Source organism: Syzygium oleosum, unplaced genomic scaffold (assembly GCF_021117445.2).
Source record: "Syzygium oleosum isolate NSW1041296 unplaced genomic scaffold, Sole_v2.1 Sole_v2.31, whole genome shotgun sequence".
Classification (NCBI taxonomy): domain Eukaryota; kingdom Viridiplantae; phylum Streptophyta; class Magnoliopsida; order Myrtales; family Myrtaceae; genus Syzygium; species Syzygium oleosum.
This window is the reverse complement of record NW_026607515.1, coordinates 7,761-146,437: the sequence shown is the minus strand read 5'-3', so window position 1 is coordinate 146,437 and position 138,677 is coordinate 7,761. Positions and strand designations below refer to the sequence as shown.

The 138,677-nt window shown below is 41.3% G+C and overlaps 14 protein-coding genes, 1 non-coding gene and 2 pseudogenes across 25 annotated transcripts; 6 read left to right on the top strand and 11 right to left on the bottom strand.

The window, feature by feature from the left end:
• Positions 1-22,733: 22,733 nt before the first annotated feature.
• Positions 22,734-31,723, bottom strand: LOC115667433 (caffeic acid 3-O-methyltransferase-like; annotated as a pseudogene).
• On the bottom strand, positions 25,429-26,541 carry LOC130135333 (uncharacterized). Its single transcript, XM_056304183.1, has 2 exons — positions 25,952-26,541; positions 25,429-25,873 (listed from the first exon to the last, which is right to left on the bottom strand). The coding sequence occupies exons 1-2, from the start codon at positions 25,964-25,966 to the stop codon at positions 25,487-25,489; spliced, it is 402 nt and encodes a 133-aa protein (XP_056160158.1). The 5' UTR covers positions 25,967-26,541; the 3' UTR covers positions 25,429-25,486.
• A 6,267-nt stretch (positions 31,724-37,990) lies between the features above and the next one.
• Positions 37,991-40,129, bottom strand: LOC115686070 (caffeic acid 3-O-methyltransferase-like). Its single transcript, XM_030611257.2, has 4 exons — positions 39,690-40,129; positions 38,639-38,949; positions 38,398-38,462; positions 37,991-38,287 (listed from the first exon to the last, which is right to left on the bottom strand). The coding sequence occupies exons 1-4, from the start codon at positions 40,127-40,129 to the stop codon at positions 37,991-37,993; spliced, it is 1,113 nt and encodes a 370-aa protein (XP_030467117.1).
• A 1,604-nt stretch (positions 40,130-41,733) lies between these two features.
• LOC130135339 (caffeic acid 3-O-methyltransferase-like) lies at positions 41,734-44,560 on the bottom strand (annotated as a pseudogene).
• Positions 44,561-46,082: 1,522 nt separating this feature from the next.
• On the bottom strand, positions 46,083-49,099 carry LOC115686069 (caffeic acid 3-O-methyltransferase 1-like). Its single transcript, XM_030611256.2, has 4 exons — positions 48,634-49,099; positions 47,002-47,312; positions 46,761-46,825; positions 46,083-46,650 (listed from the first exon to the last, which is right to left on the bottom strand). The coding sequence occupies exons 1-4, from the start codon at positions 49,056-49,058 to the stop codon at positions 46,354-46,356; spliced, it is 1,098 nt and encodes a 365-aa protein (XP_030467116.1). The 5' UTR covers positions 49,059-49,099; the 3' UTR covers positions 46,083-46,353.
• A 5,653-nt stretch (positions 49,100-54,752) lies between these two features.
• Positions 54,753-56,592, top strand: LOC115686068 (RPM1 interacting protein 13). The gene is made up of 3 exons (XM_030611255.2): positions 54,753-55,073; positions 55,945-56,031; positions 56,158-56,592. The coding sequence occupies exons 1-3, from the start codon at positions 54,840-54,842 to the stop codon at positions 56,290-56,292; spliced, it is 456 nt and encodes a 151-aa protein (XP_030467115.1). The 5' UTR covers positions 54,753-54,839; the 3' UTR covers positions 56,293-56,592.
• Positions 56,593-58,326: 1,734 nt separating this feature from the next.
• On the top strand, positions 58,327-60,708 carry LOC115686067 (nascent polypeptide-associated complex subunit alpha-like protein 2). Its single transcript, XM_030611254.2, has 4 exons — positions 58,327-58,512; positions 58,624-58,729; positions 59,736-59,854; positions 60,103-60,708. The coding sequence occupies exons 1-4, from the start codon at positions 58,438-58,440 to the stop codon at positions 60,451-60,453; spliced, it is 651 nt and encodes a 216-aa protein (XP_030467114.1). The 5' UTR covers positions 58,327-58,437; the 3' UTR covers positions 60,454-60,708.
• A 604-nt stretch (positions 60,709-61,312) lies between these two features.
• Positions 61,313-67,543, bottom strand: LOC115686042 (uncharacterized). Its single transcript, XM_030611222.2, has 7 exons — positions 67,289-67,543; positions 66,383-67,121; positions 66,014-66,085; positions 63,664-65,933; positions 62,599-62,787; positions 62,318-62,495; positions 61,313-62,228 (listed from the first exon to the last, which is right to left on the bottom strand). Exons 2-7 carry the CDS (start codon positions 67,065-67,067, stop codon positions 61,507-61,509), a joined length of 4,116 nt encoding a protein of 1,371 aa, XP_030467082.1. The 5' UTR covers positions 67,068-67,121; positions 67,289-67,543; the 3' UTR covers positions 61,313-61,506.
• A 12,161-nt stretch (positions 67,544-79,704) lies between these two features.
• LOC115686148 (heavy metal-associated isoprenylated plant protein 9-like) lies at positions 79,705-81,955 on the bottom strand. 2 transcript variants are annotated; one of them, XM_030611350.2, is made up of 5 exons: positions 81,669-81,955; positions 81,093-81,282; positions 80,780-80,952; positions 80,520-80,610; positions 79,705-80,398 (listed from the first exon to the last, which is right to left on the bottom strand). In XM_030611350.2, exons 1-5 carry the CDS (start codon positions 81,687-81,689, stop codon positions 79,926-79,928), a joined length of 948 nt encoding a protein of 315 aa, XP_030467210.1. In that variant the 5' UTR covers positions 81,690-81,955; the 3' UTR covers positions 79,705-79,925. The 2 variants fall into 2 exon arrangements, with proteins under 2 accessions (XP_030467210.1, XP_030467211.1); XM_030611351.2 differs by having other exon boundaries at positions 81,093-81,279.
• Positions 81,956-84,123: 2,168 nt separating this feature from the next.
• Positions 84,124-87,835, bottom strand: LOC115686129 (IAA-amino acid hydrolase ILR1-like 5). The gene is made up of 5 exons (XM_030611324.2): positions 87,361-87,835; positions 86,743-86,868; positions 85,605-85,919; positions 84,918-85,046; positions 84,124-84,629 (listed from the first exon to the last, which is right to left on the bottom strand). The coding sequence occupies exons 1-5, from the start codon at positions 87,739-87,741 to the stop codon at positions 84,249-84,251; spliced, it is 1,332 nt and encodes a 443-aa protein (XP_030467184.1). The 5' UTR covers positions 87,742-87,835; the 3' UTR covers positions 84,124-84,248.
• Positions 87,836-87,907: 72 nt separating this feature from the next.
• Positions 87,908-87,993, top strand: TRNAM-CAU (transfer RNA methionine (anticodon CAU)). Its single transcript is given in 2 exon segments — positions 87,908-87,945; positions 87,958-87,993. It is a non-coding gene; the product is annotated as a tRNA-Met (tRNA).
• Positions 87,994-89,605: 1,612 nt separating this feature from the next.
• On the bottom strand, positions 89,606-94,870 carry LOC115686118 (uncharacterized calcium-binding protein At1g02270). 3 transcript variants are annotated; one of them, XM_056304351.1, is made up of 11 exons: positions 94,445-94,870; positions 94,174-94,278; positions 93,920-94,025; positions 92,885-93,105; positions 92,692-92,768; positions 92,486-92,594; positions 92,261-92,386; positions 91,266-91,376; positions 91,051-91,158; positions 90,633-90,715; positions 90,468-90,516 (listed from the first exon to the last, which is right to left on the bottom strand). In XM_056304351.1, exons 1-10 carry the CDS (start codon positions 94,595-94,597, stop codon positions 90,650-90,652), a joined length of 1,182 nt encoding a protein of 393 aa, XP_056160326.1. In that variant the 5' UTR covers positions 94,598-94,870; the 3' UTR covers positions 90,468-90,516; positions 90,633-90,649. The 3 variants fall into 3 exon arrangements, with proteins under 3 accessions (XP_030467170.2, XP_030467172.2, XP_056160326.1); XM_030611310.2 differs by lacking the exon at positions 90,633-90,715 and having other exon boundaries at positions 89,606-90,516; XM_030611312.2 differs by lacking the exon at positions 90,633-90,715 and having other exon boundaries at positions 89,606-90,516; positions 92,885-93,112; positions 94,445-94,586.
• A 7,344-nt stretch (positions 94,871-102,214) lies between these two features.
• LOC115669428 (60S ribosomal protein L9-1-like) lies at positions 102,215-104,069 on the top strand. Its single transcript, XM_056304126.1, has 3 exons — positions 102,215-102,656; positions 103,594-103,716; positions 103,809-104,069. The coding sequence occupies exons 1-3, from the start codon at positions 102,282-102,284 to the stop codon at positions 103,893-103,895; spliced, it is 585 nt and encodes a 194-aa protein (XP_056160101.1). The 5' UTR covers positions 102,215-102,281; the 3' UTR covers positions 103,896-104,069.
• A 2,149-nt stretch (positions 104,070-106,218) lies between these two features.
• Positions 106,219-110,407, top strand: LOC115667708 (uncharacterized). Its single transcript, XM_030589264.2, has 9 exons — positions 106,219-106,696; positions 106,984-107,227; positions 107,335-107,484; positions 107,862-107,919; positions 108,010-108,102; positions 108,401-108,499; positions 108,917-109,008; positions 109,634-109,693; positions 109,801-110,407. The coding sequence occupies exons 1-9, from the start codon at positions 106,437-106,439 to the stop codon at positions 110,083-110,085; spliced, it is 1,341 nt and encodes a 446-aa protein (XP_030445124.1). The 5' UTR covers positions 106,219-106,436; the 3' UTR covers positions 110,086-110,407.
• Positions 110,408-112,646: 2,239 nt separating this feature from the next.
• On the bottom strand, positions 112,647-114,865 carry LOC130135310 (UNC93-like protein 1). The gene is made up of 2 exons (XM_056304107.1): positions 113,266-114,865; positions 112,647-113,124 (listed from the first exon to the last, which is right to left on the bottom strand). Exons 1-2 carry the CDS (start codon positions 114,426-114,428, stop codon positions 112,905-112,907), a joined length of 1,383 nt encoding a protein of 460 aa, XP_056160082.1. The 5' UTR covers positions 114,429-114,865; the 3' UTR covers positions 112,647-112,904.
• A 4,706-nt stretch (positions 114,866-119,571) lies between these two features.
• LOC130134382 (uncharacterized) lies at positions 119,572-130,555 on the top strand. Of its 7 annotated transcripts, none has more exons than XM_056304319.1 (22): positions 119,572-119,953; positions 120,149-120,277; positions 120,682-120,849; positions 120,952-121,035; positions 121,167-121,217; positions 121,941-121,997; positions 122,088-122,170; positions 122,812-122,935; positions 123,019-123,078; positions 124,531-124,770; positions 124,927-125,007; positions 125,075-125,222; positions 125,569-125,696; positions 126,031-126,078; positions 126,227-126,354; positions 126,708-126,790; positions 126,930-127,033; positions 127,454-127,524; positions 128,035-128,339; positions 129,012-129,105; positions 129,623-130,017; positions 130,514-130,555. In XM_056304319.1, the coding sequence occupies exons 1-21, from the start codon at positions 119,657-119,659 to the stop codon at positions 129,735-129,737; spliced, it is 2,598 nt and encodes an 865-aa protein (XP_056160294.1). In that variant the 5' UTR covers positions 119,572-119,656; the 3' UTR covers positions 129,738-130,017; positions 130,514-130,555. The 7 variants fall into 7 exon arrangements, with proteins under 7 accessions (XP_056160294.1, XP_056160293.1, XP_056160292.1 ...); XM_056304318.1 differs by having other exon boundaries at positions 130,153-130,555; XM_056304317.1 differs by having other exon boundaries at positions 129,623-130,036; positions 130,153-130,555.
• A 245-nt stretch (positions 130,556-130,800) lies between these two features.
• On the bottom strand, positions 130,801-131,935 carry LOC130135361 (uncharacterized). 2 transcript variants are annotated; one of them, XM_056304325.1, is made up of 3 exons: positions 131,816-131,935; positions 131,520-131,687; positions 130,801-131,427 (listed from the first exon to the last, which is right to left on the bottom strand). In XM_056304325.1, the coding sequence occupies exons 2-3, from the start codon at positions 131,679-131,681 to the stop codon at positions 130,837-130,839; spliced, it is 753 nt and encodes a 250-aa protein (XP_056160300.1). In that variant the 5' UTR covers positions 131,682-131,687; positions 131,816-131,935; the 3' UTR covers positions 130,801-130,836. The 2 variants fall into 2 exon arrangements, with proteins under 2 accessions (XP_056160300.1, XP_056160299.1); XM_056304324.1 differs by lacking the exon at positions 131,816-131,935 and having other exon boundaries at positions 131,520-131,804.
• Between the last annotated feature and the right edge of the window lie 6,742 nt (positions 131,936-138,677).

Sequence of the window (138,677 nt, the reverse complement as noted above, 5' to 3'; positions counted from 1 at the left end):
TGCATCAAAGAAAAGGTTCCCGTCGGCATTGAACGTGAAACGCAGGCACGTCGGATCGGGGCCTCTCTTAGGCTTGGACGATATTGAGGAATATCGTTTCAATGTCAAGTTTGGTCTATGTCTGTGCTAAAGCGTAGCGATTCGAGTCTCGGGCCTTGATTCGTGCTCGGCATACCTATTTGTACTCAACCACGGTAAGTCATTTCATATACATGTTTTGCACGCCCTCGAGCTTCATTCTTGAATAGACTAAAAATGAAAAATAAGAACCGAAGTCTTGTTTGCTACCGCATGATCATACGAGGGACTAAACCGTCACTGATGGATTTTGGTTATAAAGGAACCCCATATGAATTATTTTACGCTGTTCTTGAGCGTGGTTGCATGATGCTTGGATGCGGTAGTTTGTATGATATGTTGATGTTCATAACAATGCTTGTTGATTTACATGTATATATAACAACTAGAGCCTTGTATGCGTGGATTCAGATAGAGGATAATAAACCGGCTTGTGCGATCCATAATATGTGATCACTAAATAAAAGAAGAAGACCGTCGTCACATAGCGTTGGCGGCAATGCATCAATTAAGCCGAGATGCCCCGATTGAGCCAGGATACCTTGGTTGAGCCCGGATGTCTCGGTAAACTAGCCCCGGGATGCCTCCGTTGAGCCGGGATGCCTTGATTGAGCCGGTTGCCTAGCATGAAGCTGGATGTCTCGGTTGAGCAGGGATGCCCTGGTTGAACTAGGATGACGATAAATGAATCTTATATGAGTACCGGTATGTGTGTTTATTGATAAGCCGAAGGTTTCCGGATGCCAAAGGATTCCGGAGGACCCGTCACCCACATATTGAGAAGAGATTGCCCGATGGATTTCGACTATAAAATAAGTAAATTCACGTGTGAATATTTTCGGGTATTTTTGCATGCCGATTGATTGCGAGGCTTCACGTGTAAATTTTCTTATACATCCTATGTGACCGGATAAATGTGAGCTTTCACGTGAACATAGCAAGGGTAAGGTCAAAGTCTTTGCTATCAATTTGCCATCGACGTAAGGTGGGAAAAATATTTGTATACATTAGTACGACAGCGAGACATCATCCTGCATGGGTATTAGTGAATTTACTCATTGAGTTTTCAACTCACTCCCGTTGTTTTCCATATTTTTAGGATGAGCTCCGCGCTCCCTGTTCGTTTTGGTGAGCCCGTCGAGATGGAGGTTGACATAGAGAAGCTAGGTTTAACCCTTGCCTTCGCTTGTGATATGATTTGTACGTGGAACAACCTATAGACAAGGGGTTGTAAAATATGTTTATGTATGATATAATGGCAATAGTGTGTTTTGCATGTTGTGCTTTCCTTGATTTCCAGCTATTATTTTGTCTGAGAGTTTGTTCGTACGCGTTTTCGCATGTGCTTATTAATAAGATAAAAGAAACAGGACGGCGACGAGCCCGGAACGTCACGTTAATAACCTCGACGGCGACAGAGAATTATTTCTCCATGTCGTGGAGTTCAATATCATGGGAAGAAATTTAGCGACCACCCACATGAGAATGAGAAAGAGTTGTTCAATTATCACCATTCATCTTTACGGTCCACGATAGAAAGGGCATTCGGGGTCTAAAAAGGCATTTCCGTGTATTAGATGCCGAACCCCTTTTATCTTTTGATACTCAAGTTGATGCGGTCTTAGCATGTTGTATTCTACATAACTTCATTACGGGAGTCGACCCTACTTATCCTCTCATGCAAGAAACCAATGTAGAGGTCAAATCTCGAAGTCAACAATGAAGATATGAACAAACACAAAGAGGGGAGGGAGGAAAAGAGTGGGCAGCAAAAAAGAGAATGTATCGTACATTGTCACAACTCTATTGTCGCAACCATCCCAAAACGTCCTAAGGTTTTGGGGAACGAGTTTAGATATATTGCTCGAAAGATGGTTCGAATGGTTCACCTAAAAATGTCAATCCAATGGGTCTGAACCATAGCTTACGCAACATTGGGTTTCGTTTTTTAGTTCTTAACAACCTAAGTATTTCTATGAGTTGCCACTAGCCATTTGGGCTTAGTGGAAACCAAATGAGATGCGAGAGGTTTACCTCGTTCTCTAACAACCAGAAATTCTAAGCACAGGGACTTGATTACATTCATATTTCTATTAACGTCATTTCGATACCTCTAACTTGGAAGGTTATTGACCTAAGTGATCATACACTCTTGGTTACCAATTATTGTCCTAAACATGTTTTTGTGGGGTTAATTGAAATTATGAATTAATCCTATCTTATTATGAATTGGAAATTAACACACAAGCTATTGAAATGCACTGCGGTAAGTAAACATCTAAGAATTGAAAGACTTTAAAAGTAAATGTGAGAAGGAAAACCCGATACAAGTCAGTTAAAAAATAATACGAGGCCAAATGAGAACCCAATACTAAGTCAAGCAAAGAATAGACAACACCTTGTTATTAAGCCTTGGGACGTGAACCCCATAAGCTTGAGATTAGATGTGAATCCTAACTTTATGAACATAAATCTACTCATTCTATTAATGTTGAAGCTAGTCTAGGCTATGCTAATCATTTACTAGAAAGTGATTTTAAGTCTAATTGGCTTTTATTAGCTAGTACCTGTCGTGACCTTCCCGGAGGTGAACCACCAGAGGAAAGGTTAACGGACTTACTAAACGGTAACGAAGGTTCCTCTCACGAGGCCATCGCTCGCATTTAGCGCGGACTCTCCCAAGCCCATCTGACCACAACTTGGTACTCAACCCATCATGTTATTAATCTTACTTTTTGGAGTCGCTACTAATCGGTTATGGGTCGATTAGACACCCAAGTAAAAAGCGGGAGTACAGTTTACTTCTGCGAACCAGAGATTCATGAATTCGGGGACTTGGTTATGCTAGATTAATCTAACATCCTTTCGGTACTTTTTCTCTTTATTCCGAAAATGTTTTGCATGCAATCTTTATACATTTTTATCTCATGTCACTAACATATGAGGAGTGATCATACTGATAAATAGATTGCAGAAAAATTAAGGAACCTTGATGCGCTAGGCAAAGCAAAGCATATCACTATCCATCACCACGATATTTATGCAAAACTATTATTTTAGAATAATATACAAACAGAATGCATGAATATTACGCATGATTGTGCATGAACGAATGACTAATTAACTAATATGCAGTATATGAGACTCTCTTATTCCAGTTTTTGAAATTATTCTTTATTAGCTAATGAAATACAAATGAGCCTAAAAGTCTACAAATTAAATGATTCCTAATCCTATATCCACATGATTAGCGAAAATGCAATCTAAATCCTAATTTTGAGAAAACATAGTTTTATCTCTATGATAATGCATGCATGTACTTCTAAGTTCATTAACGTGTATGAATGACCTAAAAGAAACCATGAATTTATTTCTATTTTTTTATTTTAAAAATAGCAGGTTGAAAACCTAAGACTCTAATATGGCCTAATGAACTATCCACTAATATTGAACTATATGCAATGCGGATGACGCATGTAATGTAATAACTAAAACTATCTACATGATACGATTATTAAAACTTAGTTCTAAATGACATGCGTTATATGACCTAAGCCTAATTAACCCTAGGTCTACATGCAATCTAAATGATTCTAAATAACCTTTTTATTTGATTTTTTTTATGAAAGCTATGAACTAACCTGAATCTACATGTATTCTAAAACTAGCATATTCGAAATCTATATGTGTTACGAGACTAACCATGCATGGCCCTAATATGAAAACCTAGAGTGTAAATGTGCACAATGACGTTGTCCGAATTAATCACGTCATTGATAACATACTCAACCATAGCAATCCACGCAATACAATATAAGGGTTCAACCTTAGTGTCTAAAGGTTCGAAAGCCAAATATGTCTTTGTTGATGCACTGAAACAACCAGAGCAACGTAAGGTTTCATCACTAAATATCATGTGTTTAAAAACTACATATTAAAATGAAACTATTACATGAAATTTGTCAAACCTTGATTACCTTATTTAGGATTTCCCCGAGGAAAGACTTGATGAGTCATGAAAGGCAGCAACAGTGAACTTGAGGAGACACCAACAGGTCGCGAGCAAGACAGTCACAGCAGAAGAAGAGGAACGCAGCAGCAGCGAATAGCAACGTACAGCAGCAATGAACAATAGCGAGCAGCAGCAACAGTGACGCAACAGCGAGCAGCGAGTGTCAGCGATGAACAACAGTGAAACAGCAACAAACGGTGAGTATCAACGACGAATAGCAGCGAGCGGCGAACTGCAATGAGCAGCAGTGAACAGCGAACAGTGATAAACAGCAGCCAACAACGACGAACAGCAGTGACGCAGCAATGAAGAGCAGTAGACAGTAGCGAACAGCGACGAACAGCAGCGATGCCGCAGCAAACAGCAGCGACACAGCAGCAATGAGCAGCAAGAGCAACGCAATCGGGCTGATGAGAAGCTCACTGGAACAAAGGAATTTGCCGCGAATCACGGAGAAAAGGGAGATGGGAGAACAACAGCCACAGAGAAGAACTCCTTTGTCTTTCACATATTTGGATCTCTCTCTATTACGAGCTCCTCTGGATCTTCTTCTCCCCCCCCCCCCCCCCACGTTGTTCTTGACTGAAGGTGCCCTTTTATAGTGGCTCTAGGCACCTCTCTTTCTTTGCAAATCTTTAACTTTCCTTTTCTCTTCCCTTGATTCACGACATTGATTCACGACATTCCACGATTCTAGCCACCCATTTGCACATTCCAATCAGCTCCTTACTTTGATTTTATCCTTTTATTGATGTTTGTTTCACCGATTTCGCCTCTCAATTGTCGCGCTTTCCTTTGTCTTCAGCCGTGAACTTATCATTCACGGAAAAATATCCCAAGAATTCCTCCGTATAGCTGGCTGGAGAGAAGATCTCTCTGATTGATTTAGAGTAAGAAAATCCCCTTTCCAAAATGGCGTGAAGCTATTGCCTTCGGGACGGTCTTTATTCATCGAGGAAATTCACACTCTTTCACCAATCACGCTTTGCAAGATCCCTCGGCCAATCTCTATCCCCATCTCCAAATTCTTTTTCCTTGAAAGCTTCATTGATCGATCTTTAGAATCCAAGCATTCCTCAAAATCCCCAAATTCAGCCAACTCAGTTTGATTGAAATCTTTGATCAAGGTTTCATTCAAATTTCCGCAATTTTGGAATTTAATACGAGCACCCATGGCTGACTTGATGCAAATATGCATAATGCTAAACATGTTAATACTATAAGTGCCTAATGCAAATAAATACAACAAAATGAAACAACGCGGTATCAATTTTTTTGAAGGGTTGACTTCAACCGCTAACTTTTATGTGATAAAAGACTACGTGGGAAACTCAAAAAATTTAGGTGTCAACAGTACCTAATCTAATTATCCTATTAATGTCTAAACTAGCCTGTTTAGGACCTAACTAAACTAGGCATTGTAGCGCCATGGACATCAGCATCTCCGGTTACCGGTTGCCGGTTGCATGCTCTCGGCCACCTTCTCTTTGGGCGTCTCCTTGGCCTCACTCATGGTGTTGGCTCTCAATTAATCCATTCATTCATTAAAGGTATGAGATGCAATCAATCAAATCAAGTGATTATCGAAATTCAGTACATTGACATTCAATTGCCTTGGGATCTTTGGAATTTGAATCACACAAACATATTGGTTAATCCCACCAACTTCTTAATCAACCAGGGTTTATTGATTAAGATTAGTGATAATTAACCTCAAATTGCGTTCACAAAGCGGTAGGCTAATACCTCTAATCGCTAATTAACTTTAATCTACCCGCCGATCAACATGCGTCATGAGCCTAATCATATATCTAAAAATCACAAGTAAGGCTTAATTAATCATGCAATTATGCTAATTGGCCTTGGGAAACAATCAATCAATTAGCGACCCATAAGGTCACTTTTCGTCTAATTCAGGTGATTTATGTTTTGATTGAATAAGTGACTTAACGATCTACCTATTGAATGAGTTAGGAACCATTAGAAAGTTCCAGATGTGTAGTTTAGTGCCCATTAATACCACTTTCCCAAATCCAGACCCGGAAGACCTGAGATTCCCAATTTTACTCGATTACCCAAAAATTGACTCGGTTCGGACCTGGTTTTTGAAAAGTACATTAAAATACCAAATCGACTAAAAAAAACGCCAAATTTGATAGAACTGGCCTTGAGTGTGTTCTACAACTTTCATGTTCTAAATTTTTACAAATAAGCCCTCCATCTTAGACAAAATAATTAATTTTCCCTAATGACTCAAATGCAAACTGTTTTATAGGCAGGTCAGGCCTTGTATTCTTTAATTTGTTTGGTGATCCATCACGCAAACAATACAATGTTGTGACGTCAAATCTCTACATTTAAGAACAACACAACACACCTTTGTTGGAGAAACATCTCTAAATGATTTTGATGATACCCAAACTATCATTGGTTTAATATCTACATTGTCTAAGTGCAGATTTATTCAAGGGACTGAGTGATAAATTATGATGTTATTCATTGAAGAAAAGATCACAAGACTATCTTGAAAAGTTCGCAAAAATAGCACCATCGATCTCAAAGATCAACTAAATGACAATATCTTGTTCAAGCTGAAGAGATCTTGTATTTGGTGATGTTTTAGTAACGGTTTACTTGACATAATCATTGTGTCACTATTATAGCCGTTGGGACTGGACTGGCACAGCAGTAGCTCGAGCAGAAAGGAATAGAGTCGTTCTGACAGGTAGTCAATATCGCAGCTACGGTAATACAACAGAAGCCATTTTGGGAAAGCCTGCAGAAGTTCGGGAATAGGCTAAATGGGCAATCAGTTCTGAGGACAGCAGCTCCAACGACTCTAACGGCTACTACTTGCCTCTCCGGAACATCATCAATAACTAGTTTGAAAATGCATATAAAAAAGAAGGTCTCTGAAGCAAATAAGTTAAAAAAAGAGTGTGTGCTTATAAGAATTTTGAAATCTCTTACTAGTTGTGTACTGAGCGAAGTGCTCCTGCTTTGTCGATAGCACTTGCTGCATTGTAATTGTGTTGAAGTTTCAAGTATACCGAGTAATAGTAGCATCCACCTCCTGGTAGTGTGATCTACGAATTGATAGGAGTGGTGCTTGCTGAGTCTAGCTTGATCAGTAGATTACTAGTGCAATCCAGCCCAACTTGTGACTCTTGGTAGTGAGAGTGGACGTAGACTTGGAGATAAAGTCGAACCACTATATATCCTTATGTGCAGCTGTTTATACTTCTGTTTATCATCTCCTGCATACAAGTGATATTATATCTCTCATACATTTGGTGTTTTCCAATATATCTCTATTACACGCTGTTTTCTACGAAAAATTGTAATATCTTCCTACGCAACCTATTCACCCCCTTTAAGTTGCATAGTTAGTGCCAACAATTAGTATAAAAGCTTTGTTGCTCGTCTTGTGAAGAGTATTTCTTCTGAGTATAAAGATCTTATCTTATGGCTAACTTTGTTGGTTTTATTACTAGTGATACTCTTGCTCCTAACAAGCCGTCTTACTTTGATGGAAACAATTACAGGTATTACAAGAACAGAATGCAAGCCTATCTTGAGGCAACTGATCTTGAAATATGGGATGTGATCCAACATGACGTGGAAGTACCGGCACCTGCTGTTGATCAAGAAGTTCAAGCAAAGATTGCTGCTATTCTCGCGGCACAAAACATTGAGGAAACACGAAGAAGAAGAGCAGCACAAAATGCCAAAGCTAAACATCTTCTATACTGCTTTTTTTCTATGACTAAGTATAACAAAATTTGCACATGTGTATAAGCTAAAGAAATTTGGGATCTACTGGAGCTCACATACGAAGGAACTAACCGAGTAAAGGAGACAAAGCTAAACATCCTTCTTGGACAATACAAGCTCTTCAAGATGAAATTAGATGAAACAGTAGCTCAAATGTTCAATAGGTTCACAGACATAATGAATGGCCTTGCACATCAAGGAAAAACATTCCCCAATGGAGAAAAAGTGAACAAACTGCTGAGAGCCTTACCAAAAGAATGGAACAATGTGAAGACCTCAGCTCGTGAAACAATGAGGATTCAACCCATCACATTAGAAGAACTGATCGGAGCATTCACATCCTATGAAGTAGAACAGCAAATCGAGGAAGGTAGCTCAAAAGGTAAGAAAGCCATAGCCTTTAAAGCTAACACCAATGATGCAGGTGATCCATTGTCATATGAAGATGAAGATGATGATGAAAACATGGCACTATTCACTCGAAGATTCAGCAATCTTATGAGAAAAGGAGAAAAATTCAAAGGCAAACGACAAATGAAGGCTCTTGAGAAAAGAAAACCCTATTAGAACAAGGAAGAACTCAAAGGTAGAGATCTTATTTGTTATGAATGCGGGAAACCAGGTTACATAAAGCCCGATTGTCCATTACTCAAAAAGAGGAAAGGAAAATATGAAAGGAAGAAGAAGGCATTGAACGTTGAAACATGGAGTGACTCTGAATGCGAAACCAGCGATGAGGAAGAAGCAAATCTCTATCTAATGGCAGATTCAGATCATGAAGATGAAGATGAGGTAATTCGGCCTAAACTGTCTTATGAAGAAATGTAGGATTTTTTAAAGGAAATGTTTGATGAACACAAAAAGGCTTTGAAAAGAATTTCTATTTTGAAAAAAGGAAGTGCTTGATCTTACCACAAAAAAACTTGCTTGCTAGACTACATTTGATAACTTGAAAAAGCATTATGAACTTCAAGAAAAGGAAGCCAAACTTTCCCAAGTTGAAAATGACTCTCTCAAGGAAGAGATTTCAAAAATCAAAATCAAATTTTCTCTTGGCTCAGAAACTTTGAAGTACATTCTCTCGATTTAGATTCCTCACTACAACAAATGAGGTTTAGGACATGAGGAAAATGAAGATGAGAAGAATCCTTTTCCAAAACTCAAGGAAAGATTAATTAAACGTCCTCCTGCACGTCTTTATAAGAGTCATTATGCAAATCACTTCACCACAGCCTCTGGCAAGCAATTTCCTGATTGATCAATCTGCAACGAATATGGTCATTTTAAGTTAAAATGTCCTAACAAGCAGATGATGCCCAAAAAGGTTCACAAAAGATTTGATGATGTTTTTTAAATCTAATACTAAAGGACCCAAGTATAAGTGGGTACCAAAGAAAAGATGAGCATCTCTTTCTTTGCAGGTAATCTTGAAGAAAAACAAGCGGTATCTAGACAGCGGATGCTCAAGGCACATGACGGGAGATAGTTCCAAGTTTATAAGTCTTGTCACGATAGATAGAGGCACTATCACGTTTGGAGCAAAAGACAAAAGAAGAATCATCGGTAGAGGAAACATCAAGTTAGGAAATCTGATCATTGAAGATGTTTCTCTAGTCAAAGGACTAGGTCACAATCTTGTAAGTATAAGACAACTCTGTAACAAGGGATACAAAGTCAGCTTTGTGGAAGGTAAATGTATCGGTATAAGTCAAGACAGATCTCAATCATTCACGGGAAAAAGATATCGCAACATCTATCTACTAAATGTTAATTTTGATAATGTTCAATGTCTAATGTCTATCAAGAATGAATGTGATATATGGCACAAAAAATTGAGACACATCAATGCTAAGCAAATCTCTAAGATCTCGTCAAAGGATCTAGTGCGTGGTCTCCCAAAAATCAACTTCAACAAAAGTAATTCATGCAATGCCTGTACTCTGGGAAAGCAGGTTATATCATCTTTTAAATCAATAAACATAGTTGCTACTAACCGATCTTTGCAGCTTATGCATATAGATCTATTTGGACCAACAAGAACCATGAGTCTAAGAGGAAGAAGATACTGTTTGGTAATTGTTGATGATTACTCAAGGTTTACCTGGGTAATGTTTCTATCTCACAAAATGAAGCATTTCATTCATTTGAGAAGTTTTCTCGAAAGATCCATAATGAAAAAGGATATAGCATCTCAACAATCAGAACAGACCATGGAGGAGAATTTGAGAATCAAATGTTTGCTAATTATTGCGATGAGAATGGAATAAAACACAATTTCTCCATAGCCTACGCACCTCAACAAAATGGAGTTGCTGAAAGGAGAAATCACTCTCTACAAGAAATGGCCAGAACCATGATGATTGAAAGCAGTACGCCTACGTACTTCTAGGCTGAAGCAATTGCCACCTCCTATTACACATTGAACAGGGTACTACTAAGACCATTGATGGAAAAGACTCCCTACGAAATTTTCAAAGGCAAAAAACCTAATATATCATATTTTAATGTATTTGGGTGCAAGTGTTTCATTCTTAAAAATAAGGATGAAAACATTGGGAAGTTCGATGCTTGTACAAATGAAAGTATTTTTCTGGGATACTCAACTACTAGTAAAACTTATCGTGTGTTCAATAAAGATTCACAGGTAGTTGAAGAATCCATAAATGTGAAGTTCAAAGATAATCAGAAGGGGATACAAGCAAATGATTGTGATGAAGTCATGCTCTTGCCTTCTCCCACCAAGTCGGCAACAACAACAACATCAAAATGCTAATGTTTCCAAGCAGAACGTATTGCCCAAAGATTGGAGATACAAAACTGAGCATCCGAAAGAATAAATCAATGGAAGCATAAATGAATGAATCAAGACCAGATCTTCACTCAGAAATTTGATGAATTCTCTGGCTCTCTTATCTCAATAAGAACCTAAAAGAATTGAAGAAGCTATCTCTAATGAAAGCTAGATAGAGGCCATGCAAGAAGAATTGCATCAATTCAAACTTAATGAAGTTTGGGAATTAGTACAAAGACCCTCATATCATCCTATCATCGGAACGAGATGGGTATTCAAAAATAAACTCGATGACAAAGGCAAAGTCATTCGCAACAAGGCAAGGTTAGTTGCGAAAGGTTACTCACAGGAGGAAGGTATTGATTGTGATGAAACTTATGCTTCTGTTGCTAGACTAGAAGCCATACGACTATTAACTGCTTATGCATGTTTCTATGATATTCATTTGTATCAAATGGATGTCAAGAGTGCTTTTCTTAATGGCTACATAAAAGAAAAAGTCTTTGTTGAGCAACCTCTGGGATTTGAAGATCCAAACAGACCACAGGATGTATACTGCTTGAAAAAAGCAATGTATGGACTCAAGCAAGCTCCAAGAGCCTGGTATGAAAGATTAAGTACATTCTTGGAAGAACATAATCATGAGAAAGGTAATGTGGATACTACACTATTTATCAAGAAGGAAGGTAAAGATCTTCTTATCATACAAATATATGTTGATGATATCATTTTCGGATCCACTAACGAAGATTTATGCAAGGAGTTAACAAACATCATGAAAAGTGAGTTTAAGATGAGCCTGATCGGATCACTCAATTACTTTCTCGGTCTTCAAATAAAGCAAACAAGAGATGGTAATTTCATCCATCAAGAGAAGTACACTATAGAAATTGTGAAGAAATTTGATCCAGAAAGAAGCAAAAAGATGGATACACCAATGACTGCTACTATCAATCTGGACAAAGACGAAAAAGGTTAATCTGTTGACTCCAAGCTATATAGAAGCATGATTGGTTCCTTATTATATCTAATAGTTTCTAGACCAGATATATTGTTCGGAACTTATCTATGCGCACGTTTTCAGTTTGATCCAAAAGAATCACATCTAACGGTTGTTCAGCGAATCATTCGATACATTGGCTCACATCTAAAGATAGGAATCCGGTATCCTGAGAATTCGGATTTTACATTACTTGGTTACTAAGATACTGACTATGCAGGATGTAAGATAGATAGAAAAAGTACATCTGGTACGTGTCAATTATTAAGAAATATGATGATCTCTTGGTTCTCAAAGAAACAACACACAGTTGCTCTCTCTACGATAGAAGCTAAATATATTGCATTAGAAAGCTATTATGCACAACTAATGTGGATGAATCAGCAACTTCGTGATTTTGGAGAAATAAATGAAATCGTTTCTATATTGTGTGACAATACAAGTGCAATTAATCTCTCAAAGAATCCTATACTACACTCTCGTGCCAAGCACATTGAAGTAAGACATCATTTCATCAGAAGCTTAGTAAGCAATGGAGAAATCTCCAATCAGTTCGTTGAATCGAAACATCAGCTGGCTAACATCTTCACCAAGCCACTGGACAAACAAGCTTTCGAATATATCAAAGGTGAGCTAGGAATATTCAATCCATTCGAATGAATCAAGTAAGGATCATCATTTCATTAGCAAAAACAAAAGATTCCAGGTACGCAGTCTGAAATTTCAAAATTATTACTGTTACAGTGACCCTACCTAAGATATTCTCATCGTTTTGACATACGGTATTACTGTCATTATACCCGATCTACTATAATATGTTATTATCCCGATTTTTTTAAAAAATCTATTGAATTAAATAAGAAAGTTACCGTTATTAAGTAATAGTTAGTTTTCTGAATGTGGCCAAACTGCTCTTATTTATAGGGAAATAGTGCTCACATTTTTCCCTCATCTTGTAAACCGCCTGAAGAAACCGTTACTCATCCTCTATAACTCCTTCAGCCAATCTTGCTTTCTTCATTCACTTAAACCGTCTCTCAGTGGCTTCCAAGTCTCGCAAAGCCATTGGCACACAAAAGTCCACTCGCACCAATACGATGCAATCGAGACTCTCCAAGGAAGGATCGCACATTGATCTTACTGACCAACTAGCAGCCTCTACGGAAGTCACTCAAAGTTAGAGTCTTCCTAGTTCTCAATCTATTGGAGAACATGGAGCATCTGACACTACAAGCACAGCTCTTCCCTCTTTCACTGAAGAAATTGTTCCAAGTGCCAAAACTCCAGAATCTCGGATATGCTTTGGAAAAGGAAAGAAAATCCCGTCAGACCTTCCACTACTACAACTGGAAGCACCCTCTCAGCCAACCATTTTGCCAAGCACCTCTCTTGAACAAATCATACAAGCATTTATCAAAGAAAAAGGGTATGTGCTTGTCCCTATCACAAGCAAGGTTCCTGAAACTCAACCCTAGACACCACCTGCTAGTGAATCCTTGCAACCACTGCCAATACTACCATCCACAAAATCTTCCACTAAGAAAGAGGAAGAGACTGAACCGTCAAAGAAACAAGAAGCAAAAAAGAACCATCACCTCCTACTCAACCTCCTGTTCCTATTGAACAAAGCGATCCAAGGACTGAAATCAAAGAAATCGCTGGAGACAAGAAGCGAGAAGACGACGATAACCAGGTCTTTCAAAATTTTGAACCTACTGAAGGTTTCATTCTCAACACCTTATTTGATTCTAAACTATTTTTTAATCAAGAACACAAAGATGCTTTTGAATTATTTGACAATCGTGGTCCAATCCCACATTGCTTTGTGAATTTCGACTATCTTGATGCACATGGAATTTTTCTCTCTCAACTGTTTGAAAATCTTCGACTTAAAACTTTTTGCACCATGAACGATGAGGTACACCTCACTCTAGTGGCCCTGTTTTATTCAAATCTACACCTTCATCTTTTCTTATGCCAAGAAAAATTACACTGTGACTCTTGATGAGTTGGCCGAGATCATCAACACCGAGTTCAAAGTTTTCAAAAAGATCCCTGTTGAGCCAGACACTGCATACAGCTTCATTTTGGAAACTCCTAATTTCACTCGAGGATCTAGAGAAATTGTTCCTTTGCACCTGCTGCCCCTCAAAGCAAACTTCATTCAGAAAATCCTGACCCTCTGCCTACGCCCCAGATCATCCTCAACCAATGACGTCTCTCATTACGAAGCACGAGTCATTTGGGCCATTCTCATCAGAAATGAAGATTTTTCCCTGGCACATGTGATTTTCATCCACATGTACCAAATTGCCAAGCGCAAGATAGGTAAGCTACCCTACGGTGCCCTTATCACTCGTATTTTCAGGCACAAGCACATCGACTTCTATGATGTTGCGCCTCGTAGCTTACCTCATGTGGAGAAAGGGAAAAAGACCTTGGATAAAATGATGCTGAGAATGACGCCTGAAGGATGGGTCAATCAAAAGAATGAAGCCGTTCTCATAGGTCAAGGAGATGATGAAAAAGCAAAACAGGTTCTTCAAGAAAAGCTGGCAACATAAGCTACATCATCTAGCAAAGGGAAAGGCAAGGTAACCACACAGTGACCGTCTACTCGTCCACCCAGACCTGAGAGGCCTTCCTCTCCTGCTGAATCCTTGGTTACTCCCACTGCTGCAATCTCAAAGCTTCAAGCTAATGTTCAGAACATCAAAAGCTCCATCACTTCTCTCACCAAATACTTGGTGAAAATCGAACGAACATTGCTTAGCTTAGACTGCTATAACCCTACATGACCTGAACCTAAGGAACCAGTTGTTCAACCCTCCACTACAAAGCAAAGAAAATGCCCTCGCACTTAATCTCTATTAACTGCTCATGTTTTTCTGTTGCTTTCATTTCATGTTAGAACTGCTGTTACTATCTACTCCTATATAAATTCCCTATCAATGCAAGTACTCTCTTTTCTCTATATTGTTTATTCTATGCTCTTTTTTGCTGATAACAAAAAGGGGGACAGAACCTGGATGTGAAAAGATAGCGAAAGGAGAGAACCTAGAAGAAAGCAAAATGAGCTTTTCATAAAAACAGGGGGAGCAGCATACTGAACTACGAAAATATGTGTAAGATGACGAATTACTGTGTTACATCGAAATAGGCAGAGCTTCATCGAAACAAGAGAAACAACGTACTACGACTTTAAATTTAAGCTATCTGTTTATGATGATATTTGCTCAAAAATTCTAGAAGATCTACTCTTCAAACTAGTATTCCATTTAAAGATCGTCTAGATATTGTCTATGATATTTCTTGCAAAATACTCTTTAAAAGGAGACATCTCTGCAAAGTGTATTCTCTAAGAAAAATCATTACTCTGCAGATTTTCGTTAAATAGCACTTACACATTCAAAATAATTGTTTCACATCTTCAGGATAGTTTTATTATCATCAAAAAGGAGGAGATTGTTGGAGAAACATCTCTAAATGATTTTAATGATACCCAAACTGTCCTTGGTTTAATATCTATGTTGTCTAAGTGTAGACATATTCAAGGGACTAAGTGATAAATCATGATGTTATTCATTGAAGAAAAGATCGCAAGACTGTCCTGGAAAGTTCACAGAAATAGCGCCATCGATCTCAAAGATCAGCTAAATGACAATATCTTGTTCAAGCTAAAGAGATATTGTATTTGGTGATGTTTTAGTATCGGTTTACTTGACATAATCATTGTGTCACTATTATAGCCGTTGGGATTGGACTGGCACAGCAGCAGCTCGAGCAGAAAGGAATAGAGTCATTCTGACAGGTAGTCAATATCGCAGCTACAGTAATACAACAGAAGCTATTTCAGGAAAGCTGCAGAAGTTCGGGAATAGGCTAAATGGGCAGTCAGTTCCGAGGATAGCAGCCCCAACGACTCTAACGGCTACTTTACCTCTCCGGGACATCAGCAACGACTAGTTTGAATATGCCTATAAAAGAGAAGGTCTCTGAAGCAAACAAGTTAGAGCAAGAATGTGTGCTTACAAGAATTCTGAAATCTCTTACTTGCTATGTACTGAGCGAAGTGCACTTGCTCTATCGATAGCACTTGCTGCATTGTAATTGTGTTGAAATTTCAAGTGTACCGAGTAATAACAGCATCCACCTCCTGGTAGTGTGATCTACGAATTGATAGGAGTGGTGCTTGCTGAGTGTAATTTGATCAGTAGATTACTAGTGCAATCCAGCCCAACTTGTGACTGTTAATGGTGAGAGTGGATGTAGGCTTGGGGATAAAGCCAAACCACTATATATCTTTGTGTGTAGCTATTTATACTTCTGTTTATCATCTCCTGCATACAAGTGATACTCTGTCTCTCGTACATTTGGTGTTTTTCGATATATCTTTATTACACGTTGTTTTTCGCGAAAAAATTGTAATATCTTCCTAAGCAATCTATTCACCCCCCCCCCCCCCTTTAAGTTACATAATTAGTCCCAACAACCTTTAATAACTTCTTATGTAACCTCCCACGTTGCATCAATCAGCCTGTAAGTTTGCCATCCCAGGTTGCCCTCACATTCCATCTCTCGTGGGCTACTGCCACAAGAGTTGCTCATCAACCAAAAGCCTAATCAACATTTGTTGCACGTACACCGGTGGAGCAATAGGGAGCGATGCTGCAAATGGATCGATGAAATTATTGGTCGCCCTACTATCTGGAGCCGGTAGTACAGGCAAAGCCAGCATCGCTGACCTGTTGGCTGACTCGAACGTGACACTACTCGCACTTCCATTGCCTATATATGTTGCACTAGGCCTAGCAGCGGCTGTTGCTCCTTGCCTGTGACATCCCCAATTTGGACTCGAACGACCAAGGAAAATGGCCATGTAATTAGTGAACGGTCTGATCCAAGGGTCGGTAATGGAACGGATGGTATGGTCGGAACGAGTGCATTGAGGATTGGTCATGGCTCGATCAAAGGATCGTCTATGTATTGGCCAAGGGATCGGCAATAAAATGACTCCCCAGTCACGCAAGTTGATTAGAGTGATTCGACCATAGATCGACCTTTCGACCACAAGGGTCGCTAGTGAGAAGGTCCGAGATGACCACGGAATCGGTGCCGTGCAGGCATGTATCGGTCGTGGGTGATTCCACTCGACCATGCACCGGTCGCGGGCGACCGTGGATCGATCCCATTGTACTCAATTCCACGCGGCTACATGATAACCGAGGGTCAACCATGAATCATGGAAGCTTGAACATGGACCGATCGCGAATCAGCCATGGATCGTTGCATTGAGTCAGGTAGGCCATGGACGAGCCATATGCCAGGCCAAGAGCCATGTGCCAGGTCAAGAGCCTTATGGCTTAGTCGCAGACCAAGCTTTGTGCCAACCACACAAACCAGGCCTTGTGACCGTGTATCGGCCCTTATGCCCGTCAGTTAGGCCACGAATCAGCCCCGTGCCCAGCCATGTGCCAGTTCTTGTGCCCGACACATGTGCCAGGCCTTGTGCCCATTATTCCGTGCCAATCAGACTTAGCAACAGGCCATGCATTATGCCAACCGTGAGCCAAAGCGTATGCCGGGCCCAAGTACCGGCCCCTTACTCGTGTGGCCCAGCCATGCGCTCAACGCACCGACCGTGCAACCCAGCACCGCACTCATGCAGTCGGCCCGGCGCCTGTGCAGTCGCCCCGGCGCCTATGCAGTCAACCCGGCGCCCGTATGGCTAGGCAATGTGCCCGGCCCTACGCTCGTATGGCCCGGCCATGTGCCCTCGCGGGCGCTCGGTCAAGGCCGATCGAATAGGCCATGTGCCAAGACATTCCAGCGGGTTTGGCCTTATGCCGTTCAATCCGGTCTTTGGCTCGGTTGTGTCCCAACCACACTCGGACATATTTTTACACCAAACCTCGGTTCCAAATGGGATGGTTGATTGTTTATGGCACTTGAAATCCCTAATTACCTTAGTTCCTTATTAAGTCAAGTTTTAGTGAAAATTGGGTGTTAAAGATGTGTCATTGGAACTATTAGGGACCCCAATTATTGAATGTTTCTTGATAAGGCCACATGATTCACGCCTAGAGTGCTTTTTGGAACAAGAAGACAATTTGACTCGACTAAGTTGCCAATAATTGAAATTAGACACCAATAATTGACACCAAGCCAACTGATAATTTGTGTCTTGAAGACTAAGACAGTGATGTACATGCCCAAGCTAAGAAGAGAGGGGGACCAAAGACATATCTTGAAGTCATCATGAGGATCTTAAACTTAATGGCTTTCTTGACAACTTAGAGACCAAGTTAGGCAATAAATGATCTTAAATGACTTAGTTGGGTATAATGACCCTAGAGTGAAGACTTGGAGGCCAAGTTTGGGAATGAATGACCTTAATTGAAAGCTTGAAAGGAAGACTAATGATGGCCAAAGACTTTCAAGACCATCCTCACGTTTGCTTTAATTCTTGAAAAATGACAAAATAGAATCTCTAGAAGAAGAAAGCTTGTCTTGGTGAGCAAGTATTGGATAGGATCAAATCCAAAGACCATGATTACACCAAATCTAGACATTAAATGAAGGATGGTGAGTCACATAGCTTAGGTGTCTTATACATCATTACATTTCATTAATGCTAGGATGATTCATGCATTAGGTGGTCCAATGTGAAGAAAGCAAATGTTCACCTAAGGTTTAGGCTTGCCACACCATCTATTTAGGCATGCCACCTCTTTTTGTTAGGCTAGCCAACTCACCAAAATAGGCTTGCCACTTCAAGAGTTTCTATTGGTCCAATTGGCAAAGCAATGATGAGGTTGAGGCCTATAAATAGAGACACTCATCCTTCATTTCTCACTTCACCACTCACTTTCCTCTTTCTCTCTCCCTCACACCCTCACTCTCTTGGCTACCCCCTCTCCTCTTGGCCACGCCCCTTGCCGCTCGGCTCACCCCTAGGCCAAACTCAGCCACGATCTTGGAGGGTAATTTGTAGGCATGGAAATCTCACATCAATTTTGGGAGCTGTAGTCACGCTAAAGAAGATAGGAATTTCCCCCAGCCTACGCGGATATGTGTAGTGTGTTGAAAAGGGAAAAAGGCCCGTAAAAAAAGGGGGCTTGTAAAATACACTCATCTAATATAAGAAGTAGTGTATTGCAAAGTTGTTTTTCCTAACTGCTTGTTTGGGTGTTTGTTGTACGCTTCTGCATGCTCTTAATGAGAAGATAAAAGAAACGGGACGGCGACGCGCCTGGAACGTCGTATTAATAACCCCGAGGTGAGAATGTTACATTGCCGATGCATTCTGTTGAGCAATTGGTACTAAATGGGCGTTGAGTTAATCCAGCATAATCAAATCGCCGAATCTATTGAATATCTGGTTCGTAGAAGTAAAGTATTCTCCCATATTTTACTTGGGTTTCTAATCAACCCTAATTGACTAGTGGCGATTCCAAAAGGTAAGAATAGTGTATGTTAAAATATGAATTCCAAGTTGGAATTGGTACGTAGAGCTTGGGAGAGTCCGAGTAAAGTCTTTGGGCTTAATAATCCCTCAGCTTTCCTTAGGTAGTTCACCTTTGGAAAGGTCGTACAAATCTGTGTCATTTATAATCATAAACCACTAACATGTGAAAAGTGATCATGCAAGCGCACAAGCAATAATGTAATACTCAATAATAAAAAATAGTAAATAAATAATTTGAAAAGAATAAAGAACCTTGATGCATTAAGCAAACAAAAATCGAAGCTTCACTATCACTTTAGGAATTCTGCAAACTTCAATTAATGGCAAATAATGATATGCATATCCTAATTATGACTTCTAAATGTGATTATGCATGGACCCTTAATTACTACGATGCAAACCTAGCATGTAGGTTAGTCTATGTAAACATGATTTATATATAATCTAAACTATGTGTGATGACTTAGATTACTATAAAATGGAGTTAATTTTGCTTTTGGGTTTTCTTGTTTGTAAAATAAACAGGACTTAATCTAGTTGCTAGGACTATAGGAGTTTTAATCTTACATGCATTGATGAACCGAAGTAATAACCTAGATAACATGTGTATTATTATATGCAACCAATACACAATATTAAAAAGTATGATATGAGTACTATGACATGAGATAGAATTAACCATAGATTAACCCTATTATTCGAACTATGCGAGAGACTATTTTTTATGTTTTTTTCATAGAAATAAAGAATTAAACCCTAAGACACTAAAAATGACCTAATGACTTGATTTATTTTCAGCGGTGATATAATGATGCAATACTAATTCTTTTTTTGTATTTTCTTTTTGTGGCATGTAAACTATATGCAATGTGAATAATGCATGAGATGCAATTACTAATTAATTGGAACAAGTGCACCAAAAGTCCTAAATCTTATCGAGATTCCACTGATTCCTCCATTCAGCTGGCCAAAGATTGCTGGAGAGAAGATTTCTCTTACCGATTCCCCTTCTCAATTAGTGCATTCTCTCCTAAATCTCTCGCTCGCTTCCCCTTTTGTTCATATTTTCCTTTCATTCTTCATTATCTTCCCTCTGCCCAATTTATTTTCCAGTGGGATTCCTTGATTTCCTCACAGGATAATGTCAATGGATGAATCGGTGGGAATTAAGGATTTGATGACCTCCTTTCTTTCCATAACTCTCTCACTTTTGGCCGAGATTGTTGACTCGTTACTGAATCATGTACCGGTCCAATATTGTCTGCCCATAGTCTCTTTTGCCTTGTAGATAAATCTTTAAACATATAAGCATATATCCGAAATCTTTGCCGCAAATATGTTTAGAGAATTTAATTCAAAGCTTCCCTATGCCAATTCATTAGTCCCAGTTCTTTTAATATGCAAGCTGGACTTAACGGACTTTGTTTAGGGATCGGAATCGCCAGCTAATTTTTATGTGATCAATGAGTAAGCAGGCTATCGAAATTTAGGTGTCCACAATATATATCTGGGAGATCTTCATATTCCCAATTGTGCATGTTTTGATTGATCATACTTGATTTGATTACCTTATATAGTCATCAATAGGCTTATGGACTTTTCATTAGATACATCTGATACACACAAATTCCACACAAATTCAACAATTCTCTGTTCCACATATTTCTTATCTTTGTTTTTATTCGTATTGATGAATGTGCATTTAAAATGCAAATGCAAAGAAGAATCTTGCAGTGCTTTATATAAAATATTGCATGACTAACATACCTATTTCACTTTAAAACTCAATGATTTAATTTTAGTAGAGCAAAAATTCTCGTATGAAAGTGTGAAGTCAACGTGTACAAAGGCTCTGACAAAAAAAAAACATGTACAGTGGCAATAATAAAATGGTTCGTCATACTTTTCCTTTCAATGATAAGAGGGTTCAGTATCTGTTTATCAGCGGCAATATTAAGCATGGGAGACGAATCTTGGGTTATGGAGAAATACACGTTATATACTTGTCCTCTCCTCTTTAACTTACGACCACAAGTGGTAAAACGGTCAGGAAGAACTCCAGCTCCTCCTCCTTCCCTTTATGAAAGTCACCGCCCACCTTGAACTCTGTCCTCGTTTCTTGTTTTATTCTCTTTTCTTCGGTCCTGGAGCTTATTGTCCATTGATCCTTTTATGCTCAGCTGGTTCTTTCCCTTCGTTCTTTGTCCAATCAAGTCAGCCGAAGCTGCTCCAGTAAAATTTACAGTTGCCTCCTTGTTCCTTGAAGCTCAGCCGCCGGTCTCTTGAAGTTTCTGCTGGTTCTTGCATTTCCGCTGGTCGTTTGAATGGTCCAAACGTGGGCATGACTTCCTTGAGCTGTCATAATTAATGACTTCACGAAGGGGACTTCTTTGTCCAAGTCAAAGAGTGCAGTTTTAATACAATGGTTTGTGGAATGGATAAGGACCATGGAGATTGTTTTCTTGGTTCAAGAGAGGGGGAAATGGCCGGTCACAACTTATACCCATCTAATCAATTTAGTTCAATTTCAATGTTCCATTCTTACCTCATTTAGTATCCCCAAATAGTCTCGCTTGCAAGTTCAATTTTTCCCATTAAATCACCAATCTATGAGGGTAAAGTTACAAGGTTAGCAACATGAAAATGTGAGGGCAACGATTAATTTTGACGAATTTTAAAATGAACAATGAGAGAGCACAAAAAAAAAGCGACGTGAATCCGAGCCATACGATAACGAGATTTTTGTTTAGGAGTCGAATTATGTCGTTACCGACGAATCCGATTCCTAATTTTTATAAAATGCATGGATGACCTACACGAGGGAAACTAGTTATCTATAACCATAATGCTTCTACTCCTAAATGCATAAGGTGCACGTAGGCAAAAATTTAAGTGTCAACAATACTTAATTACATTTACGCACTCACCTTCATTTTATGCATCCAGATATGGAGACATACACTAATTCCAAGTTTAATACAATAACCATCATGTGCTTCAATTTATTCTTGAATTTGAAATTTTATCACTAATCATGATTAGCGACGGATGATAAATGAAACAGCGTATCATGTTATGTATTACAGCTTATTGCAAGTGAGGTTCTACCTACCACGTATTACGTGACAATAACACGTGGTGTGTAACATGCCAATACATAGTGAGTGATTTCAAAATTTAAGTGCCACGTAAGATGAAATGCATGCCAGGCGGACAATATGATTAGTCGGTGACATACAACAGCCGTACAGACGCCTAAAACGCTTTCTTGTACAATTTTTCAGATCCGCTCGGCACATGCAAATTAAGCGATGAGACCTCATTCTTCCCTGGCAACGTTTAAACACAAGTGTACATCCATTCAATTTGGGCATATTAAAGGCATACATGATGAGCTTTTAGTCTCATTGAATAACACTTGTATGCGATAGCATTTGGTAGTAATGGACACTAACAATAACTTAGGATTTAAACTTGCATCCGCAACTAAATTATCGCTTCACCATTCGGCCCACCATTTGATTATGCTCTTGCCAATCACAAGAAGCTAGATATTATTATCCATCGTCCGATACGTCTCCATGTTCCGTCCCATTAGCTCAAACAACCCTTAATTCTTGAGGAATTCCATGATGTGGTCGTAGGTGATACACGCAACGTGGAAACCCTTGAATCCCGCGGCCTTGGCCAATGCCTCAAACTCCTTCTCCGTCCGCTCTTTCCCGGCCACCCATGCCATCATGATCAGGTGAGAACGAAAGGCTAACTTGGCCACGAAGCTCGTGTCCGGGAGTTCGGGAAGGATGTACTCGACCACTATGGCCTTCCCGTCTTCCGGTAGCGCGTTGTAGCAATTCTTCAATAACTTCAAGCAATGCTCGTCACTCCAATCGTGACATATCAACTGCATGCCACAACCGAATTGATTAATATAGCAAATTACAAATAAGAGTTATTATCATTCACGTTCAAAGTAATCGGCAAATGAGAGTGGTAATACAAGTTGGACTAACCTTCATGAAAATTGCGTCTCCTGTAGGAACATTAACGAACATATCTCCTCCGACACGCTCGATGCCTAACGCGAAGATCGTAGTAGTTTATTCGAGGAAGTCAAACTTGATTAGCATAGGAAATGAGCTTTTCCGTTATATATTTCCATAAACGCATCAACCATAATATTGTTTCTGAAGCAATTCTAGTTCTAACCGTGCATGCAATATAATTAACATGAGGTGATATAGAGAGATTGTAGGATAACATATAAGTACCTGGATAGGATGCAGCATTGGCGATGACGTGAGGCAAATCAAAGTTGATGCCCTTAACATAGGGCTACTTGGAGACGATCATGTTGAGGACGGCGCCGGTTCCACAGCAAATGTCGACCACCGACTTGAGGCCCTCGAAGCCTTTGTATGTCTCAAGGACCTTCTTCATGGTGATGGTCGAAATACCGGACATGGCTTCGTTGAATAGTTTGTTGAGTCTCGGATTGGTACCGAAGGGGGTAAGAACAGCATTGGTGCCAAAACTTGTGTACGGAGGCCACTTTGGTGCCAAAACTTCCATTTGGATCACTTTAGTGCTAAAAAATTTGAAAAACGATCTTTTAAGTGCCAACTCCGATTTGATTGGTCGGAAATCTGACGTGGCAATTTTTTATTAGTATTTGAAGCCGACATGGCTCGCCGGAGAGTACAGTCAGCATGCAAAGATTAAAACGATGCCGTTTTATTCACCATACGTACACGGCGCCGTTTTATTTAGCTTCTTCTCCCCAAAATAAGAACCCTAATCCCCAAATTGAAAGATGGAGGGCGGAAGCTCAGCAGCGGCTCACATTCAGGATACCTAACCCGCGAAAAGCAGAACCTTAAATCCCCAATTATCAGCTCGCGCTTGCAGATGGAGAGCGGCAGCTCGCGCTTGCAGATGGAAGGCGGAAACTTCAGCAGCGGCTCACATTCGATTAAAGAAAGCGAATTAGATGGTGAGTGTTACTGTTTTTGTGGGTTACCGAGTCCGAGAAGAACATCTTGGACTCAGTTAAATCCCAGGAGAAGATTCCATGGATACAGCAGGTATAGAGAAGGCTCAAAGTACAAATATTTCAAATGGGTTGATGCCAAATTCTCCGGTCAAGCCACAGAAGTGATCTTGCAGCTACTTGAAGGACGACATCAACCTCCACCTACATTAATGGACGAGTTAGATGATGTCGACTCAATGCAAGCTCAAATGAAGGGTTTAACATCTTTAATCGACCATTTGAAGAGGGAAGTTTCAAGGCTGAAAATTGAAAGAAACTTTTATCGAGCATTGATTGTGTTGTTGTTCACTTGTGTAGTATATTCAAATTTGAAGTGAGTAATGAGAAGAAGTTTGTATGTCTACCATAATCGAAGATGTGGAATATTTACTTGTATTGGGTCATTTGTAAGTAAAGTGTGTTACTGGTTTGCTGCAAATTGTATGGAACAAAAGGTTTTGTTCCAATCTATGGTGGAAATGGAAGGTTGGAGTTGGAATTCATTGGTTGTGAGCACTTCAAATTTTTTTTGCTTGGTTCTGTATTGTATATATTGGTTTGCTTGGTTTTTGCATCAGATGTAATGGTTTGCTGCAACCATTACTGCAAACCATGAAGAAATTAAGGGGTGGTGACAATTCACGAATAACTATTTCAGTGCCATAAGTTGTAAATAGTGATCGTTTCAGTGCCAAGTTTTTCTGAAAGTGATCATTTTAGTGTCAATCGCGATGAAAAAGTGATCACTCGTGTTGCAGGAGTTTAAAAAAAAGAACAAGTCAGTTTCAACTATGTTTCCATTGGCTTGCACCAGTCGTGGTGCATGTTGTTGCACCAGTTGAGTTGCTGGTGCATCTTGTTCTTGCAGCAGCTCATACAAGTGTTGGTGGAAGAAGACACACCAGCACCCAGAGTTGCACCGATAGCTGTGTTGGTGCAACAGGATGCACCAATAGCCACAATTGCACTAGTGCTTTGCTAGTGCATCTTGTTCTTACACCAGTACTTGTATTTGCTAGTGCAGGAAGATGCAGCACCCACAACCTCAACCAGCACGTACATCCAGCACCCACAACTTCAACCAGCAACAATAATCAACCAATAACTTCCAAAAACAACATCAGCCTCATAACAAGGTGCAAGACAAGAAAATAACAAAAACATTGTTGCCATTGACATTGCTTGGTTCTTTAAAAAAATAAACATGTCCATAAAAAAACATCAGCCCCCAATTAGTCAACGATCCCTCCCACCTAATATGTCAAAGCGAACACATAACAACAATGGCAGCAATCCCCATCAATGAAGATACCATGTCCAGCACCCTCCCATTAGTCAATATGCACAACACCCCCGGCTCCTTTTCCTTTTGCACTTTTGAATTGATTCATAATTCGGGCAATCTTTCGAACTGGACGCGTAGGTTCATTAACTGGCATTTCTGTCACATTCTTCTTAGCATCAACAATTTTTTTTGTAGCACGTGTCATGTGTCGGGACCTCTCCGTAGGAACATTGGTCCCATGATCAGTCGGTTGAGAAGGAACTAGTACTGGTTCTGTTGGTTGAGATGGAACTGGTGCAACTTTATTTGTTGGTGGCTGTTTTGAAGCTGTACTCCCTGTCTTCTTCTTCTTCTTTGTGCTCTTCTTTGGCTGCGCCATTGACTCTTGAGTTGGCCCACCTTGAGAGATAAGCACCTCCGACCTTCTTCCAGGCTACAAGAACATAATTATATTGTTAACCAAATGAATTGAAATACCATAAATTAAATACATGAGTCCTACAAATCTTACATTGAAAATAGTCATTCCAGTACGTTCATCTGTGTAAATCCCATAACCATATTGCCTTATTCTTTTTCCAAGAACCCCTCTTGTTCGCTGTGGTGCATCACTTTGAGCAACTTGTGGGGGAGCAACCTGTGGGGCTCCCTGTCCTTGTGCAACTTGTGCAGTTGGTCATCTTCTCACCTGAGAAACACATAACAAAATTAAACTCAGCCCATAAAAGACAAACACAACAATATATAGCTTACTGGATATTTTTTCCTCATTTGTTCGACAGTGGACTCAGTTGTTGTTGTTGTCGTCTTGCCTGTACTTGTCCCTGCACTTGGGCCTACAACAGGGCCTTTTGTTGGCCCTTCAGTAGGCCCAAGAGCAACCTCTTCAGTAGGTGTTGTTCTTGGCCCACGATCAGCTCTTGCAACAACTTCTTGTTTACGTTGTCTTTTCAACTGACAACCTTTCTTATTGTGCCCTTCCTTGTGGCAATAGGAGCATTTCATCTTCACCCCGGTCTTACTCATCCTCTGACTTGATGTCTCTCCCTCCTGTATTCTTCGTTTTTTCTTTGGCATTCCTATTTGCTTCTTTAGTGGCAAAGGTAGAGGGCCTTCATGATTTGTTGGCTCCCAAAATTTGCTACTTCGGATAAGCTGCATCATGAAATGGTACGAATTAAGGTATGAGCTTTTTTTTTACCAATCATGTAGGTAATCCTCTGGCCTTTCTTGCTTCATCAAAATGGCACAAATAGCATGGGGACAAGGAATTCCACTTAGTTCCCAGGCTCGGCATGAACACTTTCTTCTATCTAGGTTGACCACATACTTATCATTATTGTGAATGATCTCATATCCATTTTCTCCATTCCAAACCGGATGGCAGAACCTACTAGCAGCAACGTTCGCATCCAATTTCTTTACAATTCTAGGACCGCATTCTCTGCTCCACTTGATAGCCTCATCTCTTTGCATGTGCAGTATGGTCATGACCATAACACGAATATCATCAAGCATGCTGATGATTGGCTTGCACCTGGCCTCTAAAATTCTGCCATTGAAAGCTTCACTGAAGTTGTTGTCAATTATATCACATTTAAATTCTTCGCTGAAGAAGGCCCGACACCAGTGCTTAGCTTCTGTCTGGAATAGTGCATCAAAGCCTTCCTTTGTCAGCTGCAACAACCCCTGTTTGGCTAATCTGAATTCAGCCATGTTGGTACTCTTCGCTATCTGCCAAAACTGCTTCTGCAGCATATCCCCTTTGGAGATCTTTGCCCAATTTGCATATATGTGCCTCGCGCGCATTCTATGCTCAGCATATGGCATCAACTCAGCCAATGCAGGAACAAGTCCCTTCAAAAATTCAAATCAACAAATACAAGTCAGAAAATACTCAAGTAATTAATATGAAAAGGGAATTAATTAACAATGGTATTACCTTCTGTTGGTCGCTCATGAATGCCCATCCTCCCCCATCGTTTATGTCAAGGTCAACCATTAAATTCTTGAGAAACCAGGACCAAGTATCCTTGTTCTCAATCTTGACAACTGCCCAAGCTATCGGAAACATTTGATTGTTGGCATCTCTCCCCACAGCAGCCAACAACTCCCCCTTGCATATACCCTTAAGGAAACATCCATCCAATCCTACAACTCTTCTACAACCAGCCAAAAAGCCCCGTTTGCATGCATCAAAACAAACATAAAATCTATCAAACCTAGGCCCACAATCAGGCAGTGGCCTCTCTACAACCTCAGCATATACCCTACTAGATGGGTTTTGAACCACGCATTCGCGGGCATAATCCCATACCTGCGCATATTCTTCCTTGTACCGACCCATCAAAATTTGCATCACCCTCTGCTTAGCTCTCTTGCACTGATTCCTCGACACATTAACTCCTACCTCCTCATTCACTAACTGCTTCAACTGAGGGCATTTGATCTCAGGCATTGCTTTGATTGTATTAAAAAAATGTTTCGCCAATCACACACTTGTTACCCTTTTGTTATCAAAATGAATTGAACAAGTATGTTCCTCCTGGAATGACCTAATCTGAAATGACCCCTTCCTACTCATAGCGCCATACAGCTTCCAACGACAATTGGGTTGTGAGCCCTTAGCTCTCACAAATTCCTTCGTATTTCTAATGAATTCTACGCTCCTCTGTTCAACAATAGAACTCTCCACAATAGCTTCTTTTAATTGTTTTGCATTATCAAATTTCATGTCGACAGACAAAACAGGTTTATCGACATTTGGATCATAGCAAGGGTACTTACTTTTCCTTCGACGAACAGGTTCTTCATTATCATTCTCCGAACCAGCAGTTTCATTGTCGCAACTTGCTGTATCTTCACTTCCATTACCTCCAGCTGGAACTCCATCCAGCTCAAGCCTTTCTCCTAAAGCTGGGAGTTTTTTTCTGAAAAATTCCCTTTGTTTTTGTCTTGATTGTTGGAGTTCATCATCGTCTTCATCACTTAGGAAATTGACAATTGGCAAAGCTTCATCTTCTGACACACTATATTGAGCAACTTCCCATTCTAATCCAACTAAGTCTTCATCAGCAATAGCTGAAACTGAGACTACACCCACATTTCTATCAAAATCTGTCTCCCTCTCCTCCCTCACTTGACTCTCATGTTGCCCTCCATCTAACGTAGACTCATCCCCAACCTGATTACTATCATTTCCATCATCCTCATCAGCCTCATCATCACTATAATATTCAACATAGACCTTAGCTTCATCGCCGTGAAGATAATGGTAAATGATATCCTTAATACCATTATCGTCACTAAAAAATCTCAAACCATCCTTCAATTCCTTCCCAGGAACACAATAGTGCAATTGTTGCACTTTGCATCGAAAAAAATACAACAAATCCCTCACAAAATCAATATATGATGGCTTCCCAACATTGACGTAAATAGTACCTTCGTTTCCACCACAATATTCCCAGTCGTCAGGGCCAATAACAAACTCTCCACCATAGCAAACAATGATGCCTACATGATTCCCCTCCATTTCAATGCTGCACCCAAAGAATAAAAATATTCATTTGGACCACATAGCAGAATCATCAACAACTTTACATTTAATTGATTAAACAATTATCGAAAGAAACAAAGGAAGCCGATTTATTCAATTGATTAAACAACGTAATGTCCCCAACACCCATTTTTCAATTCAACCCCATTCGGTCCCCACAGAAACACTAACTAACTAAATAAAATCTTAGTCCCCACCACTGTCCCCACCACTTTCCCTCTGCGCCGAGCCCTCATTTTCCCCTCCACGCCCTATTTTTCAATTCAGTCACATTCGGTCCCCACAATTTTGCCCTCCCCACAAAAGTGATTAAACAAAAGTGAGGTCCCCACCATTTTTCCCTCCCCATAAAAGCAATCCAAGCCGAGCCCTCATTTTGCCCTCCGTGCCCCAATTTGCTTGCCGGAACCCTAAATTCTCCACCCAATTTACCCACGGCGAGAACATGACAAACCTGAGTGAAGCGGCTGAGCGACGATGGGCCAGAAAACAATGGCGCAGCTACGACGACGGCAGACCGACGGCAGTGGATGACGGCCGAGCGACGGCGGGTGAGCGACGGTGGGCGAGCGACGGAAGGCGATCGAGGGAGCTACGTCGAGCGAGGGAGAACTCAAGATCTGAGCCCTAATTTTAGTCCCCCTTCTTCAGCGACGTCGTTTTTTAAACGCATTCCACGTAGGAAAATAAAGCGACGTCGTTTCTCATGGAGGATGGAAAACGATGTCGTTTATGCAATTCCACGTGGACTGCGATTTAAAATATTTGCCACGTCAACTTATTTTTCTTTAATATAAATGCCACGTATTTTTTTTGCCGGAATCTCTCGCCGTTGGCACCAAAATGATCATTTTTCCTCCGATTTGGCACTAAAGTGATCCAAATGGAAGTTTTGGCACCAAAGTAGCCTCCGTACACAAGTTTTGGCACCAATGCTGTTCTTACCCCGTACCGAAGTAATCGAATGCTGTCATTCCATAGACCTTGTCGAACGGGACTCCTCCTTCAAGAACTGCATCTTTCAAGTGGTACCGGCATTATTTTGCTCAAAATTCGTAGTCAATTCAGCTTTTTTTCTCTCGATGAATATATATAACTTCGACCATGAATCTATTTCGTGATGATTACCGATCAAAGTTAAAATTGACTCTTATGAGTAAGTGATTGCTTAACAATTGCACAATTGATATGCATTTTTCAGGTGACGTACTACATTATTATCATGAAATTAGTTCTACCTACCAAAGTAAGTCAACGCAATTAATAGATTATAGAGAATTAAGTTGGCGTCGCATAATGCTAATAATGTGTAATGTCAGCGACTAGTCACATTTCTTGATGAACAATTCTACGAGGTTTTTCCGTTCCGTTTGTTGTCACCCCAATCTAACAAAACAACCAACAAAAGAAAAAACATCATCAAAAGAAAAGTTTAGCAGACTACATACTCGACCGATCAAATATAGAGAGTTTCTGCTGTCCATGTGTTTTTAATATCAGGATTGATTGAATCTACCGAGTCGGAGTGGAAAAGCACCAAAAAAGTATTAAACCTATTGCAATTATGCCAGTTCAGTCATAAACCTTTCTATCGTGCCAATTTAGTCATAAACATTTTCACATTTTGCAATTAAGTCCATCATGCCAACTTTGGCTGGAAATCGATCACGTAGACACTAGTCATCCTACGTGGCACGACCCTGGGCGAGGGCCAACAAGCCCTCCCAAAGCACTGGCGAGGGTCACAGCCCTCACCCAGGCCCTCACCAGATCTAGGTGAGGGCCACCTTGCCCGTGGCCGACGGGGATGCGAAGGCCCTAGGTGAGGGCCTTCGCGCCCTAGCTCACTGCCGGTGAGGCCACGATGGCCCTAGGCAAGGGCACAAAGGCCCTCGCCAACCGAAAAGGCCTCGCATAGGGCCATCGCGGCCTCACCGGTCATAGGCAAGGGCTTGTTGGCCCTTGCCCGGTGGTTGGCCAAAATGAAAGGAAAAAAATCAATAAACAAATAAACAAAAATTTATAAAAAAATTCAAAATTTTATTAAAATATGTCCACGTCAGCGCAGGCCGTGCCACGTAGGACGGCCAGTGTCCACATCAATGATTTCTGGCCAAAATTGGCCGGATTGACTCAATTTTCAAAATATAAAAAAGTTTAGAATTAAATTGGTACAACTGAAAGGTTTTTAATTGAATTGGTACAATTACAATAGGTTTAGTATTTTTTTAGTATTTTTTCCTGTCGTAGAGCAAAGATTATAACTATTTAGTGCGGGTGCCAAATGATTGGTAGTGCAAAAATATGGAAGAATATAATGCATATGTATATAGTGCCAAAAGGGGCGACCGAAACACCATCCTCGTTCTTGGTCAAGAACTTGCAAACCGAAACAATCCCGTAGAGCCTCTCGGCTCGACCGTCGGGGAGTTCGTGCATGGTGCACGTGACAATGGAGTAGGTCACGAGGAGGCGCAAGATCCGTTCGAGCATTGTGTGTGCATCCGGGGTCTTGGTTGGGAGTTGAGACGCGATCTCACGGGGAGAGAGGCTTGCGCCGGGCCCAGCCTTGGCCATGAGCTCAAGGAGGTCGAGCTCGAGAGCCGTCTTGAGGACCATGGGCAGCTCCGCCGCACAAGCGAGTTGCATGGCAAATAAAAAGGTTTCATCGTCGTTGGGGACTTGGGTCGGAGCCACCCATGTCTCGCCCAATATCGAACCCATCTTGATCTTTGACCTTTTTTTGCCCTTTTTTGAGACGATGTCTTTGATACGATGGAGGCGTTTTGAAATTTTGGAGAGGGTTGAAGAACGGTATGTAGAGATGGAGGCAGGAGAATTTGTGCTTGACTCGTAGGTAGTGGACTTAGGGGATTTGGTTGGGCACAAGAGTTCAATAAATGTGGCCATTTATGATATTCTATGGTGTGTGTGTGTGTCTACATATATATAAAGTCATGTGTATTTGTTATTGAAAATTTCATCGCCAAACCTAGGAAGAGACGGGAGTGGTGCAGAACCTAACTCTCATGTTATACCCAATATATTATATTAACCTTAATAAAACAAAGTAATTCGGAAGGTCGAAACCATTTCATTTTATATTGGCAAAAGCATAAATCATTAGTGGCCGAGTGGCTTTTTCCTCCTGTTTCGACCGAAGACTAAAAGACAAATCCTTAAAAAATAGAACTAAACATTTTATGATCTCAGAACAAGCCTTTTGTCGAAGATAATGGCCTGTTCGCCTCCAACCTGGTATCCTCCTACTTCGAGGAAGAAATGAAAATGGTCGGAATTCTTGGCTTCACCAAATCAACCAAATATAGAGTTAAATTCATAGATTTATATACTATTTTTGACTTAAAATTATCGGGAAGGCAAGGAGTAGCTATTGAAATCACGCCTCGCCTACTTAATCTTGAAGTGTGTTGTTAACACCTAAATTTTTGCTATTCATTTAAAATTTAATTGCATGAAAAATTAGGAACTGATATAATCCCTAAATAAAACCATCATTCACATCATTTGAATTTGCATTACATTTAGCATCCGTATCGCATTAATAAAATATAGCACTTACACATACATCAGTCGCATGTCATGCACATGCACCGGCCACAAAAGACAAACGAGAGTCTCTCTCTTGCCTTACACCTTATACACCCGCAAAGAAAAGGGGAGTTCGGCCACAATTCCGAGAAAAACAGAGAAAGAAGAGAGGAGGGGAAAGAGAAAAGTCAAGGAAGGAAAAAGACCAAAAAAAAAAAAAAAACGAAGCCCGTTTCTTAATTCTCCATGGACTGACAAGGCAGGAGGTCTTTTTCCTTCAACACTTTCACAAGAAAGCAACAAGTCAGAAAACAAAACAGGAGAAACAAGAAAGCAATTGGTGTGTTGTGCCGTCCACGCTGGGGGACTGGACACTCGGGGTTTGTTTTTTTTTTCCCCCTCTCGAGGGCCCTCGCTAGATCTCTTCTCGTGCTCCAACCTTACATCATACTTTCCAAAGGTTCATCCTCTAACTTTAAACCACACTTCAAAAGGTTCATAATCCAATTTTAAACCAAATTTTTCAGAGGTTTGTAGTCCAACCTTAAACCACACTTCCAAAAGTTCAAGGATTTATCCTTAAATCATGTTTTCAAAAGGTTCGTGGGTCTATCCTTAAATCACACTTTCCAAAGGGTTCAAGGGTTTGTCATTAAATCATGTTTTCAAAAGGTTCATGAATTTATCTTTAAACCACACTTTCAAGTAGGTATTCCAAAGCAAATTGCAGGTTCGTAGTCATTGAGATCGCGACTTGTAGCTATGAATACAGTGATTTTAATAGTCTTTAGCAGCCCCTGAGTTATCATTCTTCGCAGTGACCGCAGCCTGTAGCCTCAGATGACTTTTTCAAGTTGACCCATCAAGTGTAGTGGTCTCTTCATAGTCCTTTTGCGAGTGTACGCGGATTAGCAGCCTCAGGACCTCCGCAAGTGATCGCAGCCCGTAGCCTCGAAAGACTATCCCTTCGGTCAAGACCATTCCTACATGGTAAGGCCACCCCATCGATTAAGACCATTTTTACATGGTAAGGCTATATGTTCGACAACACCATTTCTACATGGTAAGGCCATCTCTTTACACAAGACCACCCCTTCGGTCGAAGACCATTTTTATATGGCAAGACCTTTCCTCCGGTGAACACCATTTTTACATGGTAAGACCTTTCGTCCAATCATATTTCTCATCCTCAGCCATTGTGCCATCCCTTGACTTCCGCTGACAAATTTAAGTGTCTATTATCTTTGAAAGAAGGGTTAATACCACGAAAAACCCTAAACTGGTACACTTGTGACACATTTACCCCAAATTATTTTTTTGATCACAAAAAACCCCAAACTGGTACACCTGTGGCAATTTTACCCCGAACTATTTTTTTGACCACCAAAAACCCCAAACTGGTACACCTGTAACAATTTTACCCTGAACTTACTACAAAAAACTCCAAACTGGTATATATGTGACAATTTTACCCTGAATTAAATTTTTCATAGTACTTTTTATTTTTTCGAATTGTTATTAAATTTTTTATTTTATTTTTTTTCTTCATCTTCAACCTCTGGCCGGTCGCCGGATCGGCGACCGGCCAGAGGCGGAAGCCGGCGAGGTCGGCCCTGCCGCCGTGCCGTGGCGTGGGCCGCCCTCGCCGTCGTCGAGGCGAGGTACGCCCTCGCCGGCGTTCGGCGAGGCACTCTCGCCCGGGTAAAGGGCCAGGGCGAGGACAGCCTCGCTTTGGGTCGGGCCGAGGGCGCGTCTCGCCCGACGCCGACGAGGGCGCCCTCGCCAGGATCTAGGCGAGGGGTGACCCTCACTGCGTCGGGCGAGGCGACCCTTGCTTCGAGCATCGGCGCGACAAACCCTCGCCCGACGCCGGCGAGGTCGGCCCTTTCCAACGGCCGACGGGGCCGACCTCACCGGCATCCACCTCTGGCCGGTTGCCGGTCCGGCGACCGGCCAGAGGTTAAAGATGAAGAAAAAAATAAAAAATTCAAAATTAAAAAAAAATAATAAAAAATAATATTAAAAAATTAGTTCGGGGTAAAATTGTCACATGTGTATTAGTTTAGGATTTTTTATGGTATGTTTGGGGTAAAATTGTCACAGGTGTACCAGTTTGGAGTTTTTTGTGGTCAAAAAAATAGTTTAGGGTAAATGTGTCACAAGTGTACCAGTTTAGGGTTTTTCGTGGTATTAACCCTTGAAAGAAACCTCTTCGAGCTCCCCTTCAAAGAGGATCTAAGTTTTCGCTATTTTATTTAGGATTTAATTGCATAGAAAATTAGGGGCTGATATGACCCCTAAACATAAATATCATTCACATTGTTAGAAATATATTGTCTGATTCTGAGTATCTCTTGGATTATAATTTCGCTATTCTGATTATGAGTATCTCATAGAATCATAATCTCGTTATTCTGATTGATTGTAATTCCTATTGTAATATTATATTACTATAGTTAGTCATTCTGTAAAGCCTATAAATAGGCTCATGTATAGTTCAATGAAATATATAGAAAATTTCACAACATTATTTTTCACTTTACATTTATCACACATTATTTGCATTTGCATTACAATTAGCATCCGTATCGTATTAATAGAATATAGGACTTATACATACATGAGTCGCATGCCATGCGCATGCACCAGCCACAAAAGACAAACGAGGGTCTCTCTCTCTTGCCTTACACCTTATACCCCCGAAAAGAAAAGGGGAGTTCGGCCACAATTCCGAGAAAAACAGAGAAAGAAGAGAGGAGGAGAAGAGAGGAGGAGAGGAAGGAAAGGGACAAAAAAAGCGATGCCCTTTTCTTTCTTCTCCATGGACTGACACGGCAGGAGGTCTTTTTCCTTCAACACTTTCACAAAAAAGCAACAAGTGAGAAAGGACAAGAAAAGAGGGTCTGCACGTTTTCACGAAGAAGCAAAAAGAAAACAAAAGGGGAGAAACAAGAAAGCAAATGGTGGGTTGTGCCGTCCACGCTTGGAGAGGGGGAACCTCGGGGCATTTTTTTTTTCTCTCGGCGGCCCCTCGCACGATCTCTTCTTGTGGTCTAACCTTAAACCACACTTCAAAAGTTTTTCGTTTTCTTCCGTCCTGGAGCTTATTGTCGATTGATCCTTTTATGTTCAGCCGGTTCTTTCCCTTCATTCTTTGTCCAATCAAGTCAGCCGAAGCTGCTCTAGTAAAATTTACAGTTACCTCCTTGTTCCTCGAAGCTCCGCCGCCGGTCTCTTGAAGTTTCTGCTGGTTCTTTCGTTTCCGCTGGTCTTTTGAATGGTCAAAAGGTGGGTATGACTTCCTTGAGCTGTCATAATTAATGACTTCACGAGGTGTACGTCTTTGTCCAAGTCAAAGAGTGCAGTTTTTAATCCAATGGCTTGTGGAATGGATAAGGACCATGGAGATTGTTTTCCTGGTTCAAGAGAGGGGGAAATGGCCGGTCACAACTTATCCCCATCTAATCAATTTAGTTCAATTTCAATGTTCCATTCTTACCTCGTTTAGAATCCCCAAATCGTCTCACTTGCAAGTTCAATTTTTCCCATTTAATCAACAATCTATGAGGGTAAAGGTACAAGGCTAGCCACATGAAAATGTGAGGCAAAATGAGTGATTAGAGGGTGGCCATTAATTTTGACGAATTTTAGAATGAATGATGAGAGAACACACAAAAATAAGCAATGCGAATCCGGGCCATACAATAACAAGATTTTTGGTTGAGAGTCAAATTACGTCGTTACCGATGAATCCAATTCCTAATTTTTATAAAATGCATGGATGACCTACATAAGGGGAAACTAGTTATCTATAAACCATAATGCTTCTACTCCTAAATGCATAAGGAACCCATAGGCAAAAATTTAGGTGTTAACAATACGTTCATTTACGCACTCACCTTCATTTTATGCATCTGGATATGGAGACGTACACTAATTCCAAGTTTAATACAATTACCATTATGGCTTCAATTTATTCCTGAATTTGAAATTCTATAACTAATTATGATTAGCAACGGACAATAAATGAAACTACATATCATGTTACATATTACAACTAATTTCATGTGAGGTTCTACCCGCCACGTATTACGTGACAAGGACATGTGATGTGTAACAAGCCAATTCAAAATGAGTGATTTCAAAATTTAATCACCACGTAGGATGAGATGTATGTCATACAGACAATAAAAATGCTTATTGGTTGGTCACATAAAACAGCCATACAAACGCCTAAAACACCTTTTCATACCATTTTCAGCACATGCAAATTTGAAATTACGCCAAGAGATGTCATTCTTTCTTGGCAACTTTTAAACACAAAGTGTACATCCATTCATTTTGGCCATATTAAAGGCATACATGATGAGCTTTCAGTCTCGTCTGATGACACACTTGTATGCGAAAGCATTCGGTGAGAACGGTGGTGTCATTTTATGGAGATGGACGGTCAACTCTTGAACACAAAAGCATTTCCTAGGTACAGGAGGACTTGTTTAATCATCCTCACTGAAGCCTATCACTAGCACAACATTATTATTTTCTCTAGTCATGATCACCTCATTTGTACAGTTTTAAAACATGTGTTACTAGCCTGAGGTATTGGTGAGGCTAGCTAGTCTACAAAAGCAACAACTCAAACATGAGAAATATGGAATCAGAGACATGATATGGAATCAAAGACAAGTCTAACTCATTATACTATGCAAGTTCACTGGAATAAATGTCATCTTTTACTAAGTTTCTACGAATTTTCTGATCTCACCATAGAATTAAAGTTTACAAGATATTTTGTTTCGTTTTTTGAGCTATAATTTTCATTTGCCATTGTGAAGTGCCCATCACTATATATTTTTTGTCTCGCTCTAGTCTGTCACATAACTAGCAACACAATCATAACTTTTAGTTCTTGAGTTTAATTAAAATTTCATTTCTCTTTTGGATATTGTGCGAGACATTTTACTAATAAATATTGGTACAAAGAATGAAACTTAAAATAAATATGAAAGGCTGAATTTTACATTAACTTTTGTTCCCTATAAGTGTTTAATATTGTGCTAAATGATAAGGTACTGATTTTTATTATTCTTTTAAAGGGTTTAGCTTTGGTGATTTTGCGGCATAAGGACCATTTTTGACAATTAATTTTGGAAATTTTGTACTCCGGTTGCCCAAATGAGTGCAACTAGCATAATGGAAGATATGTGGCTATAAAAGCACCGCTACAAATTTAGTGTAAACGGTTAGCCTAGCTGAACCCTCCGTAATAATAGACATGAACAATAACTTCGGATTTAAACTTGCATCCGGGGACTAAATTATTGCTTTACCATTCGGTCTACACCATTCTATTATGCTCTTGCTAATCACAAGAAGCTAGATATTATTCTCCATCGTCCAATACGTCTACATGTTCCGTCCCATTAGCACAAACAGCCCTTAACTCTTGAGGAATTCCATGATGTGATCGAAGGCGATGCACGCGACGCGGAAGCCCTTGAATCTCGCGGCCTTGGCCAACGCCTTGAACTCCTTCTCCGTCCGCTCTTTCCCGCCCATGTAGTACGCCATCATGAGCATGTCGGTTTGACAGGCTACCCTGGCCGCGAGGCTCGTGTCTGGGAGTTCGGGAAGGTGGCAGTCGGCCACTATGACCTTCCCGCCTTCTGGGAGCGCGTTGTAGCAATTCTTCAAGAACTTCAAGCAATGCTCATCGCTCCAATCATGACATATCCACTGCATGTCGTAAATGCATCAATTAACATGGCGAATTAGAAACAAGAAGTTATTATCATTTACATTCGAAGCAATTGGCAAATAAGAGTGGTAATTTAAGTTGAACTAACCTTCATGAAAATTGCATCTCCTGTAGGAACGCTAACGAACATATCTCCTCCGACATGCTCTACGCCTAACTCGAAGATCGTAGTTGTTTATTCGAGGAAGTCAAACTTGATTAGCATAGGAAATGAGCTTTTCAATTATATATTACCACAGACGCATCGGCACTAATCTAATGTCTCTAAGGCAATTTTAGCTTTAATCGTGCATGCAGTATACTAGAAATGAAGGATAACATATAAGTACCAGGATAGGACGGAGCATTCGCGATAACATGAGGCAAATCAAAGTTGATGCCCTTAATGGACGGGTACTTGGAGACGACCATGTTGAGGAAGGAGCCAGTTCCGCCACCGACGTCAACCACCGACTTGAGGCCCTCGAAGCCTTTGTACGTCTCAAGGACCTTCTTCATGATGATATTCGAAGCATCGGACATGGCTTTGTTGAATAGTTTGTTGAATCTCGGATCAGTAGGGGGGTATTCGAAATGCGTCATTCCATAGGCCTTGTTAAACGGAACTCCTCCTTCAAGAACTGCATCCTTCAAGTGGTACCTGCATTTTGGTCAAAATTCTAAATCAATTCGGCTTTTTTTCTCTTGACGTATATATAACTTCGACCCTGAATCTATTAAGTGATGATTATCGATCAAAGTTACACTTGACTTTTATGAGCAAGTGAAAAATTCCACCATTGATCTATGAGACGAAGCCAAGACATAATCAAACTACTCGTAGCACGGGCTAAATCATGTTGTTATGAATTTTGACATCTAAATTTATTTCATGATCTACGTCAAGGTATTATAACACCGAGTCAATTTACCTTCTTTGAATTGATCGTGAAACTGCATTTCTTAGGTGACGTACTACGTTATTATCTTGATGTACTGCCTACCGAAGGAATTCAACGCTATTAACAGATTATAGAGAATTAAGTTAGCGTCGCATAATGCTAACAATGTGTAATGTCAGCGACTAGTCACATTTCTTGATGAACAATTCTACGAGGTTTTTACGTTCCATTTGTTGTCACCCCCAATCTAACAAAACACAAAAGAAAAACATCATCAAAAGAAAAGCTTAGCAGACTAAATACTCGACCCATCAAATGTAAAGAGTTTGTGTGCAGTGCGTGCTTTTAATATCGTGATTGACGTCGGAGAGCGAAGATTATAACTATTTAGAGCGGGTGCCAAATGATTAGTAGTGTAAAAATATGGAAGAATATGATGCAGGTGTATATCACTGTCCGTTCCAAAATGGATGAGATGGTGGAAAAGCAAATCGCTGACCAGCTTTCAACGAGGACTTTATCCTGGTTCAGAAGACACAGAGGGGCGATCGAAACACCATCCTCGTTCTTGGTCAAGAACTTGCAAACCGGAGTGATCCCGTAGAGCCTCTCGGCCCGCCCGTCGGGGAGTTCACGTAAGGTGCACGTGACGATGGAGTTGGTCGCGAGGAGTCGCAGGATCCGATCGAGCATCGTGGGCGCATCCGGGTTCTCGGTCGGGAGTTGAGATGCGATCTCGCGGGGAGAGAGGCATGCTCCGGGCCCAGCCTTGGCTATGATCTCGAGGAGGTCGAGCTCGAGAGCCGCCCTGAGGACCATGGGCATCTGGACCGCTCCAGCGAGTTGCATGGCGAATAAAATGGATTCGTCGTCGGTGGGGACTTGGGTCGGAGCCACCGGGGTCTCACTCGATATCGCACCCTTCTTGATCTCTGACATCGTTTTGCCCTTTTTTGAGACGACGTCTTGATAGAATAGAGGTGTTTTGAAATTTTGGAGAGGGTTGAAGAAGGTTATATAGAGATGGAGGAAGGAGGAGAGTCTGAGCTTTTCTAGTAGGTGGTGGACTTAGGGGATTTGGTTGGGCTCAAGAGGTTAACAAATCTGGCCATTCATGATATTCTCTGGTATATACGTGATTAATCCACGCTACTTTCCTTTTTTTTTAAATGTTTATGTATGTGTAGGATCTACTTATCAAAATTAATAATTTTATATGTTTAGTTCTTGTTTATTGTAGATTTTTCCACGTATATTAAAGACACTGTTTTTTTTATTGTTAGATATTAATTCCATATAAAAAAAATTTGTCAAAAAGAGAAATTTTTAAGAAATCTAGTTCTTTTTTTTACGTTGTCGATCAAATTTATGGATAAATTATTAAGTAGTTGATTAGGAAATTAAGATAGATTAGTTTCCTAGTTAGAATTGCATGCTTAGGAAATATGTAGCAAATTAAAAATTATCCAATTAAGAATAGGATGTAATCTAAATTATTTCCTAGTTTGAATGAGGTAATTACGTATTTAGGGAGTTTCTTACCTTAATTTTAAAAGAAAATCACACAAAAATGATAGCCATACATCACATAGAATTAGTTGCATCATTATTTGCATGTTATTGCCACGTCATTGCCTCGTCGTTATTGCCATGTCACTGTAACGTCATTGCCACGTCATCATTGTTGTCACGTCATAATTTCCATGTCATTTAGTGATTGCATTGTTTAGAGCCATATAAGTCATATTGCATGTCATGTTAGTTTAATGCATTATATCTGCCCATCATTAAATTTAGGTCATGTTAAATAATTTAGGCATATTAAATTTAGATTAGCATAGCATATACTTTAATTTTTATAAACAATAAAACACCTAAAAAGGGTAATAATTAAGAATTACATGAGCATTAAGAAATTATGTTTTGGCTAGACATGCATTCTTAATTAACACATTGCAGATATTTGGAAATTAACCTTGACAAGATTAGGCTTTGCTAGCTTGAGGTGTTTAAGTTATTGCCCTAATCTAGCAATTTATTTAATGCTTTTACTATTGAGTGTTAAATTATTGATTGCGCACCTGCATGATCACACTTGCATATTAGTGATTTAGGCTTAAAATCAACTAAGACTACTTGCAGAATATTTTTGAAAATAAAGAGAAAAGGTACCGAAGAGCGTTAGATTAATCTAGCATAACCAAGTCCTCGAATCTATTGAATCTCTAGTTCGCAGAAGTAAAGTATTTTCCCATACCTTATTGGATTTGGGAGAAAATTGTAAACTAATTAGTAGCGACTCCAAAAAGCAAGAAAATTGTTTGTTAAATTGAGTATCAAGTTGTGATTGCTAGGGTTTGAAAAAGCCCATGCTATGTTTTTGGGCTTATCAATCTATTAGCTTTCCCTTGGGTGATTCACCTTTAGGAAGGTCCCGACAACCGTCGTCACCCATAGCTCTTGCAGTCATACTCCTCCCCGCTGGTCCCTACAAGTCTTGGCCGCCCTTCCTTGCCTTGCCTTGACATCTTAGGTTAACCTAATCAAGGTAATCGAGCTTTTTTTTTAATTTGATCAATCAAACGTTCATTCTTGAGGAAAACCATCACGTAAGTCTTGAAGGCACTGCAAGCGATGCAGAAGCGCTTGAATCCCGTGGCCTTGGCCAACGCCTCGAACTCCTTCTCCGTCCACTCTTTCCCACCCGGGTTGTGTGCCATCATAATAAGGTCTGCATGGGCTACTAACTTGGTTGTGAAGCTCGTGTCCGGGAGTTCGGGAAGGATGCACTCGGCCACTATGACCTTCCCGTCTTCCGGGAGCACGTTGTAGCAATTCTTCAAGAACTTCAAGCAATGCTCATCGCTCCAATCGTGACATATCCACTGCATGTCACAACCGCATCAATTGACGTGGCGAATTAGAAGCAAGAAGTTATTATCATTTACATTCAAAGTGATAGGCAAATGAGAGTGGCAATATAAGCTGAACAAACCTTCATGAAAATTGCATCTCCTGTAGGAACACTCACGAACATATCTCCTCCGACATGCTCGACGCCTAACTCGAATATTGTAGCCATTTATTCGATGAAGTCAAAATCGATTAGCATAGAAATGAGCTTTTTAACTATATATTACCATACACGCATCAACGAAAATCTGTCGTCTCTTAAGGCAATTCTAGTTCTAACCACGCATGCGATATAATTAACATGAAGTGATATAGAGAGATTGGAGGATAACATATAAGTACCGGGATAGGAAGGAGCATTGGTGACAACGTGAGGCAAATCAAAGTTAATGCCCTTAATGGAGGGGTACTTGGAGACAATCATGTTGAGGACAACGCCAGTTCTGCCGCCGACATCAACTACCGACTTGAGGCCCTCGAAGCCTTTGCATCCTCATCGTCGAAACATCGGACATGCCTTTGTTGAATAGTTTGTTGAACCTCGGATCGTTACCGATGTATTCAAATGCCGTCATTCTGTAGGCCTTGTTCAACGGGATTCCTCCTTCAAGAACTGCATCTTTCAAGTGGTACCTGCATTATTTTGGTCAAAATTCTTGGTCGATTCAGCTTTTTTTCTTCTAATTAAGTGTAATGTCAGTGACTAGGGGAAAAATGCCAAAAAAGTCCTAAACCTTTTGGATTTGTTCCAATTTAGTCCTAAACCTTTTTTTGGTGTCAATTCAGTCCTAAACCTTTTGCATTGGTGCCAATTTAGTCCTAAACTTTTTTTCTGTGTCAATTCAGTCCTAAACTTTTTATATTTGTGCCAATTCAATCCTAAACCTTTTGTTTTTATGCCAATTCAGTCCTTCCGATCAATTTTCGCAGGATTTTGCTGACGTGGATGCCGACCGGCCGGCGATCGGTCACCAACGCTGACGTGGATAACTTTAATAATATTTTAATTTTTTTTTGAAAATTTATTTTTCTTTCTTTTTTTCTTTTTTTTTTCTTCCCTCTCCTCCCTCCTTCCTCCGGTCGGTCACCGGACTGGCGACCGGCCAGAGGCCAAAGGCCGACACCAGCGAGGCTCACCCTCGCCGGCCACTGGCGAGGTATACCTCGCAAGCCATTGGTGAGGCTCACCCTCGCCCAGCGCGAGGCCGCCCTCGCCAGTGGCCGGCAAGGGCGAGCCTCGGTCGTGGCCGGTGAGGTCGACCTCGCCGACCTCTGGCCTCTAGCCTGTCGGACCGCCTCACCGGCCTCTGGCCGGTCACCAGTCCGGCTACCGGCTAGAGGAAGGAGGAAGGGGAGGGGGAAAAAAAAGAAAAAAAGAAAAAAAAATTCAAAAAAATGTTAAAATATTATTAAAGTTATCCACGTCAGCGCCGTTGACTGGCCGATTGGCGTCCACGTAAGCAAAATCCGGCCAAAATTGGCCAAAAGGACTAAATTGACACGAAAACAAAATATTTAGGACTGAATTGGCACAAATATAAAAAGTTTAGGATTAAATTGGCACCATAAAAAGGTTTAGGACTGAATAGGCACCAATACAAAAGGTTTAGGACTGAATTGGCACCAAAAAAAGGTTTAGGATTAAATTGGCACTAATACAAAAGATTTATGATTTCTTTGGCACTTTTCCCCAGTGACTAGTCACATTTATTGATGAACAATTGTCCGACGTTTTTTCCCGTTCCATTTGTTATCACCCCCAATCTAACAAAACAACTAGCAAAAGAAAACATCATCATAGAAAAGTTTAGTAGACTAATGACTCGACCGATCAAGTGGAAAGAGTATGTGTGTTGCATGTATTCTCGATATCATGAGTGATTGAGTCTAGCACACTGTAGAACGAAGATTATAATTATTTGGTGTGAGTGCCAAGTGATTGGTGGTGCCAAAACAGGGACAAATATAATGCAAGTGTTTACACGTTCCAAAATTTGATGAGACGGCGGAAAAATTAAAATCACTAACCAGCTTTCCATCAAAGACTTTATCGTGGTTCATGAGGCACAAAGGGGCCATCGAAACACCATCCTCGTTCTTGGTGAAGAACTTGCAAGCCGGAGCGAGCCCGTAGAGCCTCTCGGCCCGCCCATCAGGGAGTTCGCACGCAGTGCATGTGACAATGGAGTAGCTTGCGAGGAAGCACAAGATCCTATCGAGCATCGTGGGCGCGTCCGGGTTCTGGGTCGGGAGCTGAGACGCGATCTCAGAGGGAGAGAGGCGCGTGCCAGGCCCTGCCTTGGCCATGATCTCAAAGAGGCCGAGCTCGAGAGCCGTCTTGAGGACCATGGGCAGCTCAGCCGCGCCAGTGAGTTGTATCGCAAAGGAAATGATTTCGCCGTCGTCATCGGGAACTTGGGTGGGAGCCATCCAGGCCTCGCTCGACCTCGAACCCATCTCGATCTCTCACCTCTTTCTTTTCCTTTCCTGATCGAGCCGATGGTCCTGATGGAATGGGGGTGTTTTGAAAATCCGGAGAGGGTCTAAGAGGGGTCTATGGAGATGGAGGAAGAGGAAAGTCCAAGCTTTTGTTGAATTTGGTGGGGATTGATAATTTGGCAATCCGATACGAAAGTGTCAACTCAAACTATTCGTGGGCCGTCTTCACAAACCGAGCCGACCATTACCAGATCCATGGATCCACATGCACCGGCTTGGACAAAGTATGTAGAGACAGCAAAGTCATGCTAATCTTTTTCTGTCTTTACTCCTTTTCCACTTCCCTTTTGTCTCTTGCTGAAAATACTTCCCTAAGATTCCGGTTCTCTTTTCATATAGAGAAATACTGGACGAGGTTTCACGACCGAACTGAATGAAAAGGGTCCATCTAATAATGAATGAAAACGGTCCATTTAACTTTAAGAAGCTTTTGTCGGAGACGATTGTCTGTCCTCCTCCAACCTGTTATCCTCGTACTTCGACTAAGAAATGAAAATGGTCCCAATCCTTGGCTTTACCAAACCAGTCCAATATAGAGTTGATCAATCTCCAATCTCCAATCTCTCTCTCTCTCTCTCTCGTAGAGAAATTTAGGATATTTTCTAGAAATATATAGGATATTTCTCGTGATTGTGTATATATATGGGCGTTCTTTTTATCCCCAATTGTACATATTTGGATTGATGGTACTTGATTTGAATACCCTAAATAGTTATCTAATAAAATCTATATAGAAAATCCACAGTTTCCTATTCAGCATATTTCTTATCATGGTATCAGAGCGACGATCTTGACATTGCATCTAGTGCACACCCGAGTGCAATTCTCGTATTTTTTTTATCATCTTTTTTTCAATAATTACTAATATTCCTCTCTCAATGTCAATTTTCAACATTTCCGTCTCTGCATCTCGTCTAATAGCCAACGTCGACATGTTCTATTGTCGTGTAGTCTACGGACCCTGTTACTTGAGAAAGCGCCCATCGAGCTTGTTTTGTATTAATGCGGCCAATGCGGTTGGTATTGGGTTATGGAGAAATACACGTTATATGCATATATATGCACTCACCCTTTGTTTTATGTATCTTATGGAGATGTATACTAATTCGAATTTTAATACAATAACCATTATACACTTAAATTTATTTCTGAATTTGAAATTCTATCACTAATCATGATTAGCAACGGATTGTAAGGTTCTACCCACCATGTATTACGTGAAAATAGCACGTGGTGTGTAACAAGCCAATATAAAGTGGGTGATTCAAAATATAAGTGCCACGCAAGATGAGATGCAGGTCATGTAGACAATATGATTAATCGGTCACATAAAACAGCCATACAGACGCCCCAAACACTTTCTCGTACCATTTTTCCGATAAGCTCCACACATGCAAGTTACGCCAAGAGACGTCATTCTTTCTTGGCAACTTTTAAACACAAGTGTACACCCATTCATTTTGGGCATATTAAAGGCATGCATAATGAGCTTTTAGTCTCATTGAATAACACCAGTATGCGAAGGCATTCGTTAATAATGGACACGAACAATAACTTAGGATCGTAACTTGCAATTCGGCAACTGAATTGTTCATAACATCTTTTGCGTTCTCCAATTACATCATCATGTAAAATCAATCGACACTCGGTCTATCAATTTTATTATGCTCTTGCTAATAAACAAGAAGCTTGATATTATCCTTCATCATCCAATACGTCTACATGTTCGGTCCCATTAGCTTAATCCACCCTTAATTCTTGAGGAATTCCATGACGTGATCGTAGGCGATGCACGCGATGCGGAAACCCTTGAATCCCGCGGCCTTGGCCAACGCCTCGAACTCCTTCTCCGTCCGCTCTTTCCCGCCAGGGTTGTGCACCATCATGATTAGGTCTGCATGAAAGGCTACCTTGGTCGCAAGGCTCGTGTCCGGGAGTTCGGGAAGGATGCGATCGGTCACTATGACCTTCCCGTCTTCCGGGAGCGCGTTGTAGCAATTCTTCAAGAACTTCAAGCAATGCTCATCGCTCCAGTCATGACATATCCACTACATTTCACAAGCGCATCATTTAACATGGCGAATTAGAAATAAGAAGTTATTATCATTTACATTCGAAGCAATTGGCAAATAATAGTGGCAATTGAAGTTGAACTTACCTTCATGAAAATTGCGTCTCCTGTAGGAACGCTAACGAACATATCTCCTCCGACATGCTCGACGCCTAACTCGAACATTGTAGTCATTAATTCGAGGAAGTCAAAATCGATTAGCATAGAAAATGAGCTTTTCAATTATACATTACCACACACGCATCGATCATAATCTAATGTCTCTATGGCGATTCAAGTTTTAATCGTGCATGCAATATACTCAACATGAAGGATAACATATAAGTACCGTGACAGGACGGAGCATTCGCGATAACGTGAGGCAAATCAAAGTTGATGCCCTTGATGGAGGGGTACTTGGAGACGATCATGTTGAGCACGGCGCCAGTTCCGCCGCCAATGTCGACCACCGACTTGAGGCCCTCGAAGCCTTTGTACGTCTCGACGACCTTCTTCATGATGATAGTCGAAACATCGGACATGGCTTTGTTGAATAGTTTGTTGAATCTCGGATCAGTACGGGGGTATTCAAATGCCGTCATTCCATAGGCCTTGTTGAACGGGACTCCTCCTTCGAGAATTGCATCTTTCAAGTGGTACCTGCATTATTTTAATCAAAATCTACGTCAATCCGGCTTTTTTTCTCTTGATGTATGTTGACACCTATTTTAATAGCCCGATTAAATTAACTTACACCAAATTTAGGGGTTAGGTCGGTCGCGACCATGTATGTATAACTTCGACCATGAATCTATTTGGTGATGATTATCGATCAAAGTTACACTTAACTTTTATGAGTAAGTGATCACTTAATAATTGCATCATTGATCGATAATATGAAGCTGAAACATATTCAATACGGGAAAAGTTATAAACGTATTGCATTTATGCCAATTTAATCCTAAACCTTTTGACCTAGTGACAATTCAATCCTTCCAGCTAATTTTGGCAAGATATTGCTGACGTAAATGTCGGCCGACCAACGTGGCACCGCCAGGCAAGTTGACCGCGCCTGGGCGAGGGTTGCCATGACCCACCATAGGCGAGGCCTAGCCAGGCGAGGGCGATCCCCATCAAGGGCTCCCCTCACCAAGCGAGGACAGCTCGCCCGGCCATGGCCAGTGGCCGGCCTTTGCCTATGGCCGGTGACCGGCAAAAGGAAGAAGAAAGGAAAGAAAGAAAAACATAAATAAGTAAAAAAAAAGTATTAAAAATTGTCCAAGTCAGCGCCAACAATGCCACGTAGGTCGGTCGGTGTCCATGTCAATATTATCCGACTAAAATTAACCGGAAAGACTAAATTGGCATTAGGTGGTTTAGGACTAAATTGATACCAATGCAATAAATTTATAACTTTTTAACACTTTTCCTATTCAATACTCGTAGCACGGGCTAAATCATTTTGCTATGGATTTTGACATCTTAATTACATTTCAAGATTTACATCAAGGTATTATATTACCGAGTCAATTTACCTTCTTTGAATTGATCATGAACATGCATTTCTTAGGTGACGTACTCCATTATCATCTTGAAATTATTTCTGCCGAGCAATGGAAGTCAATGCTATTAACAGATTATAGAGAATTAATTTAGCGTCGCATAATGCTAATAATGTGTAACGTCCGCGAGTAGTCACATTTATTGATGAACAATCCTACGAGGTTTTTCCGTTCCATTTGTTGTCACCCCCAATCTAACAAAAGAAAACGTCACCAAAAGAAAATTTTAACAGACTAAACACTCGACCGATCAAATGTAAAGAGTATGTGCTGTGCGTGTCTTTTATATCGTGATTGATTGAGTTCAACACATTGTAGAACTTAGATTATAATTATTTGGTGTGGGTGCCAAATGATTAGTAGTGCAAAAATATGGAAGAATATGATGCAGGTGGATATCTATGTACGTGATCACTAACCAGCTTTCCATGAGGACTTTATCGTGGTTCATGAGACACAGAGGGGCGACCGAAACACCATCCTCGTTCTTGGTCAAGAACTTGCAAACCGGAGTGATCCCATAGAGCCTCTCAGGTCGACCGTCGGGGAGTTCGTGCAGGGTGCACATGACAATGGAGTGGGTCGCAAGGAGGCGCAAGATCCGATCGAGCATCGTGGGTGCATCTGGGTTCTTGGTCGGGAGTTGAGATGCAATCTCACGGGAAGAGAGGCGTGCGCCGGGCCCGGCCTTGGCCATGATCTCGAGGAGGTCGAGCTCAATAGCCGTCTTGAGGACCATGGGCAACTCGGCCAAGCTAGCGAGTTGCATGGCGAATGAAATGTTTTCGTCGTCATCGGGGACTTGGATCGGGGCCACCCGGGTCTCGCTCGATATCGAACCCATCTCGACCTCTGACCTCTTTTTGCCCTTTTTGAGACGATGTCCTTGATAGAATGGAGGTGTTTTGAAATTTGGGAGGGTTGAAGAAGGTTATATAGTGATGGAGGCAGGAGGAGAATTTGGGCTTTTCCAGTTGGTGGTGGACAAAGGATATTTGGTTGGGCACAAGAGTTCAATAAATGTGGCCATTTATGATATTCCATGGTGTGTGTGTGTATATTTGTAAAGTCATGTGCATTTGGTATTGAGACTTTCATCGACAAACTTGGGAAGAGACGTGAGTGGTGCAGAACCATACTCTCATGTTATGCTGAATATATTATCTTAACCTCAATAAAATAAAGTAATTTGGAAGGTCGAAATCACTTCATTCTATATTGTCAAGTGCATAAATCGGGAAAATCACCAAAAAAGTCTCAAAGTTGTTGCATTATACTAATTCAGTCATAAACCTTTCAATTTTACCTATTTTATCCTAAACCTTTCGATGATTTGTCAATGTAGTCTATGTGGCCAATTTTGGCCGAAAATCGCTGACATAGACGCTGATCGTCCTATGCGACATGACCAACGTTAATGTGGACAATTTTTTCAATTTTTTTAAAATTTTTATGAATTTTTATTACTTGTTATCCACTTTCTTTTCTTTTCTTTTCTTTGTTTTTTTTTTCAACCCTGGCCGGTGACCTCTTTGGCCACAAGCGAGGGCTGGCGACCCTCACCTGGTCTGGGCGAGGGGCCAACACCCTTGCCAGCCAAAGTTGTAAAAAAAACAATGAAAATAAGAAAAACAAAAAAAAAACAAAAAAGTAATAGAAAATTCAGAAAATTTTAAAAATTATCAAGTCAGTGCCAGCTATGCTATGTAGGAAACCGGCATCCATATCAACGATTTCCTGTCAAAATTGGCCGGCCATCATCAAAAGATTAAAAACTAAATTAGTCCAATTACAAGGTTTAGGACTGAATTAGTATCAATTCAATCGATCTAAGACTTTCTTGATACTTTTCCCACATGAATAATTGGTGGCTGAGTGGTTTTTTTTCTCCTATAGTCTCCTCAATAAATGTAAAGACCAAAAGACAAATGCTTAAAAAATATAACTGAAAACATTTATGAAACTCAGAAGAAGCTTTCTGTCGAAGAGAAATGGTATGTTGGCCTCCAACCTGGTATCCTCCTACTTCGAGGAAGAAATGAAAATGGCCCGAGTTCCTGGCTTCACCAAATCAACGAAATATAGAGTGAAATTCATAGATTTCTGCACTTGTTTTTTACTTCAAATTCTCTGGAATGCAGGGGGTAGCTGTCGTGATAACGCCTCGCCTGCTTAATCTTGAAGTGTGTATGCTTGTGATGGAGAGAAATGTACTTTGATTAGGTGATGAACAAGTCAACACCCTTCGTACCGTCTCATCGTACCAATCTCATTCCCACTCCTAGTCACATCGTAAAATCAAGGGCCCCTCCCCAGGACCCTAGCACTTCGAGGGCTACTGACTTGCCACATACCAAACGATACAAGTAGGAAACTAATTTAATCATATTCCAGAATTCCAACGCCGCTCGATTTGGGGTTGCGCACTGGACGTGACACCAAACTATCCACTAAAAATTTCCTTAGCCTTAGCAATTATAGCTGTTAGATTCAATTAATCTCCAATCTCTCTCTCTCTCTCTCTCTCTCTCTCTCTCTCTCTCTCTCTAGAATAGTGTGGAGTCAACATGTGCAAAGGCAATTGGTGGTTAGTCACAATGTTCCTTTTCATGATAAGAAAGTCTAGTGTTCGTTTATCAATGCCACTTGGCAATTAGTATCCATGTGACGTGATTCTTGCATTATGGATACAACAACCACTGTTGATTTATGTACTAGGATACGCGAGAAGTACACTATTTCGAAGTTTAAGAAAGTAATGATTATCACTAATCATGACTACCTGTTAGAGATAATTAGACTGATTCTCTAGGATAATTTTTATATCGCATTTGATATTCGTCGATTCCATTTGTGATGTTGATTATTAAGTTCTCTTGAGATTATTTTCGTCCACTCAACAGATTAGGTAGTGCTATAGCCATCTAAAGGGTGGAAATAGACATGAGTGGCAGCTAACCTTCGTCTCATGTTGTGCCCTATCCTCACATTTAGTATATTATCTTAAACGGTTGAAATCATTTCATTCTATATAGGCAAGTGTGGGAATCATAGGTGGCCGAGTGGTGGCTCTGTTCGCCTCCAACCGGGTATCCTCGTCCTCCGAGTAAGGAATGGAAATGGTCTCGAATCTTGGCTTTACCAAATCAATCGAACATAGAGTTATATTCATATATTTCTGTACTATTTTTTACTTCAAATTCTCTGACTGGCAAGCAGTTGATGTCGAGATAACGTCTTCCCTAGTCAATCCGTAAGCATATGTACGAGATGGATAGGAATATCACATCATGCGATGCGTTGACGTAACACCGTTTGGCTATTCTCGCTACAAATAAGATCTTGTGCTTTAGAATATGTAAACTTAAGGTCCGTTTGTTTAAAAAAAATCATTTTCGAGAAATTATTTTTCGACCTTTCAGTATTTGGATAACGAGATATGGAAAATATTTTCCGTAGACTGAAAACTACAAGCTTAGATTATGGAAAAACAACTTTCCTTTTTGCCAAGAAGGAAATCATTTTCTCTAAACAACCAAACAAATTAAAACTAACAATTTTCCTTGAAAATAATTGCCATGGAAATTATTTTTTTTATCATAAATTTTTCAATAAAACAAACGCACCCATAGGTTATAATTCTGGTCTCTTGATTTATGTACACCCCTCGTTATTGGAGTAACCATTACACTAAGGTTTTGCTCCAGCGACGGGCGTCCGAGATATCGTCATGCCATCTAACACGACATTCTTGATATCGGTTAAAGGCGAGAGGGACCGGGACAACTGAGCAAATACACTTTGAGACTTTACTCAGACCATATATTTGCCCTTGGAAATCTAGATTTTGGCCACAATATCCTAGGACATTTTGTTCTATACACTAATCTTGATTCTCTCAGACACAAAAGTTCCAACTCAAAACTATTCACGTGCCGTCCACAGAACACGAGCCAATCAATACCCCCACTTCTCTCTACCAGGTCGAGTCTTGGACACAAAATGAATTAGACGAAGTAATAAGTATGTAGAGATAGCAAAGCCAGTCTAATATTCCGGTTATGTCTTTATATATTCTGGACGAGCTTTTAGTTTAATGAATCCAACTCTTCGAGCAAGAAGTGGAAATGGTCCATTTACTCAGCTTTTCACGGTCTAAATTGTTGTGGGCTCTGGAGACGCGAAGGTGGCAAGAATTTGGCAATGGCAATTAGAACTTAGGTCCCCCAGGATTTTTAAGCTCACACCCACATCTTTTACATTTCGTGTAGATTCAAATGGCTTCCTCATAGAGTTGCAGCGATAGACATCAATCGAGCAACCATCAAGAACTTAATTACGAGTCAATTCCAATTGTAGAAGGGGAAAAAATCTATATATGTGTTATCGCTGTGTAAATTCACAACATTCAACTAAGATGTTATTCAATGAGATATTTATAGGTTTTTCATCAAAGTTGTGATATATAATGATGTAGGCAATAAGGTTCTTATATAGCGTTGACGAAGGTCTGTACTAAATTTGATCAACTTGATCAATCGAACCTGGATTCTTGAGGAACTTCTCAACACTACACTATACCCCAGAATTTCATAAAATTACATATTCAAGGCCTTAAAAAAATCATCATCTATGATTGAGTCAATATTTTAGTCCAACATGCATTTTTTGAAATTTAATTAATTATCAAATATGCCTCTTTGGATATTTATAAAGCAATTCAGATTCATCCCATGTCAAGTTATAAGATCTTAGAATGTAATTGCACACTGCAGACAAGGTCCAAGGGATGTGATTGTTCAAAGTCACATTGTTAAGTAAACAGAAAAGACTATCTGATATGCTAATGTCACTGCTCGGAGGGTAAGGGAACGTTAGATTAACCATTCCTTGTGTTCATTGATCGCGGAATGGGCCTAAAATCCAGTTGTCGCCCGCCTTGCACGTAGTAGAAAGAACCTCACGTCTTCGGCGAAGCCGAAAGGGGTTGCTCGATGGCGAGCTTACCAACCCATTGAACTAGTTGAGCTTCCCCAGGCTCAAGTATTTTAGTGCTTATGTTTGTCTTGGTGCCTTCTCGGGTGGCCCATCCCACATCTAAATTGGCTGGATAAGTGCTTCCATGTATCGCGCGCACATCCTTCTTCTTACCATTGGGGTGGACCTCGATTTTGAATGTCTTTCAAACAGTGGACGTTTGTCGCCACAAAGTCTGCAAGACATCATTCAGGGTATAGGGATTTCGCCAAGGGGAGGGGTGTCAGTGTCGCCTCAAGGTGGGTGACGCCCTACTATTATCCTGCATTTTCGAAAAATCATCTGATTATTGCGTCTCGTCGTTATAGTCATGAAATTCTTGTGTTTTCTTTGGTGGAGGGGGCACATAGAGAGTTTCCTGCATCCCAGGGTCGTAAAAGAATCAAAGTGCCACTATCAGCCAAAGGCATTGACTCGCCATCTGGAAAATGGATTGGATAGCGGTTGAGGTCTATTGTAAGATCAAAATGGCGAGGGAATCATGAATGCATAGTGGGAGTTCATCAGAAAGTGCAAAATTTTTTAATTTTTTTGAAAGAGTGAAAATTTGTAAGAGAAGAATGAAGATGAAAATGAGAGGCGAGAGACCTCTATTTTATAGGAAATTTTTTTGAAAAATCTTGGTCGGAGCTCGGACTGTCGGCGGCCGACTAACCGCTGGGGGCATCAAAGGCCCTGGCTTCATGGGCTCAATCAATGGAAAGGCCAAGTCCAATCGCCATAAGGCGTGGAACTAGACCAAGGTGAATCTTCTTCACTCCATAGGAACTAGTCCCTTAGATTTCGTACGTAGGAGATCGAGACACAACCTCAAAGCTATGGGGAAAGATGTCAAGCTTGGGTCAGGCAATGGCTCGAAAGCAAAAGGATAACAGGTCAGCCTCGAGATAGGCCCAGACATATCGGTCTGTATGGTACGGACAGCACTGCTCAGTGCCCATTCCTAATAACATCTTAAACATCACTCCTTAATAAAATTAATATTACCAAAAACCTCAAATATCACGTTTACCCATAACTAATTTTTTTTTGTCACAAAAACTCCCGAACCGGTACATCTATACCGCATTTAACTTAAACCGGTGAATGCGTGCGACATTTATCCCATCACAAAAAATTTCAAATCGGTACACCCTTGTCACATTTACTTCAAATCAATTTACCTATCTCGTTTACCCCCGAAAAATTTCAAATTTATCACAATTTGAGGTTAATGTGATACGGATTTATCATTTTTGAGTAAATGTGGCACAAAGTGTATTCGGTCAGAATTTTTTGTGACTCAAAAATTAATTTAGAATAAATGCGACACAAATATTCAAATTTGAGAGTTTTGGTGACACAAAAATTAATCTGGGTAGATATAATACGAGTACACCGGTTCGAGGTGTTTTTTTTATGGCATGAGCATTTGAAAATATATCTTGGGATCCGTACTCGCGTGGTGGAGCCAAACGGTCACCGTATCTCCTCTCCCCAGTGTTCGAAATCCCACTCCCTCTCTTTTCTCTCTCCATCATTCAGCGATCTTGCATTTCGCCCTCCAAACCCTACTCGCATCGCAGGAAGAGGAACCCTTCCCCACACCATGGCGAAGTGCTCGCCGTTGTCGGCGACCTCCGGCTACGAGGACCCGAGCCCGATCAGGCACGTCCTCTGCGTGACGAGGGACGAAGACGTCAAGCGTTTCGAAGAGACCGAGGACTGCTTCATCCTGGGTTTCGACCCGTTCGACCGCATCTCCAGGCTCTCCGTGGCGATGGCCGAGGCTGGTGGCGACGATGGGTCCAAGGACCTCGTCGTCATCGCTGAGAAAGGACAGGCAAGTTCGTGCTCTTGTCGCGAGCTGCTCCTTTTTCTGTGTGCTTGCTTTGTTTTCGTGCTTGACTGTGGTTTTCTCTGTGTGCTCTGTTTGGCTGCCGAGTGAATCTGTGGGTTGTCTCTATGTTCTCGTGGGTTTAACGTTTCGACGAAGATGGTCTCCATGTTTGTCCTGTTTCGCTTGTGGGCGAGAACTGATAAGAATAACGTATGTTGGAGAATCGTTGGGAATATACTCAGCTAGTCATGGAAATACTTGGGTAGAGTAGTACTTGACATGATTAATTCACTGTATAATTTAACTGCAGCTGCTTATTAGCTGTGTTTGGTGTACTTAGGATTGTTAGAGCCTGTCAAATGTGTCAGAATTGGGGATTACCGGGTGACTAGTTGAAACCGATAGCACAAAGAGAAGGGAGAGGTAACTGAAAGAAGATTTTGAGAAATTTATATGGGCTCTTGACTCGGATACCATTTCGAGTTGACTGCATAATTGACTATTTCAAAAGTTCAACTCGTCGGAGAGGGTCGTGGTATGTGTCTTTCTTTTTTATGCTTGAGAATGGAGTGCTATCCTCATATGTAGTTGTTATCCCTATTACTGAAAGTCGAGAACAGATTTAATTGATCGTGTGGACTGGACTTCAAGTCTATAGTGTCAGGGAAGCAATCACAATTTTCTAGTTGCGGCTTATGATGATGCTCTTATCTCACTTTTACTAGCTTAGTCAGATGTTGCATTGTGTATTATTTGGTTCCCTGAAATTTTGTGCAAGTATCTTTTGGAGCAGGTTTTGTATGACTATTTCTTTTCTCAGTTGATAATGATTTAAGCATTTCGATTGCTAGTTGCTACTGATGATTATGGACAGGTGGCTTGTAGAGACTTCCCGCACTCAAGGCATCTTTGTCAGAAATTTCCCTTTGCAACTACGCCCCATGAAAGATACTGCGAGCTGGTACTGACCACACATGAATCTCGCTTCCAGATGATTGTTCTCAATATTAGCTCTCAACATTTGTACTTGTAATTGAACTATGGAACCGATCCTAACTTTGTTCATTTTTGCTTCTGTTTCATGCAGTGCTACTGCTATGTATGCGATTCAGCTGCCCCCTGTAAGAAGTGGTCCAATAAAGGCCATTGTGATGCCACAGAGCACGACCAAAGGTGGAAGTCAAAGAGGCAGAAGAAATCGAGGAAAAAGAGGGAAGGATAAATGGCAATTGAAGGACTCTTCATATTGTCTGTTTTCTTGCTAGTTCGTGGTGAAAGTAGTGGATACTTGATAGCATCTCGCCGGCATACAGTGAGCAGCATTGTGCTCTTTCCTTTTCTGATGATCAATTCATGCTCTTGCACTTGTTGATCAGCTGATCATGTCCCTATTTTTGCGCTTGGTTTCGGCCATTGACTCGAGTTCATGAAAGGGTAATTTGTATAGGACAGCTTTTGGAATCAAGGAACTTGATTGTACAGTCATTTGATCCGTTTTGAAGCAGAAGGTCCAATTTCGTAATTTGGTGGGATCAAAAATCGTTATTTTAGTTAAAATTCATTGTTTGCTCACAGATTTTTGAAAGTGGACATGCATGAGTTTGACACTTGAATTTGCGAGTCGCTTCAGGTAAGCTAAATGGAGATCAGGGAAGCTGGTCACATGCTGTTATATTTGGTCCAACGGCCCGTGCCGTGCCCGTCCGGGACTGGTCTATTTGCCATGCCTAAATGTTAACCAGAGTGCAAATATCCATAGGGAGAGCTGAGAAACTGTGTGCTTAGAGAATTTCATATCATTCTGTCAAGATGGCATAGTGATTTTGTGCTCTCAACCTGCAAATTCTGCTTCTGTGTTTAAGGTATTTTTTGCTTCCTAGTTCCTTTTGAAGCCTGTGTTAAATTATAGTTTACATGATCTTCTGTCTGTCTGAAGAAATGATTCATCGAAATAATGCGTCGCCATTGATATGCTCTCGATTACAAGTGAACACGGTATGTTTGGTGCGGTCTGGTGCTCAAACCAAATCAAAACGCTCATGTACCATTTGAGAAAAGAGAAATTGAAACCAGACCAAAAATTTGATGTAGTCAGGAACCAAACCAGGTCGAACCATATTTGCGATTTCATTCAATCTGGAAACCGAAATAAACCGTTTGTTTCTTCTTTCATCTTTTTCTCTTCGGGTATTTTTTTGGTCCTATCATGAGGTTAAACTCACTGACTAGTTCAGAAGATGCATTCATTCCATGAAGCAAACCAAAGTCTACACTTACAACAATTCATAAATTCACAATGAATATCAATTCTTCTTAAAAAAAAGTGCTAGCTCATCTATAAATGATAAGAAAAATTAAGTGGCTATACAATACAGTTTCGCGGTTCGATTTGGTTTTACTTTTCTTGAAAACCAAATTAAATCACAAATGACGGGTTTAGTTCAGCTTGGGAACCATTTTTATTGAAAATGGTTTGGTTTGATTCGGCTTAACGGTTTGAACCGTTATTTGCTTACCATACCTTCAGTGTTACTAACTCTCTTGAAAGTAGTGATGTGGTTTCGCTTTGAGCCTGTAGTGATTAATACAAACGCACAAAATGCAATGAATAGAATATAACGAGGTATGGCGAAATTCGAGACCGAGAATTAATTTAAAAAACAAATTGCGACGTGTGTATCACGAACACATCTTGCGTTACAAAATAGACAATTAACAAACACACGTTTATCAGATCGAATTGAACATCAGGAGATGAGTCCGTCGATAAAAAATGAATCGTTATTCATTTGAATTTGGCAAGCGACACAAGTTCCATTGAGCGCAATATTAATTGGGAAATATAATAGTTGGACTGTTCACCGAGCATGGGCTCATGTGACACTAAATATACGAGTTCAATATGATGGCTCATAAAATCATCGTTTGTATAAGATATCACATCGTTCGAGAACCCTAGATACTGTCGGAGTAAAGGATCGTCAACAAGGGCATTCTAGTGGTATCCACCTGAATTGAAATTCCACGTCATCACAAAAAAGAGGGAGAAAAATGAAAGTTAGAATTAGGCAATTTAGTGGACGAATCTTGTTATACATCTGACCAAGTCTAATGGTATCGAATTCTTAATTAATAAATCGGAATTTGCAAAAAAAAATTGATGTGGGCAGAAATGTTCATAGGAGGGCCGACCCGACCCGACCCGACCCGACCCGGTTGAAGCAAAACCCTTATCCGGGACCGCGCACACGGACAGAACTCTGGAACAAGTAAATCTCGTAACAGTCCATAACCCTATCGCTTCACCTTCTCTTTCAGCTCTCTGGTCTCTCTCTCTCGAACTCGCAGTCCTCCCCGCACGGTGAAAATGTCACCGGCTCCGGTCGTCGAACCCGCCGGACCCGAGACCGAGCAGGTCCCCGAGCCCGAGAAGAAGCCTCAGGTACTTCAAATTCGCAAGCTTTTTCCCGTCTGCTGGGTGTGTGAACGTTCGGGGGGCGGAGGGGGGTGGTGGGTTGGGTTCCGGTCGTTCAAGTTCGTTTTTTGGTTTCAGAACGACGAACCCATTGTCGAGGACGTGAAGGACGACGACAAGGACGAGGAGGACGACGATGAGGATGACGACGACGACGACGATGATAAGGAAGATGGGGCTCAAGGTGGGTCTTTTTTTGTTAATTCATTTGGTCTTTACTTTTTGGAGGTGTTTGTGTGATTTTGCTCGGTTTTGGTTTTGTAGCTGTTTGAAAGTTTGCTGATTCGTATACGGGCGGTCGCTATTTTTCATTGGGAATGGAGTTTGTTCATGTGTTTGAGGAGGATTGTTTTGAATCGGGAGGGATTGTTTTTCGCCAAATGGGATGGCTCGGGAGAATTCTGAGGTGTGACCTTTGGAGTGTGTTCAGTGTTTGTTGAAGTCGTATTGCGAAAGTTGATTTTTCAGATGAAGTTCTTGAATCCTACTGGCCTACTCTAGTTTAGGTGGAGCAATGCAAGTGCTCTGTCCAAGGAAATCATTGTAGGTGTAGGATAATCCCAGCCATTCTTTCATCTCTAAAAGGGGTGTCGCTGTTGCGAATGTTTCAATTTTTGCATTTTCAACAGAGAGCAATGATTGTGATACTAAGTTTGTCTGTTTAACTGAAGATACAGATGTGTGCTACTTTTATTTGTGGGATAGAGTGTTGGGTGTGGCGAGGGCCTGTTTGATTTGCTAATTTGTACTTTTAGTGTGTGATCACGTTGATAGAGACCATAGAAAGACAGTTCTTTGGTTTCTGTTTTAGTTAGAAATCAACTCAGTAAACCACATAGAGATTTCATGATATGAAACTTTTGCTTTTGGATTGGTTTAATTAGCTCACTGGATGCAAACATACAAACACAAGTCTTAAATTCCTTTTATGTTCGCTGAAGGCTGGTTCCCTTTGGGTTTAGTATGTGAATCAGGAAGTTGTTTGTGTGGAGTATAATTGGATTTTATGTTTTGGCTCAAGTTTATTGGTGCAGTTTTGGGTCTCTGCAATGCATATACTTGCAGTCTGCTTGAGCCATGTAGGATTGTTTTACTGAAGCTTCTTGAAAATTCCCACAAATGCAAATTTCTATTTGATTTTGTCAGCTGCTGCTTTGGGATTTAAGAATCCAAACAACATGAATGTGCAGGTGCAAATGGGGGTTCGAAGCAGAGCAGAAGTGAGAAGAAGAGTCGGAAGGCAATGTTGAAGCTGGGCATGAAACCTGTAACTGGTGTAAGCAGGGTCACAATCAAAAGAACTAAGAACGTGAGTACTTTTCCTTTCAATTCTCTGTCATGCATTTGATACTTCATCCTTTATATAATTTAGCAAAAACTAGAGCAAATCTGAATTGTGTGGGTCACATTGATAGATGGCACTAAATGGTGTCCGGTGGCTATGGAAGATCCACTTATAGCTGACCTGAAAAAATGGAGTGTCTTAGTTCGCTATAGTTGAAATTGTTTTGCTTACATAAACAATGGCATGTTATTAAGAAATTCCTGGTGTTTCAGGTCCTATTCTTCATCTCAAAGCCCGATGTCTTCAAGAGCCCTCACTCTGAGACTTATGTCATATTTGGGGAGGCGAAGATTGAAGACTTGAGCTCACAACTGCAGACACAAGCTGCCCAGCAGTTCAGGATACCCGACATGGGATCTGTGATGGGCAGGACCGACACTTCAGCCACAGCCTCAGCAGCACAGGCTGATGAAGAAGAGGAAGAGATCGACGAGAATGGGGTTGAGCCTCGTGACATTGACTTGGTGATGACCCAGGCTGGAGTTTCGAGGAGCAAGGCCGTGAAGGCTCTCAAGACACACAATGGGGATATTGTTGGTGCTATCATGGAGCTTACTACCTAAAGAGGGTCTATCAGGGTTTGTTGTCTGGCTTTTTTTGGTGATGAGCTTTGAGAATTGTTTAGGTTATTAAGTTGAATTATTGCAGCATGTATTCGGTTTCTGTATCGGCCCCTTTATTCTTGAACTCGTAGAAGAGAAATTAAAACAAGGGCGTTTTGTCAACAATTCACTCGAATATTGTAAACATGGCTGTACCAAATCTCCTTTTTCAGCTTCTCTGAAAGATATATAGTGACTAGTCTACGTTATTGAGTAGCCATTGATCACATGCGTCTCACTTTCCAGTCGCAAATAGCCTAACAGGTGAAAACTTAATTGCTTCAGGCGATTCAAACCGAACTCGAAACTGAAACCACGATAAACGGCTTGGGTTTTGTTTGCACTGTGATTTGCTTCTTCACTGTGGACTGAACTTGGTCGAGAATGGTCAAGGTCTAAGTACTAATCATAAACTTGGCTTCTCGCTTCGGCAGGCAATTGCAGGGCTCGTTTCGTCATTCTCCACATTCACATAAGGCGATAATAATAACAAAGTATTGGTTTCTCCTACCTTATCAAATAATTAATGGATGAAAAAACGTGTTTATCAATCAAGCAAAAATGTGGGAAAATAACAAATTAGTCTTACAAGCGTCTTTGGCCGTTGACCCCAATGCAAGTAGTTCTGGTTTCCGAGTCGTCAACCGTCTTTAGCCGTGAATGAGCCAAGCTCGCTCTTGCACAAATTTAAATATGCTGTTGGGTGGACATGACGCTTGAGCATGCTTAACGAAGCTCAGTTGGAAGCTGAGCTTATTTGATGTGAATAAAGCACGCAAATGCAACTTGTCTTACTTAGCTTCAGAAGAAGCACAACACATGCAAGCGCAACTTGTCTTATTTAGCTTGAAGTACGACAGAGCATTCCGAAAGATATATACAAGTTTCGGAGACCAGCTCCATAAGAGCAATTCACGGGTTCACCAGAGTGTTCTACATAACATAGACAGGAGATACAGATCCAGTAAATCATGAGGTGATCACTCACATCTGAGGAACACTCAACTCCTTCAGTCAAGGTTCGATATCTCTGCCAGTAATCTCCTCTTTCAGCACATACTCCCAGTCTGATGAGCAGTCCTGCCAACCTGCAGAGAGCGGGGTTTTGAGCTCATCTTTCCTTCGAGAATGGAGTATTTGACTATCTCCAACACCACCGCGTGACTCCATTTTCAACTTGCCACCAGAAAGGGTCGTGTTTTCCTCGGTCAATTTTTCTCTAGCAACTGGTTCATTAAGTGCGACCCCGAGATCAACTGAATCTGGAGGAATCTGTGTCTGATTTTCAGAACTTAAGCTCTCGTCCCATTGTTTCAGGATTTTCAATCTGGTCATAACAGAAGCCTCTACGTCGTCAGTGCAGCAGATTGCACCTGTTACAGGAGAATTCAGAGAGATTTCAGATGCAAGGCTACCATTCTCTTTGGATGCTCCGGCTGTCAATTCTGCAGTCCTGCTGAGATCAGGAGACACTTTCAGAGGCCCTTGTTCCTCCACATTTGGAGTATTTTTAGTACTTAAGTTATGAGGCCAGCAACTTTGAGCTAAAAGGTTGGTGGTAGAATCGATCATGCTGCCAATAGTGCTGACCACAGTCGGACTCTGAACAGAGGCATGCAGCTTCTCAGGCTTTTCATGGCTCCTTGTCCCAGCCAACAATTTATCATCTTCGTTTGATTGAATAGCAACTCCAATATCTGATAAGTTCTCCACATCCAAATTATTTCCAAGTGTATCTGCAATAAAGAACCGTTAATTATGAGAAGGTTATAAAAGAATCTGATTGGTCATGCAAGATAGATATGTTCACGACTTAAGTCCCAACCTTCCAGTTCATTGGACCTGGAACTATCCATCTCAATCCTCATGCGATTGAAGCGAGCCTTGTAATTCATGGAACATAGAGTAGCCTCTGCCTCAAGCCACAAGTTCTTAAATAAGCGTATTTGTGGCTGTGAATCATCCTCAACCTGAAAATTCTCACTGAGAATCTTCTTGATAGCCTGCAAAGTTATCCACAACAGATTTACTCAGTTTCTATTGATCCACTAGCTTATAGTTCCAACCTTTCCATGGAAGGGGGTTACAGAGTATTAAAAGAAATACCTGGGTCATGGCATCGTCTTTGTTTATCAGGGCATTACCCCTAGAGGAGGAAAGTTCAGAAGAACTTTCAACCTCATTATCAAACCCAGTATCTTGCCTCTGCTTGTCAAAGGCACAGTGATTGTCAATCTGACCCTGAATATTTACTGAAAATGCACTGGCAAGAGGAGGCATATTTGTACTAGCACTCTGTGGGAAAAAAACCCAGTTATCCTTTTTCAGCAGAAAACAACCAATCTAGAATGCTCTAACTCAAAACTAGATATTCATGAATAGGCAGAAGCAAAAATAAATCAATAAACCAGATCAAAGAAGCGTGTTAAAAATGGACTAGCAATTGTAGATGATATCCTGCCAAAGGTAGCTTCAATTCGTATTAAGAATCAACATGTAGGTGTAGTTCACTTCTAACATCACAACATGCATATTTAACTGCCACAACATTTTAGTTATTAGTGCCGTTTAATCTAGCAGGTGGAAAAAGGAGATGGTGCCCATACTCTACAGATAAAGCCATCACTTTACTGTGTCATCGTCTTCCTTTTCCATTGTCTATCTGATTCTTGAATAAAACTCGAAGTGTCTTCGTCATGTTAGATCTATCTTGACAATATACTCAGATAAGGTAGTAAATAGGCCTGTGCCACAAATCTCTTCATAGTTATAGGCCCTTCTAGAATATGGTGCAGCACAACGTGCGGGTGAAAACATGCATTCGAATTTCCCATGTCCCAATTATTCAGAATGCTTTCAATTGCCTCAACGGCTATTACTTGGTGACTGAAAGCCAAAAGATCGTCACCTCATTACATATAAACATGAAAACGAACTAGCAAAGGGATACCAAATGCTTCGAGATATAATTTCTAGATTCACGAGAAGATTATCACCTAAAGTTCAAAAAGGCTAAATTATCCTCATTGGCAAGTTAGTTGTCATCCACTTTGAGATTATCACCATCCACATTTTGCCGTTAAAGAGTGTCTTTTCATGCTCTAGCAATATTAGCATCAACTAATGTTAGGTAGGAAATTGAAAAGGAAGTAGTGAGATCAACAAGATTACCATGTCAAGATCAGGTGATGCTTCAAAACTCTTGTACATGGGTTCCTCAGAATTATGTATTTTGGGCTGTGTAGTCATCTGCTCAACATTCTTCGATGAACATGCACAAAGATTATCAATCACCTTTTGAATGACATCAGTGTCTCTTTCCTTCAAGTCGCAAGCACCACTTAAACATGAATGGAGAAGTAACTCTGAAAGATTATGCAAAGTTGAAACAAGCATCTGTCCATCTACCATTGGTATTACTGGTCCCCTATCCCATTGGGCAAGTCCAGGAGAATTATCTACTGCATTGGTTGATTCCAACACATGCTTCATAGAAAGAAGCAACCCTTGAGGTGGATCCATTTTGAAAGAATCATTTTCATTTGTATCAGAGACATGATGGGTGGGCGTGTGCCCTTTGTCAGAGGTCACATCGCCTTCTCCTGAACTCTGCTGTGTGGGATGAGAAAGTTTAGCGCTAGAATCACCGATTGATTCTTGGCACGTAATGCAATGTCCAGCAGATTCCCCGACATCATTAGAAAACGGAACCTGTTTTGAATCACTCAAGCAAACATCCTCACTATCATTGGATCTTCCCTCTCTGCCTGATGGATTAACAAAGGCATGCAGCACTGAGGGTGACACTGAAGCTCTGTTACTACATCCACCTTTGTAGAGTACTTTTCCTGCGCTTGGTTTATCAGAAGAGACCTTAGTAGGATATAAGGTATTGCCAAAGATTCGAAGGTCCTGTAGCAGATCACAATCGCTTCGTTCAGGTTCCTCCCTGTGCTTTGAGTGTGCAACTGCTTTTTTCCAGCAAGGAGAGTCCACGACATGTTCAAACTGAAGTAAACCCACAGAAGGGCTCCCAGCAGAATTCAAGGCATGATTTCCCTTCGATGGCAAACTAAATCTGTCTAACGTTACATGAGGATTTCCGGTTCCAGAATTGGCACCAGTGTGCTTTTCAGCATACAGCAGAGTACGATGATGCTCCAGTGCTAAATTGAATTGATCCGACGTCAAAGGATCTTCACATTCCAAATTTGCCCCAGCTAAATGATGAAATGCATCTTTCGAATCACATTTGCTATTTGATCGGTCTTCATCTTCGAGATGGTATGGTTCCTCAAAGGTAAAATCCCTTCTCCCTAGTTGGATCCCAAGATCTGCACTATCAAACTGTGATTCACTTCCACGTACTCCCACGAATGGAGGCTTGTTTACACTAGATAGAAGAATCCTAGCATAGCACTCATTAGTGCAGCCTCTACCATCCTTGTGATCTCCTGAAGAAACTTCACCAGCTCGAGAGCTAAAGCCATCAACTGGGGATCCCACAGTGTGCGCAAGCAAAGGTTTCACAGCACAGTTCCCATCATTCACGATAGAATCATGCTGTGACACAATTTTCCCAAGACTGGCACCATCAAGCCGTGACTTGCTTCCAAAAGCTTGCATGGACTGAGGCTCATTTACATTAGACAATATCATGCGAGCATAGAGCTCATTAGCACTATTCTTGTGATCTCCAATAGGAACCTCACCAGTTTGAGGGCTAAAATCATCAATTGGGAATCCCATTGTGGTTGCAGGCAACAATTTGGCAACAGAGTCCCCATCATACACACTAGAACCATGCTGTAGCACATTTTTCCCAAGACTCGTGCTATCAAGCTGTGACTTGCTTCCAAAAGCTTTTACAGACCAAGGCTCGTTCACATTAGACAGCATAGTGCCAGCATAGAGCTCATTAGCACAATCTCTACCATTCTTGTGATCTCCAATAGAAACTTCACCAGTTTGAGACCTAAAACCATCAATTGGGAATCCCATTGAGGGTGCAGGCATAGATTTCGCTACAGACTTACCACCATTCACGAATAAACCACGCTGTGGCACACCTTTCCCGAGATCGGTGCCATCAAACAGTAATTTACTACCAGAAGCTTGCAGGTACTGAGGCTCATTTACACTGGATAGCATAATGCCAGCATAGTACTCATTAGCACTGTGCATACCCTTCTTTTGACCTCCTAATGAAACTTCACCGGTTCCCGAGACAAATCCATCAGCTGGAGGTCCCATCTGGGGGGCAGAGAAAGATCCCAAAATCATATTCCCACCATTCGCACTTGCAACATGATTTGACACAACATTTTCATCTATATGAGCATATGGCCACTGTTTCTTCCCAAGATTCGAAGATAACTCTGGCATTGCTGCCTGAGGATATGTTTCATGAAACATTCCAGGCAAATCCAAGCTTGATGATGCTGGATGACAAAAACATAAAAGGATGATGTCAGAGACCGAATAAGCATAATCTTGGCTGCGCAAGCAAGAAATCGCCTACCATCTACATGTTTTCTGCTTAGAAATCCACCATGCTTTTCCCAACTCGAAAGACCATCACTATGAGAAGCTCCTGCACGTGTACTCAAGCCATTAGATGTATAATGAAGTCCTCGAGAACACAAGGAGGAAGGAACATATAATCAGATCTCTCTGCTTTCTTATCTTCATTTGAGCTTCCATTAGTAATCATAGTCTGTTCACATAACTAATTCAATTGAAAACAGAGCACAAGAAAAACACTATTGACCGTTAAGTGTGTCAGCATATGAACAGCATGCACGAAAGAGATTAGTACATGAAAAACCGTGTACAACAACATTATTACATTATTATCAGAAAAAGTAGAGACGAATGAGAATAAGTATACCTCCATTTGTACAAGTTTCAGTCATTAATGGAGCTGCAATTGGCTCCTTCAAGCAGTAACTCCCACCTAAATCCTCACTTTTACCATGGTATCTCAGTGCCTGCTCGTTCCAAGGGCCACTTGATTCAACTGTATCTCCCAAACTCACACTTTTGCTTTGATCATCACAAGGCAACTTATCCAAATTTGCATCAAAGGGAGAAGATATCCTGCCATAATCGCGCTGAGCAGCCAGCCCAGAGGGAGCACCCTGAACCACCCCAGACGACACATTGAAGGGGTAAAACGCATCACTTTCCATGACGGTACTCCTCGAGCCATCAGAACATCGACCAAACTTATCATTCAATCCAACATCAACAGAGTTCCACGAAGGTAAAGGGGTATTTTCTCCATCAACAGTCTCCGAACCCGAGTAACCGTAGGCGTTTAAATAAGTCCCGACATCGAACTCCGGTTTCGATGCGGGAAACCAATCGGTTCTTGCACTAGGAGGGCACGGATTCGCCCAAGTGTTGCGCGAAGAATTCACGGGTCCTTGATCAAACGGCGGCTGGACGGAATCCACATAAAAAGGAATCGAATTGGGATATTGGTCGAACTGGGGGATCGTAAAAGGCTGCGCGAACGCCGATAAATTCGACGACGCCGGGCACAAGCCCCCATTTCCGGGCCAATTACTCATCGTTCTTGCTAGACAGATGATCAGGGGGCCAACCGATCAATACCCACAAGAAATCTGCGCCAAAGGAACGAACTTTACGATCGAAGGAGCAAGAAAAACAGCGATCAAGCGACAAACACAACGCCATACCGCATCGACATCGTAGAGGGCCAAGTAGTTCCGATTCTCCGGCTAAATTACTCGCGAAAAAGACCACGGAAAGGAGCGAGAGAAACCCGTACCGGGAGAGACGAGAGCTCCGATTATGGTGGAGGGCGGAAGCCGCGAAGGAGAAGCAAAGAGCAGCGTCGTCTCCACTGCAAGAGGAGAAAGAAACGCCTCCCACCGTCTCTCTCACGCCATGGATGACCGTCGTCACTGAAGTCGCTCTCCGCATTTCCTTCTCCCCTCGGTAACTTTTCATTTCGTCCGGCGCCGGGAAATGACGAAAATGGCCCTCTGGATAATCAGGCGCTCGTGGCGCCAGGTCGTGCCGTAAAAAAGGGCATACCTCCTGCCTTAATAGACGCGAGCTAGTTTATTATTTTATAAATCTGCATTAACATGAAATAATCGTTTAATAATAATAATCTGAAAAGGATAACAATAAACAAAAAATAATAATTTTATCCATATTCAGATTTTATTTTTTTTCGGTAAGAAAGTTACTCTGTTATCCCTAAAACCAAGATCATAGGTGGACTTAGAGGTGAGCATGGATTGAGGGTAGAACCAGAAATTGGATCGAACCGACTATAGGATCTAGTCAAATTCTAGGTTCCCGCAGTTACCAATTAAGTTCCCAGTTCCAAGAAAAAGTAGAATCGGTGGCCAGAAACTGGAGAACCGGTACGTGAACGGGTTATCGAAGAACCGGATTCTTTTACAAGAAAAATTTTGACGCTTTAAGCAGGAAGATGAAATGGCCTCGTTGTTGGGCTTAAGAAAATTTTACCTTTCGCCCTTAGATAGGAAATCCATTTCATTTGCCGCCTCGGTCACCAGGCTGAACAAAGAGCCAAAGCCGATCATCTAATCCTAAAAACAGAGCGATGAAAAGTTAAGGACTCGAATAATAACTATTATGTTCCAAAAATATTTTTTTCTTTTCCTATTCCATGGACAAATGTCTAAATAGAGATAAGCGTTTGATAATAATACAGAATTTCTCTTCTCAAAACATGAATTCGTTTGATAACGATACAAAATTTCCCTCTCTTACGCTATTTTCCATTCATCAACGGCCGGCGGCCGCAGTGGGTGATGGCGGCCAGCCGACAACAGGAGACAAGGGCGAGCAATGAGAAGAGTTTTTATTTCTCTTTTTGTTCCAAAAATAGAAAAATATCAAATTTTAACTTCTCATTTCTGTTTCAAACTTATTTCTGGACTAAAAACTTGTTCCAAAAATAAAAAAAATGAAATTGCGTTATCAAATGGATTTCTATTCCAAACATGTTCTCGGGAACGGAAAAATAGAAAAACAAAAAAACAGAATAGTTATCACGCACGCCCTAAAAGGAAAATTACACAGGAATAAACAAACAAATATTGAGGCGTTGATAGACACAAATTGCAAAATAAAAGTGAGAAAATGGAAAGAAAGCACGAAAGAAGGTCAAGTATCAAGACAATTTAGGGTTAGCCGACGACCTATGCTCGTTTGCAACAATGCTCTGCCTCTCAAGCCTCATCCGTCTCTCATCTTATGGTGCAATGACTCCCATCTTATGTTTTGCTCAAGTCAATTTATGTTACATATTTTGAAATTTTTTATTTTTTATTTTAGAGACGAGTGCTCTGAAAGTTCTAAAATTTTCGCGAAAGTACAATTAAATCTTAAAACTTGTAAAAAGTGCAATCAAATTATAAAATTTATCAAATTGTTACAATAAAGTCATTCCGCTAACTCCGTCCAACTTGACTAACGGAAAATGCTGACATTACTTTTTTTTTATGTTTTCTCTATCCTACGTAGCGATGACGTGGTTAAAACACGAAAAATAAGGTTAAAATGACGTCATTTTTGTCCAAATATGTTTTTATACACATTTTACTTAAATTTAATTAAAAAGTAAGCTAAATTTAAATAAATGAAAAAAGGGATAGTTGAAACCGTCGCTGCCCCACCATCGCTGGGAAGGCCGCCCGTGGCAACCAACCCCTACTTGTGGCGGCCCTACCCCAGAACTAGGCGAGGATTGCCAGGCCCTAACCAGGGCCTAGCAACCCCCATCGACCATTCCCCCACCATCGCCGACCGTTCTTGTCAATGGTGGGGCGGCAATGGCAAGAGCTGGTTTTTTAACTCCTTTTTTTTTAAATTAAGCTTATTATTTATTCTATTTAAATAAAATTTGTACAAAAAATCATATTTGGACCAAAACGATGTCGTTTTAGCCACGTTATCACCACGTAGGAGAGAGAAAATATTTTAAAAAGCCGCTTCAGCATTTTTCATCAGCCAAGTTGGACAAACTTAATGGAAGGACTTGATGCACTTCGTAACAAGTTTTTAGGACTTGATTGCACTTTTTGCAATTTTTAAAACTCAATTGTATTTTCATGACAAGTTTTAGGACTTCCAGTACACTTATCCCTTTATTTTAATTTACGTGTTCATCTTTTATGGAATGTTGCTATTGACAAATGATGATTTTTTGTTATTGTGTTCACTTTCATTTTACTTAACTAAAAATGAAATAAAAAAAAAAGAAAATGAAACCAAAAAGAAAATCGGCTAGTTTTCGGGCAGACCCTGAAACCGATATGCAGGGTAGGTTTCACATTCTAAAAACTGGAGAACCGGTTCCAACAGTGTAGGTTCCAAGTTCTAAGTGAAATCTTGACCAATCCCTGAACCTCTCACCCATAGGTGGACTGATCTCATGAACAAGCCCTACCATAAGTCACAAGCCCTACCATAAGTCACAACTCCAATCGAACTCCATGTGCAACAGCCAATATAGCACAAAGTTACAAACACCAGTCCAAATACAAGATCAAAACACAGCACAAGTCCAATTCCATCCTGTCAAAAAAGTTCAATCTGCTGCATTAGGAGACCCAATGCCCCACTTTTATGAAGCTGTGTATCACATCTTTAATAAGCTGCACCCTCCCAGCAAAAGAAAGACGTTGCACAGTCGACGAATTCATTCGAGAAGTGACCTTAACCACAAGCGGTTTGCAATCTTTTAACACTTAAGTCTTCCAAAAAAATCAGGGTAAGACCAAGATATCTAACTGGTGCATGTCCCTTTGGGAATCCACTCAAAGCCACCATCTCTTCTACATATTGACCTTCTTGGCCAGCCAAATATAACTCAGTTTTTGGTGGATTAAGCCTAAGGACAGACATTTGCTTGAATCTCTGGAACAAATGCAGAATCTCATTCAATGAATCCATCCCTTAAAAAAGATCGACGAATCATCCGCACAATTCGAGTGAGCGAGCTTGACCTTTGAACAGGATGAAACTCGACTTTGCCCTGTTCAATTGCATTATACACTAGTCGAGAAAATACTTCCATAACATGACAAAGGGTTACGGGGATAAAGGACCCCTTGTCCCAAACCCTTCTCACCTTTGAAGAAGCCTTCAAGATCTTCGCAAGGGAGATGGAGATATAAGGCCTAGCAAAAAGAGCTTTTTATTCATTCCCAAAATTGATCAGGAACCTGCAAGACTTCCATGACAGCAAAGACAAATTTTTAAGTGACAAAGTCAAATGCTTTCATAAGATCAGCTGTGATCAATCCTCTTTTGGACACAACACTAGCCCCTGGCAAGTTCTTATCAATTCATGAGCTAGATTAGCATTATCACATAAACTCCTCTTCAACAAAGGCAGCTTGACTCCAACTTATAAATTTAAGGAAGAAATAGCTTTGACCTATCGGCAAAGTATTTTAGAGATACATTTGGCCAAATCATATCATTGCAGTGGTTTTCCATTATCAATCAATCATATTATTTCTTTCTCGGTAAAAAATATTTTCTAAATATTGGAATGAAGTGTTCCAGTAAAAATTTCGGATATCATTTTCTTAAAATGGAAAATAGTATCACGCAAAGAGTGAAAAAAAATATCATTATTTTATGGTATAATTAATATCCTACTATTTACGGGGATATCTTATGCCTTCTTGCAATATAAACTTGGAAATCTAGGCTTATGCCATATGAACGCACAATTCATTGTCTTGTAATAGAATTGTACAGAAAAATCTTTAATGACACGAATTAGACTGATTGATTCTAGGTGATACGAGTTGAACTCAATATCGCATTGACAATCAATCATTTTTGCAAGCTGACACTATTTCAGCAAGAATATTAATCAACTTGCAGCTAATATTATTGTTCTTGATGTGCCCCCACCAAAGGGGCCTGAAGACAAATTCGGACGGTCCTAGACAGTGATATTTAATGATAAAGTTTGGCCCTGCTTGATCCGCCGGATGCAGGCCGTTTTTATCGACGGCGGATTGAAGCAACAAGTTAAGCCGAAATCGAGAGTCGGGACCAGCTCGGCCTACCCAACGATCACATTCACTTCATTTGCAGTATCACTTGGTAGACCTGCTAATCTTAATGTACTAAGATTATCGAAGCAACTAGGTTTAGGCCACGCTAAAATAGCTTTCTGGAATGATCTCTCAAAGCCAATGTACGGAATCAGCCTTTAATTTGACCAGAAGAATGACTCGCAACGCATGACCAGCAAGTCAACACAGTAGGCAAGAAAAAGCAAGTCTGAACTAGAGGTATCGCATGATCCAACAGCCAAAGTGAAATGGCTATTTTCCATGGCTTTTGCTGCTTCACTTAGAATATGACAGCAGCATCCTGAACTGACCTTTTGTCGATATCCTTCTTTAAAGATCACTCCTGTGCATATACACAGACTGTGCAGCAGGAGCAAAACATCAACATGAACCCAGAAGTAAACAAATGAATGTAGCTTTCAAGACAGGAACCCCAACAAATGAATTGGTCAACCTAAAAAGGTCACGAACTGATCGATTCACTGTACGTTTGGGTGTTCACCTGCTCACTCTATTACCCACTTCTTCCTCGCACACCGTGAAGGCAACGAAAGAACAAATAAAATGCGCTCACCCAGAAAAATCTCCTTAAAAGAAGCACGACAACACTCAAAAATAAACAAGGAAAGGAGATTCCGGAGCATCAGGAAGGAATCTCCTGGCTGCACGGCCGCGGCCAAGACGGCCGGCCCTTGCCGGCGGCAACAGCTGCTCCACCAGCCTCGCCACCGCCAAGGCGTACTCCCCCAGCAGTTCCGCCACAATCACCACCGTCATCATCCTCGCTCTCGCTCTCGCTCTCTCTCGGCCGCGGGCGGCCCCTATCTCGGAAAAGTTGGAACGTAAGTATAATGTTAATGACATAGATGCAGCCATTTTATAAGAAAACGAAGAACGCACACACACACTCTCTCTCTCTCTCTCTGTGACTTTACGTGTGGGGTACTTCGCTTCTGATGACATTATTGTATATGGTTATGAATCATGCGATGCATAACTTTTGTTATAAGGTGTGTTTGCGCTTATTTAGCTTACGCGTCAACTATAATCATTAAAGCTTCATGGAATCACGTGGGTTTTTCCTTCGATCCGACTTGGAAGGAAGGATGCCGTCCCGGCTGACGTGGCGTCGGCCGATTGGCTGGTTCGGGGGTGATGGGAATGAGGGACTAGGAGCGGCTAAAGCTGAGGAAGCACACGCATTTTTCTTGGGCGAGTGTTTAGGCTTTGTCGGACCGAGTCGCATGATAACGTGGCGTAATAAATCATAATAACCGGAGAGCAAAATATGAAATCCATGAATTAATTTGACGCGAAGAGAAAAGGAGGAAATGTAATGGAAGGAAACGACGTGTGATGTGCTATTTGAGCTCTTAAAAAGTGTTTCTGTCCATATTTTCTTGGGTGGGACAAAGTTTAAAGTTGGTCCTTATCAACTACAAGTGGAGCTTGACCCAAAAAAAAAAAACTACAAGTGGAGCGACATGACCCGTTTACACAATACGGGAAAAAAAAACATAAGGTAAAACACGAATTACAGAAAGGAAATGAAAATATGATATGACCCGACACGCTAGTTTGATTTGGTAGTTAAGACAAAATTAACACATTTTATTTTAATTTAATTACTTGGCATGTGGAATCAATATTAAGAAAATCACAATAGGACACGACACGACACAACTAACTTGATTTGTAGGTTAACACGAAATTAATAAATTTTAATGTGATTTAATTACCTGGCATGGAGAATCAATACTAAGATGTTTTAGGCTGATACGACTTACAAACACGATTATGACATGTTAATACTAATTGTCAGCCCTCATTATGAGTTATCACGTTAATTGTCTTTTCAAGAGAAAATTATTACCTTAAATTTTGCTTAGTTATGAAATAAGGATCAGTTATTAGTGAACTACTCTTATTTCTATGTGCGCCATTTTTAAAAAAAAACTTGTGTTTTGCCTTCCTTTTTAGAGAACACGCCCTTTTTTTTTTAAGTAAAACGAATTTAAAGAAATACAAACTACCGACCTTATTATACCCAGTGAAAATTAGTTTGATTAGTAATCATTTCTCCTGTCCATTATTCAGTCATCACGTAAATTGTCAATCTTCACATATATCTAAAGTACTTATAATATTACACCAAATTCATGTTTTTTGAAATATTTTCCTTCTCTTTTCAAATCTAAATACAAGGTACCAACATATTTTTACAAGTTTATTCAAGTTACTTGTCTCGTAATTTCTCTACATTAAAACATAGTTAAAGTTAACTTTAGATGTAGAGTAGGTGTAGGACTGACAAAAAAAAAAGTTAACTTTAGATGTCATCATTTGTAAATCGTATTACGATACGTCGGTTTTTACCTTACTTTCTGAAACCAATGGAAACAATATATGCACATCCGCATCTCTATCATATGTTTTTAATGCCGTGCATCACGTAACAAATAGGAACATTAGATGCATCGAAAACAAGGTTGAGCATGGCAATACAATGATGCACAACTTAACGTGACTATTGATTATCTAATTTACGCAAAAATGTATATAAGCTAGGTTCATTCACCTAGCTTCATTTATTAAGAGGCACGAGAACTATTGATCGGGCCACAAGTCACATGCCTTTGAGCATGCCTAACATACATCACTCATCTTGCTTTATATCGTACGTTAGCTAAAGACATTTATGCACGAATGTAGGCCCATTATAGCCATGATTATCTGAACATGGCATTGTTTTCGATTGAGTCCTGTGGCTACAATTTGTGGGTTTAGCCGTTGGCATTACTCGCATTTTGAGAGGTCGATGTGATGGGAGAGAAGAACCCCCTTTTGCCCATCTTGCCAAACCAAGAAAATATTTATATAAATTGGGGGAAATTAGGCAGCATGAGGACCCTATTATTTTAGAAAAAAGAGAAAAAAAAAAAAGGGATTGAGAAGTACTTGCTGGGGCCAAATTGATTGAGCAAGCTATAATTGATGTGGGGCATTAAGTACGGTGAGTTATCTAGCCATTTATTGAATCCAGTGCTTATTCTTGTGCTGGAAATCATTGGCATGCAATCGGCTTACTCTTCCACCAAGCATATTGGCCACGATGGTCCCGTACATAAAGTGGGTCAATTTGATTGAAGGCTCGTATCTCTAGAAGGTCAATTTCACTAATTGATCTCTTTTACCACCTCCGTTACTCTATGAAATAACAATTGTCAATTGAATTTATTCTTTCATTTGAATTAGTATATTTGCTTATCTCCATGTCTTGAAACTCAGGGAAGTGCCTCGATCGATTGAACCCTCCTCCGCCCATTCCCCCCCTGACGCGAGTGGAAAAGATTGATACACGGTCCATCCCAATTTATCCATCAACAGCCACCCGGCTGAAAACAGGAGATTTTCGAAAGGAGCCATAAGATGAAAAGTAACTAGGATTACTCAAATGTTCTTGGAAGAGTCATTGCTAGAATCGATACTCAAATCATTTGAGCGATTGAGTCCACGCGATGTACAATTAGGTCACTAGCCGGGACGAGACTCACAAATGCAAGGTGAGTAGCCCAAAAAGCAATTAATCGTGTCCACGCAAGCATTTGAGGAGTGGACGCCTTTGGTTTTTGGATCTTTTGGGGACGGACACGTGACGTCATCGTCGGTCCAAAGCTTTGATAGATTGCGGGCCCAATGAGCCCAAGCAATGAATGATCAAGCCGTGGCCATAGTCGAAGCCGTACAACTGTAGGCCCGGCCCAATATTATGGGCCCAATCACAAGCGCAATGATTTGTATCAGTCTCGGGAGTGTAATTATGACGTCACTCAATAGCAAATGTTTGGGAAACATCATTCGTCGCTCTTGGGCTTATTATTTTCGGATGAAATGTGGGACGTGATTCTCGAAACTAAGGAGCTAATGTGAAAATCCAAAGGCTCCTTAGCTTCCGTTAGCTTCGCGAAAAATTTGGCATTTCTATATAATGTTTTTCAAGAAATCATTTTTCTAAAAAAAAGGCAAAATTTTCCAATGTTTCGCTAAGATTTGAAAATGAACTGATATTCCATTATTTTAAAAAGAAAAGTTGATTTTATTTTTCTAAAGACACGTATACTATTCATGTGATATGAGGATTACCCAGCCGCCAAGATCTCAGTCGCAAGACCCAGGGTTTCTTGAGCCTAGCCACTGGGAACCTAAGCACGGGCTCCAAGGACCCGGGCCTAGCCTTAGTGAACTCTGGCAAGAGGTTGATGCCTTGGGCATGGGAGTCAAACACTACCGCTGGGGACCTGGGCACGAAGATCTTGGGCCTAGCCTCGAGAAACCTAGGCCAAGTCTTTGTGGACTCGGGCCTAGTCGCCGAGGAATTGGGCCGGAGAGCTAGTAACCTGGACACGGGAACCGGTGACCTAGGAATGGTCACCATGGACCCTGGCATGGTCGCCGAGGACTTTTGCATGGACACTAGGGTCCCCAGCCCAACCTCTACAGACCTAGCCTTGGGCCTCGGTACAGGAATAGGGTACCCGGGCACAATCGTTGGGGACCTTAGCACGGCATTGAGATTTTGGACCTGACCTTAGTGGACTCGAGACTGAGTGGCGGTGACTTGGACATGAGAGTTGAGTACCCAAGCATATGCCATCCGGGACCCAGGCACGAGCACTAGGGTCTTAAGCCCAGCCTTTGTGGACTTGGGCCCAAGCACTCGACCAAGGTCCTGGTGTCGGGCGGTCGTGACTTGGGTACAAGACCTAGGTATTTAGGCGTGGCAATCAATGACCTTATCACGGGCACTGAGATCTCAGGCCAAGCCTCCATGGACCAAAGCCCAAACATCAGTGACTTGGGCGCGGGAGTCAACCACCAGGGTATGGCCATTAGGACTCAAGCATGGGCATTAGGGTTCCAAGCACGACCTCTATGGACCCAGGCCTGAGCGTAAGAGTAGGGTCCTGAGCCTAAGGCCGGTGATTTGGATGTGAGAGTCGGGTACCAAGGCATAGCCGATGGGGACCTAGTCATGGGTATTGGGGTGACGTGCGCAACCTTCAAGCACCCGGACCATTAAGTCGCGGGAACGGGCACCAAAGTCTCGTGCACGGGAACTAGGTTTTTGGAACTGACCTATGTGGACCCATGTACGGGCGTCAGGTTTCCCTTGCCCAAGTGCTGCAGACTCTATTCCAAGAGCAATTGTGTAGTCCATAATATGGAAAATGATTTATGATTCTTAAAAGAAGAAATCATCCTTCTGAATTTAGGTATGGGTTTTCTATTGACTATTGAAAAATTTTCCATTGATTAATTTTTTTAAGCAATCACATAACGTAAAATGAGAAAAAAAATTTCCGACAAAATCTTTTTCGCAAAACGAACATAGCGTTAGGAGGTTCTTGGCATTTGGTTTTGTATGAGATTCCACAAAAGGAGAATCGTTTGAGGATTTTGCCTACGGTATGGAAGGGTTTGCGCTCATTCGTGAAAAGCATAGATAGTGGAGACAAATAATAGGAGGGTGATTCTTCGGCATGGGGGCCGGCAAATTCCGATAAAATCCATGGAATAAATTGCTATCTCTTGTCGGTACTTATATCATATCCTCAACACTAGCTTCAAATCTTAGAAAAGTTACTGCTAGTGAGATGAAGTTCAAGGTTGGTAATGTTGTCACCCGGATTAAGAGCACTAGATGTTTGGAACCATTCCATAGAAAGCTAGATATTAGGGGTGAGCGATTCCATTGTTCTGTACAGGTTCCACTTGAAACCTGAAATCTACCCATGGGAACAGGTTTCTCATTTTTTGGAACATAGAACCTACTCTATATACATTGGAACTTAGAACCTGCCGTATTACCAGTTCCAAGATCTACCCAAGTTTCACCTGTATTATTAATTGAACAATTGCAGTAAAACATCACATTTAATGACCTCCACTTGCTGCTGTTACGATCCACTAACCACAACTTATATTTAGATATACGAAAATATGAAACATTAACAAGTCATAAAATAAAAACTCAGACTAGTAGTTTCAAATTATACACTCATCTTCTGACACCATGGAACACTGCAGGATCACGCAAAGACATAAATCAAGAAAAAACACAAAAAACTTGTTTAAAGTTTAAAGTTTTAGATTCCAGATTTCGGGTTTCATATTCCACCTACCTAGAACCTAGAGTTTATCTGTCAAAACAAGTTCCTTAATTTTTGAAACCTGAAACCTACCATGCATACCTCGGAACCTGAAACTTATAGATTCCCACCGGTTAGGTTCTCAAGTTCCAGATTCTACCCTGAAATCATACGTACCCTTACTAGATACACATCATTTTGAAAAGCGATTTCAACCCGAATCCGTATTTGCTAGGTGGGCGCAAAAAAAGTTACTAACAAAATGATGGGTATAATTGGACATGTGAAAATCTTCGATTTTGACTCATGGGCCCTTTAGACAGCTGATTTCTCTTTAAAGGGTGGGGTCATTTCAAATTGGCCTGCTAAACCGCTATTTCAGATTCCACGAATGCCAATTCGAGCAGACATCTGTCACCAAAATTCTTCGAATAATTCAAGATTTAATTCCTCGTCTTAATCTTTTGTACTTCCACTCGTCGGGCCCGCACCAAAAGACCCCTTGGGCCCCCTTTACAGGCACGACGGCTTGTTCTTGTTCCCGCTTTCGAGCAAAGAGACAAGTGAAGACAAAATGGGCAGGAGAGGGATCGAGCGGTGGCGTGTCGTGTCCTTTTTTGATAATCCGAAAAACAAAACACGCCCACCGCTTTCCACGTCGTATCTGGGCCCCACCCGGGCTTTCTTACGTGGCGTGACGTGGAATTGTGTCCTTTTTGGGCCCCATCGAGAAACTGGGCACTCGGGACCTGAGAAGGAAAAGAGAGTGGGTGCCCACCACGTGACGTCCACGATTAGGTCCCCGACGATAGAGAAAGTTCGCCTACTAACTGAAAAATTGAAATATTAGATATTATAATTAGATAGGAAAAAACCTCAAAAAAAAAATTTCAAATTATATCTACTGTGATATTCACGATTAGTCACAAAAAACATCACATAGATACAAATCTATCTAGGATTTTTTGTCTCACAAAAAAAAAGTTTTGGGTAAATATGTCACACCAATACAAGTTTAGGGTAAATTTGTCACACGGTTATAAATTTATGATTTTTTTGTTGTCACACGGTACGTATCGTTTGGGATTTTTTGTAACTTTTACCCTAATTAGATTGCACAAATCACATTAAATCAGAACCTCTGTTAATAATATTCGAGACTATTCGAGACGGGAATCAAATGCATGATACGTGATTGGAATGGATATATACTTTTCTTATAAGCATGGGAAGTAAATTTTTCCTTATGACTATAAAGTCTAAAAATAATGTTATCATGAGTTTACATTAATTGAACCTAAAGGAGTAAATTTTGCAAATAAAAAAGTTACTGTAATTTGTTAATTAATTCATCGCATCTGAACATTGAATTTCGTTATTGTTTCGTATTGGCTAATGATAAATCAAAAGGATACCTTATTTTTTTTGTTGAAACTGGCAAGACATAATCATATCTTTGGTATTTATATGATAATTGACTTGTTACATCAATATTTATTTTAAGGATTTCTACAAATTAATGAACTCGAAATCCATGAAATGTCTCATTAACATGATGGATTGAGTACAATGTTACTCGAAATTTTGGATGGACGAGTCAAATATATACCTATACTTATGTATGTATGTATGTACGTACGTACGTACGTACTATTAAGATGTCGCATGTCAATGATTTATTGGCGGTGAAATCTAGCACAAGACCATTCTTTTGTGTCCTTGACATGTGCCATGTACCATTATTTAGCGTACTGCAAATTAAGATGTTTGTCCCGTGTCAATGAGAGGCAATTGTTTGTTAATTTTAGCCCATCTCCATGGGGACGAAGGTGCCTTGTTGATATGTGATTATGGTTTTCTCTTCCTAGGAAATCATGCCTTTGCATTTTTAATTGGACGACCCCCCATGAAACGTAGAAAAATAATAGGAAAATATTGCACAAAATGCTTGGACCATGTTTGAACACCTTTACCCAATAACATCATAATCCACACCTTCTTTGCAACTATCAAGTGCACACAAATACAAAAAGGATTGTGTGCCATGCCTATAATTTGGGACTTGATTATTCCTCTTCCCTACACACCCAACCATAAAGAAAATTAACAATCATATATTTTCAACTCGACCTCGACATATATTACAACTTATTTGTAATAATAATCGTCGTCGTCGTCGTCAAGAGACGCAACATGCATTGGGATTCTCGTCGCTGAAGAGCTGAGGAGCAGGCGGGGGTCTCTCGATGATGTAAAGCGGCTGATAATAATACATCATCCTCCTCATACCATCGTCGTCGTAAAAGGCCACGTTCTCCACTTCCTCTCCTTCCATTTTGGCCTCTTCCGCTTTCTCTTCTGTCCCGTTGTCGGGCTTCTCATTTCCCTCTCCCTCTTTCTTTTCTTCTTGCGGTTTCTCCTCCTCCTTTTTCTCTCCCCCGTTGTTTTCATCCTTCTTCTCCTCCGGCTTCGCCTCTTCCGCCGGTTCACTTCCCTCCTTTTTCTCCTCTTGCTTTTCTGGCTCCGGCTGCGGGATTATTTTGGCTTGCTTTTTGGTTCGTCTATAAACATAGTCGACGAGCTTGTTCGGGTCCATGGTCCCTGTGACCATGACTTTTCCCGAGCTTAACTCTGTCGCCGCCGTTTGAACTCCTGTTGATTAATACAGAGCAAGTGAACACATCAAATAAGAAAAAAAATCTCAATTTATAATAAAGTCTCAATTAATCTGATCATATTGCAATCATATCTATATGAATTTGCTAAATCTTACCTCTCATTTTGAGTATCTTCTTCTTAAGTTGCTCAGCACAGGCTTCACAGTGCATGTTGACATTTAGCTCCACGGTCACGATCCCACTAACCTGGAACAAAAAGGAGAACCAAAAAGCGTTATTTACAAAGAGAAATTACAACCGTTTTTCCCCTTCAGTTTGCATTATCTAATTAGGGTGATTAACCTTATCTTTTCACTGTCGTTATGGATTAATCATGCGGTAATTTTCGGTGATTAACTGTCAAAAACCATGAGACCTGTGAAGTGACGACTTGGGGAAGTGGTTCGCCCTCAGCTGGAGGCAGTGGAGAGATCACTTTGACTCTGCGCTTGGTCTTTCTGGTGATTCTATTGCACACTGCTTCAGGCTCCACCACTCCCTTTATAGTCACCTGGTTTTTGTCCATATCAATTTCAACTCCCTCTACTCCTGAAATTATAAAAGAAAATACGATCAGGAATACAATGAGACTATTGAAAATCTATTAACGATATATTCCGAATAGAATTCAGGAATTTCTAAATTTAGATGACGGAAATAATGATAATTTAATTTCGGGAATTTTTTACCTCGAATTTTCATGATGGACCTTTCGACTTTTTTGGCGCATCCATCACAATGCAAGTCCACGTACAAAATGAGAGGAGAAGGTGGCTTTGGTTCCTCCTCCTTCTTCTCTTCTTGCTTCTCCTCCTTTTTCTCTTCCTTCTTTTCTTCTGCCTTCTCCTCTGGCTTAGCGTCTACCTTAGCTTCTTCCTGCTGAAGCATTTCACCAATAATATAATACATTGCAAAATAGAACATTAAAAACTCGAGACTACTATGTGCAGGAAAAACATAGGCGCAAATAGAACATTAATTAAGCTTCGTAAACAAGTGATGTATCCGGAATTCAACGTACATGAGTTGAAGAGAGATTAAAATAAAATTAAGAATTCATACGCACAACGAACCGAAGCTATATTCATTTCGATGTATACACCGTGATAAATTGAACCCAAACCATTTTGGTTATTTGGATTTGCTGATCAACATAAAGCAATGGTTCTTGAAAAGAATTATATTAGACAAAGAATGACACTATGCTTCATCAAAAGCAAAAGCATGCAAAGAAAATCAAAACCCAAAATCATCATCATCGTTACCTGTTTGGCCTCTTCACCCATGTCTTCTCTCTGAATGATGAACCCCCTCTTGCTTGAAGTAAGTGGTATTAAGTATCTTGAGAGAGTAACCTAGATATAGTTTAGACTTTCGGTTGATACAAGGCAATTTGCTAAAGTCAGGCTTATCTGGATTCCAAAGCACATGCAGTGCCACTAGCAAGAATGTGCAAAAGTATATCAATTCTCCTTAGTTTAACATTTCTTTTGGGATTCTCTTCATCTCCTCAAAGGCTGAAGAAGGTAGAAATGGAGGGAGGAGATAGTGAAGTCAGGGTTTGCATATTTATAGGCAGTGAGTGTGTGTCCGTGTCTGAGAGAGAGAGAGAGAGAGTTCTCAATTAATCTTCACCCGTCGGTAGATCCTTCATGAAAAGGTAATGTAGGGTCACGCACATGTGTGGGGTCATGAATGGACTATACCAAGGAAAGCTAAACCTAATCAATCTTTCCTAGCCAAAAGAATAGATGCATACTCTTAATTCCTAAGCAATACAAGTGGTTTGTCCCTTGGCCAAAAAAGAGCTTATGGTTTGGGTCACGTAAGATGGGAAATGGAAGGTGCGAGAGTCGAATTCATGCTTGGTGGATGGTGCATGATTGCAATTTTCAAGACCACTATATCTCGCAAAATTAAAATTCTAGCTAAATAAAGGAGTTTGGTGATTAGATACAATCCTGTCGTTTCGCAGAAATGTTACTAGATGGGTCATGTCGATTATATGACATAATAAATCATCCTTTTCTTTTCTCTTCTTTTTTTCTTTTCCTATATAGCAAGTATCAACGAAGTGATTAGCCAGCTAATGTTTAGAAACGAATGATTTGATTGCTTTTCAGGCGAATTCAATGTATGGTATGCCGTGGTTTGTCTACAGCCAAAAGACGATGTTGTATGGTTTGTGGATCTGTCTGCCTGTTGATCTATATAACTGGGCCCAAGCTTTGATTAAACGTGGAGTTGAGAAATGAGAAGTTGTGACTTATTGTGCTCTTATTCTGTGGCTCCTAAGATGATAAAAGTATATATCCAAACACGTCATGTAGAAGAGTAAATTATTATTATAACTATCATATTTGCCAACTTAGTCAAAAGAAATTAAAATGTCAGCATCAAATGCGAAAAGCTTTCTCGTTTGGTAACTTGAGTTGGGATTGTTGAAACGTGGAGGTTGGGAAAAGCCAAGAAAGTTTGACGTGCAAATGACTGTGCATTTGAAAGTTGATGCCACATGGTTCCTTAACAAATGAAACTTATGTGAATTAAGTACATTTTTTTAAACCCCTTTTTCCCTTTCCAGTTCTTTCTTCGTCTGCACTTTTAGGTCATCCGAAAGCTGTAGCTTTGTTAAGTCTCTTACCAACTTTGTCCCATCCGAATTGATTTTTCACCACCTTACCCAACTGCATTAACCCACAAAATGGACTGATTTCGATTTGGGCACACATCTCCTTCGATCAAATCAAAGAGTTATTTTATACCTACCGAATTTGGTTCGACAGATTTGACCGATAAGATAACGTGATAAATTCAAACTGGACATGTAATTAAAGTGGACATATTACTTTTCCAGTTTATGGTGTAATCTAATCTTTGTTACCTCTAAAATTCATCCTCCTTCCAAATTCTCTCCTTTCTTTCTTCACTTTCCCACATGAAGAGGAGGAAAAAAGAAAACTTGCAAGAACAGAAGAAATGGACATGTAAGAGCAATACAGGAAAGAGAAGGCCGGCTTACAAAAGTCAGACAAAAACACGTGTAAATGACTCAGCATGGGACGCCAATCAAAGACTCCAACTTAGGCTGCTCACTCGTCAGATCTTTAATGACTGCAAATTTTTGGCCCGCCAAGAGATCTTCCAGCTGATCCGATGCGAAAGTCTCCAAAGAACAGCCACAGAAAAAGGATGACCCTCCAATGATGAATCCTCACTTTTTCCTGATTATATCTTTACCAACCGCTCTTTTTTCTTAATTAAATCAACAGATTCTAATTAAGGGGGGTGCATATGCACCTCTTTGGTTTGGCATGGGCGGCTTGGGGAATCTAGACGGTTGCTTAGCCACGTAAGGCATTAAGCCACATATTTTCTTCCGAAAGTGAAAGCAGGAGGCTGGTAGGTGTGGTTAGTTCGTATGAGGATCGGTTTGCTAAAATTAAGGTTACAAAAATAGGGAATCCCTCTAAAAAGAGAACACACGTTCAGGTGCCAAATGCAGGACCAAGCAAATTCAGGAGATCAACCTAATCCATGGGGAATGAGGATTTCCTGCGTTAAATGTATTTTCCCAAATTATATTCTGCAGCAGGACTAACTGCTCAATCGTGGGGAAGGCATCTTACGAGAGGATTGACGGTGTATCAATCCTTTCTTTGAATGCAGGCAATACGATAGAAAGACGACATCAATGGCAAGTTTCCAAATTAATGACAGAACAAAAATTACCCCATGATATTCTGTTTGAGACATTATTTTTTAGTACATTACAGGATTAGGGGTAACAAGTACAGTTAAGGGAAACTCCATCTTTGCCTACTCACGTCGTTCACTAAATTTCTTTACTGTACAGATGAATGCTGGTGCTCTGACAAATATACTTCTGCCAAAGCGGCATGTACTGCTGCTCCTATTGGGAGCACGTCTTCATCGAGGAAAAAATAAGGGGAATGCGGGGAATGAACTGACCCCACGTCCTTGTTTCCGATGCCAATGCCGAGCATGAAGCCAGGAATCTGTTCTTGGTAGAAGGCGAAATCTTCGCCGGCCATGACCTTCTTGCCTACAATGACATTTTCGGTACCCAACAGAAGCCTCCCGACCCTCTCGACATGCAGTGTTAGAGCTTCGTCATTCACAACAGCCGGATATGTTGGATGTTCATCCTCTTTCATGTCGATATAGGCTTTACATCTGTGTACAGCCGCCTGACCTTCAATGACCTGCAAAAATTCTTTTTTAATGGAGGGACTGCCTAATAATGTCAACATGAATCAGCTAGCTTTGTGCAATTATTTACATAGCATTGCTATTCTTGGAGTTGGAGGCTTTGTTGTGGGGTTATGTATTCACCATAAGCACTTAAAAAAGAATGAAAGAGATGAGAAATTGAGAGGTTTCTGATTGCATCTACTGAGCGATGCAATTTGGATAGAGAGTGTCCAAACAAAGAACTGCCCTTGCTTCTAGATATAATGAAAGTGAAATGGGTACATATTTATGATGAATACCTCAATCAATCTCCTCTGGAGTTGTTGCAGGCCTTCAGTTGTTAGACTCCTGAGCGAGCCACCAAATTTGACGATTGGAGGAATTATATTCAATCCACTCCCACCTCTAACATAGGTAACAGAGACCACCTTCAAACAAAAGAAAATGATTGCATTAAGTCACCTGAAACATACTTTGACCAAGAATGGCATACCGAGCCACAGAAATAGTAGCTCGATGGCTGCCTCAGATAAAATGCCATCTGTCCATGAACCCAAAGCTACGGGACGGGTGACTATGTAAAATAAAGTTGGCGACTAAAAGGTACTCCATGAATGAAGTTAATGCATAAGCTATAACTTAGTAACTCCCAATAGCAGAGTGGTTTAACAGACAAAAATGCATTGAAAATGTAGCTAGTACACAAAGTCCATGTCTGTAAAGCTTCCTGAGGGGCCAAATTGATGTGGAATGATAAGAGGATAAGAAAAGGATGTATTTGAGATACGGTTCATTAACAGTGTATAAGAAAACTTGTAAAGAACCCAGCTTCAAGCACTGTTATGGCACCGTTTTGGAGAGGGTGTAAAACCCAGCGGATGAGGCTCTGCGCAATTTCATTTAGCTAGTCAACTACCGAGTATCACAATGCAGTGTGCAATGGAGTAAGCCAAAATCTTATGTAACAGAGTCTCAAAGATACGTACTTCACTGAGGAGCGGATCAGCTTCTCTTGAGACAAGCTGTTGAAGTGCCAAGATGGCGAATGAAGCAGCGAGTACCGGATCCACGCTATTATGAGGTGCTGCCGCATGCCCGCCTTTTCCTTCTATTTTAGCTTCAAAGATGCAAACAGCAGCTAAGTTCGGGCCAGCGAGTGAAGTTATGATTCCTGTGGGCGTTGTATAATCATTATGCATTGCAAATATTGCTTCAGCATCACCCAGCGCGCCTTCTTTGATCATGTGGGTAGCACCAGCTCCTCCCTCTTCAGCAGGCTGGAAAATAAGTCTTACGGTCCCCTGACCAAGGTAAACAATTCAAATTTCTAAGTCCTCTGCATCATCAACAATATGAGAGTAAATGTAATGCAATCGCCGTCCATAGTAAAATCTGGCTGCTGGAAACAGCCTTATAGTTATAGATCACGTAATTGTGATGAAAAATTTGCGGAATTAAGAATGTTACTTCCTGGTTTATCAGATTTCCTGATTAGTCCATAAGCCTAAACCCACCAAGACAGAAGATGGAGATGAGCTGAATCTGAAAAAAAGGAGTCCTAGCTAGCCTCCTTGTTCGAGCATAAGGCAATTGGTGTCACCAGATCTAATCCAGTGCTACACCAGCTCTAAGCCTAACACTTGTAACTCGTGAGAGTCTCATAGGTCAAATCGACATTTTCAATATTTTCAACTGCATGACAGTAATTGAAGGATGGCAATCTCAAGATGGTCCCCTGGCCTTTAAGTAGAGCAGTCTAAAGTTGTCGATTTAAAGAAGTCTACTGCACTGAGCAAATAGCCAAGTACCCCGTTGCTTGCTCGCCACACAGAAATCTTACCCAATGCAGAGGCATGAACTCGATATTTAGGCCTCAAGTTCTAAAATCAAGGTTTGGTTACACAGTGAAAGGGACACTTACAAAGTAATAGAGGCTCCAAACACTAGAGAAGCAAACAAGTTCTTGCACTTCTATAATCTAAAAGGCAAAGTAGGAAAAATGACTACAAGTAACGCCATTATATGCCACATACTTCAGTAGCACACAGCGGTCACAGACTCTCTCCAACTCTACTGAGGCGAAGTAAAGAACTGTCATTTGATTGACTGCAAGTAAACACTGACCTTAAGTTTATCTTTCCGTTCATTCAGTAATTTCGCAGCACCAAGAAGCATGGCCGTATGGGCGTCGTGCCCGCAAGCGTGCATTTTGCCATCAATTCTGCTCTTGTGCTCCCACTCGACAAGTTCCTACACTCCGGCAATTGACCAAACCTTTTTAAGCAAATCCATAGATACACAAAAACAGAACAACAAAAATGTAAAACATTGAAAAGAACCAACAAAAAACAAAATCTCAGGAACTCGTCAAACACTCGCCTATAGTCAATGTGTGGGCACCCATATAATTCATACCTTACACATTACTTGACATACTTTCAAATGTATAAGATTCACATGAAGCCCAGAACATAGACAAAGGTATCTCAAACAGACAACCAAAGCATGGGACCACAACAAGAACAAGAATAAGGGACAGAACACAAACCAAAGTTATCCACATTTTAGCTTTTAGGCATTCACCAGAGCTCTGTTACCATATTTAAAAGGAAAGTGTATATCAAGCACATTTCTTGACGGGCAAAAGAACCGAGTACAGCCCTACCACCTATTCAATTTTCGAAAGCCACGATCGATGGATCGATCCTGTCGGGTCACCAGCGGGGCTTGCTTTTGTTTTACCTGCAAAGGCAAGGCGTCCATGTCGGCCCGGAGGGCGACGACGGGCCATGACCCGGACCCGACGACGGCGACGACGCCGGTGCCGGCGAGGGGGTAAGAGTAGGGGATGCCGAGCCGGTCGAGCTCGGCCCGGACGAGGGAGCTGGTGTTGTGCTCCTCGAACCGGAGTTCCGGGTACTCATGGATCCGCCGCCGGACGGACGTGAGCCACGGCTGGTCCCGCTTCGCCGAGCCCAGGAGCTCGTCGGCGTAGGCCCGGTCGTAGTGGTGGTGGCTGCTGCTGCGGCCGGCGGCGGCGGTGGCGGCGCAGCGGACGGCGTGGAGGGAAGCGGCGAGGAAGACGAGGGCGAGGAGAGAGCCGTTCCTCAGTTGGCGAGCCATCTCCCGAATTTGATGAGGGGAAAACGAGGGAACAGATCGGAGCAAGCTCGATGCTTCGACGTCGGACAGTAGTTAGTCAAAGAGGGGAGAGACGATGGGGAGAGAGTTGGAAGACGAGATTTTTTAATGATTAAGTGAAGCCGAGGAGGATGAAAGTACAGCAAAAGGGGTGGTGGCGCAGTTGGCTAGCGCGTAGGTCTCATAGCTTTAAGAGTTATCCTGAGGTCGAGAGTTCGAGCCTCTCTCACCCCATTCCCTTCTCCTGTTTTGTTTTTCCTTTGCTTTTTTCTTCATCGGTTAAAAAAAAACAAACATAATTATGTTTCTGTTTTGCTCACGTTAATTGGCGACGTTTTTCAGGCGATCCTCTCCCGCTCACCAACATCTGATCTGAGGTTTTTTTCACCTCAACTTGGATGCATAACTCCGAAGATGCAATTTTCGAAATAAATATGGGAAGCGTTCGTTGGAAGTCTTAAAACTTATCATGAATTGTCATAAAAATGAAATTAAGTTCTTAAACTTACAAAAAGTGCAACGAAGTTCTATAAAACTTGTCAAATTGGTTTAATCGAGTCATAAAGTTAACACCGTCTGAATTACTAACGGAAAATTATTGGCACACGCTGATGTGGCTTATTTCAATATTCTCTCTCCCACACGACGATGACATGGCTAAATTATGAAACATAAGACTTAAACAACATTGTTTTTGCCCAAATTAAGTTTTAATATTAATTTTATTTAAATAAAATTTAAAAATAAGCTAAATGATTTTGTTATTTTTTTTAAGAGGAGAAGTCAGGGGAGGGCTGCAAGCCGGCAAGCCCTTGTCGCCGCCGCCGCCCCACCATCACCAGGAGGGGCCGGCAAGGGTGGGGGATGGCCGGTGGTGGTCGCCGAGCCCCGACCAATGGCTTGTAGGCCCTCGCCTTGCCGATGGCAAGCGAGGGCCTACAGGCCTTCCCCTAGACTAGGTGAGGGTCATCGGCTCTCGCCCAGACCTGTCCGAGGGCACCACTAGCGGCCGACCTCCGCTAATGGCGGCCCTTGAACAGGTTTGGGAGAGGGCCGAGGACCCTCGCCCGATCTGGGGAAGGGTCGCGAGCCCTCACCTGCCGTAGGCGAGGGTTGCCGGCCCCTGGCCGAAGACTAGCGGCAAGGGCTTGTAGCCCTCCCCGACTGCTTTCTCCTCCTCCTTCTTTTTTTTATTTAAATATTTAGCTTATTTTCAAATTTTAATTTACATAAAATGTGTAAAAAGTAATTTAAAAAAAGAGCCACATCATCACCGCGGAAAATAGAAAAAATAATACCAAAAAAGTCACGTCAGCATTTTTTATTAGCCAAATTAAATGGAGTTAACGAAAGCGACTCAATTGAATTAATTTGATAAGTTTTAAAACTTTCAATATCCCAATAAATAATTTGGCCAAAGTGAGACAAGGCTTCTGGAACGTAAAAGAGTCAAATGGAGCTTACGCAGCAAATTCAAAAAGAGTGCTCGACGCACACACTCTGACTAAGCCGATGCCCACTTCTCGTCATCTTGGTCTTCGGGGGCTCGGAAGCTTTGTCAAACCATCCTTATCCTAATAATCATCCGTTAGAAAAAGATGACGTCGCTTGTGGGGCGTTTTACACTTCGTCGAGCCTCGCAACTGTAGTGGCGCGTAGAAGTCACAAATGCATGGTGATCGAAATAGGAATGAGGAATTACAAGCTCTCGTGAATACTTGTATCTGTCAATGAGGACATTACTTTGCCCGAAAACGATTGAACTTGCTGTGATCTACACACGCATATCTCAGAAAACGATTGAATTTGCTGTGAAAACACATGTAGCTCCACTGATCCGAATCCATGTATTGAATGATCCCTCGGCCGCCCTCTGTATATTCACTTATTCAGCATTATCACGACAATGTTTCTGTACAATTACAATCTGCTGTAGTCAGCCAGAGCAAAACTCTCTCGCGACATAGAACAAAAAGAAGAAAACAAAAATTCCCTAAATCTCTCGTGTACAGACTGCGTATCATCTGTGGAATGTACATCTATCTACTTCTCTGGATTTTTCATGTCTCTCTCCTTCCTTCTTTCACTGCTTCTATTAGCTTCCCCAAAATTGCATCGACACCCGAGGGAGCAAAACCCCAAAGGCTTAAGATTCAAGTATAGCTACTCTCGAAAAATAAGTGGGTATAGGAAGTCATGGAGCAAAAATGTGCCTAAACACTAGGACCGATAAAGATGGTGAAAATAATCTGAAATATGGGTGAGGGAAATGACAAAACTGAAATGAGCTTCTCACGGTATCCCTTAGTCCACTCATGGCATGGGTCTGATGAGATGCTTATGGATGGCAAAGAATACCGTGATCGTGTCATAATTATACCTCAGCATTGGGAGAATGTAACAATACGCCAACTCAAGTTGTGAGCTAGACCAAGATCTTTCTGCTCTTACTGGAGCTCGAGACCATATCTTCTTCTTTGCTTTGGACCCTAGATCCAAGGAGCCAGATGCACCAGATAAGCGTCAGGGTATTAACTGTGAGCACGGCATTTTTATAGGTGACAACACCACAGTAAGTCGAGCGTGATCGGAGAGGGAATAGTCTTCAGGCCACCTTCCTTTCTCCACTTCAGGCGGGAACAGAACTGCATTTTTCACACTGAAACCGATTGTTTGCTCCTGACAACCTTTTCCATCTTCAAACTCGCTTTTCTCTTCCGTCTTTTGTTCTGACCAAGAGGGGTTCCAGATTCGTTGCTGCATCACCATGTTTATCATAAATAATGCATTTGAAAACAAGGCAGTAAGACATTCATTTTGATAGGACATAGTTTTAGACACATTAAATTCACTGAGCATAGTCATTAATAGACCTGCTCATTGGGTGGGCTCATGCCCAAACCTCCTCAGCTCCTGCCCAGGCCGCCCCCAAGGGAAAAACATGGGCAGGCCAGGTCTGTACAATATTAGTGTTTACAAAGTAAAGTTATTAGTAACACATAAATCTCTTTTAACCAACATATATGAGGGGGGGGGACTGTTGATCAGGTCTCGTCATCAAGCAAACACCGTCGCAAGCAAAAGCTCTTTCAATTATTCTCACAAGCAGGCAACGATTGTGTAAAATAGTGGGCTAAAAGCAAATAAAACAGTGGATCCTGCTAACACCAAATTGAAGAAAGCAAGGAATATGTGGATTCTAAAGATGAGAACAAATCCAGAGGCTTGTTTCTCCAAGAAAGAACACATGGATGTTACTAATTCCATTAAGTTGATAAGAATCTGATTTACCTGAAACTCTTCAAAAGTGACAAAACCTTTGCCATCGATATCTGCTTGGACCCATAAGTCCTTTGTCTCTTCAGCACTAAGCCCATGGCTGGGGTCAGTCAATTTGAGCTACCAAAAAGTAGACAACTATTAGACTACTATAGGTCTCATTGACATGCCTGTGAAACAGTCTAAAAGTACTAAACACCAGTTCTATTAAAAATAACATGCCCTACCTGTCTAAGTGCTTCACAGAAACCCAAGTAGTTGATATAATCACCAGGATTATCAGCCTTGAGAAACGCAAAAGCCCCTTTTTCTGTCGGCGAAGCTCTCCTCAGTAAATACTGAGACAAAAGAAAGCTCGTGGTCAGTAACACAAAAGTAAAGCGATTAGCTTTAATGCACGATGGTTGAGATCTGAAAAGGAAGATCAATCTACATTAACAAGTAATAGCTACTTTGATAGTGAAGATTCTAATCCTGAGAAAACTTACTTTTACTTGATCAGTTGATATATCAGAGTTGTTGAATATAAATGGATGGTGTTCAGTTAGCTAAGAACTGTATACATTACAAGGCCCAACATGAAATATTATTGAATATAAAAAAATGCTTCAACCTCAAAAATGAAATCCCTCTACAATCACAAGGCACTGTTTTAGCTATAGACCAATCATAGGTGCACTAAGTTAACAAAAGAATATTCACGATAGCTATGTGATTTAATACTTCTGTCATACTTTCAAAAAAGCATCTGCATGACCACAATTGGAAAAAAAAAAAAAAAATAGTTAGGTCAAGTCAACAAAACACAAAATCAAAGTCATAAACCATTCTAAGGTTGGAATCAGACGAGGATATGTGCAGCATTAGTAAAGAAGAAAGACGCACAGATCCTCGATATAACATAAATCTCCATGTGTGTATTTTTAGGATCCTGTCTCTTATGATAGAAATGATATCAAAATATAATCGTCAATGCCAGACAATGAATCCTAGCATGTTGAGGAAAGAGCAGAAGCTTAAACGTAAATTAATGGACAAGACATCTTCGACATGCATCGAATGGCTGTAAGGATAGTGGCAGTTCAGCTCAGTAGGAGATACCACAGGATATAGATAAAATCAAACATCTTAAACTATTTATGACAACGTACAACAGCATCATATATATGCAAGTAATTGTGAGTGATTCATAGGAGTCCATAGGTTAAACTGGAAAACTTACCTTGAACATGCCAAACACGGTCTCAATCCAACTTGTCTTTAGTAATTTTCTATAGCTGTTAGGATTGAGGAGCCATATAAAATCTACACCACAGATATTTCCTCGATGATTCCTGTGGCTAACCCACTGAACAACAAAAAGGAAAACATGAATCAATAAGCAGAGAGAATGCGGTAAAATAAGTAAATAAACAGAAGTTCAGAGCTAAATTTTGGTCTAAAGAACCTTGTGCGCATCTGCATCAGTGTACTGGTGAGCAGTATCATAGGAGGAAACAAACCCCTGAGACCTAAGGAACTTATAAACATGGCCGCGTTTACTTCCATTCCAGTCGCTGTGAAAAGTGGGCACAAGATGAAGGATACAAAGATCAACACAACTTCTAAGAAAGATGTTTAACTCTCCGGAAGTGAAACCACGAACTAATTTACCCGCAGAGTATTATCGGCAAGGAATTCAGGTTGTTTTCTTTCTGATATGATTCCACAGATTGCAAGATATTGTACACCTGTTACCCAAGATAGTAAAGGAATCTTGAGCTGAGACATGACTGCTAATGGGACCGGTAGAAAACCGATAAAATTATAGCAGGTGACTAGATTAGCAGAAGAGAAAAATATTTACCTGATGAAGTCGTACTATACAGAGACTAGAGTCATGAGGAAATAATAAGTGGGTGTTGACAATGAGCATTTCTTGCCGAACATCATTGCTTCGGCACTCTGGGAAGGGCGCAACTAGTTCAACGTGTAATAACTGAGCAACCCGATCTCCGCAATCATAGAAAAGGAGCTCCCTATATTTTATAACTCTAAAATAGTCTCTGCGAACAGCAATCAGCAATCCTGCAGACTCCAGTAATTGTATCACAAGTCAAAAGCAAATAACAAAATGTCAGATGAATGAATAGCCCTGACTATATTCCCCAGCATTGCACCAAAATTTAACTGCAGCAGAGCCGCCACTTTGCAAACTTTAATCATCCCATCATCCTTATCGCGATTAATAATCATTGAAATTTTTGGCCACTTTCGATCCGAGATTGAATGATTCAACCATAGAAATATTACTCAGGGAACAGATGAGAGTTGGTAGGGCCAACCACCAAACCACCCAAACATATGAAAATCTCCCAATCACTGTGCATGCCTTATGCATAGTTAGCCACTACCAAGACTCCAAATCACATCCAAATCCCTTTTTTCCAACGATAAACTTAAGAAACACATCTGATTATGTGTATGAAGCTAGTGATTCCTTAACAAAATCCTAATCTGTCCCTTCCTGCATATTCCACAACAACCAGATCAGACTCACCTTTTGCTTTCCTGGATCTTTAAGATCACATCAATTTTCCGGTTGATATAAGCTCATCAAAAGTTACTTTTCCAGCAACGAAGAATCTCAAGCTCGTTACCAAACAACAGTAAAAGCAGGAAAGCAGTAATTTTCTCTATACGCTATCTAGAAATTCAAGTCCCCTTTACGAAACAACACAGTCAATACGGACCCTTAAGTACTTCGAACCAAATGTTCGATCAACACATTGTGGTGCTACCTCGAAAAAGTGCTTAAAGTTCAAGAACCGAACAAGAGTCCGATTAGAACTCGCGCAGAAACGAATAGAAAAACCTTCAACTTGTAAATTAGGCAACCTACCATCTCCGCGGTTGTTGGTCCGCGCAAGCTTGAAACTGATGTAACCAGCATCCCCCAGCCTCTTCTCGTACATGTTGACGAGCTCTTCATTGCCGACCCAGAACTCCTGCAGACATTTCCAAATGAAGAACCCAAAAATTAAAAAAAAAAAAAGGCCATTTTTAACGCATCGATGCCCGCATAAAAATCTCCACGACCTCCCAATACGGATTCACTCCAATCAAAACGACGGTCGAATGGACGAGAAACACGACCTGAAGGCAAATGATGGACGACCTCTCATCCAACAACCAATCCAATATCCGATGATTCCTGCCGAGCCAATACGCTCTGCAATCACTTTCGCGACAGCTCGGATCCTGCGTCCACCGCGGCATCGGAAAAGAGCACGGAAAAAACCAAGCGTCACTCCAAAAACTCAGCCAAAAACAAGTAACCAAAAAGCTCGGATCCCCAGCACATAAAACTAAAACCGAATCGAACAGAGAGAGAACGAACAAATTTGCGGACGACAAGGAGACGGACCTTGAGGTTCAAACGCTTGTAGATAGGGGCGAGGATGTTGAAGGTGGTGCAGGTAATGCAAGGGTGCTGGCGATCGCCGACCGACGACGCGATCGCGTAGCTCCCGATCCGGGACACCCTCCCCTTCATCTTGCTCCTCCTCTCCTTCCTCATCGCTCCCCTCCGATTCCAGGGACCGCGCGCAACGAAAATCCTCCCGAAAAAACTCACACACCGCGACGAAACGACGGAGAAACGACGGGGGGCAATGCGATTTCGACGACGAGCGCGAGGGGGTCCGTCCGCTTCGAAGACGCCAAGGAGAGAGCGAGCGCGCTTTTGCTCCCCCGCGGTTGGTGGCTGGTGACGGAGGGAGCAGGAGGTTCGATTTTCGTTCGCCCCCCCTCCTTTCCTTTTTATAGAGACGGGGGGCGGTGGTGGCGGTGGTGGTGGTGGCAGGCGACGGGTAACGGGCGTGGCCGGTGAACGGGGGAATGGCGGGTTCGATTTTGAAGGCGATGGTGGGTGGTGGTGGTGGGGGGAAAGGGAAATAAGTAAAACGGAATTTTAACCGGTACCGGCGGTCTCTCTCGCCTCCTCCTCTAACACCTGCTGGCGATCCGCGAAACGGCCAACTTTTCTTTTTGTGCGGTTGTCGTTGCGCTCTTTTTCCTCTGTTTTTTTTTTCTTTTTCTTTTTCTTCCTCTGTTTTTCTTTTTTCGCGCGTGGCCTTTCCAATTTATAAGCTGCGGGGAGAGAGAGGGGGAGATAGTAGGCCGCGTGCTGCGCGGCGACGTCGTTCTTGGATTCCGCGGTGGATGTTTTCTGGCGTCGGATGGGCGCGGGGTGCTGTGTGGATGGCGAAGTAGAGGCGAAACCAGAAATGTTTGGATTTTGCTTTTCGGGAAACAAAAATAAATTGGACATATTCGATTTAGAGATGGAATAAATTTTGGGCCAATACACAACGTGGTCCCTCGATTTTCGATTTGTTCGTTGTGAACCTTGAACCTTAGCCTAATGTCCAATATTGTCCTTCATAAACTTTTGGTACATATTCAAATTAGTTCTTAGACTATGTGAAAATGATCGATGTTGTCCTTAAACTTAAATTAATGGAATGACAACATTGAACATTTTTATACAGTCTAGGGACTAGTTTGAACTTGTAACAAAAGTTCAGGAATGACAATATTGAATATTTTCATATAGTTTAAGGACTGGTCTTTTTTCTTTGTTTTTGGTCGAACGAGGGACTAGTCTGAACATATATAAAAAGTTCATAAAGGACGACATTGAACATTTTCATATAATCAAAGGATTAGTCTAACATGTATCAAAAGTTCAGGAATAACAATATTAAATATTTTCATATAGTCTAAGGACTAGTTTGAACACGTACCAAAATTTACGGATCATATTAAACAAATTGAAATTTTAGGAACCATATTGCAAGTTAGGTCAGAGTTCATAGATCATTTGTATCATTTTTCTTTGGTAGATTTATCTTTATTTTGGCTATCTTCATTTGGATAGGCTGCCTTCATTAAGCGTTTTCTTTTATACTGGGGGTATTCAATTTTAGAAAATGATACGAGACGTTCGATTCGCCATATTAAGTGGTTTATTTTTTCCCATAAGTGGCCATCCCATCATTTTATGCATTATTTGTTAAATGATATTTTTATAGCAAGGAGGCGCATGAGTGGATTGATATCGGCCCAATACATTGCTTGTGATTTATCACATCCGTCGACCTATATTTTTATATTCAATTTATCATCATCATCGATTAGTAATCCCATCGCAATCACGCGTGCCAATTTTAAGAACATAAAAGTTCCGAATCATTCTAGTTATTACATTAAATGAACTGATGAGATATTTGATGAATTTATCACATAAGAAGCAAAGATACTTGAATAGAAACATTGTAATTCGTACAAGCAAAGTTGATCTGGGATCAATTCATGACGACCAACGACACATAAGACCGCATTCATGTCTCGAAGAATCAAATTTCACGTTGTCCTTAATGAGAACACGTCTAAGCAATTACCCTCGATACTTCGGGGGCCTGTCTTGGATCTTTAATAGTGGTTATTGAAGGTACCTCACCAAAGCAGGAGAACCTTACGCTTCCGACTGGGATCGCCCCGCTTATCTAGATATATACACTTGGCAAACTGACAAGACTGCGTTCCTTATTTTAACGTGTCAATGCCCGCACACTCTATTCTCTCTCTGTCGGGAATATCCCGAGTTTAATTTCCCAAAATTCGGACAAAGTAACTTAAGGACATGGTCAGGTCAAGTCGGAGCGATATCTTTCAAAATGGAAAATGAAATTATAGCAAAATAACGCCAGCGATTGCTTTGGATCTATTATCAAAGGGGGAAAATGAAGAAAAGGGGGGGAGGGGGTTGGAAAAAGCACATCGGACGGTCGGATGGCGTGCAAAGAACGCACGGTCCAGGCTCGCCTGTTCCCGCGGTGACGTGACGCGCTCGATCTCACGGCCACACACACGCATCTTCGAGGGTAGGCAAGTGGCTGGAGAAATTACTGCGGCGGAAAAATACTATAATCGGGAGGAAAACGAGACACGATGGGGACAGAGCCATGGCCGTGTCGAGTAAAATAATGCGCGCAGAGAAAAAAGACAATGCCCCAAAAGCTCCTTCGAAAGTGGCAAAATCATTGCGAAAGAGCGCATCCCACTCCGGGGAAAAAGATTGCTGTCCCTGTCGACCCGGATGGGTTCCTGATTTTAACGGGCCGCGAAAATGCAGAGCTTAACTCATGTCGCGACGCTGGCTCGATGGGGGTAAAAGATATCATGCATTGTGGTAGTTTGTAAGGGTGAGCATAGTTCTAAGGTAGAACTTGATGGAAATGTGTCAAGTTCCAAGTAGTTCCAAAGTATACATGATAGATTTCAAGTTTTCAAGTAGGTGGAACCTGGAACCTATAATAGGTTTTTTTGTTGTTGGTATATGCGGTATTCCATGACGTTCGGTAATGAGTATATAATTTGAAACCATTAGTCTGAGACTTTTACTTTGTTAATATTTCATATTCTTTATGTGTCTGAATATATATTGTGGTCGGTGGATATTAGCAGCAAGTGGTTGTCATTAAAGTAATCATTCATTACAATCGTTCAATGACAATAGAGGTCGAACTTAGGTAAACCCTGGAATCGATATTGAAACATATGACATGATAGGTTTCGGGTTCCAAGAAATGAGGAACATGTTTTAACGGATAGATTTCAGGTTCCAGGTGGAATTTGTACGGAACCTAAAATCACTCATCCCTAGTAGCTTGACATGTAGAACCGCCATGCAATTTATTTAGTGACCCCCGACCAGACCGGAAGGTTTTTCCTCAAGAAGGACGTGAAGCATCGACAGTGCATGCATGAACGCGAATCAGCATCGAACAAGAAAAACCAGTGGCATATACCGCTTTGGCTTGTGGACCAAACGCCAACCACATTTCAACTTTCGTGCTAAAACTTGTGGGCTCGTTTTCTTTTCTTTCTATGAATAATTTCCGAAAGGAATATATGCCCATAACCAAGTTGATTATCTTTCTAGGCCTAAAATTGTTGGATATGATGATCTCGCAAATTCTGGATCTCGCGATATGACTTGGAAAGAGACCGGAACAAAAGAGAAAGATCTTGCTTTTCTGACCTCCTGAAAAGGATTAGTTCTTTATCAACTTGGCAAGCCCCGGTAAGGTTCTTCCGCCTTCGGATCGAATTAAACCACATGCTCCACCGGTCGTACGGTCCTCCCGTTCGATTCCTTTTAATTTTCGTCTTTGCATCGAGAGAGGATGCGATCAGATCAAGATGAGTGGGAGGGTTCGCTGCAAATCTGGTAAATCCTGTTCGAATCTTTGGTCCGTGCATGTGACCCGACTCGAAGCACATGTGATTTTTACAAGAAGCGAATTGCGGGCTTTTCTTCTATTTTAGTGAACCGAAACAGTTCTTAGAAAAGAGTTTTTCTTAATCATAACCAAGAAAAAACGAGAGGTTGTATTTTGCAATACTCCGCTAGGTAATCCGTGATATAATCAAGTCAAAAATGAGATTTTTCTCACTTTTTGACTTTCTGAATTTTACCCTTACATTGCTCGGTGCCTTTTAAAGAAGTTCACCCAATTTAATTCTACGATCTAATTTATTCTTCTCATCAAATAACCTTGTTCAAAGGCTACTAAATTGGCGAAAGCGTCAGCAATAGAGAACTACTCACTACCTAAAAAAAGACAAATTGCTCAAGTTTATTTACGAAACTTGCACGGCGCGCATCGGTTCTAGTATCCCTTTAAACAAAGTCACATTAAAAATGGTAAGACTCGAAACTAGTCGAAACCATTCGGGAAGCAGTTCGAAAAATAATAGATTTTCTAAAACTATATAGCACCTTAGAGTGATGAAGAAGAAGTTGCAAGATGCTATGGTCAAGAAGTGTATATCAAGAACGTTACTTACAAAAGTTGAAACACCCTCGTTTTCACATCGGTCGTACCTCCTTTCTTCCCTTCACTTTTGGCAAAAAAACCAAAAGAGATGAAAAGATTGGCGGGTAAGGTCAAAGGCATCATAGCAACCCGTGCATCATTTTTATCTGAAAATGGAAATCAACGGGACCCAAAAAACAGCAAAAGAACGAATTTCAATTGTATTTTCTGAAAACGGATCGGTTATTCCTTTTCTATTTCTCGTTAAAAATTGGGTTAATATCATGAAAAACCCTATATCTGTGATAAATTTATCTCGAATTAATTTTTTAACCACAAAAAATTCCAAACTAATACATCCGTGATAAATTTACCCTCCATTAATTTCATTTAAATTTGCTCTTCAAATTTCTGAGTTGGATGACACATGACAGTTAACGGGTGTACCAATTTGGGATTTTACCATTCGTTTTTTTTTTTGTTCTAGTGTAATAGTATATGATTTTTCGTGGTATTCATATAATTTAACGGAGGGTAAATTTATCACAAACGTACCGATTTGGGGTTTTTTGTGGTAAAAAAATTAGTTTGGGGTAAATTTATCACAAGTTTTTCAATTCGGGGTTTTTGGTAGTCAAAAAGTTAGTTTTGGGGAAATTTATCACGGGTATATCGGTTTAAAGTTTTTCGTAATATTAACTCATAAAAATTAAACCGTAGAGCTCTCCTCATTTTTTTTTTCGATAGTACCGAGTCCGAGACCAGAAACGAAGCGGGATTCACTTCACGGGCTCGAGAGACGGAGGCGGCGTGCATATAACGATCCGAGACACATCGAGACTGGGGCCGGTGCCCGGGCTTGACCTTCTCTCTTTGTGAGCATATCTACGCGTTCAAGTCCACGATTCAAAAGCGCTTCAGCTCCGTGCAAAATGCAACGCTCATCGGAAAGATTCACATCCACACAAAAAGCTCAAAGAGAAACGACGCGGGTGTTTCGCCAAGACGCCATGACCGCGCTCCAGAAACCGAGAATAACAACGCAAGTGTCCCTCAATTTCATCGAACGAAAAGAAGAACAAATTCTCAGAAAGATGTTGCCAACAGGGAAGTGTGAAGATAGAGAAACATCGAACATGACAACGAATATGACAACGTGGTTGTCCCTCACTTTCCTCGAAATGAAAAGGAGGGGTGATGGAAGAATCAAAGTACTCCGAAGGGTCTTTTGTGCAAAATGAAGGGAAAAGATGGAGGAACCCACGACCTAACTTGCTCGGAAATATCCTCCTTCTTGATCGAGCCGAAGCGGAAATCGGGACCGACGCCGCGATGGCCCGGGAAAATATCTTCGATTCACGTAGCTCGTGCTTTTGCGCGGATTGTTGTTAAGCATTGAAGCATGAAGAAGTGTTTCGCCGAAAATGGTCGTCAACGAGAGACCTTTTTACTAAAATTGGTTCTTCGGTTTATATTTAAGAGGAGACGAGTTCCATGGCGATTCCAGGTAGGAGTTTTACTGAATCACGAGGAACTTATCTTCGTCGGAATTTAATCGACGACAAAGTACATAACACTTTGTCAGAATTTAATAGACGACAAAGTGCGATGACGAGGATACAACGTCGAAATTTAATCGACGACGATGATATCCGAAACTACGACTAAGATACACGCTGGAATCTAATTGACGATGAAGTATCTCGTACTATGACTTAAGTACGAAAATTGAAAGATATTTAAATTAACGGATATTTTTTTGGTGTCACGTCTCGTAGAGAACACATGGGACTCGATTTATCGATTAAATTTCAAATCCGATAAAGACATTACTAATATTTCGTCAAAATCCGATTAATCTGTCCTATGTTATGTCACGTCACGCCACGTCGTGTCATGTCAGCATTGTAATAGTCAAGTACGACATTTTGCCAGCCATTTGTTACCTCTTTTTTTTTTTGGTGCCTCAACCACGTCTTTTCTAACATAGATAGGTCAATGACTCCTTTTTTTTAGACGGTTCAACTAATGGTCATACGCACAGAAAGAAACCTATCTAATTCGCACTGAAGTCCAGGTGGCCAGCAAGCCGTGCCTCGTGGCTGCGCAAAGAGCTGAAAGGTCACCGGCATTGCAATTATGTCTCGAACTCAACTACCTAAAAAACATCCCTATGAAGAATCCGACCAAATATCATCGTTTTGAACGTGCGATGTTTCTAGTGTCGGGTGCTTCTAGATTGCCAGCAGGTACGGCATGGAGATCTCTATCCACGACGGGGTCAGATACTCCTGTGAAGCTATGTTGTACCTATCTATCCATGAAATGTCATTTGGTAGATCTAAATGCAATTAGATGGTAGAGTATACCTGACCAATTTCGCATGCCAATTGAGTTCTAATCCGGGGTTCGAAATAATTAATCAATGCACGAGCTAGAAGAGTGCGATGAGCATGCGGCTTAATTTTTTTTTTTTATGTTTTTTGGTGTTTGATACCATTCAAAGTCAATTACATGAAAAATTGGGGCATTAGCTTGTATTCGAGAATGAAGAGTTGCCTAAGTCAGCTTAATAGCGCCCGACTTTGTCTATAACTTTTGAAGGTTGGCAATTGGACGCCGGATAAACAATCCCGTTGCTTATCATAGGTTAAAATAAGAAGGAAAGAGAGAATCCAAACAGACTCTCGATTCGTTCCATCTCGTTATTGCCAAAGTATTTTGAATCCAATTCATCGTGCCAACAGTTTGTTTGTATAAGCAATAGGTTAGAATTTGTGAAGTCGGTAATCATGTCAGTTTTATGCTAGTCGTGGCCCAGTAGTGCCGGATTCGAGTTTGACTCGACGAACCCGTGTGCCGTTCAAATCGTACTCTCATGTTGTATCAAGATCTACCGACGGCTCTACTAATTTTTTTTTCGTGTCATCGGTTCGCGCGTAATTATATACCATTCGAGTTCATGGCAGTTTCGATGAGGCCCATATTATCGAATCGCCCAAGCCCAATTCATAGTCCCTAGCTCCATAATGGGCCCAACAACCCAAAATCCGGACCCAAAAGCACGAACAGGCCCATCAAATTCCGGACTTCACGCTCTCCTTCAGAGAGAGATGGGTCTATTGGGCATGGGCCGGGCCGGGCCCGGCACAAAAAACCTTCGGGCCTGGCGTTCGGGCCCAATTTACCCGACGTCCGGCCCAATTTCGATCTTCAAGGCTTTCTCTCTCCACGAGCAGAAAAGGCCTCTATAAATACCAGTCGCTCTCCAACTCGCTAGGGTTTTGACGCGAACCAAACCTAGTCTCTCTCTCAGCCGCTCGGTTTTCGCAGAGCTGCCGTCCGCCGCCGGCCCCGTCCCCTTACGAAGCAGCGAAGATGAAGACGATCCTGTCGTCGGAGACCATGGACATCCCCGACGGCGTCACCATCAAGGTGAACGCGAAGGTGATCGAGGTGGAGGGCCCCCGCGGCAAGCTCACCCGCAACTTCAAGCACCTCAACCTCGACTTCCAGCTCATCAAGGACGAGGAGACCGGCAAGAGGAAGCTCAAGATCGAGGCCTGGTTCGGCACCCGGAAGACCTCCGCCTCCATCCGGACGGCCCTCAGCCACGTCGAGAACCTCATCACCGGCGTCACCAGGGGCTACAGGTACAAGATGCGCTTCGTGTACGCTCACTTCCCCATCAACGCCAGCATCCAGAACTCGAACAGGTCCATCGAGATTCGCAACTTCTTGGGCGAGAAGAAGGTGAGAGATCCTGTTTTTTTTTTATATTTATTAATAGTTCATTTGAAAGCGAGAGTCAGTCTCATGGTGAAGATTGGGCGATTGGCTGATATTATGTGATCGTCGCTTTCGCTGCCTTTGCGACGTTTTGCCAATCTATCTTATGCTGTTGTTATTGTCCAAATGTCTTTTATTTTGCGAGTTTTGTTATTTTGATAGAGGGAATGCATGACAAAGGAGCAGTTGGTTGTGTTGTTCTCTAGTTGGCTTACGTAAGTGCATTAGCTCTCGTTGAGAGCTTGTTGGTTGGAGTGTGATATGCATTGATGGGTTTGAAATCAGTGTGAATGGTTGGTTGATTGTGAAATTTTAGTGAATCCGATCGGCACTGGATAGTCTTGTATTGATTTTCGATGGTCTATGGATCGAAGTATCTATTCTTGTGAAGGGTGTGGAGATCTGTATCCGTTGTGAGACTCTTGTATAGTTCAAAAGTTGGATCAGTGTGGTGTTTGTTCGAATGTGTCAATAGAAATGCTCGAAATCTAAATTCTTTTCTCTGCATGTGAACAGCCTCAGGTAGTTAGGAGACTTAGAGATAGCTTGTGGCTGTTCTGTTCGTCCTCTTGATCATTGTTTATGCAGCAAGTATATGTAGTTTATAATGCTTTCAATTGATTGAGATCAGAAGGTTGCCTTTGTGCCTATTAGCTTCTGCTGTTTCTGGACTGATGTGATGGATGAGTTTGTAACAAATCGGTATAGCACTGTGCTATATGTTTACTGAATGGAGACTGCTGATACTTTAGCTTTCCGATTTGGACTTGTGTTCTGATATCAAGTTTCCCCGGAACGAATCACTTGATGATTTTGCCCTCCCCATTGTTTTTTACTTTTACTAATGTAGTGGGTCTAGATGAAACTGAAAATAATCCTTTTCCTTATCCGTTTTACTCAGGTGAGGAAGGTCGATATGCTTGAAGGAGTATCTGTGGTCCGTTCCGAGAAGGTGAAGGATGAACTGGTCGTGGATGGGAATGACATTGAGCTTGTTTCCCGATCTTGCGCCCTCATAAACCAGGTACTCCCTACACTCTTCATTTTCCTTACATACTGACCGACGCACGTGATGGTGCTCTTGCTGAGATTGTATTTCTGTGTGTCTTGCAACAGAAATGCCATGTGAAGAACAAGGACATTAGGAAGTTCCTCGATGGTATTTATGTCAGCGAGAAGGGAACCATCCTCGAGGAAGAATGATGAATGAAGTATTAGCAGCGTTCGGTGTCAAGTTTTACACCTTTATGTCTTTTTATCCGTTTGATATGCTTCTTAAGGATGATTTAGCAGACTCCGATGATCCTGTTGAGGATGAGATTTGCAATTTTGTGCTATGGGAGTTTCTATGCCTACACTTTGGTGTTTCTTCGGTTCTTTCTCTTGTTTTCAACTATGTTGCAGTTCCTAATGTTATAAGCTTACATTATGTCGCAAAGCCTGTTTTGGAGGTGCCGGGAGCTGCGAGGAACTCCGTGCCTATGTCTTCTTGAGCACGAAATGCGGAAGCAAATGTATGTCCTGAATTTGCGCGATTGAGTATGTTGGGCGGAGCGGGAACTTCAATAAAACTAGCATCGGTTTACTGCGAATTTAGGTTATTTGATTTGGGAAAATTTTGTGACAAAGGAAGATGCTTTTCATGGAAATTATTCTTATTTTCGAGGAAGAAGATTTTCCCTTTTTTGGGTTAATGAGTTTATTTTCCTTAATTTAAAGATGGATGTTTTCTTTGATGGTAGATGGGTTTTTTAGTTGGCTAATTGTTTTCAACAAATCAAATGTAGGAAAGTTCGGCAAATGTGAGAGTACGAAAAACTAATTCGTAGAGAATTATTTCACTCAAACACACAAAGCAATAGGTAGGTTTGCTTATATAATTAAGGGAAAAAGCCACCAAAAATCCCAAACTTTGTCATCTGTGACACATTTACCCCGAACTTTTTTTTGTGACACCAAAAATCCCGAACTTTGCTTTTGTGACACATTTACCCCAATGTATTTAGTCCATGGGCATTTTCGTCTTTTCTGCTTTTTCTTTTTTTTTTTCTTTCCGTGAGGGGGCCTCGCCGGCGTCCGGCGAGGGTCGCCCTCACGGATCCCCGAGGGGGCTTCGCCGGCGTCGGCGAGGGCGCCTCGCCGGATCCCGCGAGGGGCCCTCGCCGGCGTCCCGGCGAGGGCGGCCGCTCGCAGGCTCAGCGAGGTCGACCCTCGCCCGACGCCGGCGAGGGTCGACCTCGCCAGGACGGCGAGGGCCGCCTCGCTCGCCCAGCGAGGCGGACCTCGCCCGACGCCGGCGAGGGTCGCCCTCGCTCGGGCGAGCGAGGGCGACCCTCGCCGGCGTCGGCGAGGTCCGCCTCGCTCTAGGCGAGCGAGGCGGCCCTCGCCCGATCTCGGCGAGGTCGACCCTCGCCGGCGTCCGGCGAGGGTCGACCTCGCCTCGAGCCTGGCGAGGGCCGCCGCGCCGCCCGGCGAGGCGACCCTCGCCGGCGTGGGTGAGGTCCGCCCTCGCCCGGGCGAGCGAGGGCGGCCCTCGCCGATCCGGGCGAGGTCGACCTCGCCGGCGTCGAGCGAGGGCGCCCCTCGCGGATCCGGCGGGCGGCCCTCGCCCGACTCAGCGAGGTCGACCCTCGCCCGACGCCGGCGAGGGTCGACCTCGCCAGATCGGCGAGGGCGCCCTCGCTCGCCTGTGCAAGGGCGAACCTCGCCCGACTCAAGCGAGGTCGACCGCCGCTGCGTCGGCGAGGGTCGACCTCGCTCGAGCCTGGCGAGGGCCGCCCTCGCTGCCCAGCGAGGCGAACCTCGCCCGACGCCGGCGAGGGCCCCCGCCGGATCCGGCGAGGAGGCTCGCCACAGCCGGCGAGGCCCTCACGGAAGGGAAAAAAAAAAAAAAAAAAAAAGAAAAGCGAGAAAGACGAAAATGCCCATGGACTAAATACATTGGGGTAAATGTGCACAAAAAGAAAGCCGGGATTTTGGTGTCACAAAAAAAAGTTCGGGGTAAATGTGTCACAGATGGCAAAGTTTGGGATTTTTGGTGATTTTTCCCCTATAATTAAAGATCAAAATTAGGACATTCTTTGAAATCAAGAGATACTTTTAATCTTCTCAATAAAATCGACTTGGGTAAAATTGTTTAAGGGGCAAGTAAATCATAATGTTATCATTGCCCAAGAGCTCTATTCTAAGTTTAGGATTTAGCCTAAACGACATAAGATCAACCGGACATTATTACTACGTACGGCTCCTCGCTCAATTCTTTGGAGATTCTTTCTTTCATTCTAGAATCTCCTCCATCCTATTACTACTTTTCACGCGTGAACTGAACACTTTTCATTTTAAATCATTCTCAAATTCAAGCACGATCTAATAATAAAAAGACCCGGCAATCGAACTCTTTTTCGAAACTACTTCATATGCTGAATTGTTTGACAAGAAATCATACGGGTCGACCCAACTTCTTCCCACAATGCTACATTATGTGGTGTGAACTATGAAGAAGAGATTCCTTACACTCTCTCAACTGCCCATCTTTGACCCAAAAGAAACAAAAGAAAAACTACCCCATCTTTTGCATTTTTGCTTGGAGAGGAAGAAGGAAGAAGACGGTGGTTTTACTAGGGCTTTACCAAAAGCCCCCTTCACATGAAACCGGTGGACCAACCTCTCCTTCTCCTTCCTCTCCAAATTCCGACAGCCATCGCCAATTCAGCACCCGCCAGAGCAGAGTAGAGAGAAGGCGAAATGAACCGCATGCTCCGAAGCCCTGGTTCCCTCGGGCACGCCCTGAGATCTCTCCAGCTCCTCCGCGAGCCCTCCGCCGCGGCCGCTTCAGCTCGCGCTCTCTCCACCGCTCCCTCGTTCCTCAGGCCCCCCTCCTCCGCCGCCGCTGCCCTCCGCCTCCCGCCGCGCCACCGCCCGCTGCCACCTCTCCTCCCCCCGTCGCCGCCGTTCATCGCGACCTCCGTCCGGCATCTCCGCGTCGGCCGCGACCCCAGCACCGGGTAATTGCGCTTAGTTCCCTCCATAACTTTTAGGTCGGTGTAGCCGTTTTCGGGTAATGCGATGCTGCTAGTGCCGTGGAAATCGCGCGCCGGTAGCCATTTCGAATGCTCTGGATTCGGTGGATTTTGGAAGCTTACTTACTATTGCCTTAAATTGCGCCTTTGGCGTTTGGATTAGCGGATGGGACGCGACTCTGTATTTTTGTGCATTCGAATGTTGGAATCGTTTGGTTTCCGATGGTGTCTTCTTTCTAGTGTTGTGAAAATTTGAACTTGGGGTTTTGCAGATACGAGATAACGCCTCCGGTGAATTGGGGGGTAAGGATCGTGCCGCAACAGCGGGCTTTCGTGATCGAGCGGTTCGGCAAGTATGTGAAAACCCTAACTTCGGGAATCCATTTCTTGATTCCACTCGTTGATCGAATAGCTTACGTGCATTCACTCAAGGAAGAGGCGATTCCTATCCCGGACCAGTCTGCTATCACTAAAGACAATGTCAGCATTTTGATCGACGGAGTGCTTTACGTTAAGGTATAATAATCATGGATTTTCAGCTGCGTTTTGTGTCTTCTCATGGGATGCTTCATTTTTTGGTATATCTAGATATGAAGGTGCTGAATAGGGTGGGGTTTTCGCAGATTGTGGATCCGTACAATGCATCTTATGGCGTTGAGAATCCTATATATGCAGTTATTCAGCTAGCTCAGACGACGATGCGTAGTGAGCTTGGGAAAATAACACTTGACAAGACATTCGAGGAGCGGGACACGCTTAATGAAAAGATAGTGGTGAGTTCTGCTTCTGTGGACTCTACCGGTGCCTAGTCCTTCTAAGCTAAGTTGTAGATAGTATAAGTCACCTCAGTTTTCTTAGTTCTGGCTGAGTTTAAGCCTTTTCTAAACAGCTCCATCTGTCTACGTGTTTTCCGTCGTTGGAGTCCCGTCTGCATCTGTCTGTTCTTCTCTATGTTTATGTCCCGTCTCTGCTATGGTTGTTAGCATGTTTTTCTTCTCATTGATTGGATAATGCCCATGGAGTATTAGAGACGAATAGTCATGACAGATCTAATCCAAAATTTGAAATTACATTATTGTATACTTAGATGGTAAAGCCACGAGAACAAGAATGAAAGCTGTTTCTTTATGAGGTGACTACATTTTTACAGGAGTCCATTAACGTGGCTGCTCTAGACTGGGGTTTGAAATGTCTTCGTTATGAAATACGTAAGTTGCAGCCTGTCCAAATTTGTTATTGCGGTCATTCAACTCTTCAGAGAATCTCTTAAATATGCTTATCTGTGCTTTCTTTTTTAGGGGACATATCTCCTCCTCGTGGTGTGAGGCAAGCTATGGAGATGCAAGCAGAAGCTGAGCGTAAGAAAAGAGCTCAAATCCTGGAGTCTGAAGGTGATGTAGTCATGTATTCTAAGTGTTTATATTTAGTAGACGTGTGATGATAAGCTATAATAGTTGTTTTGTTTCATCGTTACCGAGTCTGTGGTCATTCTAGTCAATGTGCATACTTGCTCGGTAATTACTAGCATCATTACTTCATTGCCAACTGCTATTATTTACCATGATACTTCCGCTTGGGGTCAGCTCTATATTCTGACCATCCTGTTTTTGGTATCTGCTTTCCCCTTGTTGGATGAAAAATCTGAGCAGATCGTCATATCAGTTAACTGATTCTTTTAATGTTTAACAGGAGAAAGACAATCAAACATCAATATTGCGGATGGTAAAAAGAGTGCTGTAATCCTAGAGTCAGAAGCTGCAAAGATGGATCAAGTTAATAGAGCACATGGTCCGTTGAACTTTGTTCATAATCTTGTATTTTCTACACTGCTAGAATTTTTCGATAATCTGCGGTTTGTTGGATGCAATGCTTCATTTGAAAGCTGCTTCAAGTAGAGAAACTTATGTTCTGTTCAGAGGAGAAAGTAACTTGCAGGAACTGATGAAATTGTCAGTTAAGGGCCTTTTTTATCTTGTTGTAAACTTTGGCTTTCTAGTTGTGGAATTGACGAATCCTTTGCATGAAATTGTAATAGGCAGAGGACATAATATCAGTAGTGTCATTTTTATAAGCGCTTATCTAGCCAATTGGTAGGAAATACCTTGCATTATGCCTATTTTCAGCGTTATATGTAGGGTGTAGTTTTATACTCAATTGCATAGGTGGGTTCTCTCTATTACATTCTTCTCCTTTTCATATCAACAGGAGAAGCAGAAGCCATCCTTGCTAGGGCACAAGCAACAGCAAAAGGAATTGTTCTGGTATCCGATGCTCTTAAGGAGACTGGAGGTGTTGAAGTAAGCTTTTCTCTTGAATTACAGGTTTTCAAGTGTTGTTGATGCAGAAATTTCATCAATGAGCAATGATACTACAAGTAATGATCACTTTCACACACTTAAGTGGCAAGTGTTTTCTCCATTCTCTGAGGATTTTAAACGTGGAAGGTTCTTCTTACAAACCATGGTAGTCTTGTGCTCTATCTATGCCATTTACTTTCAACTTTCAAGAGGAAAACATTAGTGCAGCAGGCAGATGGTCTTGAAACGTTATGATGGGTTCAACTGTTAGCAATCAAGTCAAGTGAGCTTTAAAGAAATGACTAGATATATAGGGTAGCATCGGTGAGGAAAGATTTGCAAAAAGCCTAAAAGGTGGGAAGAACATAGCTGTAGAAGAAAATGAATGGAAAGTTATTTTTAAAGAAAATGAAGTGTGTAACTTGCATGATCTGATGGAATGGATCATGTTGTCAGAGGTTTCTCCACTAAAAATGGGCCTTTCTATGGATCTTCGCAGGCATTGTCATTATTGATTCTGTGAAATAATGGAACGTATGTTATTTACTTTTTATTGAGAGGATGAAGCTTATCAAATTACAGTTTGACTTCCCTCATTTGGTGTACACCTCTACTTTGAATGCAGGCAGCTAGTTTGAGGATTGCTGAACAATATATCCATGCCTTTGGAAACATTGCCAAAGAGGTAAATGATTTGAAGTTTGTGTTTGATTACATATTCCCCACAAATAACTTAGTATTGCACAGGTTACGATTCTGATGTATTCTCATTATAACCTCTATTTACATCAGGGCACAACATTGTTGCTTCCTAGCTCCACTGCCAATCCAGCTCACATGATGGCACAAGCTTTGACAATGTACAAAAGCCTCATTGGCAATGTCTCAGGGGATGCTCCAGGTGGAGGCTCTTCATCTCAGTTGACTGGAAGCTCACATGACAACCCTTCCTCGGGAGAGGCTGCGGACAAGATTCCCATGATTTCTAGAAGAGAGAGTACGGAACAGCATGAGCCAACATTTTCACTTCAAAGTCCTCTGAAGGAGAGTAGAAGTAATCGCGCAGGACAATTTTGAAAAGAGAACATAGTTTTTCCTGCAAAACTGTTGCGGCTGATGCTCCCCTGTTTCCGGTTTCTCATTTCCTCGCAGCAAGTCAAAACCAGTTTTGAACTGTATTTTGCGCAAAGAAGGTTGCATTTGCTTTTGAGAAATTAGGATCTTCTTCAGACGACCAACTGCACATTTCCTTTTGGAGGTGATGGATTTTGTTCTACAAATTGCCCTTCTATCTACCGAGGTGGACTTTATACTGAAGAAATTGAAGTCATTTTTCCCATTAACTGTGATGTATGTCCTCATTTGGTCAATAAAGCCCACATTCTGCAGTTGCAAGTAACTGGTGTTCATCTTTTGGTTTTAGCTCATCAAAATTCCTGCAACTTTATTCTTCTCGTGCGTACAATCGGTCAAAAGAACTTCCTGGGCCGGTTGAATGTGCTTCCACGGGCCATGTCGAGTCCCACTTTTGGTGGAGTCAAAGGGAAGCTATTTTGCCTAATTCGATCCATTGCCAAAATGAATTTTGAATATATTCGTTTTGATGATTAAAGTCGTGTTTTACGTTTAGGAGTTCTAATACCAAGTGGTCTCGAGTAGAAGCAGCTGCATTTTCATGAATTTATCACGATTTTTTTTTTTTTTGGGAGACATCTGTTTTCTTGCCAAGATAAAGAACCAGAGCAAGCCGTGGAGTGGGGGCAAGAGCGTTGGCCATCTTCGGCTGTGCGGACAGGGATTGGCCGCTCGATACGATTACAGAGTAGTCCAAGTGCAAGCGAGCCTGCGAGTCATCTATGTGATCCGGGTAAAGCGGACAAGAACAAGAACATGCACAGCGTCGATTGTGCCTGGCAAAGCTTCCTTAGCAATCGGAGTTGATTCTGTCTGATCTCATGTGCTCGGTGCTCATAGTCCTCTCCATCGCTCTTATCTGGTGCACAGGGCACTTCCTCTATCCTTCCTATCTCCTGCTAAGGATCTTGAGACAATCATCTGTTCAAACTTGACTTCAAGGTGACGTCGAGGTCGAGCGTATCACACCGATGAGCACGGTTGATCTCTTTTTGCAGCTTCGCTTTCTTCACATAGAGGCAGAAAAGCTGCGTGTTTGTTTCATAACGTTTATGAAAACTTGATCCCTGAAAGTCTGTTTCTTCAGGATGTTGTTATTCAGTCGGTCTTTAGATGCTTAAATAAGTTTTTCGGGGATTTTCTTTTCTTTTGTCTAAATTTCATAGAAAAAGCAACAAGCGATTTTGTTCTTCCAATGTTTAGAAGAGGCACGCATCCTATGACTGTTTGCAGAATCAAATAAACTTTTAACACAATTCGCGAAACATGTCAGCGTTGTCCCTCTCGTTCCAAAGAATAACCACAAGTGCAATTTCTGCGTTTTCATGTGCAAGTGGAGATTCATCTGCAAAATCTTAGACAGTTGATGCAGAAAAGCTAGAAGCAAGAAGACCGGAAAAGTCGCGGAAGAGAAGCAAGTCTTAGACATGACCAACCCGGTGCACCTGTTGTTAGCCTACAAAGAGAATTTCATCTTGATTTTTCTCATGGACGAGAAAATGGATTCTGCGAGAGATCGTACTACGTGCGGTGCCTCGTCAAAGTCTGCAATCTTGGGAACTCATAGTAAAAGAATTATAAGACGATCTACAAAGTCTTCTTGGTGCTCCTTTCTCAGCTCTATATAGACATGGCGGAAAAGAGTTCTTGTCTATGTTCAACATATAACAGTTAAACACCCATGAACCTAACTGCTCAAAAGCATCTGGCCTAAAAAAAATGCTCAGAAGCAAAGTTTTCTGTGGTAAACAATATCCTTGCTTTAAGGATCAAAAAGCTTCTAGTTCTAGGAAACAAGCGGAGTCGAATGCGCTGTTCAATATAGCCCACAAAGCCTCTACTTCCTCTTCCTGCTAATTGACGACTACTCGAAATTATGCATCCAAAAGATGACCATTTCACCACAATGCTTCGATCCTGCAGAGACGGTAGTCGATGTTCTATAGTGATATCACAATAGACCATCTTGAGATGCTTTACATCTTGACTAATAAAAGCTCTCTATCCTGAGAAATGCAGAGGTCACATTTGAAAGAAGCCAAAGTATGTCAATGTGAATCTGATCTTTTTCTAGCTGAATGCAGATATACTATATTTCATTAGCCCGAACAAAGAACAAGAGGACCAGAGATATGGATGATGTTGCCCCTTTGTTATTTAAAGCCGTAGTATTTCCCGACATTGGAATCTAATCTAGAAAAATGGTCAATTAGGACAAGGAGCGACCCCCCGGAGTTGCATTTTATTTGTCTTAGTTCACATCTGTAGAAAGCTAAAAGGAAAAGACGTCGTGCAGAGTCAGCTTCTCAGAAAGTTCCAAGGCATTTTGAAAGGAAGATTACGTTAAAATATGCAAGCAAGCAGATCATAGCTACAAAATAATGGATCACCTGCCGTGACTTAATGTTCCATGTGATAATCGACGATTTGGTGTACGAAGTACCAGCAACGACAACTATGATAGCAGTGATTTTGCTCATAAGCCACACCTGTTTTCACAGCTGTTTAGAGGGAGAGAAATGTTCGTGAAACACAACTTTGATTGCGCTTTTGATACACTGGAAAGAGAACAATGTATCATTTACAACTGCCGTGTCAACTGCCTAAGATTACAACTCCACTGCAGACAGAATAGGAAAACCCATAGGAGGAGACGGAGCAATTCAGAAGAATTCATCTTTTTTCAGGTTGTCGTCTTGCTAAGCCCGACATTCACAAAGATGCTTCATAAGAAAAGATTATATGACAACGTGGAATATGACCTAGTGAGCAAAAGATGGAGCAACTTCCTTTTTAGCTCCCTCTTCGCCCTCCTTATCGTCCTTCACGGCCAACTTGACAAGAACCAGGAGCAAGGGATAGCCCACCGTCATAAGCGACCAGTTGATAATAAGCTCCGTGAGGAACGGGACTTTGTGCTGGTCGATTTGCCAAGCGACTGCCGCTCCTGCACTCTGCACTCCTTTATAGAACCCACTGTACCTGCAGGATATAGAAAGCCAGATATAAGTTTCAATATTAGACCCAAAATTGGTGTTGATCAAGAATAATCCATTTTTTTCTGCAGGCCTACATGCCAAAATAGAATCTCTTACTCATAGCTGAGAAACTGATGCACAGTACCTGCTAAGAGTTTCAGAATCATCAGCTAAGGATCCAATGACCCAGTAAACCAAGCTCTGGAACATTGCATCCAGCAATCCGTAGCTGAAATACAACACGAACGGCCCGGCATAATCGGAGCCTGAGTCCTTGAAGTCCAACTTATCGGGCAGGTCGTGACGAGAATAATTTAGCTGATTAGCAAGGCCACCCCCCCAAACCGCAGTCCCAATCAAAGCAACGATCGAAATCCCGACGTAACCCCTCGTCTTCCGGCTCGAAAAGCTGAAATCCAGCACATAACCGATTCCGACCGACCCCAACATCTGCGCCCCCCAGTAGAACACGTTGTTCAGCCCTCTAGTCCTCAAATTGAACATGACCCCGTTCACATTAGTAAACTGGTAGCTGTAGAAGAAGTTGCTGGCCCAAGAGGCCGGCAAAATCAAGAGCATCTTCCAGTTGCGGAACAGCTTGAGAATCTCGATCGCCTCGGTCGAAATGCTCGAGTACTTCACGTTAGTGCAACTACTCCCGTCGTCGCGAATCACCTTGCTCGGCGGCAAGATAGCGAAGGAAAGAATTGCCCCGACACTCATGAAACACATGAACCCAATATAGGTTCCATCGTTGACGGAAGCAGCCGTGCTGTTGTTGTAATTCAAGATAAACGGGATCAGCCCACCAATGACGCCTCCCATGTTGAAAATGCTCCAGAACAGGGAGATGTAAGTGCCCTTCCGGTCGCGCGGCGGGTACGAGGTCATGATGGCCCCTTCGCCGGCCCACAGGAGGCCCGCGCCGATGCCGAGGTTCGCGCCGGCGACGATGGCGAAGGCCTGGTGGTGGTAGTGGTTGTAGTACAAGAAGGAGCCGGCGTAGAGGACGTAAGTGCTGCAGCCGGCGGCGAGGGTCAGGCGGGGGCCGAGGACGTTGTAGATCCCGCCGCCGAGCACGCCGAAGAGGGCGAAGGTGGTGTAGAGGGCGGTGTTGGCGTTGTTGGCGGCGGTGGGGTCCACCTGGCCGCCGGCGCCCATGCCGGAGAGGGCGTTGAACATGCCGGGGCAGCAGAAGCAGACCAGCCCGATGAGGCTGACCTGGAACAGGGGGGAGTTGTACCGGAACAGGGACTTCCTCGGCGGCGCCGCCGATTCTTGATCGGGATTTCCCTCGAAACCACCCATGTGGGAGATCCGAGGAAAGACGGCTCTTTGATCAAATGGGTGCGGGAAAGGAGTGACTTTGAGGACGTTCGTCCAAGAAGATGGACGAGATCGAGTGCACGGAATGCTCCCCCGGGTTTCGAGGGACGACGACAGGAGAGAGAGAAGAGAAGAGGAGAAGAGAAGAAGTTGGGGAAGGAATGACACGAGGCGAGTTCCGAGTTCCGAGCTGGAGCAGCAGATGGCAAGTGGCCTTTAAAGAGGGGGAGGGGAGGCTATATCTCCTATTATATTGGCGAAAAGGCCGGGATTGGAAGGAGAATCCATGGCGGGCTCTCTCTGCCCACTGCTGGTGGTGGGTGATCTGATCTGATCTGTGCGCCTGCCTTCGGCCGTCTTCTTCTTCGTCCAGGAATTCTCGTACTTCTTCTTAAGTTTACAGCAGGCTAGGGAATGATACGTCAGTAGTAGGCAACGAAGACAGAAATTTCTCAAACCAATACACCAATTAAAAATTTACCTTCAATTAATTTTCATTAAATTTTACAGCCAAATTATTAAGTTAGATGACACATGACAGCTAAGGAATACGTCGATTTGGAGTTTTACCTCCGTTTATCACAGGTATCCTAGTTTGTGGGTTATAAGGGGTATACCGATTTGGAATCTTACCTCTGTTTGTCACGGGTACCCTAATTTGTAGGTTTTTATAATATTAATCCAATTTGTTATAAGTGTATAAGTGATTTTTTGTGGTATTAACTTTTTGGTTATTGATGAGTAGCCGAATTTCTTCCTAGCAAAACAGAGAGAGAGAGAGAGAGTAGCTGAATTTTTATTTCACCGTATAGATAAAGCATCCCCCGTAGGATAATCCGCGCGACACAAACCGAATTTTAATTTGATGTCCTAACGACACTGGCATAGGGAGGAAAGCGAGAGAGGTCGATTAGTTTTTTTTTTTTCTAATCCTTGGTTTTTTTCATGATCCACACACGTCCCGACTTTCGTTCTCTTTTCTCGCGACCAGAAAATGCGGGACCGCCTTACGGTGCGAAACTGGTAAAGACGATCGTCTCGTGGGTTAAGGACAGACGCCATGCATGCAAGTCATTCGCTTCCCTTTTTGAGCTTATGATACGACATTTCGAACCATCATTAGTCTCGACCAGTGCTTGCCGCTAATGGTACTAAGTTCCTAACGTGGGTAAAACTAGTTGGTTTTTGTTGGTTTTTCTTGTAACTTTTTTCTAGCCACGATATTTCGTGACCTAAATAAGGAAAAAACAAGACACGTGTCGCATGCCGATTGGGGAGACGAATGCTAAGAGACATTATACCACATGGTTATGTGAATCTTGAGAATCTCGCATCGTGTCAAGGAAACCTTTTTCCAGTTGGCAATGGATTGGAGAATCTCCTAACCTTGACCTTAAGAAATTAAAAAAATACGACCCAAAAAAAAAAATACCCTTAAAAAATTCAAACACGTGGGCCCCACCCGAGGAACTTGTTTAAATGTTTCCGTCAAAAATAATCTTTTCTTAGACAGACCGAAATTGACCTTTCTCTCCATTTATTTATTTATTTTGGGGGTAAAATTCTTCGTACTGATAAGGTCGACAAAATTGTAGACAATGAGAGACAGCGATGCATTTGGAATCTACGTATTGGATTTTAATCCTCGGATTTTTATTTAATTTTTTTCTATCTTTTTTTTTTAATTATTGGTCCTCGGCCGGCTATGGTGTGGAGTATGAGAGAAAGTGATATGAAGGGAGGAAATAAATAAATAAATTACAAGGAAAGAAGAAAGAACAGCCGTGATGTTTCCACTGAATCTAATCTTGTAAGTTCAATGATATCTTTTTGTGTTTTTTTTTAGAGTTATCAATTCATTTTATGAGTGCATAACTAGGGTAGACTATAGATTTTCTTTTTTTGGTCGAAGGGTCGACTATGGTTTTGTTTTCGGTCAAAAAAGGGTCGACTACAGTTAGTCGGCACCAAATTTAACGTTTCCCTGCTTGAAATATTGAGCTATAATATTGGGCTTAGAGCAACATGTGTCCAAACAAGTGTCATGGTAATTCTAATCATGCTTTTGATTGATGGTGCATCTTGAGCCATGTGAAGAGATGTGCGTGGGGAGAGACTCTTGATTCGAAAGTCGAGAAATGGATCCTTAACACAAGTGCCGTGCCAATCAAGCGAGCACAGTCGATGATCCAAATGCAAGAATCCGAACTCATAATCATGTCCCGTGTCATGTTAGATTAAAGCATGGTGCAAAGAGGTAAGATTTTCAGGAGAGCGGAGTTGTTAAAACACACGAAAGTGAACTCGTTGTCCATTTGAGCCGATCATGTCGCCATTTGCGACAGTGTAGAAAGCGCACAAAATGATTAGATTCGCGAATCTCCAAGATCTCCGTTGAAAAATCAACTAGCGTGGCTTTGATTTGATTGTCGAACTCCATCCCAATTCATCCAACCGGCCGTCAAAGAGGCCACGCCTTTTCCCACTTCGTGATGTTGACGAACATCCCCCAGTGACGTTCAGTCGAATTGACAACTTCTTTTGGCGAAAGGAGGAAAAAAGTCAACGGATGGGTTTCGTGAGAAAAAAAAGGGTACGCCTGTCTTCTTATACTTTACAAGTTGGAAAAAGGGCAGGGCAGCGCAAGCCATTGAGTGCCAAATGGACGACAATGCGAGGCCGAGCTCGTGCAAAGCGGCAGAACTAGAATTGGATTGTGATGCATCATCTGCGATGCATAGTTGCATTCCGTTTGTACAATATATATCGAACAGAATCGCTTCATTCTTGCGAAAACGACACGGATGGTCCGTAAACTTTCGTTCGATGTGTAATGTCGTTTCTGAACTTTTAATTTTGTTCAATATGATCCATGAACTTTAGTCCGATGTGTAACGTCATCGTTGAATTTTTAATTTATTCAATGTATATATATTCAATTTAGTCCCCGAACTATATAGAGGTGTTCAATGTTGTTCGTGAACTTGAACCGATGGAGGATAACGTTGGGGACTAGATGGCACATTAAAAGTTCGGAAACGATGTTTCCACATTTGGCCAAAGTTTATATACCATTTGTGTCGTTACCTCCAAAAAGAAATAATCGATACAAGGAAATGATAAGAGAATTCATTTCAAGATTTAGAAAGGTTATTATAAGATGGAAAATATCGAAATTTCTATATTGAAAAATGCGAGAGATAAACTGAAATTTGGAATTAACGTAATGGTCTGTGGACATGATGTTTGTAATTCGGCTATATTTTATACGATTCGCAAGATTTAGGGAATAGATTAATGATTGTGATTTTTCAAAAGTAGGAGGCTCGTTTTATCTTACCTAAGAGCGTAGATATATATGGAGATATTGAGATTTCGTGTCACCTTTTTGTATAAAAGAAAATCCAACTTGGGGATTGAATATGTCATTAACTTTCAATTAAATTTATTTTCCTCAATAATGAATTAACTTCTCGTTTTTTCTCGTGATGTGGAAGCAAGAGAATTACGCATGAAAGGCCGCTAATTCCAAACAATGTACAATAAAATTGTCAATATATATTCGCAAGAAAAAATTGTGTAAAAAGTCATAAACTTATCGTACGATACTAATTCAGTCTTAAACCTTTGAATTGTGTTAATTTAGTCATAAACTTTTTCATTGTGCCGATTTAGTCATAAACTTTTTGACCATTTGCCAATATAGCATTTCCGGTCGATTATCTAAATAATAGGTTTAGGACTAAAATGGTAGATTTTCAAAAGGTTTAGGACTAACTCGACGCATTGAAAGGTTTATGATTAAATTGGCAAATTATCAAAATGTTTAGGACTAAATTGGCACAATCGAAAAGTTTAAAACTGAATTGACTATCATACAATAGATTTAGGATTTTTTGGACAATTATCCCTATGTTCTCAACTGTCCAAAAAAACATTCTCAATTGGTTGGCCAACGAGCAACTAGTGACTGATTGTTTCATGCCTCGGTGCTTTCACTAGAAAACAACATCTCTCGTTTTAATTTATGTTATACGATCTTTGTCATATGTATATAATTTTATCCGATTCAATTCACGATGTTGGCATGCATATCGTTTGATTCCAATTGCCCCCGATGACCCTAATTCGGAACTTAGGACCTGGATTGATCGAACGCTTCGAATTTTTGCCAACGCCGACAGCGATGCTAGCTCATGCCTCGTCGCTAATTTTTTACAAGATCACCATCGATGTCGCCTCGAATTGTCCATACACAAAATAAACATTTCGCGGGGCGATGTGTTGTCGATCCCAATTTGCCATCCCATGACCTCGATTTTGGAGTTTAGGGATTGGACTGATCGGGCACTTCAATTTCTATCGATATCAAATGGGAGCTTACTCTTTATGTCTGGTTATTGCTGGTGCACCTTCGATCAAACCAAGCAGAAAAGTAACATATACTGTGATTGATAAAAGGAGCAAATTGACCATGGAGATACAATGCCTCCTTTAGCGTAGCTGTGCATGGCCTCTTTGCACGAGTGTTTAACTCGGGCTCCGTTTTGTTTCACGGGAAATTGAATAATTTGAAAAACATTTTCTCGAAAAATGATCGCTTTATTTTTCATCGTCCACGAAAATATTAAGACATATATCGTCGTCTATAATGAAAACATTTTTCCTTGGCTAATTTATTCCAAGCGATACGCACAATCGTTTTCTGAGAAAATAATTTTTAAATCATTTATGTTTTTGCGAAATAAACGGAATCTTCGTTAGAAGAAAAATTGAATGTACCAAATAAAAACAAGCAAGGCATTGCTGTTGATCTTGATACTGCAGCCAGTTTCCAATTTTTTCCCCAACAGGGCTGATGACATATTGGGCCAATGCTGGGCCTGGGCCTGGGCCTGGGCCTACCAGAGAAACCAGGAGCCCAACATATATATTTTTTTGTCAGGGAGCCCACGTCATCGCAACGCACCGCTCATCTCTGTTAGGGGTGCATCAGCAGAAAACCGGAACCGCCAAGAACCGGATCAGACCGGACCGCCCAGAATAGTCTCGGACCGGTCTGAATCTCCGGTTTCAATTTATCGGACCGGTAGTTCCCGATTGCAAGCTCTTTATCATTTTCGCCTGTGTTTTCTGGCACTCCTCGTCATCCAGAGAAGCCCCCGCCATTTTCAAACGAACGGTCTCTGCTCGAAAGAACAGCAGCAACCATGGAGTCTCGCACGCTCTTCCTCCACTCCGTCGCCTTCCCTCCATCTCCTTCTCCTTCTCCTTCTTCTCGTCCTTCTTCTTTGCTACTCGCCGTCAGTTTGAGGTCCGTCTGTTTCAGAAACCGAGCTCTCCTCAGTCGGTGCTCCGTCGCCTCCCGGACCGCCTCCGCCGGCGGCGGCGGCGGCGGCGAGCCGTCCTCCGCTCGCTTCCAGAGCCTCAGGGTCCTGGAGTGGGACAAGCTCTGCGATTCCGTCGCCTCGTTCGCCGGCACCTCGCTCGGCCGGGAAGCCGCTAAGGTCAGTTCGGTTGATCGGCAGATTCGCGTATTTCCGTTAGGCGATTCTGATTTTTCACGTGCGAATTCGATACTTTTGTAGCTAAGCTATGTACGGAGGCGATTGGTGATTTGTTGAAGTCGAATTTTGGTTGTGATTGTGGCTTCAATTGAAATTCTGTCGCTGTTGTGTGGGCGTTGGTTGTTGTTTGTGAAGGCTCGGTTGTGGTCTCTGGATCAGACGTACGAGGAGAGCATGAGGCTGTTGAGCGAAACCAATGCGGCCGTGGAAATGCACCGACTTGGCGGGTTCAGCTTGGACTTCAGTGGCATCGATGCTGCTCTGGTCAGTGCTTTACGCTAATGTTGTCCTCTTCTAGCAACATGGAGTTTAGAAACTCATATGCTGTGTATAATTACTTCTCATTGGGTTCTCAGAGCCAGATCAGATTTGTTAAGCGTTGCTTGGTCATAGTTGTTACTGAATCTCAGATGTGCATTTTGGAACTCCTAAGTAACGAACAATTATCTCCGATATGTACTTACAGTTGGAATTCAATCAGGCCAGAAATCTTTCTTGCTCTCTCTCGTTTTTTTTTTTTCCACTTCTAGCTCAGTTTTGTTCGTGAAGTTGGTACTGAGCTCTGATACATGTCACCTGGTTATGTGGGGTCATTTTACGTGTTTTAGGTTTCAACAAGATGCTGAACTTGACATGTCACTAACTGCTTACTCTTGATCTTCCCAAAGGTCAAGTCTGCAATTCAGCGTGCTCGGAGGGACTCACCCATGAGCGGACATGAAGCAATAGCGGTTGCATCTCTATTGCAATTTGCTGATACTCTACAGCTGAATCTACGAGCTGCAATCAAGGAAGATGCGGATTGGCATGGACGCTTCATGCCTTTGAGTGAAGTGGTAACATTACAGAACTCAAGTATATATGATGAATAAAGCAGTTGCATTTATTGATTTCTAATATCATCATGGACTTATTCCAGTTTTGATGTTACCTTGCAGATTCTGGAATTCATAGTAAATCGAGCTCTTATTAAGTTGATACAGCAAGTCCTTGATGAAGATGGCTCTGTTAAAGACTCCGCTGTAAGTTCTCCAATATTTCAGAGTCAGTTGTCATGTGGCAGCTTTGTTTTAGTAGGCTTGGATGTGATTCTCCATTCTCTCTCCTTCCCATTCCTGTAGCTCATCTTAGCATTTTCATTTTTATTTTTCAGAGTCCTTTGCTTAAACGGTCACGTGAACAAGTGCGGATGCTTGAAAAGAGGGTAAAATCATCCTTGAACTTTTGTCCCATGCATTGAATGATTATTGTACCTGCAATTAAAAAGCTTCCCTTTGGTGTTTCAAAGACTGTGATGCTTGAACATGTTTATGCACTCAGAGTGGCTAATCAACTGTAATTGCTGAGGCCAACCAGAAGATGTCAGCATCTTCTGCACCAGATTACAGAAAACTTGACGCAAAACATCTTATTCCTATTGCATCAATATTTATCTGTATCTTCTGTGTTATCGTAATGGGGGGCAATTGCCTCCATGCGACACTTCCTAGTTTGTTTTTGTTTTTTTTGGATAGTGAGATAATTCATTTAAGAGGCTGAGCCATCAATGGGATGCCAAAACCATTTAAATTCATCCTTTTTTTTTAACAGTGAGACAATTCCTTTATTATTGTTATTGGTTTAATTGCCTTTGACTTAGAGGAAGCATTTCCTTAGGTGAGTTTTTTTTTTGGTCAGAAATTCCTTATGTGAGTTGACCGCCAACTTTTTCGTCAATTTTTATTGATATGCGAATGAAAGTTTGCATTGCCCGTTCTCATTCTCCATCTACCTTTATTCAAGGTACTCTGTCCAAATAGAGTTTCCACTTGTGGATCTACTTCACACTTCTCAGCCAGTCTCTTATTCGGTCCTTTGAAACACTGAGTTGTCTCTTTATTTGATGCTAAAAACTGATTCTAGTTATGTTTACATTTTCTTTGTTCAGCTACATGAGTTGATGGATAAATTAATGATGAATGATAGGAATGAGTCATCCTTCCAAGTGAGTGCACCAATCTTGCAGATCTACATGTGTGTTTACTTTGTATCTTTCTATTTGTCTGTTTTAACTTTCATATTTTCCTTATTTTAGGAAGTGAGTAATGTCAATGGAAGATGGTGCATAAAGTCCGGAATGGATAAGCTGACAAATTTGAATGGTCTACTGATATCCAGGTGCTAAAAAATTATACATACTTCCCTTTTTCTTTCCTTTCCTTTTCTTTTTGCATTTTAAAGAGCTTTTGAGTAGCTACAAGTATGCTAGTCCACTGGCAAATTATCTACAGCTCTTCGCTTATTTCATCTTAGCTCAGAGCTGAGACTTTCTGTTACTTTGTGCCATGAGATAGTTGAATTGTAATGTGTCGCGTCGATCGTTGCTCTACAGTTTTGCTATTAATTTTGGTCTACAGTCTTAAGCATAGAGCACATTTAGTTTATGGACAAGTAATATTAATATTTAATTGAGCTTGGTTGTATTTTGAGCATCCTTAAAAAGAAAGAAGTACCATGTATGTACTTTGGGGATTTGATAATTGTTTTGCTTGCATGACAATGGTGATAAGTTATTTGCAATTTACATCGAATGTTAACTTTTACTCAAGAAAGAAACATTATTTGCCTTCTTTGGTAACTCAAACCAGAAGGCTTTCATTTTATAAGGCAGGCTGGTGGACAATTTGCATGATGAATGCTCTCACTGGATGCAAATAGTTGTGAACTTTGGATGAAGAGTTTTTTTTTTGGACTCCTTGGGTACAAGGTTATTTCGTTTAATAGGATATTTATTCTATCCTGAATCTGTCATAATGTAGTGGTTCAGGGAATGGAAATATTATAGAGCCACTTGCTGCCGTTCCTTTAAATGATGAGCTGCAACGAGCAAGAGGATCGGTGGCAAAGGCAGAGGAAGATGTGCTTCTAATGTTAACAAAGAAGGTTGCATATCTTCCAGTTGATATTTCTTCTTGTCACCAGCTTCCTCTTACTTTTATATTCTCACCTTGTCATTTCTCAAGCAGATGCAAATGGATCTTGATGAAACTGAAATTTTGCTGAACAGAATAATCCAACTGGATATGGTAACGTTCCTACTGCTACCAAAGTCTCTCTCTCTCTCTCTCTGGTTTCTTCTGCAGAGTGGTCTTGTGTGCACAGTTTCTAAGTTTCCTGAGTGTTATCCTTTTTATGTGAAGTCTGTAGGAAATGAAAATTAGACCTCATACAGTTTGAATTACCTTTTTCAACAACTTTCAAGTAATCGAATATGTTTTTGTGGTGAAACAAAGAGCGTCATTGAGAAATTAAACCAATCAAGTTACATCATTCTTAGTTGAACTACTGTCAAGTGCATCCTTATAAAGTATCCTTAGTAAAATCTGGAATACTAGTGGATATAATAAACTCGATATATTGCTCCTTTTCCCAACCTAACCAGAGCGTCCACTCATCCGTTTGCTTCTCTGTATATATGGTCAATTCGGTATGCTTGCACTCCTTCCAGCAAGTTCCTGCACTAAAAAAAGGAGAGGTTCTATGAGATATTGTGAGATTTTTTTTTAAGAACATGAATTACTGCTAAGGCATCCAATTCAACATGCCAATGAGTAACTTTATTTGTAATAGCAAGCCTGATTCTGTTTCTTAACGTCCAAATCTCAGCTATGAAAGCATTCTTCTTCCTATGTTATGCGAGAAGCCAGCTATCCAGTTTCTCAGTGATCTCTCAAAAAACTCCTGCTCCTGCTTCTCCGTTTTCCATAGACATTGCTCCATTTGAATTAACCTTAGCCCACTCTTGTTCAGGTTTCCTTTGTTTCGTCCCCTGCCTTAATCTTCTCCTTCCACACCCATTTTTCTTCATGGTAGCACAAGATTCTCCAACTTTAGTCAAACAAAAAGAAGTCAGTTCGGGCAAATTTGCTGATTCTTACACAAAAATTATTTCTATTTTGCCAAAGAACCCAAAGATCCATAGGGAAAACAATTCCCCATGGAATTTTGGGTCTTTGATACCAAACCTTGCTTTTAACATTGTCTTCAATCCACTCCCAGGTATCTTTGACGAAAGACCCTGCCAGGCTATTAGGAATAGCCAGGCCCCTTAAAACTCTCTAGCCACAGGGCCAAATAAAAACAAATGATCTGCAGATTCAGGGCTTGCCCGCATACTGAACAAAGTTCTGGGAATTTATACCTCAATTCACAAGGACTTCATTTAGAGCTACGCTATTATGGAGACTTTGCCAAATGAATTGCTTAATTCTAGGGTTGTATTAATTTTCCATATCCAAGAACAGTCCTTGCATGATCCTCAGGATATCTATTAGCTACAATCTCATAGGCAGACTTGAGGCAAAAATCTCTTCTGTTGGGGAAATTCCAACAAACCTTGTGTTCGAAAAGCTACTGTTGATAATTCTTATGAAAATCGGTCATAAAACTGCAAAACCGCTTGTGGTGATAGCATTGTAGATTGAGCTATATATAATAATTGGAGGTGCTCTTTTTATTGTTTGGGTGCTAATATGCAGATAAATGCTCGAGCTACTTATAGTCTTTCATATGGGGGCACATGTCCTGATCTGCTTCTACAAGAGGAGAAGAGTAGATTGCTCGACGCTGAAACATCCTTGTCAGAGCACAAAATTTCAAAATCATCAAACTCCATGGAATGGATGTTGTTTTTGCCTAAAGCTTATCATCCCTTGTTGGTCCAGCAGCATAGACTAAATCTGCGCAAGGCCCGAAAGGATCTCAGCAGTGCTGCTGCAGTGAGTCATGGAATGGCTTGTAAACGTTCTCATTATTTTTCTGCTTATGATAACTCTCTTTAAACTTCTTGTTGTATCATCTGCTCTTGCACGTGCTCATTGAACATCTAGATGCTACATAGGGGTTGGTGCTTACTGCATAATATGATGGCTCAGGAAATAGGAAGGAGGAAAATGGCAGCAGGAATGTCAATTAAAGGAGAGTCAGAGATTGATATTGTAGCCCTGAAAGAGCGGGTGAGTTTCAAAGCAATTTGAGCATAGTACTTAATTCTTTATTTTGACACATTTGCTGTTAATTCAGGTTGCAGCCATCGAACAAGCTAAGCCAGTCGCAGTTGATTTTTTCATTTCCAGGGAGACTAAGGTTTTGGTCATTACTGGCCCTAATACTGGTGGGAAAACTGTATGCCTTAAAACAATTGGCTTGGCAGCTCTGATGGCAAAATCAGGTTTAATAATTGGCTTTCCTTTGTGGTGCCTTTTCTGAGACAGGCCAATGGGTTTCCTGTCGCAATTTTCTTATTTGTTGCAGTTGTAAATTCATTTTTCCGCTATTTCTGTCTCTCCAGGTATAAATGTCTGCAATTCCAATCCAGATCTATCTATTAACAGCATTCCAATTAAAACACACTTTTTCATAGTAACTGTAGACAATCTGGAGTACATGTATATTCTGTAATGTTTAAAGTATCTCACCAGGGACAAAGTTTATCTATGTCCTAGTTGTTTTCTCTACTCTCTATCTTTAAAGATAGCAACATTCAGTTTTTTCCTCTAAATAGGTTGTTATTGCAGGCCTATACATCTTGGCAGCTGAATCTGTACGGATCCCTTGGTTTGATTCTGTCTTTGCTGATATTGGTGATGAACAGTCTTTGTCCCAATCTTTATCTACCTTCTCTGGACACTTGAAACAAATCAGTGTGAGCATAGCCTTCTTGGATATATCCCTTTTAGGGCTCCTTGGATTAGTTTATAACCCTGGGAGTTGTATAGACTCATATTTAACATTTTCTCTCTAAAAATTGGAAAATTCTAGAATAACTAGCAAAAATGGTAGACACTCGAAGAAGAATCAATAGAAGGCTAGAAAATATGATTTGAGGTTTTAGGAACTGAAATTACGTTTAAAGGACATAGGTTTGTGATTATCTTGATCACTAAGATGTATGGTGTTTTCTTGTTATCATGCCATCTCATAATCATGCCACTAATCATTTTTTTTAGTTGATATTTTCTTATATGATATATTTGCAGGACATTCAATCAAAATCAACAAAACAGTCGTTAGTGCTACTAGATGAAGTATGTTATTGCCGGTCTTTCTTTTGCCTCTTCAAAATTGTCTGACGTGATTCCTTTGAGTGACCTGTTATGCAATTACAGCTCTTCTTGTGCTTACCTAGGTAATATTGATATGAAATAATCTATTGGTATGTGATAACAATGATAGGTTGGTGCGGGAACAAATCCTCTAGAAGGAGCAGCTCTGGGAATGTCACTGCTGGAATCTTTTGCCAATGGTGCTCTTTTGACAATAGCTACAACCCATCATGGTGAACTGAAAACCCTGAAATACAGGTAGTTTCCTAACTTGAATATTTTAAGGTCCATTGCAGATACATATTCATCCTTCGAACTTTTCCTTTCCTTGTGCTTGATCGGTATGTAGGGGTAATTCCCCTTGGCTTTCCACCCCACGTTTATCAATATTTTATATTGGATTATGCAGTTATTGAAAAACAAAATTTTCACATCAAACTTGGACCCCCACGGTTTATAATTCTAGATCTGTCGCTGGTGGCAGTGGTTTAGCTTGTTTAATCTAGTTGAAGTCATATAGGACACATCTGCTTTTGACATTTGCCACAAACTACAAGATTTGCTGCTCCCTTGGTGCTCCTGGGCTCTTACATATTCTCAATGATTGGCAGCGCTGCTAGCTTCGAAAATGCTTGTATGGAGTTTGATGAAGTAAATTTAAAGCCTACTTACAAGATTCTCTGGGGAATTCCAGGTTTTTCATTCTTCATTAGATGACTGCCTTAGTTATGTCCTGCAGTTGTTGCACTAGATCTAATAATAGCTCATGCTATCATTTGCTGTTTTGTATCTGTCGAAATTGGATATAACTTGACATGAGTTTTATCTTATAGGGCGTTCGAATGCCATCAGTATAGCTGAAAGATTGGGACTGCCTGGCACAATTGTCAATGATGCTCGTGAACTGTATGGTTCAGCAAGTGCGGAGATAAATGAGGTAACTAGTGTTAGCTTAGAACTGTTCTGGTCGTCAACAATATCTTGATAATAAGATAGCAACTCCTATGAAAGGTGTATGTGCTGTAACATATCATACATTTGGCACGCCTTTTTCTGTAGCCTGTGGGTTCAGTTTTTTCTGCTTGACACTCCATCGTGGTTTATACCAATACTATAAGAACATGGATATGCATTTTTATAATCTCAGTCCATGGATTGGGGTCTACGTGAGGCTTTTTTACATCATGTGCCTACTGCAAGTGAAGATTTTGGAAGTTTGCACTAACAGGAGCACGATCCGCAATTTCAGCTGACTATTTTTATATCCACTTGCATTTATGGAGATTGGTTTTGTTCCCTTTTCTTGTGGTGGCTGTTGAGGAGCCATTACTGATGACATCTTTGTATGCGCTTGCAGCTCATTACTGATATGGAAAAATACAAGCAGGAATTCCGTGAGCTGCAACGTGATTCACAATCTTACCTAATGTGAGAATCATTGGCTTCTTGGAATTGGCCTCTTTAATAAGCAATGACTGCCCTTTTTGTTTTTGGCTGAGTCTTAAATAACTAGTAACTGCTGAATCATAGAAGTACTGATTGGAACTATATCTTCCCCTTTATCTGAGTTCAGAGGGAGCATCTATCCATTATTTCTGTAGGTATCCTTTGCATTTGTTTCATACTCCTACATGAATGAATGCTACTCTTGCTTGTGTAAATACCCAATATTATTAAACTTATAGGTTATTAAAGGGTAAGTTAGAGTCTTTATGAAAGTGTATCCGATTACCCTCTACTTAGGTTTCTCCTGTTTGACATACTCGAGTCAGTGCACTTTGAAAGTGGCCAATGAATTTCATCTTACAATAAGTGTATAAATTTATGAAAAAACCATTTCCTTTATAAGAAGTGGTTCTTTCTGCTAGCAAGGCATCATGTGAAATGAAACTTGTATTATATGTAGCTGCATCTAGCTTCTTACTGTTTTTATTCTAGGCTCGCGAGGGACCTTCACAGAAAATTGTTGGCCGCGCGGAGGAGGATTGAGGAACAACGTATTGCTCAAAAGAATAAGATGTTTAGAGAAATATCAGAGGCTGCTGCAGTGGCACGCTCAATGCTCCATAAGAGAGTGCGGGAGTTTCGTGCATCCCAAGTGCAGCGCTTCCAGCCAATTGGAGTAAAAACAAGCCCGAAGTCATTGGCTGCCAAGCGCCAACATAGTATAGATGAAGACAGCAAAGATCTTGTGCAAAGGAAAAGTACAATCCCGTCTGAACCTCTCAAGCAATCATCTTTAGGTACTGCTTAAGAAACTCTGCCATAGTCATTTTATTTAGAAACATAAGTAATTGTCATGGAAGGAATATGGTGAGGACTCTCTTTTAGCAAGAGTCCTATTTCTAGTCTTGTTGAAATGGAAAAAGTCCATCTACTTAAACAGTCTTTTCCCATTTATGATGCAGAGAAAAAATCTGAGCTTCCAGTAGTTGGTGCAATGATACATGTTCCATCCCTTGGGAGGAAAGCAACGGTTCTGAAAGTGGACTGCTCTAAGAAAGAGATCGTTGTTCAAGCTGGCAATATGAAGTTGAAATTAAAATTGAATGACTTTCAGACATGATGTTAAATTCAGGCCCATAGTCTCCTGTTGTGGTCTAGACTTGCTATGCTGCCGAGTAATCTGGAATGGATTCCAGTGCCCCCAAGATATCAATCGGTGCATAGGAAAAAGGTGGATGAAAATGATCTCTTGAAAGTTTTGAGAAAGAAAGCTAACATTTTTGACTTATGGGCTATTCGTTAACAGTTGAAATTCTGAGGAACTTTTTCTAATCTTCATGAAATGTGAATAAATCCTGTTGCCACAGTTTCTCTATCTAATTGTCTCTTCGATATCTGTATGTGTCCCTTCTTTATTCAGCATGCACTTAAAAAGATTATCTAATGCATGAGCAACTTGTTTTATGCAGATTCCCATTGTCATGTCATTCATTGTGAATGGCAGGATGTAGAACAAAGATATCAAAGCCATAAGTTGAAGAATGCGATGGAAAAGGCTGAAAGGTTCGAACGAGCGCTCTAGTCTCACATCGTTACACTATACTGTTGCCAGATTTCCACTGTAACCGGAGAAAATTTCCTCTTTATTAATGATGAATTGGAAGATGGGGAATCTTAGCAGCGAATTAAAGATATGTTTGAGGACTGGGGTCAACTGGAGCTTTAACGTAGTGAAGAGTCATGGGAGTCTCACTGCACATGTTCCGTGGGTCCGAAGGTTATATGGTTGTGACTCAATGCTTGTTGAGCATCTCCGGCTTCCATTCAATGTCTTATCTATTTATGAAGGAAAAGTGGTTGTCAGTTCACAAGAGTGGATGCTTCAGGCTTTTAATAGGTGAACTGCTGTTTCTCTTTGGATTTTATGTCTTGAAAGAACAGCTATAAGCTTTGAGCACTCTTGTAGATCTGTCTGCTCACAATTATGTTATATCTGAAAACATTAAATTCATTATCACTCCGTAATCGTTTATAGACATCTTGACTATATTCTAATACTGTTACAACACCCATTTTGCAGGAGGTTTTGGACCATTTCAGTTCGTATCAGGGCAACTTGCAGTGTCAAGATTTGGTTGAATCAACCAGGAGACGACATCCCCAAGTCTTTGCAGAAGAGGCTTCTCTTGAGATAAGTTGCATCATTTTGAATCGGTCCAACTAAATAAAATTTGATTAACTGCAACAAGTCGTTCAGTTGTGCATTGGCGAATTTTCAGGCAATCTGGGTCTAATCCATTACTTTTTAGATGGGCATCTAGGTCCTTGAACCTATTCTGGTGTTGGACCAATCACCAAATTTTCCCGGTTTCTTGTTGATAGGAATTTCCTAGATAGCACATCTATCGTTCCCCTTGCTTTCGGAACCATGGTAGACAAAAGAAGAAGCTTTTGCATTCGCCTGCACTCTTACAGGTGATTACTCCTCTTTAAGGTAAAACACAAGGTTTTTGACCTGCTGCATCTTTGCACTCCTATCCTATACCTTCAAGGCTTGTTAGAGCTCCTCTCAAAATAAAACCTTAACATGCATCTGCCTTCCTGGAGCAGGAGGTTGTGCTTAAGAGACTGCGAGCATAGTTTCTTTCTTTACCTTCTATAGTAAATATGCCCACAATATGGAGTAGACATGTACACCACACTCTCTCTGACCAAAATAAGATTCACGCATTCGCGCACACATGCCACTCTCCACATGAAGACAGGGCGGAAGATGCTTCGTCACATCATGTCTCAATGGATGGACTCAGTTTTGAGTGTTTCCTCCTAGCATGTCTTGTGCACTAAGCTGTGAGTTTTGGCATTTTGGCTATACCACGATGCTTGCAAGAGATGATCGAAATTGCTGACTTTAATGTTTCAAAGTTTGAGGTTTTGATACAATTTTCTGCTTTGTCTTTACTTTTCAAAGGATGTAGCGCTCCTGTTCTCCTGATCTCTACTCACTACTTCTGATCCATCATTTGTTGATGTCTTGTTGGGGTGTCAAATCTGCATAAAGATGGATGACTTGCCGATGCAAGAGATGCTCACTCTTGGAGGAATCGGGATTTTCTAAGTTGTCTAATTGAATGGTAGATAGCTTAATATATGGCAATTACTTATTAAACAAACCGCGTTCAACGAATATTTTAATACATATTCGATAAAGAAACAATTTAGTATTTTAATATCTTAGTAGATTGCAAAACTTATGAAAGAAATTATATTGTGAAGCTCAGGTAAAGTTGGAGATCAGCTGTTTAATCCACCGATACTCGTCATCATTGCACTTCCCAGTTCCTCATCTTTCCTCTCATCATCATCAGAAGCCCCCACAGCCCACCCAAACTCAAACGTGACATCCAAGAAATACAGCATGCAAACCAGCACGAAACAGCTCAAAAACATGGGGATTGGACCGAAAATCCACAGAAAAAGAGGGAAAGAGAAGTAGAACGCCCGCAACCCCAGCGACCAGAAATAGCTCCCCCGGTTCACCGTCGTGGCCACATACTCCACCATCGCCCGGTGGTGGTGCTGGTGCTGCGATATCTTCCTGTACGGCACGTTGATTAGGATGCTCGTGTGGCTGTAGTACCTTACGGACTGAACGTTCAGGAGGAAAGCCACCAAGAAGCACACGAGGATGGCGAAGAACTTCACGGAGAAACCAAACTTGCTCCGATCTCCGAAGATGAAGAGTGAGGATTGGTTGCCGTTCCCGCTGGTCATGAGGATGGCGATGAGGGAGCTGAGGGTGATCGCCGTCGAGGCCAACAGAGTCGAGGCCATTATGTTGTTCCTCAGCGTTTGGACCGCGAGAACGCCGGTCTTGGAGACATCCTGCAACACAAGTCGGACGCCACGAAAAAGAAGAAAGGTCAAGAAGCATTTCCGGGGGAGACAAAAGAGAGGAGGGAGACAAACCACATTACCTCCATCATAGCTTGAACCCAGAATCGCCGATTAATGGCGGTCACGCCGATGACGGTCTTGGTGGGGTGCTTCACGATCCGATGGAGGAGCCATGCATGGTAGGCCATCATTATGAACAAGCCCAAGGGGACCAACGTGTAATCAAGAACCTTCTTGTCCATAATAACCTATAAGGAGCAGATAGTTGTACAAGCAAGAAAGAAGAGAAGATCAAACGGAGATGAAGAAGAAGAGGGTCTTTGCGGACTCAGTAAATCGGCAAAGGAGAGAAAAACAAGGGATCCTTATAACAAACCTGTGAACATGCACTTTTTGCTGAGGCGACGAGAGGAGTGAATTGAATTGGCTTTTGCTTGCGTGGATCGGACTAGTGGGAGACGCACCTTTTCAAACTCATGTTTTTTGTCCGGGACATATTAAATCGCTAACATAATAAACAAGGTCGCTCACGTTATTCGAAGGGTTCCTTTCTCTGTTTTTGTACAGTAGGAACCAACCATGGGATCATGTGTCTTTTCTTAATAGTCAGTCGCGTCTGAACGCCGTTCATCCTCCTCTCCTTCGCCACAAAAATTAATGAGAGCTTTTGGCACGGGGGATGAAATTACACTTTTAATAGCAGCTGTGTACGTCATCATTACTCTTCATAGTGATTGTGAGATTTGGTAGGATCACAACCAACTATTTTAAAAGTTTAAACTGTTAGACGTACACGTGATTTATTATTTTAATATTCTAATACTTTCTCTTATACTTAATATGGTCAGTTTACTTGATACTAAACTTGAACATATTTAATTGTGCTCTAATACCATGTGAGATTTGGTGGGACCACAATCAATTATTTTAAAAACTTAAATTGTAAGATGAATGCGTGATTTATTATTTAAATATTCTAATAGTGATCACCTCTCATATGATGTCATAATGGCTTTTAGCGTTTTTGAATTTTTTGTTCGTTTTTGAAGTTATTAAAACGATGGTGGAATTACCCACCCATGGGTAGCTCAGTTGGTTAGGGCGTATTTGAGATTGTGTGGTTAGGCGCACTGGTCCCAGGTTCGATTCCCCAGCTGAGCACTTGTGATTTAAGTGGAGGGCCATGGCGGTGGGTTGCTGTGCTAGTCTCCCCCGAGGAATAGTCGAGGTGCGCGCAAGCTGGCCTGGAAAAAAAAACGATGGTGGAACTATGTTGAATCGAGAGTGCTTCTTTCGATGTTATAGAGGAATAGACATGCTACTTTTATTAGTTCTAACTAATCGATATGTTTTTTTGACTATGGGTAATTAAATAAAAAAAAAAACATAATTGATATTTAGACATGACAAACATTGTCTATATAAATGATAATAATTAAAACTTTTAGTGTTGATGTAACCAAACGTTTTTTTGGGTGCGTTTGGTAATCATTATGTTCTCGGAAATAGTTTCTGCTCAGAAATGATTTTTTTTATTCCATTCTCAGAAATAATTTCAAAGCATTTAAAGACGTTTGATAACTACCCAAAATTTATATTCTTAGAATAGAAAAAAGAACAAAAATGCGTTTGGTAACCGCAAAAAATTTCTTTTTATTAATAATATTTTGAATTTTTAATATTTCTTCTCTTTTTTTCTTCTTCCCCTTCCTTGGCCCATGTTCAGGTTGCCGGCGCCGGTGACTGGCCATAGGCCAGGGCCAGTGAGGGCGTCGAGGCCCTCGTCGCTTGGGTGAGGGCTGCTCTCGCCAGATCCGGCGAGGGCAGCGCCACCAGCGACTGGCCACAGGCCAGGAAAAATGAAGAAGACCAACCAAGAAGAAGAATAAGAAAAAAAAAATTTCTTTTCCACTTTTAATTCTTGTTCCCAGAATCAAGAATCAACTTTTTTTTTATTCTTGATTTTGTTCCAAAACTAATTTTAGGAACAAATTTATGCTTGGGAATAAAAAATTTACCAAACGAATTTCTGTTATTCTTTTGTTCCGGGGAACAAAAGAATAGAATTGGATACTATTTAGCCGGTTACCAAACAACCCCTTTGTATATAGAAACATTTAAATAAATGAAATATAGATAATTATCCAAAAATTTCTAAACTTATTATATGACGGCTAATTCAATTCTAAAATTTTTAATCCGGCCAATTTTTTGTGGTTGAAATTTAACCATTTTAATCATAAAGCTGGACAATTTGCCAATGTAGTCATTCCGATTAATTTTGCTCGAAAATAACTGACATAGATGTCGCCATCTTACGTGGCGCAACCGGCGTTGACGTGAATGATTTTTTTGTAAAAATTTATGATTTATTTTTGCCTTTTCTTTACTTTCCGTTCTCTTTTTTTTTTCCCTCCACCAGTTGTCAGGGCCTCGACGATAGCTGGCAATGGTTGCTGGCCACAGGGAGGGCGTCACGGCCCTTGTCCATCACAATAAGGGCTTGCAGGCCCTTGCCTAGATTTGGTGAGGGTGCTCGTTAGCCGTTGCTGAGGCCCTAGTGATCGACAAAAGGAAATAAGAAAAAAAGAAAAGAGAAAATAAAAGAAAAGGAAGAAAAAGGAAAATTTCCAAATCGTCCACATTAGCGTCAACCAAGTTATGTAAAACGACTAATGATAATTGGACTATCACGCCAGTGATTTCCGATCAAAATTGGTCGAAATGACTAATTGGAAATCGTCTAAAAGTTTAGGACTAAATTAGTCAAATTGAAATGTTTAAGACCCATTTGATTGCTGCACAATAGGTTTAGAGCTTTTTGGACAATTTTATCAACTAAAACAAGTTAAATGAATTTAGTGTTTATAAATGTAACCAAATGGCACCTAATTATTAAACTAATTAGAAATTATAAGATGGAGATTAAAGAAATCGCATTGTTATCATCTCAGTCACTTTTTGCAATATCAATCTGTCGTTAGTCTATCTTGTACGATTGTGATTAATCTGAATAAAATACACGAGCTTTCACAATATTTATTAGTCAAGAGTTGAGTTGAAGTTACTTTTGGATTATTATAGTTAGTGTGAGATTAATTAGTGAGAATTTGAGAGCAGCAAGGTACCTGCTTTTGGCATGTGCAAGTCCACTAATGGAAGGCTCCAGTAAGGAGAGCGTATATGACTCGATATTCGGACACACTATAGAATGCCATTACCATAAAATCAGCTACCTTTACTAATTCCTATTTGTTGACACCCGAGTTTGCTCGCGAGTCTTACCTTTACTAATTCCTATTTGTTGACACCCGAGTTTGATTTACTAATTCCTTTTTGTTGACACCCGAGTTTGCTCGCGAGTCTTACCTTTACTAATTCCTATTTGTTGACACCCGAGTTTGCTCGCGAGTTTGTCGACTGTCTCAGCTAGGGGCGAGCGGTTTCAAGTTCCACACAGTGAAACCTACCCATGGGAACATGTTCATCATTTTTTGGAATGTGGAATTTACTCTACATACCTTGGAACTTGAAACCTATCCCGTCAAAGGTTCCGGGGTCTACTCAGATTCCACCCGTATTATTAATTGAATAATTACAGTGAATCATTATCTTGAACGACCACCACTTGCAGCTACGATTCTCTAACAACAACTTATATTTAGAGACAAAAAATATAAAATATTAACAAGTTATAAAATGAAAACTCATACTAGTAGTTTCAGATTATACACTCATCATCTAACGCCATGAAACACCGTAGGATCATGTGAAGACGTAGATCAAGAAAAAACACAAAAAACTTATTTAAGGTTCTAGATTCCAGGTTCAATGTTTCACCTACTTAGAACCTGGAACCTACCCATCAAAACAGGTTCATCAATTTTTGAAACCTGAAACATACCTTACATATCTTGAAACTTGGAACTTACAGGTTCCCATCGGTCAGGTTCTCAAGTTTCAGGTTTTACCTTGGAACCATGCTCACCCCTAGTCTCAGCTCAGGGATGGAATTCGCGAACGGCGTTGGAATTCAACCCTAAACCGAAGAAGTCGTCATTTCACTATCTTGCACTCATTTTTTTTCCACCGAGTTTCTTCTCCATATTTAGACTAACGAACATTGTAGTTTCAGGACCTCGAGGACTCTATTCGACCATGCGGCGAAATCTATTTGCGGCGGACCGAACTCAAATCAAAACATGTTTTCCGATACAAGAGATGGGCGCCGAAGCAAGGCACGGCCTGTCCTATACGATAGCTGCGAGCTTTCCTCGCTCTCCTGATAGTCGCTCTTCTCTTAGGTTTTTCTATGGGCCCGACCAAAATTTTGACCGACGGAGATTTGGGGGCCAATTGATGCCAACTGTCCGATTGGCTTTTCACGGTAAAACCCAATTGGACCTTTTGGGCCCAATTCGAGGCCGTTAAAACTAATTTCTCGGCCCATCAAGATAAAAGAAGAAGACCAATGCAAGCTCGGGCTCGAAGAAGCCGGCTCGGCCTGCAAGCCCAGCCTCACTCGCAAGAACCGGCACCCTCTCCACATGGGCACCTTCTGGAACTTTCTATTTTGTCTCTTCCCCAACTAATTTTGTCACTTTCTTATTTTGTTTTCTTTCATTTATATCTTTCCCTCCAGCAACCTTCGCCTTTTCCTCCTCTCCTCTCGCTCCTTTGCATCAGCTGCCACTCTCGCCACCACCCTTCTCCTTTTTCTGCCCTAATCGTGTTCTAATTTCATCGCCGGCGCCTCCTCAATCCCTTCCAGCCGTTGCTTCTGTCCTCTCCGCTGCTGCCGAGCTTCACCACCTCGCCTCCCTGCTCACTCTTGTCGCTCATTCACCTCTGACTAGGGGTGTCAGAACCGAACCGAAAAATCGAACCGAGATACAAACCGAACCGAACCGAACCGAAAATTTTGTACATTTCGGTTCGGTTCAGTTTTCGGTTCAAATTATCTAAATTAACCGAATTTTTATTTTCAGTTCGGTTTATTTCAGTTCGGTTCGGTTCGGTTCGCCTTCAGTTCTTGGAGCGACGGCCTTCAGTTCCGTCGTCGTCGTCGTCATTGCGGCCTTCAGATCGGAGGAGACGGAGCAGACGCAGGAGCCCTAAAACCCTTTTCAGTTTTACTAAGGGTAAAAGCATAAGGCAACGAACTGAATGAAGGGTTTATTTTCATTTCGGTTCGATCCGAACCGAACTGAAAATAAAAATTCGGTTAATTTAGATAATCTGAACCGAAAACCGAACCGAACCGAAATGTACAAAATTTTCGGTTCGGTTCGGTTCAGTTTGTATCTCGGTTCGATTTTTCGGTTCGGTTCTGACACCCCTAGTCAGAGGTGAATGAGCGACAAGAGTGAGCAGGGAGGCGAGGTGGTGAAGCTCGGCAGCAGCCGAGAGGACGGAAGCAACGGCTGGAAGGGATTGAGGAGGCGCCGGCGATGAAATTAGAACACGATTAGGGCAGAAAAAGGAGAAGGGTGGTGGCGAGAGTGGCAGCTGATGCAAAGGAGCGAGAGGAGAGGAGGAAAAGGCGAAGGTTGCTGGAGGGAAAGATATAAATGAAAGAAAACAAAATAAGAAAGTGACAAAATTAGTTGGGGAAGAGACAAAATAGAAAGTTCCAGAAGGTGCCCATGTGGAGAGGGTGCCGGTTCTTGCGAGTGAGGCTGGGCTTGCAGGCCGAGCCGGCTTCTTCGAGCCCGAGCTTGCATTGGTCTTCTTCTTTTATCTTGATGGGCCGAGAAATTAGTTTTAACGGCCTCGAATTGGGCCCAAAAGGTCCAATTGGGTTTTACCGTGAAAAGCCAATCGGACCGTTGGCATCAATTGGCCCCCAAATCTCCGTCAGTCAAAATTTTGGTCGAGCCTATAGAAAAACCTAAGAGAAGAGCGACTATCAGGAGAGAGAGGAAAGCTCGCAGCTATCGTATAGGACAGGCCGTGCCTTGCTTCGGCGCCCATCTCTTGTATCGGAAAACATGTTTTGATTTGAGTTCGGTCCGCCGCAAATAGATTTCGCCGCATGGTCGAATAGAGTCCTCGAGGTCCTGAAACTACAATGTTCGTTAGTCTAAATATGGAGAAGAAACTCGGTGGAAAAAAATGAGTGCACGATGGTGAAATGACGACTTCTTCGGTTTATGGTTGAATTCCAACGCCATTCGCGAATTCCAACCCTGAGCTGAGACTAGGGGTGAGCATGGTTCCAAGGTAAAACCTGAAACTTGAGAACCTGATCGATGGGAACCTCTAAGTTCCAAGTTACAAGATATGCAAGGTATGTTTCAGGTTTCAAAAATTGATGAACCTGTTTTGATGGGTAGGTTCCAGGTTCTAAGTAGGTGAAACATTGAACCTGGAATCTAGAACCTTAAATAAGTTTTTTGTGTTTTTTCTTGATCTACGTCTTCACGTGATCCTGTGGTGTTCCATGGCGTTAGATGATGAGTGTATAATCTGAAACCACTAGTATGAGTTTTCATTTTATAACTTGTTAATGTTTCATATTTTTTGTCTCTAAATATAAGTTGTTGTTAGAGAATCATAGCTGCAAGTGGTGGTCGTTCAAGACAATGATTCACTGTAATTATTCAATTAATAATACGGGTGGAACCTGAGTAGACCCCGGAACCTTTGACGGGATAGGTTTCAAGTTCCAAGGTATGTAGAGTAAATTCCACATTCCAAAAAATGATGAACATGTTCCCCGGGTGTCAACAAATAGGAATTAGTAAAGGTAAGACTCGCAAGCAAACTCGGGTGTCAACAAATAGGAATTAGTAAAGGTAGCTGATTTTATGGTAATGGCATTCTATAGTGTGTCCGAATATCGAGTCATATACGCTCTCCTTACTGGAGCCTTCCATTAGTGGACTTGCACATGCCAAAAGCAGGTACCTTGCTGCTCTCAAATTCTCACTAATTAATCTCACACTAACTATAATAATCCAAAAGTAACTTCAACTCAACTCTTGACTAATAAATATTGTGAAAGCTCGTGTATTTTATTCAGATTAATCACAATCGTACAAGATAGACTAAAGACAGATTGATATTGCAAAAAGTGACTGAGATGATAACAATGCGATTTCTTTAATCTCCATCTTATAATTTCTAATTAGTTTAATAATTAGGTGCCATTTGGTTACATTTATAAACACTAAATTCATTTAACTTGTTTTAGTTGATAAAATTGTCCAAAAAGCTCTAAACATATTGTGCAGCAA

What these genes read in the sequence shown, in the direction of transcription:
- LOC115686070 (XM_030611257.2), bottom strand. Translation starts at nt 40,129, where the DNA reads ATGTCAGAGATCAAGAAGGGTGCGATATCGAGTGAGACCCCGGTGGCT. An exon ending in AAAGTCCTCGTTGAAAGCTG is followed by an intron (nt 38,950 to 39,689) that starts GTCAGCGATTTG and finishes ACCAAAATGCAG; the next exon opens with GTACCACTTGAAGGATGCAG. An exon ending in GAGATGCAATTTTCATGAAG is followed by an intron (nt 38,288 to 38,397) that starts GTTAGTTCAACT and finishes TACGACATGCAG; the next exon opens with TGGATATGTCATGATTGGAG.
- LOC115686069 (XM_030611256.2), bottom strand. Translation starts at nt 49,058, where the DNA reads ATGGGTTCGATATCGAGCGAGACCCGGGTGGCCCCGATCCAAGTCCCC. An exon ending in AAAGTCCTCATGGAAAGCTG is followed by an intron (nt 47,313 to 48,633) that starts GTTAGTGATCAC and finishes AAAATAATGCAG; the next exon opens with GTACCACTTGAAAGATGCAA. An exon ending in GAGACGCAATTTTCATGAAG is followed by an intron (nt 46,651 to 46,760) that starts GTAAGTTCAACT and finishes TGTGAAATGTAG; the next exon opens with TGGATATGTCATGACTGGAG.
- LOC115686068 (XM_030611255.2), top strand. Translation starts at nt 54,840, where the DNA reads ATGGCGAAGTGCTCGCCGTTGTCGGCGACCTCCGGCTACGAGGACCCG. An exon ending in TCATCGCTGAGAAAGGACAG is followed by an intron (nt 55,074 to 55,944) that starts GCAAGTTCGTGC and finishes GATTATGGACAG; the next exon opens with GTGGCTTGTAGAGACTTCCC. An exon ending in ATGAAAGATACTGCGAGCTG is followed by an intron (nt 56,032 to 56,157) that starts GTACTGACCACA and finishes TGTTTCATGCAG; the next exon opens with TGCTACTGCTATGTATGCGA.
- LOC115686067 (XM_030611254.2), top strand. Translation starts at nt 58,438, where the DNA reads ATGTCACCGGCTCCGGTCGTCGAACCCGCCGGACCCGAGACCGAGCAG. An exon ending in AGCCCGAGAAGAAGCCTCAG is followed by an intron (nt 58,513 to 58,623) that starts GTACTTCAAATT and finishes TTTTGGTTTCAG; the next exon opens with AACGACGAACCCATTGTCGA. An exon ending in CAATCAAAAGAACTAAGAAC is followed by an intron (nt 59,855 to 60,102) that starts GTGAGTACTTTT and finishes CTGGTGTTTCAG; the next exon opens with GTCCTATTCTTCATCTCAAA.
- LOC115686042 (XM_030611222.2), bottom strand. Translation starts at nt 67,067, where the DNA reads ATGAGTAATTGGCCCGGAAATGGGGGCTTGTGCCCGGCGTCGTCGAAT. An exon ending in AAGCAGAAAACATGTAGATG is followed by an intron (nt 65,934 to 66,013) that starts GTAGGCGATTTC and finishes TTTGTCATCCAG; the next exon opens with CATCATCAAGCTTGGATTTG. An exon ending in CATCACCTGATCTTGACATG is followed by an intron (nt 62,788 to 63,663) that starts GTAATCTTGTTG and finishes TTTTTCCCACAG; the next exon opens with AGTGCTAGTACAAATATGCC.
- LOC115686148 (XM_030611350.2), bottom strand. Translation starts at nt 81,689, where the DNA reads ATGGGTGAAGAGGCCAAACAG. An exon ending in CCCAAGTCGTCACTTCACAG is followed by an intron (nt 80,611 to 80,779) that starts GTCTCATGGTTT and finishes TTTTTGTTCCAG; the next exon opens with GTTAGTGGGATCGTGACCGT. An exon ending in GAAGATACTCAAAATGAGAG is followed by an intron (nt 80,399 to 80,519) that starts GTAAGATTTAGC and finishes ATTAATCAACAG; the next exon opens with GAGTTCAAACGGCGGCGACA.
- LOC115686129 (XM_030611324.2), bottom strand. Translation starts at nt 87,741, where the DNA reads ATGGCTCGCCAACTGAGGAACGGCTCTCTCCTCGCCCTCGTCTTCCTC. An exon ending in TGGACGCCTTGCCTTTGCAG is followed by an intron (nt 86,869 to 87,360) that starts GTAAAACAAAAG and finishes GCCGGAGTGTAG; the next exon opens with GAACTTGTCGAGTGGGAGCA. An exon ending in AACGGAAAGATAAACTTAAG is followed by an intron (nt 85,920 to 86,742) that starts GTCAGTGTTTAC and finishes TACCTTGGTCAG; the next exon opens with GGGACCGTAAGACTTATTTT.
- LOC115686118 (XM_030611310.2), bottom strand. Translation starts at nt 94,597, where the DNA reads ATGAGGAAGGAGAGGAGGAGCAAGATGAAGGGGAGGGTGTCCCGGATC. An exon ending in GACCAACAACCGCGGAGATG is followed by an intron (nt 93,106 to 93,919) that starts GTAGGTTGCCTA and finishes TGGAGTCTGCAG; the next exon opens with GATTGCTGATTGCTGTTCGC. An exon ending in GTATAGTACGACTTCATCAG is followed by an intron (nt 92,769 to 92,884) that starts GTAAATATTTTT and finishes CTTGGGTAACAG; the next exon opens with GTGTACAATATCTTGCAATC.
- LOC115669428 (XM_056304126.1), top strand. Translation starts at nt 102,282, where the DNA reads ATGAAGACGATCCTGTCGTCGGAGACCATGGACATCCCCGACGGCGTC. An exon ending in ACTTCTTGGGCGAGAAGAAG is followed by an intron (nt 102,657 to 103,593) that starts GTGAGAGATCCT and finishes CGTTTTACTCAG; the next exon opens with GTGAGGAAGGTCGATATGCT. An exon ending in CTTGCGCCCTCATAAACCAG is followed by an intron (nt 103,717 to 103,808) that starts GTACTCCCTACA and finishes GTCTTGCAACAG; the next exon opens with AAATGCCATGTGAAGAACAA.
- LOC115667708 (XM_030589264.2), top strand. Translation starts at nt 106,437, where the DNA reads ATGAACCGCATGCTCCGAAGCCCTGGTTCCCTCGGGCACGCCCTGAGA. An exon ending in ACGGAGTGCTTTACGTTAAG is followed by an intron (nt 107,228 to 107,334) that starts GTATAATAATCA and finishes GGGTTTTCGCAG; the next exon opens with ATTGTGGATCCGTACAATGC. An exon ending in CGCTTAATGAAAAGATAGTG is followed by an intron (nt 107,485 to 107,861) that starts GTGAGTTCTGCT and finishes ACATTTTTACAG; the next exon opens with GAGTCCATTAACGTGGCTGC.
- LOC130135310 (XM_056304107.1), bottom strand. Translation starts at nt 114,428, where the DNA reads ATGGGTGGTTTCGAGGGAAATCCCGATCAAGAATCGGCGGCGCCGCCG. An exon ending in GATTCTGAAACTCTTAGCAG is followed by an intron (nt 113,125 to 113,265) that starts GTACTGTGCATC and finishes TATATCCTGCAG; the next exon opens with GTACAGTGGGTTCTATAAAG.
- LOC130134382 (XM_056304319.1), top strand. Translation starts at nt 119,657, where the DNA reads ATGGAGTCTCGCACGCTCTTCCTCCACTCCGTCGCCTTCCCTCCATCT. An exon ending in TTCTAATGTTAACAAAGAAG is followed by an intron (nt 122,936 to 123,018) that starts GTTGCATATCTT and finishes TTTCTCAAGCAG; the next exon opens with ATGCAAATGGATCTTGATGA. An exon ending in AGCTCTGATGGCAAAATCAG is followed by an intron (nt 125,223 to 125,568) that starts GTTTAATAATTG and finishes TTGTTATTGCAG; the next exon opens with GCCTATACATCTTGGCAGCT.
- LOC130135361 (XM_056304325.1), bottom strand. Translation starts at nt 131,681, where the DNA reads ATGGACAAGAAGGTTCTTGATTACACGTTGGTCCCCTTGGGCTTGTTC. An exon ending in GGGTTCAAGCTATGATGGAG is followed by an intron (nt 131,428 to 131,519) that starts GTAATGTGGTTT and finishes CTTGTGTTGCAG; the next exon opens with GATGTCTCCAAGACCGGCGT.